The following is a 121,896-nucleotide window of genomic DNA, read 5'->3' as shown; positions in this document are numbered from 1 at the left end:
AAGCCAGTGAGTGGGTCTTGTATTAATATAACCACTGCTTATATGCCACAAGCTATGTTCCACTTCTAAACACTTCCATTAAACACAATGGTTTTCCCTCTTGCAGGAACTCCTTGGAGCTCAGTTTAAAGGTGAGTCCATCATAAAGTGTAAAGTATTGTTAATAATAATAATAATAATAATAATAATAATAATAATAACAGCATGTTCTTGTATAGCGCTGCTAGTTTTACGTAGTGCTTTACAGAGACATTTTGCAGGCACAGGTCCCTGCCCTGTGGAGCTTACAATCTATGATTTTGGTGCCTGAGGCACAGGGAGATAAAGTGACTTGCCCAAGGTCACAAGGAGCCGACACCAGGAATTGAACTGCTTCAAACTCGGTGCCAGCCAGTGTCTTTACTCACAGTTTAATGTAAAGTATTGTGATTAAAGATAGTCTACACTTTTAGACTATCTACATTAGCCCTAATGCGTGCATTCCCTTTAAACTTTGTGGCCAGGCAGTTCAGATAGAAGCTGTACATATTATCGTGCTCCTCCCTATAGAAGTTTGCAGCTGGTAAAAAGATAGGCCTTGCATATAGAAAAACAACGATTACTGCACTCCTACCAATTAGGCTAAAATAACTACAGTATCACTATCACTAAAATAGCCTACCAATTTTCCGATTAGTGCAGGTATAATACACCCCAGTGTCAGTCTGCACATCACCCTCCATTGAAGAGTAGGTGAATGTATCAGGCTGACAGAAATAAATATGTGTAAGTTTTATTAGGTATATCCACATCAGGGAATTTGTGCACCCACAATTTACCTTTATAGTAAGGTAACTATGATACTGGCTTTGGCCAGCTTTTAATTGCACTACTTACAGAAGCATATGCTTTATTTAACCCCTTCAGGGCTTTCTCACATTTTTCACTAGTCCATGGGACAACAATTACATATTTTCAGTGTAGGTACCTGCAAAATGTGGTTATGCCTTGACGTGGCTGCAGGCTTATAACGCTTTGGCCAAAGGGTTTAACAAAATAACCTTTACTCATGAGATCACTATTTTATTTTAGCCTAATTGGTAGGAGCGCAGGAATCATTCTTCTAGTTCAAATAAAAGCTCTACAATATAACTGTCGGAAGCTCTCTACTAAGACATGGGTTGGTACATGTTGTCTTGCCAAAGCCAGTCGTGTCTTTTGGATGTCCAGGATGGGACCAACTTCCTATGGTGCAGTCTACTCCAAACCTTAACGAACGAGCCCATCCAATGTATATGAATCCAGCTGGTCGCTTTGTCCAAGTGGCAATAACCAAAGCTTTAGCTTCACCATGTGTTGTGTGCTCATCCAACTCAAATATTTTTTTGATCGCCTCTTAATTCTGGGAGATCTGCCAGTTAACACTTGTTTTTTTCTAAAATAAAACTCCATCAGACACAACAAATCCAACAGAAGACGTCATGAGTACCATTGAGCAGATGAACAAAGGTAATTGTTTTTTTCTCTCTTTACTGTAAGTTATTTGCTTTGCAGTAACATACAAGTGTTCATAGCCTCTAATTATAAGCGAATGGTCAAACATCCCTTCCATGGAAACTTTTGTGAAGAGACATTTCTGTGCAGCCACTTCAGAGAAGATTCTGGAAGAAACGAAGGACAGTGCTGAAAATTGTTGGGAAATCACAAGATCCAAGAATTGAAAGCGTCTCTGCTGTGGGCATTTTGTTGTACACTTGTTCGGTTACTTTTGAGTGAATAAATTGCCAAAGAGTTTCTACTAAATGTTCAACCCTCTATGAAAGGCAGCTAGAAACACATGTTGCAGTCAATGGGAGTCTCCGTGCAATAGTGCCCTGATCGGCACTATCGCAGTTTAATGAATTACCCCCTAAGTCAGGGGTGGCCAACTCCAGTCCCCAAGGGCCACCAACTAGTCAAGTTTTCAGGATATCCCTGCTTCCGCATAGGTGGTTCAGTCGATGACCGAGACACTGATTGAGCCACCTGTGCAGAGATATCCTGCAAAACTGACCTGTTGGTGGCCCTTGAGAACTGGAGATGTCCACCCCAACCTTAGGTAAAATATTTCCCTCCTCTGTGATAGTAGCCAAGGAAGTTTCTGTGTCTCTCTCCCCCAGGAATCACCAAGATGATGCGTCACGGGGATATTGCACTGAAAGGTGGCCGCAGTTCCATACGCTGCCCCAGCGGAAAATGTTTTTGGCCCAAGACACTCAGGGAAGTGGTTGATGTCCCGTACACACTGTCTGCAGAATACAGTGAGTGACACTCAGTGATGAGGGAGAGCTTGTTGAGCACTGATTATATACAGGTATCTGGCTCTATAAACGAATTTTCAGCTTTATGTCCAAACATTGTTGGAATAGTTTAACATCCCTGTGTAGTTGCAACTCTTTAAACGTGCATTTTTATTCTCATTTTACAAACCAAAACTGTAATTCTGCAATTCTATAATGACCACTTTTTCTTGCTGGCCACAGAAATATTTTCTGCCCCCACTAGAATTCCATCATGTGCTTTAAACTCCCTCAATGTGTGGGCGTAATCCATATTTTGATCAAACTCGCCAATTTACTTGCTTGTGCTGTTCTAGACCTCAATGGAACATCTTAAATGGTAGCACCCCTGTGTTACTCACATCACTAGCCCCTAAGGGTTTTAATGGGATCACTTTTTTTTGGAAATCAGGTAACCCTCTTCCATACATCAGTTGCCCACATATCTTGGGTCATCACCTTCATATTGTGAAATCTTGTTTGCTAGTGAAGCACTACAGTATACGGAGTGCCCTGGAGTGGTGAGCAAACAAGTCTTGTACTGGGGGTTATTAAATGAGCATGTACATGCATTTTGTGATTAGCCACAGCAGACAGATCATCAATATCTGCAGCCATGTTGGAGTTTGCCACCATGACCTGTGTCCGTTTTGTGCCGCGTACTAATGAGGCAGACTACCTGCAGATCCTCTCTGATAGTGGGTGAGTACTTGGGGGTATGTATGGGTCCCGCTAACCCTTTAGCGTAGGTTGACTGTCACTTGCTGCATAATGATCTAGACCCCTGTACTCCACTTCAGACATCAACAGAAAAACAAGGATATACACCATGAGCAGAAACATGGGTATAGAGGTGGAAATCTAAGGAGTAACCAAGAAATCCCTGGTTCAGTACTGTATGTTCTAGTGGTTTAGGGTTACATAACATTATGTCACTGAAGGGGTTACAATGCCGTTTCTTTTGTCACTACAACTATTGTAATAATTATGATATACAGATGAGAAACAGTAACGTTAGGACTAAGGATAAATATATGAATGATGTCCTGTATATTAGGATCCTATGATCTGCTGCCATAGGCATTTAATAATTCCTATTACTGCGGCGTTCTGCGCATGTATAACATAGTTTGGGTTTTGCAGCTGCTGGTCATTCATGGGCCGGTCTGGAGGTGCTCAGGTGGTGTCCCTGCAGAGGGGCGGCTGCTTGGCCTACGGGGTCATACAGCATGAACTGAACCATGCTCTGGGCTTCGAACATGAGCACTGTAGAAGCGACCGGGACTCTTATGTCAAGATCATGTGGAACAACATCATGCCAGGTAGGACCTGAAAATCATCACAAATAAGAAGTAAAGAAAAAGCTCAAACATACAAACAGAGTGATGACATTCTCTGAGACTAATGTTCTAGTTTGGGCATAACGATTATAACTGCAATGATCATAAATGAGTAAGAAATAACTTTGTGGCTCACATGCTGGCCGCCGAATGTACAACACGGGTCAAAGCGTTGTCTTCTTTCATACAGATAACATGTATAACTTCAATAAGAGCGACACTAACAACCTTGGTTTGGAATATGACTACTCCTCGGTAATGCATTATGGCAAGTAAGTATCATCTTGCTACTTGGCTTTTACTTCACTTATGTCTATTCAGAACAGAATTATTATTAACTGCGATGTATCCCCTTTCGTTTGGGAAGATTTATTGATATATACTGTAATGTCACACACATAATGTGCTAATCCGCACTATATTGGGGCATTTCTAATATAACATAACATAGAAAAGCTGGTGAAATACGCTTCTTTCATGCGCAGGTATGCGTTCAGCACCGATTATATCCAAGCCTCCATCAACCCAATTCCCAATAATTTCACCCCAATTGGACAGAGATATGGACTGAGCAACCTGGATGTGGCAAAGATTAACAAGCTGTATAACTGCAGTAAGTACTTCAACAGGGAATGTTGGCTAAATGGTTAAGTTCTCATGTTTCATATTGTGATTCAACACTTTGATTTTGTGATTTGTACCAAAAATCAAACAAAAATGAATTGTTATGTATTGTCCCCCGATCCAGAAGAAAGTTGTTTGAGAACGTGCTGGTAAGAAGCTTCCTGTTTCTTGCTTGTCCCCTGCTCCGCATGGTTTGATGGCTCTTCTGACACTTAGAAAGAGAAAAGTGCAGGATTATTTAGAAGTAGCATTAGAATTAGGCTCTGGAAAGGTTACAAATCAACCCAAGGGCAAAATAAAGAAAGAATCCCAATGTTACTTAGGTGAAACACTTTCCAGAGGACTGCACAGGCTGTATGATGGGACACATTTGTCCAGGGAAAATTGCATTTTTATCTAAAAAAAGACTTTTCCCTTATTAAAGAGCAATTGATTTCCATGTTCCCATCCAGAAAACCCATCTGAGAATTGGCAGTACTGTATCACCTGGTTGTCAGAATGAACAGAAAGGCCCAGGTTCACAAAACGGTGCTCAGCTTCAGCACGCCTTTACTCCCGTGCATACTGTGTGAGTGGGAGCTGAGCCGTGCTAAAGTTTAGCACCGTTTTGTGGGTGTGGGCCAACGTGTCGTATAATGATGATACATTTCTGATATTTAGATAAGCAGTTTCACTCGGGTCTCTTCCTTGGGTTTGTGTCACAAGAGAAGCTGAACTGCTTACATTAATAGAAAATACATTGTGGAATTGTGGACGTCAGAGTAGATCAGTTATGAGTAGCCATTTCCCATGTTTATCCATGCTATAAATTCTTGCTGTGCAGATGTAGGTGACCACTAGCTGCTGTCTCCCACAGCCCAGAACCCCCCCTCTCCTTTATCCCCAGGTGTTTGCAGCTCTCTGCTTTCCAGTGACTCGGGGAGCTTTTTCTCAGCCTTCAACCCTTCAAATTATCCAAACAACTACAACTGCTCCTGGCTCATCCGCATCCCAAGGGACAGGGTATTTAGGAACGATAAAGACATTTTGCATAGCTGTGGGTTTTAGGCTCATGAATACAGATTCATACAAGTTTCTCTTAAAATCATAAATAACTTTTTTTTTTTTAATCACCTGAAAGTCCATGTAATTAATCTCTCTCCTGCACTGCTAAATTCTACACTGGTCCTAATGAAGCACAAATTATTTGTACATTGAAAGTACTGAGCTTGTTGCCCCAGTTTCCCAGATGAAGGATGACTCATACTAAGGATCATATTTACCACGCACAGCTATTACACAAGACATCGTCAGGCCCATTCACTTCAAGGTGTCTCATGAAGTACCACTTCTTAGCACAGTATCTACTGTAGGGCCCTATATATCTTTGGTATGGGCAGTGTATGACAGCACTGGGACAGAATGGGACTTGCTGCATATATTGAAGTATTTGAGCGTGAGTTTTTTTCCTTGACAGGTCTTCTTGCAGTTCCAAGCGTTTGATGTCCAGCTGTCCAAAGGCTGCACCTCTGATTATATTAGAGTTTTTGATGGAGCCAGCCGGACGTCTCCTGTGTTACTGGACAGTGCCTGTGGGAAGGGGCAGCTGCCCTCTCTGGTGGCCTCTGGAAACCTAATGCTGGTGGAGCTTGTCAGTGATGAATCTGTGACTGCAACTGGCTTCAGAGCTTTATACAGCACAGGTACTATCTACTGTAACAATAGGCATAGATTTACTTTTGTGATTCGAACAACCTTTTCCCCTCCCAGAATGGCCAGTGTAGCTATTCTAAACATGCAACCACATAGTGAAATTTGCCAGGGTCCCGTGGAAAGAACAGCATTTTATGATGGGTGAAACATTATGCTGAGATCTGTACTGTTTTGCAGCAACAGAACATAATGTAAGAAGTCTCAATACTGGGCAGACCAAATGGTCCATCAAACTCTGTACACTGCCAGTGGCAAGTATCGGAACCTATTACTGAGCATGTCGCTCACTCCTTGCCTGCAGATTAGAGACGCGCAAACCTTTTACACACATTAGCGAACTTTGCGTATTTCACCCTTTTTGGTTCCCCGAAAACGTCAGCTTGGATCCAAAAGTTTGCAATCTGTTTGCTCGGTGCTAAAAGTCGATGTGCATTACCTGTTCCTTTCATTTTGATAACTTTTGGGATTTGACCAAACAAAAAGAAAACAATTGTGAGGTGCCATTTAGCGACCATTTTGCTAGCATTTTTTTTTTTTCCAAACATTTTGGAAAGTTCATTCGAAACAGCAGTGAAGCAAATCTTAGCAGGTTCAGACATCTCTACTGCATATATGTCCATGCTACTAGCAATCTGCAAATGGTCCCTAAGGATTAACAGACGTGTCACCCTCATTCCTCTAGTGTAGGGGTGGGCATAATTTTCATTCTGCACCCCCCTGCCTGGTCCCCCCCCCCCCCTTACCTGTTCACCAGAGTCCTCTGATGTCACGACATCATGTGACCCTGCGGCGTTACCAGAAGCCACCGGAGACCAGGTAAGGAAACTTACAGAGGCCTTGCATACTCCCGGCATTTTGATTTAAATGCTTTGGGGAAGAGTGCTGGACCTATGTAAATGCCACCCCCCCCAAAAAATCTCACGCCCCCCTGCTTTAGTGGATGCTCGTTGTCTCTGTTCTTGCTACACAACCAGATACTATCTGGTTAATGGGCCGCTGTTAATCATCTGTTAATGGGGCGCTGGATCGCAGAGCCAAGGGATAGAAATGCATAAAGCGATAGGCTCAAGGTGGACTTCTCTTTCTACCTGTATGTCTCTTTCATCTAACACCTCTATGTTAACAGTGACCTGTGGTGGCACAATGACTGCCACAGAAGGGAGTTTCTCTAGTCCTGGCTATGAACAGCATGAGCTATATCCTCCTTACAGTGACTGCACCTGGACAATCATCGCACCAGTAGGATTCAAGGTAAGACATGGCTGGATCTCCATGGAGGAAGGTACCTGTCTGCCACATCACACCTACCTGGGCCTCTAATGTACACAGCACTGGAGAACTCGACATTGTTTTCAGGATGAGGATAGGAAACATGCAATAAGAGCCTAAAAAGAATTCAGTTCTACAGTTTAATAGTAAAAGAAATAACATATTGGATAGACTCGATATGGCAAATATTAATGCGGAAATAATTGTACATTTGTATAAATTTTTGTATTGTTTTTTTTTTTTAACTATACAGTCTTCGGAAAGGGCTTCAGAAGAAATGGCCTGTGAATTGCAATATTTCCATATTGTTCCTGAAAAGAAATAGATTTTTTTTTCATTCTGTAATACATCATTATTATAGTATTATTTGTATAATTATCATAATAATGGAGGTGCATACAGTATGTATTGATTCCACAAACCACCTTCTTATCCCATAAAAGTATGGGACAAGAAGGTCGCTTGAGGTATTCAATACGTATGCACCTCAATTATTATGATATTAATAATACTATAATAATTATGTTATACTTTCATATAATAAACCAGTGTTGTATAATATCACATATAAGGAAGTTTTATATGTCCCGTACAAGATATGGGAAGAGTTGAGAACAATAAATAGAAAAGACATATACACAAGAAGAGGGCGAAAAACACATACTGTACACAATGTTTGTACGACAAGATGCTCTCTTTTGTGCTTCTACACCAGGACTGGCCAACTCCAGTCCTCAAGAGCAACCAACAGGTCAGGTTATCCCTTCTTCAGCACAGATTGAGCCATCTGTGCTGAAGCAGGGATATCCCTAAGACCTGGGCTGTTGGTGGCCTTTGAGGACAGGAGTTGGCCACCTCTGCTCTACACAAAGCAGAGAGATATGATGCCATGGGACAAGTAATCGATAGAGTGCGAATGTCTTTAAAAATGCTTTGCCCAATGTCTGCAGAAATTCACACTGCACGAAGATGTGGGAAATGTAGCACGTTGTGACATTTTTTGCAAGAATTTCACCACAAATTTGCCAGAATTTTGCAACATTTTGTGAAGTGATGCAAAGAGGGCAGCAGACGCCAGATGGTAATACTTAAGGGGTTAGGTGACCTTGCACATTGGCTTTAATACGCGGCACGTTTTTTTTTAGGTGAATCTTGCTGACATGTGCAAACCTCATTGGACAAAATGGCCATTTTCACTTGGCTCGTAAATTTTGGACAAACATTTTGCACATCCCTAGTAGTCACCTTAATAATAAGTGTCACAGACGCTTCCTGGTGTGCGCACCCAGGTATTCCCTCCCCCCTCCCTATATCTCTTGCACGGGATAGGTGGTGATGAGCTGTTACGTTGAGTTAAAGGGCTAGTTACACAATATGCGTGAGATAAGGCGATGGATCACGTTATGCGTCGTGGGCAGTCACTGTTCTCCCCTGCATCAAATAAATATATCTTTCAGTCCTGAGGTTGTATAAATCTCTGACTTATGATCCGTGTCACATGTAAGAAACTTGCTAAATACGCGTTTTACATCACATGCAGCTGCAGAAGAAATACATCCATGTGCATCTAGATTCACTTTCTGGGAGCTTGACTGATTGTCCGATAGTAAGGTCGGTGACTAGTGAATGGTGTGATACATATCAGACGTGGCCAACTCCAGTCCTCAAGGGCCACCAACAGGTCAGGTTTTCAGGATATCCCTGCTTCTATACAGGTGATGCAAACTGAGCCACTGATTGAGCCATCTGTGCTGAAGCAGGGATATCCTGAAAACCTGACCTGTTGGTGGCCCTTGAGGACTAGAGTTGGTCGTCCCTGGTATATACTATACATGTTATAACTGCTTTCTGGCCTGGTGTAGGTGCAGCTAAATTTCATTGACTTCAACCTGGAAAAGGTGTCCTCGTGTTCCTATGATTACTTGGAGATCAGGGACGGGATGATTGCCACCTCCCCAATGCTGGGGACGCACTGCGGCACAGAAAGCATTCCCACCATCATCTCCTCCAGTAATGGCCTGCTCCTGAAGTTTCACAGTGACAGTTCTCAGGAGTCCAGCGGTTTCCTGGCAAAGTATTCCTTTGGTAAGGTGCTCCGATAGTGGCGATCCACCATACATCAGTCTTACTTGATCAGAAGGCTATTTCGGGCCATATAAGACTAAGACTCAGGACCACCCACAGGGGGGGGGGGGAGCTGGGACAAGCGTCTCGGGTCCGGTGGCTGTGGGGGGCTCACCCGGCATTGGAAGTTGTGCCTTGCTGCCGGTCCTCTCGTTGCCGCCGGGCCCCATCCGGTGTGCAGTAGGAGAAGACAGGAAAGCCAGCGCAGAAGTAGTAGAGACATGTGCAGCTGCACAGCATACGAGTGCAGTTTAACATAACAAGGGTGGATTGGCAGAATTGTTTCTATGGGATTGAAGATCTGTAAAAATTGTCACTGTGTGTGTAGAAAGTAAGCAATAGCAGAATGTGTGCAAGGCTGCGGTAGAATAGCTGATGGGTGATTACAAGAGAAAAATGTATTATTCATGGTAGCAATTGCTGGTTCTGCTAGCAGTGAAGGGGTTAACCTCGTCAATGCATTACATGCCTCCCCGCGCTGAAGGTAGGACATGTGATGTAACAGTCCCTCGTATTTCCCACCAGTTCCAGCCGTCTGAGAGAATAGAAATCTTCCCTTCCACCGTGAATGTGAACACAGAACCGGCGAGAAACTGCAGAGGAGAAAAAACCAGGAAATAATAGGATTTTCAACCACACATTGTAAGGAATCCGCTCCACGGTTTACTGGTTACCTTACCTTGCAGACCGGTGCAGTTCTGGAACAGCTTTCCTGAGGTTTGCTGCAGCCTGGATTCACTCAAAGCAATACACACTCCCTCTGGTATCTACTGCAGCTGTGCAGCCTTTCATTGCAAACTATACTTGCATTCACTCATTAGGGGCAGTACCTTCACACCCCCGCCGGGGATTGGCCCGCTGGCCTTTAAGTATTGCTTGCCCATAATGCTCCTTGCCGAGCATAGTCCTAACTGGATGTCAACTGTTTTGCCACAAGCTCTCGCTTGTTCCCCTTTGCTGATACCAGGTCACGCCCTGCGTCCTTCAGCTTCCTTCAAGCCGTTTGTTCTCCAATGCTGATTTCAGGTTACGTCCTGCATCCTTCAGCTCCCTTCAAGCCGCTTATTCCCTTATGCTGATAGCAGAGGTTTCGTCCCTGCGTCCTTCAGCCTCCTGGATTCCTGCACTAAGTAGAGGTTTCGTCCCTGCGTTCTGCAGTCTCCTGGATTCCTGCACTGAAGCGGAGGTTTCCCTGTATCTACAGCTTCCTGGTTCCTGGGGCCTACTCTTTCCCTAATATAGAGAGGCCGTGTCCTGGTTCCTGCGCTGAAACGGTGGATTCCCTTGCCCGCTCAGGACTTTTGCGCTGTAGCACTGGTGCACCCGTGCAGCAAGACGGTGTGCTATTCTGGTCTGCTTACCATCTCCTGTGACCAGCACCATGGGCCATGGTCGTCGCTCGCGCAAAGGCCAACCCCGCGCTCCTAAGCTGAAGCGGGTTTCTCCTATCTCCTTATTGCCGAACTCCTGCATGGACAATGTTTATCCTGACGTCTCCTGTTCTGACCCTGGCTTGTACAACGACGACGCTGTCTTCTCCAATCCTGATCCTGCGACATATGACTACGAACTGCGCAATCCGGATCAGCCTGCGCGGTCTCAGGTCGGTGATTTTGCAACCCCACCTCAGCCTCGCGGTCCGACCCTGGTTTGTGGCGAGCAGAACCCTGACAGTATGCTCGGCCCTACAAACTCGGACCCCGCTGAGGTGTGGGTTGGTAAGTTTTTTCCTAAAAACCTGTCCCAGCCTGTAGACCAGTCCCAGTTTGAGAATAATTATTTGTGCGATATAATACCTCTGATGGAAGATCCGTTTATGTTGGAGGGCTTGACTCCCTTGCAAAAGAAATGCCGTAATAATCTGGTTTATAAGGCTTACTGCCTCAGAGACTTAAAACAGTATCTGGCCAGTGTTTTGGCCATTGCTAACATTGCTTGCTCCCCTGATTCCCCTTTAACTGGGGAGGAGCTGAGTCCTGTGGAACTGGTCAACGCCTGTAGTACACTCAATGCCCTGACTTTATCCTTGGACATTCCTATAGTATTCCCGGAACCTTCCGTCATGGTGGCTCTCGCTCACGAGACGCTGCATTTACTTTCCCGTGCATTGGATGATTGCTTGTTAAAACAGGATCGTCTCTTAGCCGCTCACGCCGTCGTTTGGCGGTATCCCTCGGCTACCAGTCCTGTTGCTAAACCGGGGGACGTATCTCTCTCTCCGGGAGATGACCAAACAGAACTATTACCAATATCTCCCAACGTAGTAACTGCCACAGTCCCAAGCTCTGATTGTATGCCTGGGTTCCCTGACACTAATGATATGTCTACATTAACCCCTGCCGATCAGTCCTGTGAGGTCCCCTTGGAGAACACATATGTGTCACTAACTAACACTAAGGTTCTTGTATCAGAGAATAAGTCCCTTAGTTCTCCTATTTCTAGCTATGAATCCCTCTCTCTAGGTCTTGAGGGTTTTCCAGCTTTAAACTCTGCTAGACAGTCCTGCGCGCTTTCCCCGTCAGAGAAAGAATCCCTAAGTTCTGTTCCCAGGGTTATTTCTGTATTAACCTCTGTGGGGCAGCTCTCTGAGTTTCCTTTGGTAAATCCCTGTTCTCTGTCAGCCACGGTCACGCCCCTAGCTTCAGACGAGAGATTCCTGCTCTCTTCTAATACAGAGAAAAGGTTACCTATGTATTACTCTCAGGCATTGTCTGCATTAACCCCTGTAAATTCTTGCTGCCTCCAAGTTAATGCCTTCGTTGTAGCCTCAGAGAATGAGTCCACAAGTCAGACAGCAGAGGTTGCATTGAGGGATTCCCATAACCGTACGGAGTCTCTAGATATTCTTTGCTATAAATCCCCTGCTTCAGCTCAAGTTTCCGCAGTTTCGTCTCCGGAGACTTCGGCTAAAGTTCTGGTTCCTGTTAAATGTATTCAGGAGTCAGGTTTTTCCCTAAGCTTAGTCGCAGAGTTCCTTCTCCCGGGTATTTCACTGAACCAGCCTGTCGCCCACATAGCGGTGATCCCTGCTTCAGCGCATAGTTCCCACATTATGGAGTCTGCAGTAAGTTCTGGTTTCCCAGACATTCCTTACCAAATACCTACTTCAGAGACCAGTACAGTTATGATTAACCCCCGTGTACTGTCTGAGTTCTCCTCCTCTTTAAGCTTAGGGTTAAAGGCATACAGTAGTCTGTATGTCTCTCCTGGGGTTCATATTGTGTTCCCAGGAATGTTTGCGGATGCACGGTTTTCTCCCAAAAGTGACGCTTTTTCATATAGATCAGTAAAAAGCTTGCATACTGTTTCCCTTTTCGCTGAATTGTGTCTTACTAGTTTTGAGACTCTGAGAGGTAATGATTCTCCTTCTGATTCTGAGGCTCTTTCTATAAGGGGTATCCTGTCTGGGGGCTCTCCTGATTTCTCTCTCCAGGCTAATCCTTTGGGGATCAGCATATCTGCGGTCACTCCCTTAGTACTGTCTGAGGACACCATGCACATATTACAAGTCCTGGGGTTTAAATCTGAGCTTTTTAGCTGTCCTGCCTTTGCTGAAACCCAGTCCCTCAGTACTGTGTCTAAATATGTCCCAGCAAACATGGGGTTACTCGGGGGGGAGATTAAAGCTCCTGTCTTAAAGGGTATTTTTTATCACATGTCCAGCAAATTTAGAATCTCAGTAAGTGTTTCTATGTCACTTATCAATACATCTGATTTTTTCCCTAATCAAACCCAGATACCCTCACTATCGGTTAGGAGTCCTGTGATCAGAGATTTTGCACTAGAAAACACACCAATTCATGTTTTTGTCAGGTTAGGTACCCTTGTGGTTAGGGCCATTGCAGTTTTAGAGAAGACTCTTTGTACTCCTAAGGTGCATGTCATTAAGAGTTTTCATAGTTCATACTTGCTGCTTGTTGATTCTCAGGGCCCTGTCACTGAGGTACAGACTTCAGCTTCTGATGTTAGCTTCCCTCCCACCACTACCCTGGCTCTGCCTTTTTCTCAAGCTACTGATTTGAAGATCCCAAGGACTATTCCTGATTCACTTACAATATTATCTCCCAATGAAGATTTCCCAGTATTGGAGAACTCTACTGTTGTTTGCTTCTCTGCTCCTGCTAAACCATGGTTTTGTCCCTCGGAATTTTCGGTTGCCCCTGTTATTTCCTCTCAGTTGGAAATACTCTGTACGTATCCCAAGATTTCGGTCCCTATGCCTGGTTTACTGCTTGCCTTGTCACCTTCCATACCAATACCGGGAGATGCTTCTAACCAGCCTATACCCTTACTAACCATTACCTGGGAGCCTTCTAGAGGAAAAATTCCTCGCAAATTCCAACATGCAGTGGTCAGCCAAGACTTTTTCTGTTACAAAGTTTCTCCTGGTGTATTCGATCAACTATCAGGGCCGCGGATCCTAGATTCAGGTTTCTTTATTAAGGACTGGGCTTTCAGTGGGGGTTCTTCTACCGTTTTTGCTCTGGAACTCTCTGGTTCTTCACAGCCCTGGATTTCCAAGACATTTTGCGAGGCAAGCCATGTACCAAGGATGTTTCCTCCATCAATCTTATATCCTAGAACTGTACTCAACAAAGAACTGCTCGTTTACGGATGCCCTTTCTACCTAAAGAATTTTAGGAACAACTCAATGTCCCCAAGGCCCATGGATGGTCCTGTCTGGCCAAAGTTCTCACCGGGGGGTGGGGGTACACTAAGGACTAATCATGAGTCTCTGGAGTACGACTCTAGCCCCAATCCTAGACGGTTCAGCAACAATTCCCGGGCCTCCAACTCTATGAGTGCTCATGTTCGCCCGGAGGTCTCGCGTGAAGGGGGGGGTACTGTAAGGAATCCGCTCCACGGTTTACTGGTTACCTTACCTTGCAGACCGGTGCAGTTCTGGAACAGCTTTCCTGAGGTTTGCTGCAGCCTGGATTCACTCAAAGCAATACACACTCCCTCTGGTATCTACTGCAGCTGTGCAGCCTTTCATTGCAAACTATACTTGCATTCACTCATTAGGGGCAGTACCTTCACACCCCCGCCGGGGATTGGCCCGCTGGCCTTTAAGTATTGCTTGCCCATAATGCTCCTTGCCGAGCATAGTCCTAACTGGATGTCAACTGTTTTGCCACAAGCTCTCGCTTGTTCCCCTTTGCTGATACCAGGTCACGCCCTGCGTCCTTCAGCTTCCTTCAAGCCGTTTGTTCTCCAATGCTGATTTCAGGTTACGTCCTGCATCCTTCAGCTCCCTTCAAGCCGCTTATTCCCTTATGCTGATAGCAGAGGTTTCGTCCCTGCGTCCTTCAGCCTCCTGGATTCCTGCACTAAGTAGAGGTTTCGTCCCTGCGTTCTGCAGTCTCCTGGATTCCTGCACTGAAGCGGAGGTTTCCCTGTATCTACAGCTTCCTGGTTCCTGGGGCCTACTCTTTCCCTAATATAGAGAGGCCGTGTCCTGGTTCCTGCGCTGAAACGGTGGATTCCCTTGCCCGCTCAGGACTTTTGCGCTGTAGCACTGGTGCACCCGTGCAGCAAGACGGTGTGCTATTCTGGTCTGCTTACCATCTCCTGTGACCAGCACCATGGGCCATGGTCGTCGCTCGCGCAAAGGCCAACCCCGCGCTCCTAAGCTGAAGCGGGTTTCTCCTATCTCCTTATTGCCGAACTCCTGCATGGACAATGTTTATCCTGACGTCTCCTGTTCTGACCCTGGCTTGTACAACGACGACGCTGTCTTCTCCAATCCTGATCCTGCGACATATGACTACGAACTGCGCAATCCGGATCAGCCTGCGCGGTCTCAGGTCGGTGATTTTGCAACCCCACCTCAGCCTCGCGGTCCGACCCTGGTTTGTGGCGAGCAGAACCCTGACAGTATGCTCGGCCCTACAAACTCGGACCCCGCTGAGGTGTGGGTTGGTAAGTTTTTTCCTAAAAACCTGTCCCAGCCTGTAGACCAGTCCCAGTTTGAGAATAATTATTTGTGCGATATAATACCTCTGATGGAAGATCCGTTTATGTTGGAGGGCTTGACTCCCTTGCAAAAGAAATGCCGTAATAATCTGGTTTATAAGGCTTACTGCCTCAGAGACTTAAAACAGTATCTGGCCAGTGTTTTGGCCATTGCTAACATTGCTTGCTCCCCTGATTCCCCTTTAACTGGGGAGGAGCTGAGTCCTGTGGAACTGGTCAACGCCTGTAGTACACTCAATGCCCTGACTTTATCCTTGGACATTCCTATAGTATTCCCGGAACCTTCCGTCATGGTGGCTCTCGCTCACGAGACGCTGCATTTACTTTCCCGTGCATTGGATGATTGCTTGTTAAAACAGGATCGTCTCTTAGCCGCTCACGCCGTCGTTTGGCGGTATCCCTCGGCTACCAGTCCTGTTGCTAAACCGGGGGACGTATCTCTCTCTCCGGGAGATGACCAAACAGAACTATTACCAATATCTCCCAACGTAGTAACTGCCACAGTCCCAAGCTCTGATTGTATGCCTGGGTTCCCTGACACTAATGATATGTCTACATTAACCCCTGCCGATCAGTCCTGTGAGGTCCCCTTGGAGAACACATATGTGTCACTAACTAACACTAAGGTTCTTGTATCAGAGAATAAGTCCCTTAGTTCTCCTATTTCTAGCTATGAATCCCTCTCTCTAGGTCTTGAGGGTTTTCCAGCTTTAAACTCTGCTAGACAGTCCTGCGCGCTTTCCCCGTCAGAGAAAGAATCCCTAAGTTCTGTTCCCAGGGTTATTTCTGTATTAACCTCTGTGGGGCAGCTCTCTGAGTTTCCTTTGGTAAATCCCTGTTCTCTGTCAGCCACGGTCACGCCCCTAGCTTCAGACGAGAGATTCCTGCTCTCTTCTAATACAGAGAAAAGGTTACCTATGTATTACTCTCAGGCATTGTCTGCATTAACCCCTGTAAATTCTTGCTGCCTCCAAGTTAATGCCTTCGTTGTAGCCTCAGAGAATGAGTCCACAAGTCAGACAGCAGAGGTTGCATTGAGGGATTCCCATAACCGTACGGAGTCTCTAGATATTCTTTGCTATAAATCCCCTGCTTCAGCTCAAGTTTCCGCAGTTTCGTCTCCGGAGACTTCGGCTAAAGTTCTGGTTCCTGTTAAATGTATTCAGGAGTCAGGTTTTTCCCTAAGCTTAGTCGCAGAGTTCCTTCTCCCGGGTATTTCACTGAACCAGCCTGTCGCCCACATAGCGGTGATCCCTGCTTCAGCGCATAGTTCCCACATTATGGAGTCTGCAGTAAGTTCTGGTTTCCCAGACATTCCTTACCAAATACCTACTTCAGAGACCAGTACAGTTATGATTAACCCCCGTGTACTGTCTGAGTTCTCCTCCTCTTTAAGCTTAGGGTTAAAGGCATACAGTAGTCTGTATGTCTCTCCTGGGGTTCATATTGTGTTCCCAGGAATGTTTGCGGACGCACGGTTTTCTCCCAAAAGTGACGCTTTTTCATATAGATCAGTAAAAAGCTTGCATACTGTTTCCCTTTTCGCTGAATTGTGTCTTACTAGTTTTGAGACTCTGAGAGGTAATGATTCTCCTTCTGATTCTGAGGCTCTTTCTATAAGGGGTATCCTGTCTGGGGGCTCTCCTGATTTCTCTCTCCAGGCTAATCCTTTGGGGATCAGCATATCTGCGGTCACTCCCTTAGTACTGTCTGAGGACACCATGCACATATTACAAGTCCTGGGGTTTAAATCTGAGCTTTTTAGCTGTCCTGCCTTTGCTGAAACCCAGTCCCTAAGTACTGTGTCTAAATATGTCCCAGCAAACATGGGGTTACTCGGGGGGGAGATTAAAGCTCCTGTCTTAAAGGGTATTTTTTATCACATGTCCAGCAAATTTAGAATCTCAGTAAGTGTTTCTATGTCACTTATCAATACATCTGATTTTTTCCCTAATCAAACCCAGATACCCTCACTATCGGTTAGGAGTCCTGTGATCAGAGATCTTGCACTAGAAAACACACCAATTCATGTTTTTGTCAGGTTAGGTACCCTTGTGGTTAGGGCCATTGCAGTTTTAGAGAAGACTCTTTGTACTCCTAAGGTGCATGTCATTAAGAGTTTTCATAGTTCATACTTGCTGCTTGTTGATTCTCAGGGCCCTGTCACTGAGGTACAGACTTCAGCTTCTGATGTTAGCTTCCCTCCCACCACTACCCTGGCTCTGCCTTTTTCTCAAGCTACTGATTTGAAGATCCCAAGGACTATTCCTGATTCACTGACAATATTATCTCCCAATGAAGATTTCCCAGTATTGGAGAACTCTACTGTTGTTTGCTTCTCTGCTCCTGCTAAACCATGGTTTTGTCCCTCGGAATTTTCGGTTGCCCCTGTTATTTCCTCTCAGTTGGAAATACTCTGTACGTATCCCAAGATTTCGGTCCCTATGCCTGGTTTACTGCTTGCCTTGTCACCTTCCATACCAATACCGGGAGATGCTTCTAACCAGCCTATACCCTTACTAACCATTACCTGGGAGCCTTCTAGAGGAAAAATTCCTCGCAAATTCCAACATGCAGTGGTCAGCCAAGACTTTTTCTGTTACAAAGTTTCTCCTGGTGTATTCGATCAACTATCAGGGCCGCGGATCCTAGATTCAGGTTTCTTTATTAAGGACTGGGCTTTCAGTGGGGGTTCTTCTACCGTTTTTGCTCTGGAACTCTCTGGTTCTTCACAGCCCTGGATTTCCAAGACATTTTGCGAGGCAAGCCATGTACCAAGGATGTTTCCTCCATCAATCTTATATCCTAGAACTGTACTCACCAAAGAACTGCTCGTTTACGGATGCCCTTTCTACCTAAAGAATTTTAGGAACAACTCAATGTCCCCAAGGCCCATGGATGGTCCTGTCTGGCCAAAGTTCTCACCGGGGGGTGGGGGTACACTAAGGACTAATCATGAGTCTCTGGAGTACGACTCTAGCCCCAATCCTAGACGGTTCAGCAACAATTCCCGGGCCTCCAACTCTATGAGTGCTCATGTTCGCCCGGAGGTCTCGCGTGAAGGGGGGGGTACTGTAAGGAATCCGCTCCACGGTTTACTGGTTACCTTACCTTGCAGACCGGTGCAGTTCTGGAACAGCTTTCCTGAGGTTTGCTGCAGCCTGGATTCACTCAAAGCAATACACACTCCCTCTGGTATCTACTGCAGCTGTGCAGCCTTTCATTGCAAACTATACTTGCATTCACTCATTAGGGGCAGTACCTTCACACCCCCGCCGGGGATTGGCCCGCTGGCCTTTAAGTATTGCTTGCCCATAATGCTCCTTGCCGAGCATAGTCCTAACTGGATGTCAACTGTTTTGCCACAAGCTCTCGCTTGTTCCCCTTTGCTGATACCAGGTCACGCCCTGCGTCCTTCAGCTTCCTTCAAGCCGTTTGTTCTCCAATGCTGATTTCAGGTTACGTCCTGCATCCTTCAGCTCCCTTCAAGCCGCTTGTTCCCTTATGCTGATAGCAGAGGTTTCGTCCCTGCGTCCTTCAGCCTCCTGGATTCCTGCACTAAGTAGAGGTTTCGTCCCTGCGTTCTGCAGTCTCCTGGATTCCTGCACTGAAGCGGAGGTTTCCCTGTATCTACAGCTTCCTGGTTCCTGGGGCCTACTCTTTCCCTAATATAGAGAGGCCGTGTCCTGGTTCCTGCGCTGAAACGGTGGATTCCCTTGCCCGCTCAGGACTTTTGCGCTGTAGCACTGGTGCACCCGTGCAGCAAGACGGTGTGCTATTCTGGTCTGCCTACCATCTCCTGTGACCAGCACCATGGGCCATGGTCGTCGCTCGCGCAAAGGCCAACCCCGCGCTCCTAAGCTGAAGCGGGTTTCTCCTATCTCCTTATTGCCGAACTCCTGCATGGACAATGTTTATCCTGACGTCTCCTGTTCTGACCCTGGCTTGTACAACGACGACGCTGTCTTCTCCAATCCTGATCCTGCGACATATGACTACGAACTGCGCAATCCGGATCAGCCTGCGCGGTCTCAGGTCGGTGCTTTTGCAACCCCACCTCAGCCTCGCGGTCCGACCCTGGTTTGTGGCGAGCAGAACCCTGACACACATTCCCCCCCATCCGGCGTCCTCCCCACACCTTTCCCTGACCGGGTGCAATGGCCAAAGACCTTTGACACGGCCACCGTATGTGCAGAAGACAAGTTTTACCCCTTGCCCAGGGTCACTTCTCTTTTTCTATCCGGCCAGGCAGGACACACGTGAGAATCTCGCTCTTAAAAATTTTTTAATTTATAAATTATTTAATTCAATAAAACTCAGGAATTTACGTTGCGTGCGCTGTGTATGTGTTCCGTGTTTTCATGTACAGTACATTGGTTATACTAGATCGAGATATATTTGTTGGTGCTTCATCACGAGTGTCCTTCACGGCCACAATTGTAGTCTTCATTGTGAATGATGGCTAACAAAATGTTAATCCCAGCTATGAAAAACGGATTTGTTGTTTCACTACAAGGTACCACAACTTGCAGCAAAGCTACACTTGTCTGGGACCGATAAGACCCCAGGAACCAGGTGGTCTGATGTTACAATACAATATATTTGGTTCCTGTACAATATATTTGGTTGCAGCGCAGGCAGTGAGAACAACTGCGATGTGTGTGTGTGTATCATTTTATTTCATTATATAGTACCAACAATGTACGCAGCGCTTTGCAAAAGTACAACACAGGGTAAATAAAGTACTGGAGAGGAGCACAACAAGGTAAGTGATATTATTACGTACCTCCCTGTCATTCCCAAACCTTCTCCCTTACCAGGGCTACTCAACTCCAGTCTACCCTCCAGCCTCTGATTGAGCAACCTGTGCTGAAGCAGGGACTGATTGAGTCACCTGTGCTGAAGCAGGGACTGAATGAGCCACATGTGCTGAAGCAGGGGCTGGTTGAGCCACCTGTGCTGAAGCAGGGACTGATTGAGCCACCTGCGCTGAAGCAGGGATATCCAGAAAACCTGACCTGTTGGGGGGTGCTTGAGGACTGGCGTTGAGCCCCCCTGCCCTACATTGTAAGTAGCATCAGGGTTGTATCCATTCGTTATAAAGATGCGGCCGTGTTGTGCAAGCAAGAAGTGTTAAGCCAAGTGCTGCCACTAGGTGTCTCTGTCCCCACAAGGCACAGATTTAAACCCTTGAATAAGCCGAAATTCCAAACCCGGAAGGTGTCTCATGGCAGGCGACTGCTTAGTATACCTGGGCCTTAGTCATTTGTTGCACAAATATATACATAGATAATGGGTTGCAAGTATCCAGGCAAGAGTGGTGCATTCTGGGGCGGAGAAATGGAACCAAACGTTTGCGGAGATAACATGCTATTGCTTCCAGCGGGATTTATTGATGTCGCACGCACGGTACGGTGACGGTTTTTTGCCTTAGAATTGCACTATTTTTGTCTTGATACGTTGGGGCCGTGGTGGATTTCCCGTTAGGCCCGGGCGGCAACATTTTGGGGCGGTAAAATGTCCGCCCCATATTTGCCGCGCTTTTGGGTCAATCGGGCCGGATGGGAAGGCGCGTCGCTGCGGCGGCCGCCTCCTTGCTGCCACCCTCCTTCCTTGGTGTCGCAGCGTCAAATGACACCATGATGTTGCGTTACCACGGCAACGTGACGTCCGCAGCGTCACTGGAGGCAATTCAGAAGGAGGAGGGCGGCGGCCGCCCCCAGCTAAGTGCCGTGGGGCGGCGGGTCTTCAAATCCGCTGCTGCGTCGGGGACCTATTATTAAAGTCTCCCATCTGCAAAACGGGGGCAAGAAACAGCACCACATTTATCTAACAGAAGGAATCCCGTTGGAAGGCTATGGGGTGTTTTCTGAGACGGGGGGCAATTCTTCTGCACTGGTTTTCAGCCAGGAGACTTACAGAAAATACCCCCAGAGATCCCTTCCCATATTTACATTGCACACCACGTATGCGAATTATATCCTCGTGTTCCCCTATTAAATTCCATCTATTCCTTTACCTCACTCAGCCATGGTCATTTAAATTCCCCCACGTCTCTCAGCTGCAAAACGGGTGTAATAATAATGGTTACTGCGCCAGTTTTATCAGAGAAGAAAGTATAATTTATTTTAAAGCAGCAGTCCAGCGGCTGTTTTTTTTTTTTCCCCCTTTTAATATGTGCATCAATACAATCCACACAATGATAAGTAATTAGCTAAGTTGCTGATCGATCGGTGAAGATTTGACTCAGGGGTTCACTAAATGGCTGTCAGTGCAGCAGAAGAGGACCAAAGATGCAAATTTCTGTGGGGACAATCATGTGACCAGGCAGTCACTAGGTACAATTGGTGCACTGCTAGAGAGAGCGCAGGGCTCAAAAAGGGGTGTGCCAGGGGTGTGCCAGTGCCTGTTTCAGAAGAGGAAGGAGATGTGACTTTGTAAATGGTTGCTATAGGAACAAAAAATGCTTGTTAAAGTATAGTATATTAAAAATGTAATTTAGAGTTGATTAAAAATAATATACTACAAGTATTTTCTCATAGTACAGAACTGATTTATTTAAAAAAAAATGTGGGTTATTGCTTGGTCTGCAGTTTTAAAAGGGTATCTTCTTGGTAAATGAGTAGTAATTACAATATTCTGCCCGAGTTTTGCATGGGGACTTTGATAAATAGATCCCAATGTCTCCCATTTACTTAGTCTTTTTTTTTTTTAAATTCACAATATATAGCATTTTCTTCATCAATGCTTACCCTTTTATTTATCCGGTATTCTTTAATTTTTCTAACTATTGTTTCGCTTTTACATAATATTTACAAGTTTTGCAAATTTAGACCCAAAAGCAAAAGAGCAAATTGCATAGTAACAAATATCTCGCATAAATAAAATGAACATTTTCAGAAAATCATGACGCGTTCTCAATTATTATTATTATTATATAAAAATAACTGTCACCTTACCCTGTACATAGTGCTAAATTCTGCCGAACAGTAGCAACATTTTGGCGAAATTGGCAAAAAGTCTGTTGATATGTTGTGACATTTCTGGAGGAATTGGCCCATTTGGCAAAATTCTGAACTTTAGCAAAATGTACGATTTCTGCAATATTGCAATGGCGGCCATATTTAGATGCCCCGCAATAAATGTTTTTACATCAGTACGTTTACAAAACTACTGGATCATGCCCCAATAAGATCACTTAGATTACGTAGATTGTAAGCTCCCCGGGGCAGGAATTTCCTTTCCTGTTGTCTGAGTTTGTTGCACTGATTGTATTATTATAATTCCCTGTACTGTATTATCTCCGTGTAAAGCGAAATAAATAAATATATGCATACATACATCACAGCAAAGGGGATGCATGGCAATTTGTACTAAGCAGACGGCAAAGAAGGAGAATTTAAGTCAACACTGAAGTTGGTCTCCACTCCGCATAACCTAAGGGTTTGCACTAATGCTGCACAAGCAGTCACTTCATTGCTGGTGAATTCCTTTGAGATGTCGGAGCAGCCTTTTCCAGTCTGACTTGAATAGGTTAAGGATGTGCGGGAGCGCAGCAAAACTGCACATGTACCTCGCTTCCACTCATCGTGAGCAAGTGACGTCTGCCACAGACCCTCCCTCTTCCCTGGAGAGCCCAAGAACCCTATTCTTTGACAGCAGCTGCCACCCCGCGGAGATGAAGCAGCCCTTACTGCCCCTGGATGGAGAGCAGGTCCAGCACTTCGGGTACTTGGCTTGAATTTCTGGAAGGGGCAGGACACCTGCCACAGAGCTGAAGATGCTTCAGTCAGGGGTCTGAGGGGTATTCAGGGTAAAGAAGGTGACACCAAAGATCCAAATTGCTTGTGGTACTCTGCGGGTCCCACGATGTTGCCGAATCCTGCGATAGCCATGGGGGCCACCCTGGGAACAGCCACTGGCTTCCTTGCCCTGTGTGGATTGATGCTTTTGTGCAAGTGCCTGCACACTAGGAAGGTGCTCTCAGGCAACGAGGACAGGAGCCAAATCACAATGAGCAGCGTTCTCCAGCCAGGGCATGTGGTAAGTATACTCCTGTTATTGCTTTATGGGCAGCAGTGATCAACGCCAGTCCTCAAGGGCCACCAACAGGTCAGGTTTTAAGGATATCCTTTCTTGACTGAGCCACTGATTGAGCCACCTGTGCTGAAGCAGGGATATCATTAAAACCTGACCTGTTGGTGGCGCTTGAGAACCGGAGTTGGCCGGCCCCTGCATTGCGAGGTGTTCGATTTCTTGCAGTTGCAGCTCTTGGCTGCAGAATGAGACGCACAAACAGCTGTTCTGTAAGCTGGGTCTCTAATTTGGCCACTTGGCAAATGAAAGAAAATAAAAGGCAGCCACACGAAGGCTACAGTGTTATCTGCGCTGTGATAGGATTTATGGAAGATGTGACCTGTTCGCTGTGTGTGTATTGCCACTGGTATTGAAAGGGTTAAGGCCAGTGGTTCTCAACTCCAGTCCCCGAGACACAACCACGAGTCAGGTTTTGAGGATATCCCAGCTTCAGCACAGGTGGCTCAATCAGTGGCTCCGCCGTTGGCTAACTCCAGTCCTTAAGGAGCAGCAACAGGTCTGGTTTTCAGGATATCTCTGCTTCCTGCACAGGTGGCCCAATTAGTCCCTGCTTCAGCACAGGTGGCTCAATCAGTCCCTGCTTCAGCACAGGTGGCTCAAAGCTTGAGATCCTGATAACCTGGCCTGTTGGAGGGGGGAAGGGGCTTGAGGACTGAAGATCAGCATCTGAGGTTTAACGGTTGCATGAAAAGTTGTGTACTAAAAAAAAAGAGGAAACCACCCAGAAATGGATATATCCTATTATACTGTGTGATTCCTCTCCCATTCTCCTCGCTCAGGCACAGTTATACATTCACAAAGGTACTTAGATTGTAAGCTCTCCGGGGCAGGGGACTGCCTGTCCTATTCTCTGCTTGTTGCACTTACTGTGTTACATTTCCCTCTCATTCATTGTTTATTTTGTGCCGCCCGGATTTCCTGCCACATTCCCGCACACGCTGCTAGTCAGCAATGCATTGGTGGTGCAGCGATGAAAGCCGCATGCAAGGCGCGTGCGCGACTAGCTGGACCGATTTGTGCCCGCCAGGTAGACACGACGGGGGGGGCGTGTCCGTGATGTCAGGGGGCGTGGCCGTGAAGGAGCTGGTTCGCCCTCATTGGGTGAACCGCTCACGTGACCCGACCGTCCCGCGGCAGAAACAAATGTATTTGTGTCCGCGTCGGTCGCGCGCTCTACGGCTGGCCTCATAGAGGCACGGTATTTTGATCACGCTGCCCCATGGATGCGGCCTACGGTCAAACCAGCCAGTGTGGGTAAATAAAGGGAGGTTTATTGATGTCTCCGTGCGGGAAAACTGGCGCCAAAAATTGCTCCCGAATTATCAAAAAATTCAAACAAAGCAAGGTGTGTGGTTTTTTGCTTTTAAATAAACCTGGTACTGCCTTGTGTGTGGGTGTTAACCCCGTTTGGCAGCCCGACGCCTTGATCAATCATTCCTGGTGGACTCCCATGTATTACAAAACACATTCCTACAGGTCAGGGGAGGCGGACTCCAGTCCTCAAGAGCTACCAACAGGTCAGGATATCCCTGCTTCAGCACAGGTGGCCCAATCAGGGGCTCAGTGAACCACCTGTACTGAACAAGGACTGATAGAGCCACCTGTGCTGAAGCAGAGACTGATTGAGCCACATGTGCTGAAGCAGGGATATCCTGAAAGCCTGACCTGTTGGTAGCTTTTGAGGGCTGGAGTTGGCCTCCCCTGAAACAGGAGTACTCCCCTTGTGAAATTTGAACATGTAAGCACAGCATTGATTGACATGAGTTACCGAACACTGAAACCGAGCGTATACTTAACAGGAATAAAGATAAAAGATTGTCCTGCTAGGATTAAAAGCAGCAGCCAAGGAGTTACATTCTATAAATGCAGCGGTGCGCAAACTGGGGGGCGGGAGATTAGTCTGGGGGGATGCGGGCAGTTAGAGGCCCCGCGCTCTTCCCCGAGGCATTTAAATTAAATGCCGGGGGGACCGTGCGAGGCCTCTGCAACTTCAATTTACCGAGGTTCAGCCGGCTTCTGGACGCGTGACCGTGGCAACGCGGCATCAAATGACGCAGCGGGGTCATGTGACGTCACGGTTGCCACGTTAACGTGACGTCAAATGACGCTTCGGGTCACACGACCCCGCTGCATCATTTGACGCCGCTCAAGGTGAGGAGGGGGGGGCGACCGGCAGAGCAGGCAGGGGGGGGCGCAGCATAAAATGTTTGCGCTCCCCTGTATCAATGCACTCTGATTACTTAGGGAAGCCCTTATGTAAAGAATAATACAATGAGAAACATCTTTCCCCGTTTCTAGCTGGACTTGTACAGTATATAGTATGTTCCAGCATTCTGCCCTTGGGCGAGTCTCATGCATTCCCTCCACTTTGGGAATCCAGAGGCCAGTCAAGGATCTAAGCTGCAAACTTAAAATAATGAGAGTAGTTTCAACTGAACGGATATACTGTGCGCTGGAAGCGAAGACCCCGGCATCCTCAATATGATTGTGACTTCAAAATACATCCCAACGATTATTCACAATGTTACATAGTGCAGGGGTGCTCAACTCCAGTCCTCAAGCCTACCCCCCTACCCCCCCCCCCCCAACAGATCAGGTTTTCAGGATATCCCTGCTTCAGCACAGGTGGCTCAATCAGTCCCTGCTTCAGCACAGGTGGCTCAATCAGGGGCTCTATGCTGCTGGCCATTGATCACTAGCATACTTACTGTACTTAGGCTCATTTGCTCTGTGTAAAGCTTTTTGGGCTGTTTGCTGGATCTCTACAGGATTGCCTGATGACTCCTTAGACTTGTGTTTACCCCTGTGAGGATACTTTGTATACCATTGCCCCTATTTTTGGGGTCTGGTACAGGGAATTGGGAAGTACCATTGGATATTACTTATCCTTTGGAAACAGGCCTGAAGAAGGGGTTTAACACCCCGAAACGTTGCCGCCCCCCTTCCCCTGTACGTTTTACGTTTTGTTCATACCCCATCCCATCCCTTCCCTCCCTCCTCCCGCGTTGTTGCATTGTGTTTTTCATTCACTTTGTGTTTTGTTCATTAAACCTTTTGGTTCACTGCTCCCCTCTTTTTTTTGTGTGCTGGGAACAATTGTTTTCTATATATTTACCTGTAATGTAACATTCTCTTATTAGCCCCTTATTAAAAAAAACCCACTGGTTTGATATATTCTGTAAATTAGAAGCTGTTAACCAAATCTTAAACTACTATATAAAACAATTGTTATGAAGCATGTTACTGTATGTATTTATGTATGTCTATTTATATAGCGCCATTAATGTACACAGGGGTTCATGGTAGTCTTGTCATGCTACAGAGTTGCATGTTCAGTGGTGCTGGCCAATTAGCTTTTGACCAGCTAGGTGTCCTGTAAAAAAAAAATACCCTGCATTGTATTAAAGGCTCACGGGGTCTTCAAAACGACTCCTGAGATTTAACAGTTACCAGGCGACAGATTCTGTGAGATAGAAAGAGGGTCAGTGCTCAGAATCTGTAAACGAATCCTGCGTGTCCTGGATTTCTCTGGGTGATGGAGTTTCTCTGCACTGGTCGGAAGAACGCTTGTGTTAGAAGAACAGGGAACAGGTCTAGTAGCCAGCCATAAAAAGGTTAAAGGGGAAAAAATATCCCCCCCCCCCTTCAGGAAAGTAATAAAATAATGATCTTATGGTCATGGAAAGCTTATCGAGCTATGACACCCAAAAACGATTTGTAAGAATTTGGGGGGCTCTTTTGTTTAAAATCTCAGAGTATTGTAGCTGTGAACGAGAAATAACAATACTGTACAAGTGCGCAGCAAAAATGAATTAACAATTGTGAAGTGATAGTGATTAAATATTACCACTAAATACCCAAGTGAGTACCATAAGTATTAACTGTGTTACCAGTCTAATAAATGGAGCGTCTGCTGCTGTACAAAGGGTAGCCCAAGACCCTGGGTAACTAGACAAAACAAAACCAAGAACAGCGCAGAACGCTCATCGTGAAATAAGTAAATACAATTTTATATTAAAAATTATTCAAGGTTCTGCGTACATCAAACAAATGGAAAGCAGGCACAGAATGTAACAATGGTAGCTGTTACCACTCAGGGACACTGGAACACACAGGGACAGCAGGGATGGATGTCGTAGTCCACTTCTGTAGTCTGCATACAGATGGTCTCCGGAGTCTCCATCCAGCAAGGGATGCACTAAGAGAGTTCAATAGGCTCGCCCACAGAGTCCAGGTAAGACTGTCGAAAGCTCCGCCGGAACAGGAGTCTTCGTTGATACAATCACAGCCTCATGAGACAGCGTCTGACGTCACCGTGTGTGCGTCGATAAGTAAGAGTCTACCGGAAAGGCTGCTAAATCACCAGAATAATGCCATAATACACTGGATAGCATACAGATTAAAAAGTGGTATATTCCAACGCGTTTCGTATTGAAGATCAATCCATCCTTAGGTTTAAGGGAATTCAAATTGTCTCTAGAGGAAGGAGAGGAGGAGATAGAGTAAAATATCTTTCTGTACAAGAAACCTTTTGGATTTACCAATTAGTCTCTTTCCCCTAAGGGGTTAAATGAAGGTGTAGACATTTGGTCTCTTTATTGAACGTATGTATTCCTTATATGCTTATCAGAATTCATTTTAAATTTAATGGAATATTATTAATCTCCTGTTTCTAATTGTTCAGCATTCTCATGGAGCAGATTCATTGCCATTTGTTTTATTTTATGTGTATTCATTTTATATATTTTATATTTGTATTAAAGTATATGTAGCAATAGACTAATTAATTGTTTACACAGCTGCATGATAAGTGCAGTTAATGATTGGCTGCTATTTGATTGTCAGATAGCCAATTACAGGTCATTGAGTGGTATTTATTTTGGGCATTAGCTTAACATCTTTATTCCCTGAAGAAGTAGCCGTTAAGCGCTACGAAACACGTTGGAATATACCACTTTTTAATCTGTATGCTATCCAGTGTATTATGGCATTATTCTGGTGATTTAGCAGCCTTTCCGGTAGACTCTTCCTTATCGACGCACACGCGGTGACGTCATCACCCGACGGCCCTCAGTGCGGTGCTGCGAACTAGACGTCAGACGCTGTCTCACGAGGCTGTGATTGTATCAACTAAGACTCCTGTTCCGGCGGAGCTTTCGACAGTCTTACCTGGACTCTGTGGGCGAGCCTATTGAACTCTCTTAGTGCATCCCTTGCTGGACGGAGACTCCGGAGACCATCTGTATGCAGACTACAGAAGTGGACTACGACATCCATCCCTGCTGTCCCAGTGTGTTCCAGTGTCCCTGAGTGGTAACAGATACCAGTGTTACATTCTGTGCCTGCTATCCATTTGTTTGATGTACGCAGAACCTTGAATCATTTTTAATATAAAATTGTATTTACTTATTTCACGATGAGCGTTGTGCGCTGTTCTTGGTTTTGTATTGTAGCTGTGGCCTCAAGATAATAAAGCTGGGTCTAAAAGGTCTGAAAGTAAGCGTTGAGATTGCTCAAAATCTTGCCGAATTATAATATGATCTACAAAGGCACCGCTGTTGTGTGAGAGGCTACCTATGTTACCATCCACTCCCCCTCCAAGCTCAACCCCGATCCAATACCTCCCATGCTTCTTACCTTATATAATTTGGTGTTACTGTCCTGTTGTATCTGTATACAATGGTCAATACAAAAGATATAAGTACAATGTTCTTAAACCAAAAAAAATCTAGTCATAGTGAACCCTGCATATGTTGTGCATGGAACTCAAAGACCAATAACGTATTTTGAAGAAGCCAGTGAGATTCCAACGCAGTAAACCATTTGTACCACGTAAACCATTTGTACCATATGAACCGGTTGAATAAAGTAAGTGGTCTTGAGGAGACCTGGGCCAAGCCATGAACTGAGATTCATGCTACTGACACTAATTTTGAAGCTTGTGATACACTCAAAGCCTGAGGACAATGTTTCAGTCCAAGCTACGGTCTTCATCAGGGAAGTACTTTGAAAAGATCGAAATGTATCTTTACCTGATAATCTTCCTTCCAATATCTGCACCTCTCCTTTAATAAGAGCGGCGACCAAACTCAACAAGGGCATATGGCATTTTCAAGAAAAGGCACTGGCTTTTATCAGCGAGACTCCACTGGAGTCTAAGAGACACTAATGCTATAAATCAGTGAGACGGTGTCCGAATCAATGAGGCATGGGAAATCAGTGAGACTGGCCGAATCAGTGAGACTGTCCGAATCAGTGAGGCATGGGAAATCACTGAGACTGTCCGAATCAGTGAGGCATGGGACATCAGTGAGACTGTCCGAATCAGTGAGGCATGGGAAATCAGTGAGACTGTCCGAATCAGTGAGGCATGGGACATCAGTGAGATTGTCCGAATCAGTGAGACATGGGAAATCAGTGAGACTGTGTCCAAATCAGTGAGGCATGGGAAATCAGTGAGACTGTCCGAATCAGTGAGACATGGGAAATCAGTGAGACGGTGTCCAAATCAGTGAGGCATGGGAAATCAGTGAGGCATGGGAAATCAGTGAGACTGTGTCCAAATCAGTGAGGCACGGGAAATCAGTGAGACTGTCCGAATCAGTGAGGCACGGGAAATCAGTGAGACTGTCCGAATCAGTGAGGCATGGGAAATCAGTGAGACTGTGTCCGAATCAGTGAGGCATGGGAAATCAGTGAGACTGTGTCCGAATCAGTGAGGCATGGGAAATCAGTGAGACTGTGTCCGAATCAGTGAGGCATGGGAAATCAGTGAGGCATGGGAAATCAGTGAGACTGTGTCCAAATCAGTGAGGCATGGGAAATCAGTGAGACTGTCCGAATCAGTGAGGCACGGGAAATCAGTGAGACTGTGTCCGAATCAGTGAGGCATGGGAAATCAGTGAGACTGTGTCCGAATCAGTGAGGCATGGGAAATCAGTGAGTTGACTGGGTGCCTGACTGTTGATGTCAGACTGCTCTTGTTCTTTTAAATGTTCCTGCTTGTAACTGATTTAATCTCATTGCAATTAATGCAAAGGGGTTAACCCAGAGGTGGGCAACTCCAGTTCTCAAGGGCCACCAACAGGTTAGGTTTTCCGGATATCCCTGCTTCAGCACCGGTGGCTCAATCTTTGACTGCACCATCGGTGCTGAAGCGGGGATATCCTGAAAACCTGACCTATTGGTGGCCCTTGAGGACTGGAGTTGCCCACCCCTGGGTTAACGTGCTCTAAATAATAATCATCTACTATTGGTCACATTTACACCGGTGAATACATACAAACGTTTGCAGCATTTCAGACTTATACAACGTGAAACCCTTAACTTGCTTTTCACTTTATGGGACAATGATGAGAAAATAGAGTGGAGGTTACTATGACTTTCTCATGTTTGCCCCCGGCGGGCTATGATCAGGGCCATTCCATGTGCCACCCCAAATACGATATTTTAGCAGTGCCAAAGGACAGTTACTAGTCTCTCTGCCAGCTCAGCAGTGCGTATAAGAGGTCAGCGTCTTTTTGTCTGGATAACACGTTGCTTTATTCCCTGATCCTTCCAGGCAGCCCCTGCGAGTGTTCACCTGTCCTCACACGCTCCGCACTGCCCATCGGTTCAGTCATTTTACTTCCTCGCTTCAGCTGTTGCCAAGAACATTTTATCATGCAAAAAACCAAGGCGGCAGGAAAATCAGCTGTTGTGCATCTCCATCTGTAATTAGCACGCGAGGGGGGCTGGGGAAAAATAAAAACCGTGGGGGTGTCACGGGAAGTCCGATGACATTACACTTTAAAACAAAACTGGTACATGGATATTAAAGCTATATTTTTATCTAGGCTTTAACCCTTTCTCAGCCAGAGATGCCAGCAAAGCACAGATCAGCAATGACCTCTCTGGCAAAATAATGGAGTTAATAGCTCATTTCAAAATTAGAGATTTCTAAATAAAAACACAATGATAATAATTAAAATAGTAGCGCGGGAAGAACATATTAAAGCTTTTTGTACATTAAGTTTTGTCTAAAATGTAACAGTGTTTCCCCCACTCGGTGGGAGATTTGGCGATTACGGATCGTCTGGTGCATGTGGGCTGAGTTGTCCGCTGGTGGTAGTGGGGACACAGGACTAAGCTTCTGTTGTTTATGCCCCACATATCTCTTTAGCAGTGCAGCACCATCATCTGCCGTAGGCTCCAGGAACTGAAGGTGATCTCCCACGGTAGAACTATTACCTCTCCCCCAGTAAGGTCACGCACCACGCAGGAGGTATAACAGGAATGGTTTATTATCTCTTCTGTACAGCACTGTAACAAGGCAGGCTTCTGCCCGATGCAGTAACTCTCAGCTACCACTGAAGGATGGTCCCTGGAAAGTCACTCAGGCCAAGGGCACCCACAGCCGTCCTAGCTCTTCCCTGCCTCCATAGCAGTGGCAGAGGAATGGTCAATACTCACTCTCCTCCGGAGGGAAGAGGACTGGAGAAGGCCCAATAATCAGCCTCTCCAATGTGTGACCTGCCTTCCTCAAGTTGGGAAAAGCACTGCTAAATCTGGGCGGTACCTGCCCTTAAGTACAGACAGGAGGAGGGCATCAGGTCTGTCTCATGATTGGTCATGCCCAGGCCTGATGTCACCGCCTCCCGCTGTCACTCAAGTGCAGCTCCTAGGAGGGGGAAAACCCCATATCAACTACTGACAAGGCCTGCTTGTACCAGGGCTTATTGCCAGGAGGGAAGCAAACTAGTAGCCACAGATGGCATGGCTACACTAGCACCAAATAGCAGATAGAAAAACTGGGAATTCATTGTGCCTTTAAACTAACTACGCAACTAACTCAAACTGCACACAATAAAGAGAGTGTCTACAGATAACGCACATTTAAGCTCAAATATATTTAGCCGTGTTTTGCCGTAAGACACCTAGGCTCTGGAGACGCCCTACAGGCCAAAAACAATTAATGTGTCATATGGCAGGAGACTGTTCATTAAATGGCCCATAGTCCTCAATTCTTTATTTCCAAATACTCACACATATCATCATCTTTTCCCCTTGTGTCCACACTGCTGGATGAAGCTTCCCCAATGATCCCCCAGGTACTGCGGTTACAGTCTCACTTCTCCATGCTGCTCCAACATATATTCTGATTTCTCCACCCATCTTATTTTTGGTCGGCGTCTTGGTCTTTTAATCTCTCTTGGAATCCAGTTGAGCACCATCTTTGTCCAACGATGGTCATTTCTTCTTGTGATATGTCCGGCCCACTGCCATTTTAATTTCTTCATCCTTGTGATGATGTCACAGACGTTTGCTTGGTTTTATATTTTTTTATATTTATTATTTATAAAATGTTTTACCAGGAAGTAATACATTGAGAGTTACCGCTCGTTTTCAAGTATGTCCTGGGCATAGAGTTAAGACAAATAATACATGGTTACAAATACAGTTACATAAGTGAACAGGGTATACATTATATACAAGACATTGCATGCACAGTTTGAGATAATATATATTATAGGCGTATGTAACAGTTACAGACCAGATTAAAATGTGAGACAGCTTTAGTTTTGAAAGAATTTAGATTGGTGGTGGCTGAGAGAGATTATATATATATATTTTATATATATATATATATATATATATATATATATATATATATATATATATATATATATATACACACATATACACACACACAGTACACGTTATATCAAAGTCAGAAAGTCAACCATCCACATAAGAACAATATAAATTGTTGCATGATGCATAATCGCAGTGTTGTATGAGGTTGCAGACATTTTCAACTCTCTTATTCTTGGCCTACACAGGAAGGTTTTGCATAATATTGTGACTCTCCCACTGCTTCTGTTACCCATCTTTCCAACTCATTTCTCCCCCTTCTCTGCTTCAGTTGAGTATTGACAAGTGTATAGAACCGGTGCAGCCGCAGGCAAAGCTCCACTTCCCTCACAACTATGGCCCCAAGCAAACGTCTCCTGAGATTGTTAATTGCAAAGACTTACCTTTGAAGACGGCAGAGGACGAGCAGAAGGAAATGACCGCCCCTCCGGATGGGTACAGATACGTGGCAACCGGCTCAGGAGAAACGGTTTCAGGTACCAGACTTGAAAGGGATATTTATTCACAACCTTACAAACCCATATTGGATTTGCAATATAGTCAGCAAATACCGATTGTGAGCGCATTCACATGTTTCAGGTCTGCAACTCTGCCTTTCCCCATTATCTCTCATACAATGTTCTCACTGCAGCCAGGGATTCTGGGTAATGACATGCAAATTAGCACACAGTGTCACCTTTTGTTTTATGTCCATTGTACCAATGGACCCCTATTAGCTTATGCCTGCATATTACACAGAAATGAATGAATCCCTCAATACTAGGAGATACTTTTCTTTATTTGGACTAAGATAATGTAGCCTAGTGCCCCTGGCTATAATATAGCCTTTCCACTGGCCTCAACACTGATAGGAACAGGCAGTGTTGGGGTTAAACTCCTGCACAGGGCCTAGCCTGCAGTTGCAGGCCCCTACGGGATATTTGGTAGCTACAGGGTGTGCTCTGGTGCGGTTTAGCTCACCTGTGGTCTTCCAGGAGGTCTGCGGGCTCCGCTTATTGTAAGTGGGAGCAGCAACAGGGCAGGGATTCTTCTGGTGCAGTGCTTCCATCCTATGAGGGTCCGGGCAGAGACAGGATATGTCCCCACAGGCAGATACTTTGCCCCCAGTAACAGGCTCACACCAGCTGCTGTATAACTGGGTCTTTATTGATGTATTCAGTCATCCTCCTCCACAATCCCTGGAGCAGACCCAAGAGGCTTGAGACCCCAAGAGCCCCTCCTTAGCTCCCTCACATCCTGATGGGGCAAGGGGAAGCCCTCCCACTCCACTGAGGGAGAGAAGACACACACAGCCACAATTTGGTGGAGTGCCAGCTTTTATACCCAGGGAGGGGTTTGTAACCGTGCCCCATAACAGGGCAGGTCCAAGTACTGACAGGCATCACACCATCTGCATGTGACCCAGTCAGTACCCTCCCCAGACATGACACTCCAAACTGCCGGTAGGCCTGCCCCTGGATATGACAACATTGTAGGGGGTGGGAGGTGAACAGGTGCTGCAATAATATATTTTAAAGACACGCTTTTGAGAGCAATGCTGCCTTCCTCAATTTCCCTTAAGTACGAAAAAATCCTTAGAAGTTTCACTTTTTCTACAGTGTAATTGTCTTTGGACATAATGAAGAACTTTTAACTTCAATTTCTTAACCCCTTCAGTGTCGGATGTGGCCAGCAGTGTACGTCTTAAAACATAACGTATGCGCTATAAATGATACACGATGGCGCCTCTTTACCAATGTAAAATGTAAGACAGATGGCAAAAAAGCCGGCATAATTCTGCAGCCATTTGCTCAACACAAATTATAATTCCTGTCATTTTTTTTACACTACATTCCGATCTTTGCCCAACACTGCAGTAACAGCTTCTCGGTTGCATGCAAAAGATCAAAAGGGGGTGGTTTTATTTATGCAGTTTTCAAGATCCTTCCCCAGTGCAACAATTAAGAGCAATCTAGTAAATAAAGGGTTAAGTGACGTCGCACGTTGCCTTGGCCAGGTTGGAACTGGTCCTGCAAAACAACAAACATGTCATGGTTCCTCAGTACACCAGCAGGATAATAGATCATCATTAAATCCAGTATTTATTTATAAAATGTGTTACCAGGAAGTAATACATTGACAGTTACCGCTCGTTTTCACGTATGTCCTGGGCATAGAGTTAAGATGACAAATAATACATAGTTACAAATACAGTTACATAAGTGAACAGGGTATACATTATATACAAGACATTGCATGCACAGTAAGAGATAATATATATTATAGGCGTATGTAACAGTTACAGACCAGATTAAAATGTGAAAGAATTTAGACTGGTGGTGGATGTGAGAGTCTCTGGTAGACTGTTCCAGTTTTGGGGTGAACGGTAAGAGAAGGAGGAGCGGATGGATACTTTGCTGAACCTTGGGACCATGAACAGTCTTTTGGGTCAGATCTCAGGTGATAAATGGACGGACTCCTTTAATCTACTCGCTTTTCTTGTTCAAATCCAGTATATTTTGGATAAATGGGACTTCCCTTTAAGACGAAGGAAGAGAATCTGAGTGGGAAATTCTGTAGGGTGGGCGCAATATAAATGTTTATTGGAGAGGACAGACAGCTTTAGGAGCCTTTAACCTGGCTCTGTGTTTATGTAGGGGTTATTCAAAAAGATACAATGGTACAGTCGGGTGCTACCACATGGAAACTCCCATTTAAGTCAATGGTAAAGTTCCTATGTAGCACCTCCATGAATAATCCCCTATGTCTGCACCTCGGTTCTAGATCAGAGCAAGCCCACGCTCGTTCCTGAGGAAGAGAACGTGGAAAAGATGTCTAGTTATAACCACATTCCTAAAATGCGCTATTCCGTGGGATATGATCGTCAGGCAGCTGAGCTCTGTGTGTCTTTCTTAGAAGGTAAGTTCCCCAATACTTGTAGCAAAGAAGAGGAGAGACCCACTAATAATCCTAAAACAAGCATGACTGGTTCACTATTATTTCAGTTGGGGGTTTTACCTGGAAAGACAACGGGGTCATATACCAAAGTCTCCCAGCTGCAAAACGTGAGCGATATTGGTATAAGACAAAAGCAACAGATTCTATTGCAGTCTATAGAATTCTTTTTGCCACTTTTGCAGTCAGGAATCTTTGATAAATTACTCAAGACTGTTTAACACTGGATCAACACGTGCAAAAAAACAGTTACTTTCTGTGGGATTTTGGTCAATCTGCTGCAATTTTTTTTTTAAACATTGTTTACAGCGTGTATTTAAGGTGTTAAAGCTGTAGACACAGCAATATCCTACATGTGTGTATTTTTTTTATTATAAAATCAGTTCGGTACTATGAGAAAATACTTGTAGCATTTTTTTAAAACAACTCTGAAATTACATTTTTAATGTATTATAATGTAACAAGCATTTTTTGTTTCTATAGCAACCATTTACAAAGTCACATCCCCTTCCTCTTCTCAAACAGGCTCTGGCACACCTTTTTTTTTTTTTTTTTTTTTTTTAGCCCCGCCCTCTCTCTAGCAGTGCACCAATTGTATCCAGTGACTGCCTGGTCACATGATCTTCCCCACAGAACTTTGCATCTTTGCTCCTCTTTTGGTGCACTGATATATAGTGAACCCCCCAGCCGAAACTTCGCCGATTGTTCACAGGAGAACGTATCGATCAGCAACTTAGCTAATTACTTATCATTGTGTGGATTGTATTGATGCGCATATTAAAAGGGGGGGGGGAGGGGGAAAATCAATTGAAAAAAAACAAAAACGACCGCTTGAACTGCTGCCTTAAATAATGTACACTGCAGCTCTTCACCACTGACGTTTGATTCTGTTTCTTTTTTTTACCCTCTAGCTGTGGCCTCCTCACTTCCAGGGGATCAGGACTCTGGCAGTCACTGCTACGTCCTGGGTACCCTCACCACCAGCCGCGGGCAAACAGAGGCTCAAACAGCGCTGGTAAAGAGGGCCCCGCACACCGTGTGGGAGGAAGCTCTGCTGTTTCCACTGCAGGAGGAGGAGAGATCAGAGGCCACACTAACGCTTACCCTGCGGCACTGTGACCGCTTCTCCAGGCACCAGGTAGCCGGGGAAATCACCCCGAGTCTGGCGAACATTGGCGTTCCCTTTGGTACAGCACGGTGGGTGGATCTCAGGGCTCCAGAGAAGGTGGGTTCCACAATAATGAGAATAATGGGTTGTGCGCTTCCTGTCTTCTCCTTCACTATGGTGTCTCGTATCAAGCAGGATATTCATCCACAACCCATCAGCAGTAAAGCTATGCTGCCGCTCATTACAGGTGCGCCGACGAGTATTCTAAAACTTGTCTTAAACTTGCCTTGGAAAATCTGGGGCTATCACCAACAAGATCCAGGTACATGGTGGGTACATGCTGGGTACATGCTGGGTACATTTCAGTAACATTTCTGCAGAGACTAAAGGCCCATCGGATTAACACAGCAGGGATCCCTGCCAGTCCCATTCAGTTTGAATGGGACTGCCAGTGACCCCCGCTGTTAATCCGATGGGCCATTAGTCTGTCTGCAGAAATGTCACTGAAATGTTGCAGCATGTACAGTACCCAGCACGTACCTGGATCTTGTTGGTGATAGCCCCAGAATTGCTTTAGAATACTCGTCGGCACTACAATATATTCTTCATTGGGGATTATTTATTATGGTCCAATATGCGTTAACGCAACTAAACGGGCAATAACCCGCATTCCCCGTAACATACCTTCTCTATAAAGCAGTTACACAAAGCAGCGATTAGAATAGGATACAATCTCATTCTTCACCTGTCATTTCTCCCTTTATCCGACAGCTAAAAACTTGTCGGATCAATACTCGCCTACTTATATATTTTTACATGAGGGGACCTGAACCTTAACCAAGAGAATTATAATATGTTCTTGTATAGCGCTGCTAGTTTTACAGAGACATTTTGCAGGCACAGGTCCCTGCCCCGTGGAACTTACAATCTATGTTTTGGTGCCTGAGGCACAGGGAGATAAAGTGACTTGCCCAAGGTCACAAGGAGCCGACACCGGGAATTGAACCAGGTTCCCCTGCTTTATACTCAGTGCCATACAGGTGTAGAAAGCTGTATTGCTCTCTCTTATGTGAGATGTTCGGATCTTATACTATATTAGTGAAAGCACTGTATGTTTGCCTGCCTGCCTGGATGTCCGGTGTCCCTAGGGGAAATCTCATTGGTCCCTTGGCCCGCCCGCCCCCGCACACCTCTCATTGGCCTGAGGCAGAGTGACGGGCCAAAGGACACACAGGGACACACACACACACAGGGACACACACACACAGGGACACACACACACACACAGAGGGACACACACACACACACACACACACACACAGGGGGACACACACACACACACAGACACACACACACACACACACACAGTGACAGACAGACACACACACACACACACACACACACACACACACACACACACACAGTGACAGACACGACAGACACAACACACACACAGACACACAGACACACACACACACAGTGACAGACACACACACACACACACACACACACACACACACACACACAGTGACAGACACACACACACACACACACACAGTGACAGACACACACACAGTGACACACACACACACAGTGACACACACACACACACACACACACACACTGTTACATACATTAGCGGGGCTCACAGTGTTAGCAGCACCCGCGCGCACCTCCTCCTCTCCCTGTGTCTCCCGCGCTTTCACCCCGACCCCCCCCCTCCCCCGGCGCCGCTACAGTCAGCGGGACACACACAATATTATTACCCCTTCAGCGCCCCCCCCACCCAGTGTCAGCGGCCGTGCGAGACCCCCCCTCTATATCTCCCACCTCTCCCCCCCCCACACATATACATGCCCCCCCCTCCCCGGCGCTACAACTCACCCCTCCCCAGCGGGGGAACAGCCAGTGGCCAGGCAGGCTGCCTCGCGGCGCCGAGTGCCCAAGATGGCGGCGCCCGGGACACAGCGGGGGAGCGGCCACAACACGCTGCCTCCCGCCTCAGATCCACGTGGGACTTGCCGGATGGGTGAGTGAGCGGCCTTCACCTCCCCTCCACCCCCCCTTCACCTCCCCTCCACCCCCCCCCTCCCCTCCAGTGTCAGTGTCTCCCCGATACCCCCCCCCCCGGCGCCGCTACAGTCAGCGGGGGAGCGAGCGAGCGCCCGGGACACAGCGGGGGAGCGGCCACAACACGCTGCCTCCCGCCTCAGATCCACGTGGGACTTGCCGGATGGGTGAGTGAGCGGCCTTCACCTCCCCTCCACCCCCCCTTCACCTCCCCTCCACCCCCCCCTCCCCTCCAGTGTCAGTGTCTCCCCGATACCCCCCCCCCCCGGCGCCGCTACAGTCAGCGGGGGAGCGAGCGAGCGCCCGGGACACAGCGGGGGAGCGGCCACAACACGCTGCCTCCCGCCTCAGATCCACGTGGGACCTGCCGGACGGGTGAGTGAGCGGCCTTCACCTCCCCTCCACCCCCCCTTCACCTCCCCTCCACCCCCCCCTCCCCTCCAGTGTCAGTGTCTCCCCGATACCCCCCCCCCCCGGCGCCGCTACAGTCAGCGGGGGAGCGAGCGAGCGCCCGGGACACAGCGGGAGAGCGGCCACAACACGCTGCCTCCCGCCTCAGATCCACGTGGGACCTGCCGGACGGGTGAGTGAGCGGCCTTCACCTCCCCTCACCCACCCTCACCCCCCATCACCTCCCCTCACCCCCCATCACCTCCCCTCACCCCCTTTCACCTCCCCTCACTCCACTTCTCCCTTCCACCCCCCTTCACCTCCCCATTTACCTCACCCCCCCTTCACCTCCCCTCCACCCCCCCCCTTCACCTCCCTTCCACCCCCCCCTTCACCTCCCTTCCACCCTCCCCCCCCCTTCACCTCCCTTCCACTCCCCCCCTTCACCCCCCCCCTCCACCCTCTCACCTGCACCTCCCCTCCACCCCCCCTTCACCTCCCCTCCACCCCCCCTTCACCTCCCCTCCACCCCCCCTTCCCACCGCCTCCCCCCCCCTTCCCACTGCCTCCCCCCCTTCCCACCGCCTCCCCCCCCTTCCCACCGCCTCCACCCCCCCTTCCCACCACCTCCCCTCCACCTTCCCACCGCCTCCCCCCCCTTCCCACCGCCTCCACCCCCCCTTCCCACCACCTCCCCTCCACCTTCCCACCGCCTCCCCCCCCTACCCACCGCCCCCCCCCCTTCCCACCACCTCCCCCCTTCCCACCACCTCCCCCCTTCTCCCCCTTCCCACCACCTCCCCCCTTCTCCCCCTTTCCACCACCTCCCCCCCGCTCCCCTTCCCCCCCCCGCTCCCCTTCCCCCCCTCCGCTCCCCTTCCCCCCCCCTCCGCTCCCCTTTCCACCCCCCCTCCGCTCCCCTTTCCACCCCCCCCTCCGCTCCCCTTTCCACCCCCCCCCTCCGCTCCTCTTCCCCCCCCTCCACCTCTTTTTCCCCTTTCCCCTCCCACCCCCTCCCACACTTCCACCCCCTCCTCTAACCCTTCCCCCCTCCTCTAACCCTTCCCCCCCTCCTCTAACCCTTCCCCCCCTCCTCTAACCCTTCCCCCCCCTCTAACCCTTCCCCCCCCCTCCTCTAACCCTTCCCCCCCCCTCCTCTAACCCTTCCCCCCCCCTCCTCTAACCCTTCCCCCCCCCTCCTCTAACCCTTCCCCCCCCCTCCTCTAACCCTTCCCCCCCCCTCCTCTAACCCTTCCCCCCCCTCCTCTAACCCTTCCCCCCCCCTCCTCTAACCCTTCCCCCCCCCTCCTCTAACCCTTCCCCCCCCCCTCCTCTAACCCTTGCCCCCCTCCTCCACCCCTTGCCCCCCTCCTCCACCCCCTCCTCCCCTTCCCGCCCGCCCTTCGCCTTCATGCCCGCCTTACCGCCTCCCCACCCCCGCCTCTGCCTTTCACCCGCCCTTACTTCGGCCGCCTCTGCCTTTCACCCACCGCCTCACAGCCGCTGCACGCACTCAACAGACACCCGCCACACTCGACACATACCTGCCGCCACACACACCTGCTGCCTCCCGCCCCTACGCACCGACATCACTGACCCACCGCCTCACACCCTAGCAGGACCCCCACTCACAGACAGCACTCACAACCCACGCGCCAGCCGCCGCCTCACACCCTTGCAGGACCCCCACTCACAGACAGCACTCACAACCCACGCACCACCCCGCCGCCTCACACCCTAGCAGGACCCCCACTCGCACACAGCACTCACAACCCACGCGCCACCCGCCGCCTCACACCCTAGCAGGACACACGACTCAGATTTTTACATCACTTATGGCACCAAAATATACATTGTACTGTGGTGTGGTTACAATAAACCATTTTTATACAACATCGTATTACATTTTCTTCCATCTTTCTTTTCAACATTATTATCCAACCTTTACAACAAACAGTCACCTATTGTTCCACGATTTATAAATAATACTACCTATTACGCATTTACATCCCGGGCAACGCCGGGTCTCTCAGCTAGTAGGTGATAATATTCTGCACTAACATTGCTATTAAATCCTATGGAAACTGTGATTTTCTGAGTTATACTGGGATATGATGTGTTATCTGGGGAAAGTATATCAGGTCTGCACACAAGCCTCCCCCACCTCTCAAATATTCTCTAGTGACTTATTCTGAAGAGAATAAGAGAAAAGCAGTCCAACGGAGAGAGAGCTAGAGGGGGGGGGGACGGAGAGAGGTGGAAGGAGGGGGACGGGGAGAGGTGGAAGTGGGGGGGGGAGAGAGGTGGAAGGGGTGGGAGTGGCGAGAGGTTTTTTATTTTTCTTGCACAAATGTTTTTGTTGTCATTTTTGGAAGGGGGGAGGGAGTGAATGGAGAGACACAGACACACATACAGCCCCGATCCAGCCAATGACACGCCCCCTCCCTTCATAAAACCGCCTCCCGCTCCCAAATTTTTGCAGGTCAGCAGAACGCTTGTGCTCTAAGAGTTGGTGACGTCACCGCTCTCAAGCATGAGTGCGATCAGCGCCAGCGGGGACTCAGTCATAGCCATGTTCATTTTAATAACAATAAGAGTGGAGTCAGGTAAACAGAAAAGTATCAAGTTATTGCTAGAGGTGAGGATACATTATACGACATAGGCCAACAGCTTCCAAGACGTCAGCTTGGAGGAGAAGGCCACCCTGAGCGGTGAACAAATAAAACATACTTTTATTAGAAAAGGATCAACGTTTCGGTCCCAAAATGGACCTCTCTCATTACTAGCAGCAGATAGAATAAAATGTTCAGAATATTATCTGGCAAGCTGAGAATCGGACGTTGCCATTCCAGGCTCTTGCACACTCATCGAGAGATGGCATGATCAATCACCACCACTCCCTGGTGGGGAGAAAAGGCGGCAGAACGCATCGTTACAGTGGCTGCATGTCCCAGTTTAGGACTTAGAAGCTGCAAGCTGAGCAGAGATGTCTATTTGCGTCATAAGACCCTGGAGAGAGAGCCCGATGTAGATAATGCCTGCATCTCTTTTAAAGAGGAGGGAGAGGGGGGGGGGGGGGGAGAGGGGAGCTATTTATAGTTCTGTTCACAAGCTGCCTTTGTGAGGTTATTATTAATCTCCCGGTTTTAATATTCTGCTGGTGTTATAGATTTGATGATGCAGTATGAAGATATTCATAGCATGCTACAAACACAAGCAAAGCCCCTTTCTTACATACAGTATATAAACAAAATGAATACATAAATACACAGGGGGAAAAAAAGATACATCCAGCACGTTAGGTCAGTGCTGAGAGACCCTCACCGATTGCACTTATTTGTATCTCTGCAAAATTTCATCTTGAACACGAAAATCAGAATTTCCTTCACAATGTGAAGAAGCTTTCAAAAGCAATGTGTCATACCGAAATCACGTTACGTTGCCGGAGTTACTACTGCCTTATCCACTAAGGAGCATTAGGTTCCTGGGGCATCCATAAAGGATTGCAATTTTCAAGTCATTTGAAAATTGTACCAAATACAGAAAATTAACAATGCACCTGATCTCAAACGCGCTATTAGAGGGGGTCGGGATCCTTACAATGCATCTGATCTCAGACGCGGAATAAGAGAGGGTCGGGGTTTCTTACAATGCATCTGATCTCAGACATGTTATTAGAGAGGGTTGGGGTTCCTTACAATGCATCTGATCTCAGACGCGCTATTAGAGAGGGTTGGGGTTCCTTACAATGCATCTGATCTCAGACGCGCTATCAGAGAGGGTTGGGGTTCCTTACAATGCATCTGATCTCAGACACGCTATTATAGAGGGTCGGGGTTCCTTACAATGTATCTGATCTCAGACGCGCTATTAGAGAGGGTCGGGGTTCCTTACAAAGCATCTGATCTCAGACGCGCTATTAGAGAGGGTTGGGGTTCCTAAAATGCATCTGATCTCAGACGCGCTATTAGAGAGGGTTGGGGTTCCTAAAATGCATCTGATCTCAGACGCGCTATTAGAGAGGGTTGGAGTTCCTTACAATACATCTGATCTCAGGTGTGCTATTAGAGGGGATTGGAGTTCCTTACAATGCTTCTGATCTCAGGCATGCTATAGAGAGGGTTGGGGTTCCTTACAATGTATCTGATCTCAGATGCGCTATTAGAGAGGGTTGGGGTTCTTTACAATGCATCTGATCTCAGACGCGCTATTAGACAGGTTCGGGCTTCCCCAGAATTTCACTATAGAATTATAGATTCCTTAACCAAAAAAAGGTTGAATACCACGGCACTAAGCTTATGATAAGTCAAAACAATGTGATGGGGGAGGGTGGTAAGAGTTAACCCCTTACCTGCTTCAGCAGCTAATACGGCATTACCTGGCCTCTTTGGTAGGTAAGGGGGGAAATTAATGAAGTTTGTGAAGTATTTACCCCTTTGCAGTGCTTTGTGGTCAGTTACTCATGGGGGTGCCAATGACCAGCTGACCACGTGGGATATTAGGGGGCTACTATTTTACAAAGTAGATACAAGGTAATTGAATTAACATGTATCTGCTAGTGTACATATGTACTTGGTAATACGTCTGAATATCACTTTTAATTAGGACTTATTTGACATAAGTTATCCCCCTGCATTAATCTTCACATTTGTATGTCAGTTTCATTACTTATTGAATCCCCGCTCCCCCTAGGTCTGCAATGTATTGTATGGGGGGGAGAGAGGGGAGAGGGGGGGGGGAGACAGAAGGGTAAAGAGAGAAGGGGAGAGAGATGGAAGTGCCACAATTATAAGGATTTAGGACTGGAGCTAATGGGGTCTCATTTTTTGCCCATAGGATCCAGACTCTCCTGGTGAGGTTCTCCTCTCCCTGAGCTATCTCCCAGCTGCTAATCGTCTCATTGTCGTTCTCATCAAAGCCAGGAATATACATTCCGTCCGGTGGCATGACCTCCTGGGGAAAGGTGCGTGGTATACACAGTAGCACAAGTTACGAACACACACCCAAGAAGAGGGTTAATTATAGGCGGCTGGGAAATATTCTGGGGACGGAGGAAACAATGGAATTTGGGTGGGACTTCAAGGAGGATAGAAAAGGTTCTTATGAAACAAATACAGTAGTGTGAGGTGAATTAATAATGGGATAATGACCTTTATCTAGGATAAGTATCTTACTATTCCCTGTCTGCAAAGGCAAGACCTAGACATTTATTTGCTATCATGGAGTGGCATGCACGCGATGAGCGGCTTAATGATAGGCTTTAGTGTGATCATTGGGGTGTTGTGCTGACTGAACACATTCCCCTTAATAACTGACATCGGTCTCTTTGCACCTAATTATTAAAACATTTATGCTATGTATATCTTTATTTATATAGTGCTGACAGAGTGCTCAGCGCTTTACAAAGACAATACAGTGCAGGGAATATAATAATACAATAAGCGCAGCAAAGTCAGACAATAGGAAAGGAAATCCCTGCCCCAAGAGCTTACAATCTAAGCGCTATGTTGGGAGTCTTACAGAGACAGCAGGTGAGGGAATAAGTGCAGTAGATGGCAGTGCTTGACCACAATGGTTGGTAGGAGTGACTGAGTGTGGGAGAGTAGCCATGAGTCCAGGCTATTGGGATGCTTATTTTAAGAGAGGTGGGTTATAAGGTTGGTCAGTATTAAATTAGATCAGCTAACACCATTAAGAGGGAAGGATGGGGTGCCATTGAGGCGTGGGCGAGAGCAGGTGTACATGGCTGGGTCCAGGATTAGGACAGATCTCCCCAGCAGCAAGGAGGAGTAAAACAGAATGGAAGTATTTACCAATAGAAAAAAGGGGGCATTGTATTTCTATGAATACAATGTAGTTATACAAGTTATTCTCGTACTGCTGAGGGTCATCACACCTTGGCCTTTAGACCTTTGTTGCTTGTTACCTGTATCACTTCCTGGTAGTACTGTATGTCTTTTGCTTTCGTCCCTTGTAGACCTCTCTGTAAAAGTCACTCTCATTCACCAGTCACAGAAGCTGAAGAAGAAGCAGACCAAGCGTGCAAAGCATAAGATCAACCCTGTGTGGAATGAGATGATCATGTTTGAGGTGCCCCCAGAGCTGCTGGGTGAACTCAGTGTGCAGTTGGAGATGCTTTGCCAGGATCCTAACGGGGGACCAAACCGTGTCCTCCTGGGCACTTGCTGCCTGGGCCTAGAATGGACTAGTACAGAAAAGAGTCATTGGCAGGAAATGATGAATAACCCCAGAAGGCAAATAGCTATGTGGCACCATTTGCACCCATAATTGAACTGCCTTAGCAAAGATACAGTATCCACATGCAAATGGTAGCCAAACCAGCTAACTGTACCTGTATCTCTTCCGTTGCTAAATGTGTCAGCTTTATTTACATTGGACCTCACCACACAGTTCTACCCAGAACTCACACCAGGCAGCAGGCATGTGACACAACCGTGTGAATATAGAGTACATCTTATCTAGGAGGCAACCTACAGTATACTAATTAGTGGGTCAATAGGTCAGCTTTCAAGCACTCCCAAAACCTGCATGTGCCCTTCAACCAGTATAGTGAGTCAAAATGCTCCACCTGGATCTACAAAGTAGCTATAAAACTGTCACTGTACATTCCTGTTACAGTAAGGTTCATTCAAACTTTTGTTGGCATTGTAAATAAAATCCCTGTGGTCCACCCCCCCAGGGCCACACACTGCAGTTATAAATATATATATACACATACTTTCATACATACACACACCCACGCCACTGATCTGTAAGGTAATGTTATATGGACCGTCTGCAGCACAGATGGACTGCATGCTGTTATCTCAGTAACTTGTGTGCCAGGAATTAGAGCTGCTATGTGTGTGTTCTGCACCCTTTCCCTGCCAGGCTGAGCAGCAAAGTGTTACCTTCTCAAAATGTCGCAGGCCCCCAGTGGCGCTACGAGGGTAAGGGGGGGCAGACGTACAGTAGATGCACAGAAAGGAGCACCCCCGGTAAAAGCTCATTGTATACTGCCATGGGTGCCCGCGAAACCTGGAGTGTCCAGAGATCATTTAGTGCACAGACCAAGGTTGCAGCACTCTCAGGGACTTGGAGCAAAATCAAGTTTATTCCAAGATCAACGGTACGGTCCTAACGTCTGGGCCTTTCTCAAGATACACGCAGCAAACAGTGATACTATGAAATACCCTCCGGGCTACCCGGAACCGTGAAGCTATGATATATAACAGCCTACAGGGGCAGCCAACTCCAATCCTCAAGGCCCAATAACAGGTCAGGTTTCATGATGTAATTACGCGTTGTTATATGATGTTTCGGCGCCATTTGCTGTCGGTCACCATGGTGACGCTAGATGAGGTGGCCCACTCTGGAAAAGGTAAGCCCCTCTCACCAACAAACGCACCTCTCTGCCGGTTCGGGGGCCCCGTGCTTCCTCTCCCTCTTCTCCTTCCTCCAGTTGGCGCCGGGAACCCACTTCTGCCCAACCGGAATGGGGAGCTAGAGAGGGGGGGAGCTAGAGAGGGGGGAGGGGGGAGGGAGGGGGGAGAATGGGAGAGAAGGGGAAGGGGGGAGCTGGAGAGGGGGGAGGGGGGGAGCTGGAGAGGGGGGAAGGGGGGAGCTGGAGAGGGGGGAGGGGGGGGAGCTGGAGAGGGGGGAGGGGGGGGAGCTGGAGAGGGGGAGCAGGAGAGGGGGGGAGCTGGAGAGGGGAGAGGGGGGGAGCTGGAGAGGGAGGAGGGGGGAGCTGGAGAGGGGGGAGCTGGGGAGGGGGGGGAGCTGGAGAGGGGGGGAGCTGGAGAGGGAGGAGGGGGGAGCTGGAGAGGGAGGAGGGGGGAGCTGGAGAGGGGGGGAGAGGGAGGAGGGGGGAGCTGGGGAGGAGGGGGGAGCTGGGGAGGGGGGGAGCTGGAGAGACGAGAGGGGGGGAGCTGGGGAGGGGGGGGGAGCTGGAGAGGCGAGAGGGGGGGAGCTGGGGAGGGGGGGGGGGAGCTGGAGAGGCTAGAGGGGGGGAGCTCGGGAGGGGGGGGATCTGGAGAGGCGAGGGGGGGAGCTGGAGAGGGGGGGTCTCATGCTCCCTCCTCCAGCTCTCCCCTCCGGTCACGCGGAAGTTGGATCCCGGCGTTGACTGGAAGAGAGGAGGGAACGCGGGGCACCCCGAAGGCTCGAGGTCCAAGGCGACTGCACCCAGAAAATATTGCGTATTCAGCAGAAATGTTGAGCTATGCTAATGCAGCAAATAAATGGTTTAAATGGGAAATCTGACTGGACTCTTATTGATGTGTGAAATGAAACATCTATATTTGAGCAATCTCTCACGTACACAGATAGGAATGGGGACATTTGCAGTCTTGCAAGGGAAAGACTAATAACCCCTCTGAAAGTCCACTTTTAGGGGTTACATTACTGAAGTCTTCCTGGCTGCAACATTGGAGCAAAGAAAAGTGATCATCAAAGAAATGTTATCTCGGGTATTGCTATTTTATTGCACTAGTTTTCCCCACTTGTGAATAATTTAATATGGACGAGTTCCCTTCACTGCTCCCTGCAATGCACAGCCATCCTATGCAGCTGAGGGGCTCAACACCAGTCCTCAAGACCCCCCCCCCCCCCAACAGGTCAGGTGTTAAGGATATCTTCGACTAAGCCACCTGTGCTGAAGCAGGGATATCCTGAAAGCCTGATCCGTTGGTGCCCCTTGAAGACTAGAGTTGGCTGACCCCTGTACTAAAGTCACCCGGCTCCCAAACTGGAGCTAAAAAGATGCTGCCCGTCCCTGATCTAGCCAATATTACAACTATCTCTCCGTTTGCCCTGTGCTATACACAGGACACTATGTATGAAGCAGTGGGTCTGCGCGGAAATATTAGCGTCTAATAAAAATACATTTTTTGTCTGAATCGCAACATATTTAAGAGTATTTCTACGGTTGCTAATTTACCGCACAAACGGCTGTTTTAATTATGCACTATAATCACTTTTCTCACATTAAAGTTGGTGTAGAAAAGTAACGCAAGATGCCCATGTCTTAATACAGAAACCCCTCGCCAACATGCAGATGTTACTCTGCCCAAGCTCCCCCCTGCACACTCCATAAATCCTTCAACCCATTGCAGACACAGTGCATGAAACTAGCGCGTATACGACTATTATATAGTGTTGCCTGTTTCAGCCCGACTTGCAGCATGAAAAGTCCCCAGCGCTACATTTTAGGGCTCAACACAGACTCCAGATTGTAGTGAGTTCACGTAATAATACGAGGGCCGTATTTACTAAATAGTGCTACTCCAAGTGAATGGGCCAAGTTGTGTCTCCCAATGCTGCCAGGTATCTCGCAGAGTAGCACCATTTAGTAAATATGGCCTTATAGGAGACGTGTACAATTATCATGTATTTCATGGCTTGTTGGGGTCATTTGTTTGATGTATAAAATAACAAAAGAGCAACGTGCTGAAATGTACACATTTATTCATATCCCCATTAATAAGCCATCAAGTTGTTATGTCTTGGAGAAATTTGCCAATGTCTTTGCATCTGTTTTTCAGCTGGGAGAATTCAACAAAAATACCCCCACTTTTGATCTTAAAGGGCACATACAGTGCGTGAGAGGACCCGCAATGCATCAACATAATGCCAATATAACCCGTTTTGGAGCAAGATCTAGCAGCTTATTAAGCATTGTGCTGGCTGGAAAACAGATGCAATAACAATGCTTGGAATTGCTTTTAATAGGTTATTTCTCTGTGATAAAGGAATACTGGGATTTTGACAGCAGAGAGAGCCAGTGCAATACGGGTCTAATTAGCAGCTGCCCGGCTGCAAAACGCAGGCAACGTTAACGCTCACACTCTGCACCAACAACTCACATTGCGTTCAATAGTATTATTTTTCTTTGCTAAAACTGGTGCTGTTTTGCTGCAGTTTTGGAGACTTGGGTAGAAAGCTGCCGGGCTTAATGGTGTCCAGTTTTCTTCTTTGTGCACCGGCGTTGGAAACCTCTTCCAGCCTCTTGTTCTATCGCTTGAGTCACACACAGAACAGACTGTTACTGGCATTAGGCCTCGTTCAGGGTGCCGGCTTCGAAGGGAGGGCGTGCTTACGTGCGAGCTGCCGTCCGAAACAATGTATTGAAAGTGAATTGTGGTTGTCAGGGTAGCAGCTGCCCTGTCTCCGAATTACGAAGTTGACGCTGGCTACAGTTTCAATAACAACCCAAGTTGTTTTTTGAAGCTGCAGCAGCGTCACTGGTACCTCGGCAGCCAATGAAACCATTCTTGAGAATGATTTCAAGACAGGAACACCGATCCCTCAGCTGCTGTCTGTAGCCCCGCCTCCTCCCCGCCTCCTCAACTCTTGAAAAAGTCTGCTGGGGATGATGTGCACACATCGCCCAGCAGACTGCCGCTTGCACACGCGAACGCCCGCCCTCCAACTCCTGCCTCTGGCACCCTGAACGAGGCTTAGAACCCACTGTAACACAGCAGCCTGGTGATGCGCACAAAGTATGTATCATGCAGACACATGACCACGTCGTGACAAACACACAAGGCCTTAGTTGGTAAAATTAATTGTTTTATTAACAATGATTTTCCATTACAGGGATATTATAACAAAAAAAATAACAAAAAAAAAAAAAAAAGGAAAGATTTCGGTGTACATACTATATACCAATACAGCTTTATTTGTATCCAGTGTACTGTGACATCACACAGGCACTATAAAGCATAGTCTGCAGAGAAATAACCGTGGGATAGTAACAGAGTAATACATAGGTACAATACTTTATTTCACTCGGTGTGTGTGCTCTGCTGTGTAGGCAGAAATTCAGCGGTACGAACACAGGGCGAGCTTCGGAAACCAGACCCTGCGCGTGGAAGGAAAACCCATAAAGAAACACAATGGAATAGGACAGTGTGTTACAGCAGAGCTCCCCAAGGAGCAACATGGGGAGTATCTGGCGGTTTGGGACGCCTAAGAAATGATATTCCGTTATTTCAATGCTAGAGAACATTATGCGGCCCTCGGGCTCTGACAGGGTGGATAGAAACATTGTAACTGCAGAGAGTAAGTCTCCATTATTGTGTATGGGGCTGGAGGTGCCAGAAATGAACGAGACTTCCTTCCAATGCTTGAGATTCCCACATGACTGAGACTTGACAAACCTGCAACAAGCTTGTACTGCCCCTAGTTAATAACAGGGCGTTTTAGCCGAAAGCTGCTCTGCTAACATACTGCTATTGGTACAAGGTGTTAGGGGCTGTTTTATTAAGGGAGAGTTGTATAAAAACCGCCCGGCGGCAAAAATTGGTCAAAAATGGATCTCAGATTTATTTAAAGACAACATTCTATCAAAAGAAAATATGATATTTTTGCCCCAGGAGACTTTGTTTGGTAGACCTACAAATCAGTGCTACCTTAAGGCATAGGGCTAACTGGCCCCAGAACCTTCCAATGAGCCTCCAGCCTTTCAGAGGCTCCACAAATACTATGGCCCAATGGTCATCTTAAATTCAAGGTTGAAACGTACTTTGACCCACTGATTTCTACCTTAGGAAAACGAACCGAGGCAAAACAAACACATCAACAATCATTTGGGATACTTCCTGAAGCTTCTACGATATGGACGGTGCTCAAAAGGACTGACAATTGGGGCAGGCTTTGCCGTCATTTAAAAACAAAAGACTTGTCGAAAGAAATGATATCCGAGGGTCAACAATTCAAGCGTTACATATGAAAGGAAGAAGAGCAATAGTTTATCTAGCAGGAACAGGTGCACCGCCGAGTATTGTAAAACGTGCCTTAAACTTGCCTTTGAAAATCTGGGGCAATCACCAACAAGATCCAGGTACATGCTGCAACATTTCAGTGACATTTCTGCAGAGACTAATGGCCCATCGGATTAACACGGCAGGGGTCCCTGGCAGTCCCATTCAGTTTGAATGGGTCTGCCAGGGACCACCGCTGTTAATCCAATGGGCCATTAGTCTGTCTGCAAAAATGTCAGGGAAATGTTGCAGCATGTACCCAGCATGTACCTGGGTCTTGTTGGTGATTGCCCTAGATTTGGGGAACACTCGTCGGCACTACAGTATGCAGCATTAAAGCATGGCAATTGGAGGCAACCTTTCCTAACATTGAAATTGCTGTACGAATGCTCCTATTCATTATGGCCACAAGCGGCACAGGCGGAATATATTTGCCCAAGTTGAAATGCATTAAGCATGAGCTCTGCTGTTGCTGCTTCAACCGAGATTGAACGTCTCTTTCCTTGACGAGAATCGAATCAGATATACGTCAGAAAATCGAATTGGACGATGTTATTAGTGGCTTTGCAAATAAAAATAACAGGAGACACATGTAGATAAATAAAATGTTTGTGTTTGTAGTAATATTTGCAGAATTTCTATCAACGTTTTGCATGTTGTTCAATAAAAACACACTGTATTTGTACTTAAATGTGACCTTTCTGGGTAGCAACCCCAATTTATACTTAGTCCAGCGCCCCAAAAATTCTAAAGACGGCTCTACTACAAATCACGTCTACCTACAAGGCGAGGGATTAGATATGTTTATGGGATTAGATATATGTTTGTGTATAGGGAACACTTGTAGGTCAACACTATCCATATCGCCCCTACAGAGAAGTGGTTAAACTTGGTACAAATAAAAATCCTTAAAATATTCCCAAAATGTAGGCGTTTTTCTGATGAGTCGTGAATTACTACAACAGTTTGCTAGAATTTGTAGCAGATTCTTTGGTGCCCAGCCCGAAAAAATACTTTATATCCATACACAAGTAGCTATAACCACAGAACGTATTCTGCAAGTGTTGAAGTTGTATACCTTTCTATCAAGAGGATTCCAATGAGTATATCCACATTTTTCCAGCACTCGCAAGTTTCTTATATTTAAATAAGAAATACCCTGAAAAAACATTGTTTTCCACCAATATTTTAACACGGTCTTCCACCGGTATCTCTCCAAACACAAACAGAGAAACTCTTGCAGTGGTGGAAGCCTCTCCTCTAGGTGGTGCCAGCAGCAGGGACATGCAGAATGAATATGTCACCATCTCATTCTTTCAAGAAGAAATGGGTTGGGAGTTTACAGGGATACTCGGTATCATCATACAATGCAGCTTCTTTCCCAAACTAATGTCTTAATTAGTTTCAAAAGTTACAGCTTCTAGTTTGTCAACCAAAAGCAATGTCTGACAATAGTCTGTCTCAGTGACAGAGGATGGCTACGTAAAAAAAAACAACAGGACATACCAAGGTGATACCTTCTGTTAGCGCATGCAAACAATATCCTGTTTGCTTCACTTGTAACAGGATCAGCAAGCTAAGCAAACCGTACTGAGGCAGACCTGAGTGAAAGATGCTTTGTAACCTCTCTAACATAGAAGAATTTACCCACGCTCCAAAATAGACGAAGGTGACAATCCAGGCCAATGTCATCAATTATATTCCTACAAAATTAATGTATTGAATTGTGAATGAAACTATATTTTCAAATTAAGAGGGAGTTATTGTTGCCACACAATATATATATATATATATATATATATATATATTATTTTTTTTAAAACAATGTTTTCACTCCAAGGGATGGGAACTGAGGGATTGGATAATACGTTTTGTATACATCAGTTAAAGTAGGGCTACTCAACTCAAGTCCTCAAGCCCCCCTCAACAGGTCAGGTTTTCAGGATATCCCAGCTTCAGCACAGGTGACTCAATCAGAGGCTCAGTCATGTGCTGAAGCTGGGATATCCTAAAAACCTGACCTGTTGGGGGAGGGGGACTTGAGAACTGGAGCTGAGCAGCCCTGCATTAGAAGGTATTACAACCTCCAATGTATAGAGATCTGGGACTATGAGCGGCATCAGAGCCACATGCAGGATACAGCCCCTTTGTCAAATATCTATGTAAGGGCTCCATCTCCTGGATGTTACGGCCGCCACAATTGTCTTCATGTCCCATTTCACTATACACTATGACCAAATAGGTTGGTTGATACTGTTAAATAGTGCGACAGTTTTCAGGCAGGACGAGCCTGGTTAAAGGAGAAATACAAGCAATATCCTACTTGTGTTTTCTTTTAAATAAATCAGTTCTGCAGTATTAGATACAGTACTACCTTTTTTTTTATTCAACTCAATGCAATTTTTAATGAGTTTTAATCCTCTGAGCATCCTTTGATTGCTATAGCAAGTTTTATCCCACCTCCCAAGCAGTGCAAGATATTTGTAACACTTTCCTGTTTGTGATAATTTGTTGCCAATATTCCCAGCAGTTTGAGCTGCAAACTGTAACACTAGATAATATGGCCTTAGCAATATAAGAATACATTGTAGTTGCTGTGTTACACTGACTGAAGGATTGATTTGAAACTGAAAAGCAATTTAGTTAACCCATGGAGGCAGGATCTTTGCTGATCGATCGCAAGAGAACCAATCGATTGGCAGCTTAGGTAATTCATTTTCAATAAAGGTAATCAAATACTGCATATATAAAAACAAAAATATGTATTTTATTTTTTTTAAGCTGCTTGGACTGCCTTTTTAAATAAGGGTTCAAAATAATTTTCTTTAAAACTGAAGGGTAAGTGTAGATCTGTAAATAAAACACAGTGCCCCTTGTATCACAACATTTTGATCTATGTTTATTGTTCATGTATTAAAGTTGCTTTGAATGGAATATGCCTTTTCTTTGATAAATCTGACACTTTTCATTTTACACCAGTGAAACACAGATACATGACCTGGTATTTCTGCAACTAAATGGATCCCAAGATGTGCAGATTAAAGAAGCATCTCCAGCATAAATGTACCAAGTTACTTTGCATTTTAATCTTCTATGTAGTTTGCGCTGTGGGAGAGAGCAGGGGGGCTCACTTCAGTCCTCAACCCCCACCCCCCCCACCCAACAGGTCAGGTTTTCAGGATTTCCCAGCACAGGTCTGAGATCAGTCTGAGCTTCAGCCACCTGTGCTGAAGCAGGGATATCCTGAAAACCTGACCTGTTGAGGGGGGGGGGGGGAAGGGGCTTGAAGACTGGAGTTGAGCGCCCCTGCTGTAAGGTATCATAGCCTGCCCAAAAAACTGCAGTGTGTGTGTGTGTGTGTGTGTTTATATATATATATATATATACACACACTAAAGGTGGAGGTCTTTTGTTGCCTTTTTCACCCACTGTAACTTAAAATATATAGACACACACAGTTTATGCAATATAGAACATAATATTTTCAACTTGAAGGTTCCCAATGAAAGAGGGCAAAATATTACCGTAAGTGAAGATATGGCCACTAACGTTTAGTTCAGATTGATCCCTTCGCTTATTACAGTATCTCAGTGGCTCGGATCTTCACATGCTGATTGAATCTGTGTTTGTGGTTTGCCTGTTACAGGGTCTTCCCCAGTATCAGATCCAAGCCTTCATTCCCCATCTACATCCCCAAAGTATTGTTGTAATATTTCCATCCTATTGAGGACGAAGGTCCAAGAACAGGATTGGACATGTGCAGCAGAGCCAAAGAAAAAAAAAGTTTCCAACATCACTGAAACCCTAATTCAACATCAGCCAGATCACTAGCGTTGTCTTTGCTACCTTCTTGCTCAACCCTCAACTGTGAGAGCACATTGGTTTTTGTACACGTTGAGAGGCCACCGGGGTCGGACAACCGGTTTGGGTTAGCAAATACTGTATCCACACGAGTCTGCAGACCAAACATTTGCTTTCGTCTTATTAAAGCTCCTATTCAATATGGTGGCAAGTAATTACATTGCAGTCAACGAGGATTTACGGTCATTCTCTTGACTGGACGTTAATGTCATGTTACCGACCATATTGAATTGGAGAGGTAGAGGCAGGGGCGGTAGTTGGGTTATGGGTAGCAAGTTATACAGTGTGTATTACGCAACAAGTCTACCAGCCTGTACCCACATATCAATAAAGCAGAGTGGCAGTGACACAAAAGCATACAAAATAACAATAACAATAATAATAAAATATATAGATTTATATAGATTTATATATATGAAAGCGACCCTCTAGCAGCATTAAGTGATTGTTTTCATAGCACCAGGACCCAGGAGTGTTCAGTGATACTGACCTCAGCTTGGGCATAAAACCAGATCTCGTGCCAACAGAGAGGACATCCTTTGCCACCCTCTCTGTAGCTGTCCCGACCTCCAGGAGTGGAACATCTCCACTAAATGGCCCATCTCCACTAAATGGCCCAAAAGGATTTATTTCTGTGGTAGTAAGAGGTGAATCATAAATCATTTTTTGTTTTTGTTTTTCCTGCAGTTTAGCAACATCAAGGTATAGTTTGGGGTAATAGTAATTTTAGGTTGAGGCTGGGAATTGCACTGCGTCCTGCAGCCTTCAGAGAAATATACCTGTGGGAACAGTTCTCAGAACTCTGGGACCTGAGAGAAGCGCGTAACAGTGTACAGTATATTCTGCTGGAATACGAACAACGTTTTGCTGAGAGGTGCAGTTCCGTTGACCACAGCTTGCTACATAGGTCACTGTGATACAGATTTACTTTCAGAAACCATTGACGTATCAACAATTAGCAGCATGGAAAAGAGGAATAATAGACATTGGTTGTCAGTAATACCCCACTGCTTGGAGTAAAAGCTTCGGTGCGTTAGTGAAAAAGCCTCCATTGGACACACTACAGGGAATTCAGCCCTTAGGTACTAATTTCTTTACATTATCAAACGTATACAATATAAAACACAGCTGAGGAGTGCAGCAAGCACAGTATTAAAAAGAACTTGGGGCTTTCTATCCAGCACAGCAGGTGTCCTTTGGACCTAAAACTGGCGCTTGTGGAAGCATTTTGAACATCAGTGTCAATGTATCAAAGTATTTAGGTAGTGGTTATAGGAGAAGTTACCTGATGCTTATATTATACTAGCATGTATCCATAAAGCTACCAATAGCCCAAGTTTCTGTGGAAAAGCACAGAGGTCACAAATAACTGTATACACCATAAACTATTTCAAATCGATCAACATGTTTCTAGCATGTGGTGCAGGCGTAAGCAAAGAATAACATGACCAGGAGCTTCATACGGAGCCCTTGTTCTTTGGAGTCACCTGGAACCAGATAAAGTGCCCACCAAACAATGGTTGTAACATTTTTCTTTTTTTGCCTTTTGCTTCTGCTATGAAAGTCACATCTCCCCTGGTCTGATCCGTCTCACCGTGCGGCTTCCTCTAAGGCTGTGATTATAGAGCAGGCGACGGAGCGCATGGAGCCAGGCGTCTGTCGCCCGAGCGATGTTTACTCTGATGGGGAGGCGATGCCGTGACGCCACCAGGCTGGTTCGCCCTCATTGGCCGAACCGCTCAAGTGACGCAGCTGTTTCGCAAAAAAAATGTTTTATCTCTTCAAAATCCTGCCGCACCGTCGCACGTTCTCACGCGCACTATGGCCGGCCTAATAGAGGTAGTGTATTTTGTTCGCACGCGCACTATAAGCGCGGCCAAGGCAGGGGACTCCACTCCAGTCCTCAACCCCCCCAAACAGGTCAGGTTTTCAGGATATCCCTGATTCAACACAAATGGCTCAATTAGTCCCTGATTCAGCACAGGAGGTTCAATCAGAGGCTCAGTCTTTGACTGAGCCTCTGATTGAAGCACCTGTCCTGAAGCGGGGATATCCTGAAAACCTGACCTGTTGGGGGGACTTGAGGACTGAAGTGGAGCTCCCCCACTGTAAGGCTTCAAATCGGAGTATGCTGCTTACCAAGTATTCACTAATTAGAAGATACAACACTTCAATTTGGGAATTTAAACGTTTTGTCCCACTTTTAAAGCAGCAATGCAAATGACTGTTGAGTATCACTAATGCGCTGCTGTTCTTTGATTGTGTTTACATTTCCTGTCCGCCTCATCCTCTTCAAATCCCTCTAGGCAAAGATGACATTGAAAACATCAATTGCTTAATAGAGTAGGTAGCTTATTAGACTTGAATTTAAGGGGTTTGAGGGAAGGTTTATGCAAAGCAGTAGGGGTGTCCCTGCACACAAGAGTCATTTTCTCTTTTCATTGACATATTACTGCTGCTTTCATTTACACATGAACCCATTGCAGAGGCACAGCTCTGCTGGAGGGACTAGGGGTGAAAAAAAACATTGATCTGCAATAGCAAATAGTTCCCTCCAGCAACTCGAGAGTTATGGATGAACAATGTGGAACCAATCTGCTTTCTCAGGGCACCATCACCTGGAACATCAGTGTGTACACTTCCCATTTTCTGTGATGTCTGAGGTTTTTGTAATGTGTGCTCATTACATCCCCAACTTATTCTGTTATGTGATGAAGAAGATGAAGAGGACAGTAACAGCGTATCACGAATATCGCCGTTATTCTGAAATGTACTGTATATTAGCCATGATTTAGCTACACATTTGCAGTAGCGTTAATCAAATACAGCTCAACCCCCTTAAAACGCTGTGCTTGGGGTCCAAAGAATCACATTGCGTTATAAGCGGATCGCGTTAGAAATAATGTACAATTGTATGCATTGTACAATAAAGTATTTAAGATACCAATAATCGTGTTGTAAAGTATTCATAAAAATGAAAATTGGGAGCCACGCTTGCATCGCGTTATAAGCGGATCCGCGTTGTAACGGATCGCGTTATAACGGGGTTGAGCTGTACTGTCATAAGTGGATAGCTGTTAAGTGAATGGATCCTATAACCGGCAAATATCCCTTGTCACATTGCAACAAAAGAGAGTTATGAAAACATCAAAATCTTTCTAAGGAGTTTGATCAACTGCTCAGATTCTGCAGGGTTTTTAGTTCTTGTGTACAAAGATGCATATGTCATCAGTCTTGCAGTTTTAACAAAATGTGCTGACCTTGCCCCACAAACGTTCTCACAAACGTTCACATGTAGCTTATTCTACGTAGAGAAATAAACTGAATTATCATTGCAACAAAACACCAGGTTCCCAAAAGGACCCCATCTTAGTCCTTAATCGTGGCTACGAAACAGGAAGGAGAAATCTAACAGTTTCCTTAGACATAATTCTGTCAACAGAAATTTTAAAAAAAAATAAAAAGTGTACAGAAGTGCGATTATAAAAAGATCACGGTTAACATTGGCAGAAAGAAAAACATGATTCTGCTACAAACATGGAGAACGTCTACAGCCAGGGGCGGGCAACTCCAGTCCTAATGCTCATCAACAGGTCAGGTTTTCAGGATATACCTGCTTCAGCACAGGTAAGGCTTCGACTGAGCCACTGATTGAGCCACCTGTGCTGAAATGGGATATCGTGAAAACCTGTCCTGTTGGTGGCCCTTGAGTACTGGAGTTGCCCATCCCTGCCCTACAGTGTAAGTTCTGGGACTGCGCATATGAACACATTGGTTCTACATACACATTAAAACAATGTCATACGAAAGCAGTGAAAGGGGGGTATGCAGAGGTGGTGCTACCCATGCGTGGACCTAAATTCATCCCTTAACCGCCAGAAATACAGGGAATAGGTTAACCCCTTCTGTGATGGTCGGGATCTTAAATACTATTGCAGATCATTGTTTTCACTGAACATAATTAAACCTTTTAAGGAACATAATACAAAAGGACAAGTTTAAAAAAAATAGCTTAAATATTACTAATCCTCACTGTTTATTGGGATCCACTGTGCTGCTTGGGGTCCTCAGCATCTGCGTCTGCCCTGGCCTAGAACCAACAAAGGGAATAACAAGGCTGGATGGGATTGCAATAAGGTACCTGGTTCTGATACACATGCTGGGGGAGGACTTTGAGAATGCATTTTCCATCCTACTCTGGCCATTAAGAAACCATGCTCCTAATACCAGCTGCCATATGTGAGGTGGGAAATCTGTTCCCTTTTGCAAGGTTTTCCAACAAGGCTCAGTCATTCATCCTTTTTAGTGGGATTGTTTTTAAATTTCAATATATATAATATATATATTTTTTTTTTTATAATATATCAAAGCTTAGAGTATAGATAGAAAAAAATATCCTACAGTTCCAGGACTGTAGCATCCTAAATGTCTTGGTAATATTCAGAGCCGAGCTCCATGGTTTGAAGCATTGGTTTCTGATCGTAAGAGGACATCCTGCTGAGGATTTCTGCCGACAGGGAGTAGCTGTTTCCTGATTTCTCCTCAAACCAGCTGTCTAGAGCTCTCTTGGCGTCAAAATTACTAATGGGTGGGCCATTCACTGCTATGGTTAAGAGATCGCTTAGCTGATCCAGCGTCAGACGGGAGCGGTTATTTTTGCGCAGCCTCTGCAGAGCGTTGCGTCCTTTCTCGCAGCAGGCGGTTGAAGTGGGAAGGACCTTCAGGATCTGAACGATCTTATTTAGGAGCAGAAATCTCTGCTTGTACTTACAGACATGGCCTATCAAATCTTTGAAACCACTTTTGGTGCAGTAGTCTGCTTTGAGCTCTCGCCATTCCATCAGCAAGCTGCCCCTGGTGTCTGCCCCTTCCCTGCACAAGTCCGTGAGAAACGAAGGGATGGTCTCCAGGTGCTCATATATTTGCAACATGTCCTCCTCCCCGTAACTTATGAGCTCCTCTGTGATCCGGGGCCACACAGATAGATCAAACACCTGGCAGGCTTTGACGAATATGCGGCTACGTGAATCAAACCGTTGCGCCAGGGTGAGCTGAGTCTTCTGGCAAATCTTCTCCCGGATTGACTGAAACTTTGCTTCTGCCACACGTAAATTTTTCAATGCAACGCCGTTGAAGCTCTCTCTGAAGTTCTCTTCAAATTCCTGTAGATATTCCCCGGGAGAATCCACCAGCCTACTTATCTCCTGAATGGCTTCCTCTACTTTTTCATCTACCTGAGACACCAGAAGGTACTCCCCTTGGAAGACATAGGCTAGGCGTGACAAGACTGCAATCACATCCAGCAGGAAGTAGATGAGCTTAATTGACTGATAATCCATGAGAAACTGTAAGAGGGCAAGTGCAATAGCAGAAGCATCTGCCCTTTGAGTCTGCCCGCTGATATCCTTGAGATGTGCAACCACTTCTAGATAGTCCTTAATTAGGGCGTTAAGGACATTTTGCTCACCAATGATCCATTTCACAGCTCGAATGTCACCCAAGAACTCAGTCTCTTCACAAAGGGTTGCAGCAGTGAGCCTCAGTTCACACATAAGACGAGGGGAGTACCGGTAGAAGCTAAGCAGCTGCTTCAAATTGTTTTCTAATTCTTCTAGACATGGGAGTTCTTTCCCACTAATTGCATCTAAAATTTCTAAATGAGGCCGGTGTACCATGAAGGGTAAGCACAGTAACCAAGGCAAGGTTTTTCTGATTGTCATGTACATATTTGCTCTGAGTCCACCAGTGATGTTGATTCCATCAACGCCCAAACCCACTGTTGGTTTTTCATCCTGCAGTCTTATTCCCAGGGCAGAGAAAGCTCGGTCAATTCCTTGAAGATAACTCTCTGTTGTAGGCAAGCCCAACTCTTGGAAAGATAGGAACTCCGTTGCAGGTGGCCCATCATGGCTGGTATACTGTACATAAACAGCCACTGTATCAGCAAGTAAATCTTCACTTTGTCCATCCAAAATAATGCTTATGAACGGGGATTGTCGGATGCGTTCTACCAGGTCTTCTCGAAGTGCTCTGGCGATGTGATGGATCAAGATCTGACAATCGCCCTCATTCATGTACTGGTCAACTACTCGGAGTTCACACTTTCTCATTAGTTCTGCTAGAGGTCTGATGTCATAGTAAGGCCTGCCTTCCATAGCCAAGTGGTATGCAGTGTTGAAGAGTAGGGTCATGTTTCGGCACATCTCTTCCGTCTTTTCTGGGTGCATCCTGAGCTTGTAGAGCTGCAAGCACTTTTTGTGGAGGTTGCTTTGGCTGTGGAGCTTGATTGTGTGGATCTTAAATTGCTTGGAACCAATAATAAAGGCAGATGTCCGGGAAGACTGCACCGTGTACTGTCTGCACACGTGGCACCACATTTCATTCAATGTGGAAGAGTACCGCAAGAACCAGAACTTTTTCAGCCATTCTTGCTTGAAACGGCGAATTCTTCTGCCAGTGGTGGTAGACATTTTAGAAGGCTCATCAGTAGCGGCGATCATCTCATTGGAGACAGATTCATCAGCGGAGTCCACTTCCTGGTCATCATCTTCAATCATGGTGGGGACAATGGCCATGTTTTCAGGAGCTGAGAAATCAAATGGAACACATTAATGTTAATGGTCAAACATCAACACCAGGAGGAAAGCAGAAAACAATGATAAGGAAGACAGGAAGGACCATATCTCGGTATATTTATTATGCACCATGTGACCCTAGAGAGCAAGAAGCGGTTTGGTAAGTTGGTCAGCACATGTATTATGATCAGAATCGCTGTGTTCTTACATCATTCTCTCCTTAACATATAGCTGGATAAGATGAGATACTGGATGTCTCATTGGGGAGAGGGGGGAAGAGAAAATAAACGATGTAACTTATAAAAAAAAAAAAGCTAAAATACCATATATAGTAATACTGATGAAGATTGTAAAGTATAATGTGTACAGTTTGTACTATTAGCAATGAAGTTAAGAGAAAGAAAATACAGGACTTTCTTTTAAGTCCCAACGATCTGGTTAACACACAAACAAAGTTATTGTGACTCAGCTACGCAAGCAAAGCCTGTCATATTGTGCCAATTCTTCAGAGCTCATTGATGTTCCCATAACCATGATCAGGTCACCACTGCAGACACCACAAGCTCACACCTGTCCAAATGATACCAAGCAGAATCTCAGAAATGAAATTAGTAATGGTCTAAGCAGTGCAACATTGAGCGACTACACATTCTGCTCTCTCACACATATTATTACTTATTGATAAATATGCCAACATATTCCCCAGCACAATACACCAGTTACAATGACAGGTTAGTCTTTAATCGTTGCCCTGAATTCGCAGTCTCTTACTTTACATTGTCCCCTACTTACTTGCACTAATAACAGTATCCCAGAGGCACACACTACTTTGCTTGCTGCTCTGGTTATCTTACCTGAAGCATCTGATAGCTCTGGGACCTCAGTTATCTGAGGGGCCAACTGGCTCGTTGCAGGGACCTTTCCAGACTTCAGCATTTCCAGCTCTGCCTGAAGCTCTCTGATCTTCTTCTTTAGCCGGATACAGTTGGGACAGAAGGAAGTGGTGGGGATCGCCTCTGTGTCACCTATGGTAGAGGGTTCGGCCGAGCTCTCTACCTTTAGTAACAAGTGATTTTCTCCCTCACATTCTGGCTGGATGACTTCCCTGTCTGATCCCAGGGTTGAAGCATGAGGTATTTTCCACTCCCTCCGGGTCTTTGTTTGGCTTTGTGTAGGAGAGCACTGCTGATTTCCGCTGTATTTCTCAACAGGCTCCTCATACTGGTATTTAGCAGACCATTTCCCCGGTATGGGGCTACTGGTCACCAGGGGACAATCTTCAATCTTGGCCGACTCCAGAGAAGCCTCGAGAACGTCTTTGAAGATGAGGTCTATTTTCTTCTTCTTAGTCTGCTGGTGCATCTCGCTCTCTTCACAGCTTCGTTTGTAGAGGCTCTTCCCGTGCTTTAGGGTTGTCAGCGGAAAGGGGCTTTTCACATCTTCTTGGTTTTCCAAAATTATGTCAGTTTGTTCCCTTAGCAACTTTTTTTCTCCTGGAAAGGAAAATTAGGTGGGTTACCAGTTTGGCAATGTCCCTCAGTCAAGACAATAGGAACAAATCTAATTTTGGAGGTTGCTATAAGGTCCCTGGTCCCTGTGGTCCGGTCACCCATACCAAAAATAAATAAACTGCACATTCATAAAAGCAAAATCACTACAGGCCTAGTACATCAACGTAAAAACGTCCATGTACAGTAGTGGACGGTAAAATGAAGGTCTTCTGAGTCTGGAAATTGTTCATAACCAACTGTGAGCTGCAGCGTGGGCACAAAAATCAGCTGCTGCGGGTCCGTTAGGGTTATGGGGTCTAGTCTACAAACGCTAATTGTAAAAGCAAAAATGGACCTTCCACCTCAAAACTACTAAAATTACACACACAGTTACATTGTTACATAGTAGATGAGGTTGAAAAAGAGATATGTCCACCAAGTTGAACCTATGTTAAATTTAGATGACAGATACTTTATCCTATATTTATATTTCCAGCATATTGATCCAGACGAAGGCAAACAAAAAACCCCAGTGACACATCATCCAAAGATATCTCATAAGGGAATACGTTCCTTCCTGACTCCAGTGATGACAATCAGATAACTCCCTGGATCAACATCCTTCCCATGTTTACTTATTTGGTATATCCCTGTATACCTTTCCTTTCTAAGAATGGTTAAAGCAGCAATACTACTTCTCCCCCCTTCATTTGTATATGTGAAGCATGTGACTATGCATAATTCTACATTTTTACCTAAGCTGGCAATCTTGTGGTGCTCATTTTATAAAGCTGTCAAAATCCTGATGGTGTGCCTAACATAATGGTCACCTTTCAGTTTCGATCAATCCTTCAGTCAGTGTACACTGGCGACACACTTTATTCGAGCTTGGCTAGTCCCACGAATTCGGGTATACCCGGGTGTATTGAGGATTGTGACTGTTTTCTGCCCAAGTGCATTGAGTTATTTTCCAAGCAGGGATTGAAGCATTTTATTCCCGCTGGCTGCAATACTGCACAGTATATATATATATACTGCATTACAATTCATGAATTTATGCCATCTGGTAGACACGCGAAGCATTGCAGCCTATTAAATCCTAATCATTATCATTTAACAGATCAGCCACCCATCAGCCAGGCATGAACCCAGGCTGGGAAGGCAAATGCAACGGGGCTTGTCAGAGGTGAGGAGTGGCGCATTCCAGGTATCTGCCAGGTACATACCGGGTATTTGCTCGAATAAAGTGTGTCGGTGCAGTAACTCAGCAGCTACAATGTAACCTTATATTACTAAGGTAACATTATCTATTGTTACAGTTTGAAGCTCAAACTGCTGGGAACATTGGCAACAAATTATCCCAAACAGGAAAGTGTTGCAAATATCTCGCACTGCTGGGGAGGTGGGATTAAGCCAGCTATAGAAATCAAAGGATGCTTTACAACTGATTAAAAATGGCATCAAGAGTTGAATAATAATTTAAAAACAAAAACACTATTATCTAATAATACAGAACTGATTTATTTAAAAACAAACCTAAGATATCCCATGTTTTGCTGCTTTAACTGTGTGCTTCACATGTCAAAGCAAAGAAGGGCCAATAACACAGCAGGGCAGTAGACATTTAAACAGAATGCATGATTGGGTGCTCCACCAGACCCCACCAGAGAGGAAAGAAAGCGGAGGCGAGAAAGTGGCAGAAAAAATTGTTGTTACAGAAAAATCAAACGGTCCAGGATAAACAAACTAAACTATGTGTTATTGTTTAAGTCCTATTCCCATGATGTTAGAAAGGAGCTGTGTGTTACTAAAAGCTTACATCTGGCACCTTAAAACCATTAATCAGTGGGAGTGGGTAGAATGCAAGTAGCCTGCGCAGTGGGGTAGTTCCTCAGTGTAGTAAAGCGCAGACGTCTCATCCCCAGGTGAGACTCAGAGATATCTATATGTCCATCTCACTGAACACCAGCTATTAAACATGCTAGGCGTTCCAGGTCTAACTCTTTGGAATTCATTGGTAAGTTCAAAGTACAGCTGTATCAGATAAGAACATCAGGGTACAAGTTGCAGAGGGATCTCAGAACGATTATCTAAACGCCCCCAAAACCATGGTCGGAATTAGTGTGGTACAGTAGGTATGAAATCGTACATGTTACGGATTCTGGGCAAACACACAAACAAACTCAACTGTTAAATGTTTTATTCCAGTAATGTAAACTAAAATGAGATGTGAATAGAAAAGAGAAGCAAATCTGCTATTAAAACAAATCTGATTCGTTATCTGTATTTTGCTCTTTTCATCTGAAATGTGTTCTTTCTAATCTGATGTGTTCCTCAAGCGCAATAAGGATGTGACAAGCTGGGGATGCTGTATATACTTGGCAGAATATTGTTTCAATAGGGTGATGAGGTGAATGGCAGTGCTTGGAGATACACGATGCAACAGTCCATTCTAAGGGAATAGTACAGGGGTGGGCAACTTCAGTCCTTAAGGGCCACCAACACGTCAGGTTTTCAGGATATCCCTGCTTCAGCACGGGTGGCTCAATCCTGGCTCAGTCAAAGACTGAGCCAACGATTGAGCCACCTGTGCTGATGCTGGGAAGGATTGAGCCACTTAGGCTGAAGCAGGGATATCCTGAAAACCTGACCTGTTGGTGGCCCTTGAGGACTGGAGTGGCCCACCCCTGGTATAGCAAATGCTATCTACTGCTGCGTGATACTCCCTTTGATTATTCTCCAAAGGTAAGTGAGGCATTCCTACATGCCTAAGTACCTGACGTGTCTACTGATATTGCTCCATTTCCCTCAATCATTGGGAGAACGGGTGAGGAAGATAAGATATATACAACATGTTACAAAAGCAGCATCTATCAGTGTATATTCCTATAGGGAAAAAAACATCAAATAATCCTAATGAAGGCACGTCTGAGCCATAATTAATCGTCATTCCTGTGCTCTTTTAGTACATGTGAATTACCTTTTTTCCGCCAGCAAACTTCAACCATGGTACAAAGGAGATGAAACATCAGTGCATGTTCTACATCACAACAACCATACCATCTAAAGTCCAAATCTTGCATTTATTTAGTGTGTCACAAACTCCCACTTACTTTTCTCGGGCTTTGTGGACTCTGTAGGGTCAACTTTTTAAAGTCTTTTGACTGCAAAGCCAAGCTGAGTGTATTCAGTTAATTGACCTCTACAGATCTCAGGAGGGTAAGAAAATACACATGGATACTGACCTCTTCATTGTTTCCAGTCCAGCTGAGCAAATCCTAGCCATGCTGATCAGCTCAACTGGCGGATACTGGAGCCAGTGTCTTAGAAACTCTTCCTTGGAGAAATCCCAAAACATCCTGACCATGAGCGAGACGCCAATAACATTAATTGGAGCAAAGTGAAAATCGGCAACATTCCAAGAAGTTCAACAAGAATTCCGAACACCGCTCTCTCAATATCAAAATGAACACCGCTGGGTACACATGGTGCATAAAAATCTAACATCGGTGTGAGCCAACAGGGTAAAATGACAGGAGCAAAGGGAATAGAATTGAAGAAAGTACACAGGAATAAATGATGTAGCGTGGGCAGTTGCCTGACCCATGCAGTTACCATTCCCTAATTCCACAGCTGTGGCGAGTCGGAAGGTAGAATAGCAGATCATGGGCGGGAGAGAAAATATAGGAAGAAATAAAAAAAAGGAAAAAGAAGCCAGGATGAAAGAATATCGAAGGAACCAGAAATAATAGGGGAGGGAACGTGTAAAACAGGGAGGTGTTTACCTCTGGTGAAGTTTCGGCTGATGGTCTCCTGGGACATGCTGTGGAGTCGCTTCATGTAGTCGCCACTGTACCACACTCGCAGCTTCTCCCCAGGCTGGATATCCCGGCAGGCGCGGAAGTAAATCTTCTCACTGTGCTGGAAGGCCATCAGATTCTGCTCCTTTCCTTCTCTGGATATCACCACATACCTGAGAGGCAGAGGAGCCAGACAAGGATGAGGTAGGTATTCTGCTAACTAACTAACTAACACCTGTAACTGTGTCTTAGCAGGAAAGTTAGAGGATACAGAGCCGAAGGTGAACCAAACATGCTGGGATTTCGGGGTGGTTATTATTGTAAGATATGGGTTTGTGAAGAAATACATTTGCATAAAGTGTCCTTACAAAGCACTTCTTACCCTGTGATCAACATACAAAAGTAGACCTCAATATTTACGCAATTATAATTGGTCAGAATGTGATCTACCTCAGAAAGATAAAACAGTGGGTCATCCTTTGTAGAAGTGGATAGAAAAGTGTTAGGGGGTCTATTCATTGAAATCAGTGATGCATCATTAATGATCATGAATTCAAATGCAATGCAAAACGTCTTAAAAATGGTCAATTAAGTTGTAATGATTGCGGAGCGTAGTGCACAGAAGGATCATTTATGGAAGAGAGCTGTCCCCATGATTTCAATATTTCAAAGTGATTATGATACAACAGTATCTATACAGAGGAATGTCGCTGAGAAGGAATAGACTGACAGTAAGCTAGTAACTATGTAGCTGAGAAGGAATGGACTGGCAGTAAGCTAGTAACGATGTAGCTGAGAAGGAATGGACTGGCAGTAAGCTAGTAACTATGTAGCTGAGAAGGAATGGACTGGCAGTAAGCTAGTAACTATGTAGCTGAGAAGGAATGGACTGGCAGTAAGCTAGTAACTAGCTATGTGTGGAAAACTAAGTACACCCTTACTGCTTCCATAGAAATTAAGATGCTAAGTAGCAGACAGGTGCTGCTAATCAAATGCCCTTGATTAATTGATCATCAGCAAGTATGACCACCTCTATATAAAAGCCAAAGTTTTAGCAGTTTGCTGGTCTGGAGCATTCAGGTGTGTGTTAACACAATGCCAAGGAGGAAAGACATCAGCAATTATCTTAGAGAAACAATTGTTGCTGCCCATCAATCTGGGAGGGGTTACAAGGCCATTTCCAAACAATTTAAAGTCCATTATTCTACAGTGAGAAAGATTATTCAAAAGTGGAAAACATTCAAGACACTTGCCAATCTTCCCAGGAGTGGACATCCCAGAAAAGTCACCCCAAGGTCAGACCGTGCAAAATACCCAAGAGTTACATCTCAGACTCTACAGGCCTCAGTTAGCATGTTAAATGTTAAAGTTCATGACAGTACAATTAGAAAAAGACTGAACAAGTATGATTTGTTTGGAAGGGTGTGCCAGGAGAAAGCCTCTTCTCTCTAAAAAGAACATGGCAGCACGGTTTAGGTTTGCAAAGTTGCATCTGAACAAACCACAAGACTTCTGGAACAATGTCCTTTGGACAGAGGAAACCAAAGTGGAGATGTTTGGCCATAATGCACAGCGCCACGTTTGGCGAAAACCAAACACAGCATATCAGCACAAACACCTCATACCAACTTGCAAGCACGGTGGTGGAGGGTGATGATTTGGGCTTGTTTTGCAGCCACAGGACCTGGGAACCTTGCAGCCATTGAGTCGACCATGAACTCCTCTGTCTACCAAAGTATTCTAGAGTCAAATGTGAGGCGATCTGTCCGACAGCTAAAGCTTGGCCGAAATTTGGTCATGCAACAGGACAATGATCTCAAGCACACCAGCAAATCTACAACAGAATGGCTGAAAAAGAAAAGATTCAAGGTGTTGCAATGGCCCAGTCAAAGTTCGGACCTCAACCCGATTGAAATGCTGTGGCTGGACATGAAGAGAATGTAGTAGGTGTGTGGTGCTCCAATAGACAACCCATAGGTTCAAAATAAACTTGATTGTAGAATCCTGCACATGTATACTCCCCAGTGGTTGGACATGATTTAAATCCCAGGCATTTATAACACTCACAGCTCCAAGATAAACCGACTAGTGGACTAGGGTCCCCACAGGCACTGTAGTAAGGGACCTCACAATATAGTGACCCAGCATAATATATCGGTATGGAGACAAAATTGAATGAAATAACTCACTCTTGATGAGATGTGTGATCCAGATTGTCCAGACTTTTATCCACAGCAGGGGGTGTGCTTCCGATTTTTCAAAATGCTAGCAAAGGAAACAGATAGGAAAAAGCAGGCACCAGCAAAGCAGGAAAAAAAAAAAGAAACATCCAAAGAGCGTGTGCCCATTAAAAAAATGATTTAATGGATTGCAGCAAGGGTTACAACAACATTATGTGGTACAGGGCCCCCCCACCAACATGTTTCGAGCGTAAGCTCTTTTTCAGCTTGAAAAAGAGCTTACGCTCGAAACGCGTTGGTGGGGGGGCCCTGTACCCCATAATGTTGTTGTAACCCTTGCTGCAATCCGTTAAATCATTTTTTTAATGGGCACACGCTCTTTGGATGGTTTTTTTTTTTTCCTGCTTTGCTGGTGCCTGCTTTTTCCTATCTGTTTCCTTTGGACATGAAGAGAGCTGTGCATAAACAAATGCCCACAAACCTCAATGAACTGAAGCAACGTTGTAAAGAAGAGTGGGCCAAAATTCTCCACACCGATGTGAGAGACTGATAAAGTCATACAGAAAATGATTACTTCAAGTTATTGCTGCTAAAGGTGGTTCTACAAGCTATTGAATCATATGGTGTACTTAGTTTTTCACACATGGCTTCTCCATTTTGGCTTTATTTTTGTTATATAAATCATGACGCTGTGTAATATGCCATGTGTTGTTGTTCATCTGAGGTTGTATTTACCTCATTTTAAGACCTGCTAAGGAACAGATGATTGTTATTATGCCCTGATATGTAAAACCATAGAATTCAAAGAGGGTGTACTTTCTTTTTCACACAACTGTAGGAAGCTGAGAAGGAATGGACTAGCAGTAAGCTAGTAACTATGTAACTGAGAAGGAATGGACTGGCAGTACGCTAGTAACTATGTAGCTGAGAAGGAATGGACTGGCAGTAAGCTAGTAACTATGTAGCTGAGAAGGAATGCACTGGCAGTAAGCTAGTAACTATGTAGCTGAGAAGGAATGGACTGGCAGTAAGCTAGTAACTAAGTAACTGAGAAGGAATGGACTGGCAGTAAGCTAGTAACTATGTAGCTGAGAAGGAATGGACTGGCAGTAAGCTAGTAACTATGTAGCTGAGAAGGAATGGACTGGCAGTAAGCTAGTAACTATGTAACTATGTAGATGAGAAGGAATGGACTGGCAGTAAGCTAGTAACTAAGTAGCTGAGAAGGAATGGACTAGCAGTAAGCTAGTAACTATGTAGCTCAGAAGGAACTGACTGGCAGTAAGCTAGTAACTATGTAGCTCAGAAGGAATGGACTGGCAGTAAGCTAGTAACTATGTAGCTGAGAAGGAATGGACTGGCAGTAAGCTAGTAACTATGTAGCTGAGAAGGAATGGACTAGCAGTAAGCTAGTAACTATGTAGCTCAGAAGGAATGGACTGGCAGTAAGCTAGTAACTATGTAGCTGAGAAGGAATGGACTGGCAGTAAGCTAGTAACTAAGTAACTGAGAAGGAATGGACTGGCAGTAAGCTAGTAACTAAGTAACTGAGAAGGAAAGGACTGGCAGTAAGCTAGTAACTATGTAGCTGAGAAGGAATGGACTGGCAGTAAGCTAGTAACTATGTAGCTAAGAAGGAATGGACTGGCAGTAAGCTAGTAACTATGTAGCTGAGAAGGAATGGACTGGCAGTAAGCTAGTAACTATGTAGCTAAGAAGGAATGGACTGGCAGTAAGCTAGTAACTATGTAGCTGAGAAGGAATGGACTGGCAGTAAGCTAGTAACTATGTAACTGTGTAGCACAGAAGGAATGGACTGGCAGTAAGCGAGTAACTATGTAGCTGAGAAGGAATGTACTGGCAGTAAGCTAGTAACTATGTAGCTGAGAAGGAATGGACTGGCAGTAAGCTAGGAACTATGTAACTATGTAGCTGAGAAGGAATGGACTGGCAGTAAGCTAGGAACTATGTAACTAAGAAGGAATGGACTGGCAGTAAGCTAGTAACGATGTAGCTGAGAAGGAATGGACTGGCAGTAAGCTAGTAACTATGTAGCTGAGAAGGAATGGACTAGCAGTAAGCTAGTAACTATGTAACTGAGAAGGAATGGACTGGCAGTAAGCTAGTAACTATGTAACTGTGTAGCTCAGAAGGAATGGACTGGCAGTAAGCTAGTAACTATGTAGCTGAGAAGGAATGGACTGGCAGTAAGCTAGTAACTATGTAGCTGAGAAGGAATGGACTGGCAGTAAGCTAGTAACTATGTAACTGTGTAGCTCAGAAGGAATGGACTGGCAGTAAGCTAGTAACTATGTAACTGTGTAGCTCAGAAGGAATGGACTGGCAGTAAGCTAGTAACTATGTAGATGAGAAGGAATGGACTGGCAGTAAGCTAGTAACTATGTAGATGAGAAGGAATGGACTGGCAGTAAGCTAGTAACTATGTAACTATGTAGCTGAGAAGGAATGGACTGGCAGTAAGCTAGTAACTATGTAGATGAGAAGGAATGGACTGGCAGTAAGCTATTAACTATGTAGATGAGAAGGAATGGACTGGCAGTAAGCTAGTAACTATGTAACTATGTAGCTGAGAAGGAATGGACTGGCAGTAAGCTAGTAACTATGTAGCTGAGAAGGAATGGACTGGCAGTAAGCTAGTAACTATGTAACTGAGAAGGAATGGACTGGCAGTAAGCTAGTAACTATGTAGCTATGTAGCTGAGAAGGAATGGACTGGCAGTAAGCTAGTAACTATGTAACTATGTAGCTGAGAAGGAATGGACTGGCAGTAAGCTAGTAACTATGTAGCTGAGAAGGAATGGACTAGCAGTAAGCTAGTAACTATGTTACTGAGAAGGAATGGACTGGCAGTAAGCTAGTAACTATGTAACTGAGGAGGAATGGACTGGCAGTAAGCTAGTAACTATGTAACTGAGAAGGAATGGACTAGCAGTAAGCTAGTAACTATGTAGCTGAGAAGGAATGGACTGGCAGTAAGCTAGTAACTATGTAGCTGAGAAGGAATGGATTGGCAGTAAGCTAGGAACTATGTAACTATGTAACTGAGAAGGAATGGACTGGCAGTAAGCTAGTAACTATGTAGCTGAGGAGGAATGGACTGGCAGTAAGCTAGTAACTATGTAGCTGAGGAGGAATGGACTGGCAGTAAGCTAGTAACTATGTAGCTGAGGAGGAATGGACTGGCAGTAAGCTAGTAACTATGTAGCTATGTAGCTGAGAAGGAATGGACTGGCAGTAAGCTAGTAACTATGTAACTGAGGAGGAATGGACTGGCAGTAAGCTAGTAACTATGTAACTGAGAAGGAATGGACTGGCAGTAAGCTAGTAACTATGTAACTGAGAAGGAATGGACTGGCAGTAAGCTAGTAACTATGTAACTGAGAAGGAATGGACTGGCAGTAAGCTAGTAACTATGTAACTGAGAAGGAATGGACTGGCAGTAAGCTAGTAACTATGTAGCTGAGAAGGAATGGACTGGCAGTAAGCTAGTAACTATGTAGCTAAGAAGGAATGGACTGGCAGTAAGCTAGTAACTATGTAGCTGAGAAGGAATGGACTGGCAGTAAGCTAGTAACTATGTAGCTAAGAAGGAATGGACTGGCAGTAAGCTAGTAACTATGTAGCTGAGAAGGAATGGACTGGCAGTAAGCTAGTAACTATGTAACTGTGTAGCACAGAAGGAATGGACTGGCAGTAAGCGAGTAACTATGTAGCTGAGAAGGAATGTACTGGCAGTAAGCTAGTAACTATGTAGCTGAGAAGGAATGGACTGGCAGTAAGCTAGGAACTATGTAACTATGTAGCTGAGAAGGAATGGACTGGCAGTAAGCTAGGAACTATGTAACTAAGAAGGAATGGACTGGCAGTAAGCTAGTAACGATGTAGCTGAGAAGGAATGGACTGGCAGTAAGCTAGTAACTATGTAGCTGAGAAGGAATGGACTAGCAGTAAGCTAGTAACTATGTAACTGAGAAGGAATGGACTGGCAGTAAGCTAGTAACTATGTAACTGTGTAGCTCAGAAGGAATGGACTGGCAGTAAGCTAGTAACTATGTAGCTGAGAAGGAATGGACTGGCAGTAAGCTAGTAACTATGTAGCTGAGAAGGAATGGACTGGCAGTAAGCTAGTAACTATGTAACTGTGTAGCTCAGAAGGAATGGACTGGCAGTAAGCTAGTAACTATGTAACTGTGTAGCTCAGAAGGAATGGACTGGCAGTAAGCTAGTAACTATGTAGATGAGAAGGAATGGACTGGCAGTAAGCTAGTAACTATGTAGATGAGAAGGAATGGACTGGCAGTAAGCTAGTAACTATGTAACTATGTAGCTGAGAAGGAATGGACTGGCAGTAAGCTAGTAACTATGTAGATGAGAAGGAATGGACTGGCAGTAAGCTATTAACTATGTAGATGAGAAGGAATGGACTGGCAGTAAGCTAGTAACTATGTAACTATGTAGCTGAGAAGGAATGGACTGGCAGTAAGCTAGTAACTATGTAGCTGAGAAGGAATGGACTGGCAGTAAGCTAGTAACTATGTAACTGAGAAGGAATGGACTGGCAGTAAGCTAGTAACTATGTAGCTATGTAGCTGAGAAGGAATGGACTGGCAGTAAGCTAGTAACTATGTAACTATGTAGCTGAGAAGGAATGGACTGGCAGTAAGCTAGTAACTATGTAGCTGAGAAGGAATGGACTAGCAGTAAGCTAGTAACTATGTTACTGAGAAGGAATGGACTGGCAGTAAGCTAGTAACTATGTAACTGAGGAGGAATGGACTGGCAGTAAGCTAGTAACTATGTAACTGAGAAGGAATGGACTAGCAGTAAGCTAGTAACTATGTAGCTGAGAAGGAATGGACTGGCAGTAAGCTAGTAACTATGTAGCTGAGAAGGAATGGATTGGCAGTAAGCTAGGAACTATGTAACTATGTAACTGAGAAGGAATGGACTGGCAGTAAGCTAGTAACTATGTAGCTGAGGAGGAATGGACTGGCAGTAAGCTAGTAACTATGTAGCTGAGGAGGAATGGACTGGCAGTAAGCTAGTAACTATGTAGCTGAGGAGGAATGGACTGGCAGTAAGCTAGTAACTATGTAGCTATGTAGCTGAGAAGGAATGGACTGGCAGTAAGCTAGTAACTATGTAACTGAGGAGGAATGGACTGGCAGTAAGCTAGTAACTATGTAACTGAGAAGGAATGGACTGGCAGTAAGCTAGTAACTATGTAACTGAGAAGGAATGGACTGGCAGTAAGCTAGTAACTATGTAACTGAGAAGGAATGGACTGGCAGTAAGCTAGTAACTATGTAACTGAGAAGGAATGGACTGGCAGTAAGCTAGTAACTATGTAACTGAGAAGGAATGACTGGCAGTAAGCTAGTAACTATGTAACTGAGAAGGAATGGACTGGCAGTAAGCTAGTAACTATGTAGCTGAGGAGGAATGGACTGGCAGTAAGCTAGGAACTATGTAACTATGTAGCTGAGAAGGAATGGACTGGCAGTAAGCTAGTAACTATGTAACTGAGAAGGAATGGACTGGCAGTAAGCTAGTAACTATGTAACTGAGAAGGAATGGACTGGCAGTAAGCTAGTAACTATGTAGCTGAGAAGGAATGGACTGGCAGTAAGCTAGTAACTATGTAACTGAGAAGGAATGGACTGGCAGTAAGCCAGTAACTATGTAGCTGAGGAGGAATGGACTGGCAGTAAGCTAGTAACTATGTAACTGAGAAGGAATGGACTAGCAGTAAGCTAGTAACTATGTAGCTATGTAGCGGAGAAGGAATGGACTGGCAGTAAGCTAGTAACTATGTAGCGGAGAAGGAATGGACTGGCAGTAAGCTAGGAACTATGTAACTATGTACTGTAGCTGAGAAGGAATGGACTGGCAGTAAGCTAGTAACTATGTAACTATGTACTGTAGCTGAGAAGGAATGGAATGGCAGTAAGCCAGTAACTATGTAGCTGAGAAGGAACGCACTGGCAGTAAGCTAGTAACTATGTAGCTGAGGAGGAATGGACTGGCAGTAAGCCAGGAACTATGTAACTATGTAGCTGAGGAGGAATGGACTGGCAGTAAGCTAGTAACTATGTAACTATGTAACCGAGAAGGAATGTACTGGCAGTAAGCTAGTAACTATGTAGCTGAAGAGGAATGGACTGGCAGTAAGCTAGTAACTATGTAGCTGAGAAGGAATGGACTGGCAGTAAGCTAGTAACTATGTAACTGAGAAGGAATGGAGTGGCGTTAAGCGAGTAACTATGTAACTATGTAACCGAGAAGGAATGTACTGGCAGTAAGCCAGTAACTATGTAGATGAGAAGGAATGGACTGGCTGTAAGCTAATAAACTATGTAACTATGTAGCTGAGTGGAAAATGTCAAACTCAATTTCAATTGCGCTTGTGCGCCTATGTACTAAGCTCAAACTTCTCCATCAGGGCCAGCTGCGTCACAAGTGTGTGTGTTTTTTGTCGTGACGCACAGAAATGGGCTGCGCTTGGTGCACAGACCCAGATGGAATGTACAACAAAGAATATGTCTGCGCAACTTGGCGTAAACCCTAAAAAAATTCCTAATAGTGTTAGCGCCAAACGTTGCTACTGTATGTGGCAACTCAAACAATTATTCTTGCAGCTCGGCTGTTTTTACAAATGTCATTATTCTCACAACGTGGTCATTATAAATAATATTACACTCCGCATTAATATTTACTAGGACTAGTTTAAAAGAAACAAAACTCAAATACACATCATTCTGTTTTCATTTAAAATGATATCAATCAGGTATTCAACAACCTGCGGGACGCGTCAGAATCATTTCAAGCACTGAATTGCACGTCGGATGTAGAAAGTCTTCATACACCCGATGCAGGTTGTTTGAAGGTTTGCATTACTTTTCAGCACTGACATTCTGATGCATAATGTGGTTTTTGTCAAATAAAATCTTAGGACGTACGTCCCAAAGCAGGAGTGGCCAACGGCGATCTTCAAGGGTCACCAACAGGTCAGGTTTTCAGGATATCCCCGAGTCAGCACAGGTGGCTCAATCAGTGGCTCAGTCTTCAACTGCACCACCCGTGCTGAAGCAGGGATATCCTGAAAACCTGAACTGTTGGTGGCCCTTGAGGACTGGAGTTGGCCTCCCCAGCCCCAAAAACTTTCAATTGGGAGAACAAGACAAAAGTGACATGGACCTTGCACCGGGCCACGTACTTCCGTGGCAGATACTGAGGCACATGGACGTAGGGATCAGAAGAAGCACTGCTGCCCAGGACGGCAACAGAACTCACAATACTGTATATTTAAGACACCACCCTAAAGAGTATTCCATACCCCTTGCACGTTGCGTGTATGAAACAGACAGGAAATGGATGACCGTCTGCACCAGTTACATAAACATCTCCCAAGGGGGAGATTCCCTAACCTCCGGTGCAGGTTAACACACTGCGACTCTACACTATCTGCCATTGAAGCGTTAACCTGTACCCGAGTCTTCCCCACAGTACCTGTATGCTACATCTACAAATCTGCCGATTACTGTAGATGCAACTCTTATTCAGCCAAGACAATCCCTACTGAAGAACCACGGGTACAGACAACATTATTAGTTAATCTACTGTATGTTAATCCATTATCAGACAGACAAGTCTTTTTCCTAAAGCACACAGCAGATGTTACAATGACGCACTGCGCATCGGATATGGTGAAATAGTGTATCAGAGTTACGTCTTGTTGGAAACCAAAATGATTGTATTGCTTTGGCGGGCAGCATCATAAAGGGAGGATTGTTATTTAGGCAGAAAGTGTACTCAGTAAAGGTTAGCATATTTATTTACACATGCACGGACACCCACTGCTTGTTTCACTTGCCGATATTGCAATTGGAAATTAGCGTCGTTAGTGCACTTAGGAGCAGTTTGAAACTCTTCAGTTTGAAGTATTGAAAATCGAATGCAAAAAAAACAAACAAAAGAGGATTTACGTAAAACCCTCGAGCTGCTGGAGAGGAGAATAACCTGTCGCTAAAGGGATGTAAAATCCTCGACAGGTACTTTCACCCCCTTAAAATGTGGTGGTTCTTGGCGGATGCAACGAGGAAGAAACGACATGCAAGCGGTGACGCAGATATGTATATATGGAGAACTTTATTGCCATATCAGAAAAAATACTGATAAACAAAATCTGATTTCATTTGACCCCTCACAACGGCAAGGGAATTCCAAGCAATACTATAGTAATTCCTGTATGATACAGAGACAAACATGGAAGCTAGAAGTGGTGGCGAGTGAGAGCTTAGTTACTTTTGCACAGGTCTTAGGAATACAAATGCAATTAATTCTCACTTTTAACACTGCAGTTTTGTATCTCCTAAAACACAGATCCTCATCTAGTTTTACTTCTACTTCAGTGTCCCGGTTTACACAAAGTTACGTTCATAGTGCTATGTTTCATTACTTTGCTTAAGCAGTAGCGTTCTACAGCTTATGTAATGGTTTCCACGCATATATTTATTGATAATACAATGATCTCTCGCTCCTCTGAAAGAAGACCGATTACATTCATAGTTCTTCAAAATGCCAACACGTAAGTATATCCCATCTTGACACAATGTCTTTATATCTGCAAGAGTAGTCTCACTGTAATGGTTTAGGGCCTAGGTTCTCAACTACAGTCCTCAAGATCCCCAACAGGTCACGTTTTCAGGATATCCCAGCTTCAGCACAGGTGGCTCAGTGTCTCAGTCTTTGACCAGTGCTGAAGCAGGGACTAATTGAGTCACCTGTGCTGAATCAGGGATATCCTGAAAATTAGACATGTTGGGGGTCTTGAGGACTGGAGTTGAGAACCCCTGGTTTAGGGAGTGGACAAGCCATCTCCAGTTGGATGGTACCCAAGAGATCGTCGAAGATCTCATTAGCTTGTTTTTATCATAAGTTGAAATCTGCTAAGAAAACTCTGCTTAAAGTTTGTACAAAAAAATCTCCATATTGCCAGAAGAAAAGCTGTATATAGTGATAGGGTTTTCCATAATTGTAACTTCATTCTATTATACTCCTACTTGATTATATTGGAAGACGCTGAAAGTGTTAAGTGTACATTCAGAAGATCTGGGGCCCTTTTCCAATTTACTGTTTCCTCCTCTTCCTTGACCGAGTGCTACAGGATGGGGTTTCTTCTACATGGCTCTTGATGGTCTTCCCGTTGGGTTCTGATGAAGGCCTTTGTCGGGCTGGCCCTCTGCTATCCTGAGGTCCTAATGTACCGTGATAGGCTTGGATCCCATCACTGATATCATTCAGGGTCTGGCACATCTTGGTCACCTGTCCAGTGAGTTCAGCCATACTCTGTCCCATGCATTGCATGCTCACTGCCATGTCCTTATGGACGGACACCAGTTCATGGCAGAACTGCCTGAGCAGGTCAGTCTGTTGGATGTGAGAATTTAAGAGCTGTCTGTCAAAGTCAGAGACGTACGGGTGTCTTTTTCGGGGCCTGGGGACATTACGGGAAGGTATAGCATGTGAAGCAGTGCGTGGCCGATCTGGTCTTTTACTGTTGGCGTCAGACTGATCAGAAGAGGAGGACGTGCAGAGAAAAGACGGCCCAGAGATCGGCCCCGCTTCTCCCATGCTTTGGGATAATGGCGACAGATGGGGGTGTCCCTGAGAAGGGCCTGGAAGTTCCCCATCATCATCATCATCATCATCATCTTCTTCGTCAGCTTAAAAGACAAAGAGAATCACATGTTACCATTATGAAGCGCTCGTGTCAGTGCAACTGTAACAGATTAGGACGATAACTCCCTTAATCTCATAGGTTCAACTAGGCTTCCTCAAGCTGTAAACATATATTGATGTGTATCAGAGCTCTGCAGTGCACATAGCAGCAAGTAACTACACCTCCGCCAATTACTCCAGCACTAGCAAGGCAGATACTTCTAACTATCCGTCAACTGGATTCAACCTACATTTCCCGTACTTCATCACTCTGAGTTCTCTAGACACACACCACAGAGCAGGAGCCATGTGCTTTTTGCAACAGTGTCTGTTATAGAAGTAAGATATGTGTGAATCCAAAGGGAGAACTAGGAGAAAAGGGTTGATGAGTTGGAATGCAGAGGCTATGCGGCCAGGAAAGAAACATGCACCTAACCTGTATGTATAACGTGCTAAACACATGAACACACACACACACACACACACACGTGAAGTGTTACAAAATATCCATATAAGTTTGCAGACTGCTGTAAAAGTCCATTAAATCCCCATATATTTTCTCTGCCACTTATTGCATAGACCAGGGGCGCTAAAATCCAGTCCTCAAGACCCCCCAGTATCTCAGGATTTAAGGACATCCCAGTTTCAGCACAGGTGGCTCAATTTGTGGCTCAGTCGAAGACTGCACCACCTGTGCTGAAGCAGGGACTGATGGAGCCACATGTGCTGAAAGCCTGACCTGTTGGGGAGTTGAGAATCCCTGGCACAGGCAGCTGCAGCAAGAATATGTACAGTATGCGCTCTCCCGTTGGGTCGCTTTGTTTCCCAGCTGCAGAACTAGTACAAAATTATAGCAGAAAACAGCACCAGAATTATCAAAGAAAAAGAATCTTCTGAAATGGTGGTTTTTAGCCCTTTCTTTTTATGAATCTGGTGTCGTTTTTCTTGCAAGTTAGTTTTGCACCAATTTTGCCAGCAGACTCTCTCATCCAGGGGTGCGCAACTCCAGTCCTCAAGGGCCAACAACAGGTCAGGTTTTCAGGATATCCCTGCTTCAGCACAGGTTACTCAGTCTGTGGCTCATTCAAAGGCTGCACCGATACTGAAGCAGGGATATTCTGAAAACCTGACCTGTTTGGGGGGGAGGGGGGAGACTGGAGTTGCCCACCTCTGTTCTAATCTCTGTTCCCTACTGGCAGAGGCAACAGGAGGGGTATTACTATAAATAACCCCTGATACATTGGTAAAAGTTTTAAAGTCTATTATAATGTGTGCACCTTCCCAAGAACTTTGGGGTGTTTTCCTGTGACCAATCTGGGGTTGTTTTCCTGCACTGGTATTGCCCCAGCATTGCAGCCAGAAGGGTTTGACATATAACTCTCTCGGTTGACATGACTGGGACATATAATATTAATCTTTACAATATCTAAATCGGGTTTCTTTGCTTTAGCCAAATGCGAAGATAATCAGCCAGCTATTATTGTTATACAGCAGCTGCGTTTACGTGTGCATGTCGGGAAAATAAAAGCCCTAAATGAAGTACATGCCTTGATGTCTCCCTGATATGAGAGCATTATCATTAAGAATCTTAACACTTTCCCCAGTCACCCCTTCTTTCACTCAACAAGAACTAGGATAGTAGGACACTTGGCTTTAGAGGGCTCTGGTACTTACTGCTAGTCGTGGGGCTCTCAGGAGCATTCAGATCTCGTCTTCGGAAGCCGTGGGCTTGCTGTGCTTGGAGAGTAGACTCTATCGCTCTCTCATGGGCAGTCAGCACAATGGTTGGACCGTGCTTCCCGCTGGGGCCGGGGAGCGATCTCTGCATGAAGTCCAGCTTGTCTTTGGTTCTTCTCTTCATGTCGTCCCAGCGGTGCTTGACGTCTTTCACAGACCTGGGCACCTGGCTGATGGAGGTGATTTTGTGAGCTATCCCTTCCCAGATCTTGTCTCGGTCGGCATGGGACAGCCTCATTGTCTTCCTCCCAAACAGCATGGCTTCCTTGCGGGTCACCTCGGTGACTAGCATGTCCAGCTCTTCCTTGGAGAACTTGGGCTTCCTCTTTCTCTCGGTCGCCACTGACATGTTCCTTGGGGTGAACCCCACAAAGCACAATTGGGTAAATGGGAATGGGTGTCTCCATCATCAAACTACTATGGTGAACGCCAGAAGATGTCCAGGACTCCGCACAGACCCATCTACCCTGTATCACCCAAAACAGAAGCTCCCTCACATCTCTTGGTAGGGAATGTGCCTGATTGCTTATAATCCTTTTATAGGCTATATGTAATGCTATCATCATATAAATTCACATTGGTTGAAACGATCTAGTGTTGCCAACATTGGCACTGGAGAGCTGTTTAGTATCTGGGTGTACACGTGGCTACTGAACTGTTTTGGCTAATTTCCAATCCATCACCAGCATATAAATTCCCACCCTGGCGTAGACCATGGGAGAAGAATAATCTGTATGAGATAGCATATGAGGAATCCAAATACGAAATGGGTAGTGTTTGTCTGCAAATGGGCTTAAAGAACCATGACCCTAGTGAGGCTGGTTATTTGCGCACAGGAGAACGTACATTGTAAATACCCAGTATAACCTGCTGAAACATTGACAGTTAGTACTGGACATTTTGTGTCTTGTTGAGTGGAAGAACACAGTTGCTACTGTTTTACAGTCAGTCTTTATATACACAAAAAATAACAAGAATACAGATTACAGGATGTCACTCACTGAAGTTAAACTGAACCTTGTGTTGCTTTCATTTAGCCATTTTATTTACAGTTGATAGATCAGTCTATGAGTGATTTGCTGCTAATGATTGTGGATGGATTGTGAGGAAATTGATAAAGAAACGGGGAATGTATCAGGATATTTCAGGGGGGGTGGGGGGTAGGGGAGAAACCACAGCTTTAAAATCAAAATAATTATCTACTTGAAAGGTCACGACTCTGCCGGGTGTGCTTGTTTATTTGAATACATGAAGGCCCACAAGAAGTTACTTACATTAATCTGCAGTCACAAGTGGATGTTTTGTAACTATCGCCCCCCTCTGTGACTCGTTTGATGTTCCCACATTGAAGACATCTCATCAATCAGGTTTCCCTAACTTCGGCTGCATGTAAACTAGCTTTGTTTCAAAAATCAACATATCCCCAAAATGCGTAGTGCTGAAGTATTTTGTTTTTGTGTAAACTATTTGCAGAGAATCACACGAATATCTCCAGGGGAGAATCGCACGTTGTTATCTCCAGGGGAGAATCGCACGTTGTTATCTCCAGGGGAGAATCGCATGTTGTTATCTCCAGGGGAGAATCGCACGTTGTTATCTCCAGGGGAAAATCGCACGTTGTTATCTCCAGGGGAGAATCGCACGTTGTTATCTCCAGGGGAGAATCACACGTTATCTCCAGGGGAGAATCACACGTTATCTCCAGGGGAGAATCACACGTTATCTCCAGGGGAGAATCACACGTTGTTATCTCCAGGGGAGAATCACACGTTATCTCCAGGGGAGAATCACACGTTGTTATCTCCAGGCGAGAATCACACGTTGTTATCTCCAGGGCAGAATCACACGTTGTTATCTCCAGGGGAGAATCACACGAATATCTCCAGGGGAGAATCTCACGATAACTCTAGGGGAGAATCTAAATGGGGGGGTGGGGGGGAGTATGAGCGACACTTCCCACTCTTGAGTGTAAGCCAAGTCCAGATACCAAAATGGCATTTTTAGAACAGGACAGGGCCTATAATAATTCCCAACTTGAGGTGCAGTTTCTTACCAATTTTGCTAAATAATGGGAGTTTGTTTAAAGATCACTACGTAATTCCCCCTCAACTCTGAGAAAGAAGGTGAAAATGCATGGGAATTAAGCAATAATCTTTAAATTCTTCCCCAAACAACAACCCTCCCTTCAAAATTCCCTAGTGGTGCCTGAAGAATCCTGCAAGGAGCTACTGTACTAGCAGACAAATCTTCTGTATAAAACTCATTCAAAGTGTAATGAGAAAGGTATAAGCTCGGGATACAGGGCATCGCATGCTGCTGGTAATACAATGTGACACTCACCTCATCCAATTAGCTTTAGCCTCATCCGTCCCGTCAATTGATTTATATCTGTTGTCATTATCCACAATCTGTATCACAAAATAAAAACCAATCATGAATTATTGTGCCCTTGGGGTACAGCCCGAAGCAAAGCTAAATGAGACAGAATATATTAAAGTAGCATAGCTCCCCCCCCCCTCATGGACTGAGCCTCTGATTGAGCCATTGTGCTGAAGCTGGGATATCCTGACAACCTGACCTTTTGGGGGGGGGCTTAAAGAATGGAGCTGAGCACCCCTGGGCTAGCTAATACGGGACGGCCCAGACCTAATCCGTGTTACACTGACACCCCCCCCCCCCCCCTCCCTACCCCCAAATACAGACGTGGGGTCACAGATAGAAAGACGTAACGCCGTCTCTCGATGCAACTTTGTCTTTGGTCACCGGAGCAAGCCCCCCAACCCAACCCGCTCATCGATAGGGTTCGGCAGATGTCAGGGGGCCCCGCGTCAGCTAAGGGACACACCCCCTCCCCGCCAACCCCGAGTTCAGCGAAACTAAAACGGATGGTGTTCAGGGCACTCGATAATATAAATACAAAGAGGAAACCAAAAAAATACTTATCTAGCGCCAAGGTGCACGTAGTGAAGCCAGGACCGCCATCCGGCTCCAAATTAAATAGAACAAAATAGAAAAATGTACAGCACTCACTGAAATTGAATATAAATGCAGCAAAAATGAGCAACGTTTCAGACCTCCCGGAGCTGGATAAAAGGCCGGGAGGTCTGAAACGTCGCTTATTTATGCTATATTTTCAGTCCTTTCTATGGGAGAGGGAGTGGCTCATTGAGTAAAGACACTGACTGGCACTGAGAGTTTGAAGCAGGGGAGCCTGCTTCAATTCCCGGTGTCGGCTCCTTGTGACCTTGGGCAAGTCACTTTATCTCCCTGTGCCTCAGGCACCAAAAACATAGATTGTAAGCTCCACGGGCCGGGGGCCTGTGCCTGCAAAATGTCTCTGTAAAGCGCTGCGTAAAACTAGCAGCGCTATACAAGAACATGCTATTATTATTATTATTATTATTATGTAAACTGATGTAATACATTTTCTACATTTATATTCCATTTCAGCGAGTGCTGTACATTTTTCTATTTTGTTTTTGCTTATTGCAACTCTAATATAAGTTACCAAGTGGAAGAAGACTTAACCTCTACAGTGCCAGAGGCAAGCACAGCGCCAGCAGTAAAGTCCATCACAGAATCAAAAGTAACTAATGGCGGTGACATGTTTATGGTGTTGTATCTCACTGATTCATGGCATTTAAAAAAATAATAATCAACACACACACATTTAGACAGACACACACACACACACACTATATATATATATATATATATATATATATATATATATATATATATATATATATATATATATATATATATATATAAATGTAAATACAACTGTATGCTCATCTGCATGTCTTAGGCAGGTCTGCAACCCCGCCTTTCCCCATTATCACCCAGCATACAGCACTTCCACTGCAGCAAGGGATTCTGGGAAATGACATGCAAATGAGCACACAGTGCCACTTTTTGCTTCAAAAACCATTTTTAACATGGTTCCCTATAGGCTTAAGCTTGCTGCATGGTCACAGCTTTGAGCACAGCCAGGTATAACATTGTAAACCGGTTTACAAAATGGTCCTTTTTGTGAGCGAAGCAAGATTGGCCCTTTCAAGTTTCTAGCGATCACTCACCAGCCAGGAGAAGAAGCCTGAAGATTTGTCCTGCGAGGAGATCTGCCCCTCGTAGGGCCCAAAGACGTGACCCTTGGGGATGACCTTGTCCACGCAGCGCACTTCGCTCTCACCGCTGCTGTCCCGCACCACCTCGATCCCGCAGGGCGCAGTCAGTGCCGCCCGCTCCGGCATCCCTATGGGCATCGACGTATCGGGTACAAGTGTCGGGGGTCCGTGATTCGGGCACTCGTCCACAAAGTATTCCTGGCAGGACTCGCAAACTGAGGGAGGGGAGAGATACATCAGTCCCCAATACCTGCAGATACCCTGCGGGGAAGGGATTTACCCGCAAATTTGGGGCTATGATCAAGCCTTTAATTTGGAGCCCCCTCCAAAGTCTACATTAACATAGAGATATTATTATTATTATTACAATTTTTTTTAAAGAAACAATCCAAGCCTGTGATTTTTTTTTTACATGTTTTTATATACCGTATTGGCCCGAATATAGTGCTATGTTGTTTTCCTAAAAATATCCTTCCGGAAACTGTACGCGTATTATATGCGCCGCCTAACACCTTTTATTTTTCATGCAGAACACCGTCAAAACTTTAGGATCATATTATGTGCGAGGCCGTACTATATTCGGGCCAACACAGTATATACAGCATTGAAGCTCTCTAGTGCTGAACCCCGTTAATTTCAGCTCCGGGGACCCCTTGCTTCCAGAGATACTTACTTCCGAAGTGGGTGCCGGTAGCAGTTCTCCTAGGCTACTAGCGTTCACAATATGTCCTCTGTTTAAAGATCTCAGGCCCTGGGGGCCAATAGGAAGCCATGATGTCATCAGTGCGGATTCCTATTGGACCATGTGACACAGAGCTTTAAATTTTAAAGCCCAGCTTGCTCAGCCAGAGCAGCTACCGGCACCTACTATGGAGGTAAGTATCTATGGAAGAAGGGGGTTCCCACAGCTGCAAAAAAAATCAGCCGACTTCAATTGCTCCTTTAAGGGTTAAAAACCCCCAAAAAAACGGGGGTTGGGTGCGCACCTTTCTCTATTATATGTTGCGGCTGCCACAAATGTAACAAACTTACAAACATAAAGAGTAAACAAAATCCAACCTGTGAGCACATTCACGTGTGTCACAGGTGTGCAACCCTGCCCTTCCCCATTATATCTTGGCATACGGTGCTTTCACTGCAGCCAGGGATTCTGGGTAATGACATGCAAATTTAAACAGAATTTCCCAGCACATAAGAACCATTTGATCCACCCAGCCTGCCTATTTTCCCATCTGCTGTAAAACCTTTTTGATCCTTGGGTTTCCTTTATATTTCGGATTTAATCTGTAGTGTATCCCATGCATTTTTCGGGGGGTTCCCCTTACTCTATTAGCCTCTACCACCTCTGCTGAGAGACTGTTCCACGTATACAAAACCCTTTTCTGTAAAGACCTACTTCCCCTGAGCCTCCAACTTCAGAGCTTGGAACCAGATTGAAATCAACCCAACTTAATGACATGCGTCTGTTACTGTAAGAAAAGTCAGGGCCCTTCACACCCTACTAAATACATCTCGCTGTAATATGCGCGCCCCGTAACTCCTCCCCGCCTCATTTTACCGCGCCCCGTTTCCGCTCATCCTAAATTACAACCGGTGATGGGGGGCGACGCAGCGTCACACACTCACGCCAAGAGACACACGTTGGGATAAGCAGCTATCGCCCGCGCGGCTGGCAACGTGACTTACACCAGAAATCCACCTGCTGGATGCTCCGAGACATGGTCAGTTCTCTCTTGCCCTTCGGTCTCCTGGGCTCCAGTTCCATGCAGTGAGAGTCCGACCCCGCAGAGCTGCAAACATCAGTACAACGTTATCACCCATCAACTCCAGAGCAGCAAAGACAGGTGCGGGCATCGGGGCAGTCACGCAATCGGACCGGCTCCGTCTTAGGACTTTGCTGAGCAATGTACAGGTTATTTACACAGGAGGAGTGGCATTTGGATACGGTCTAGGATATTTGGTCATGACCGTTTCGCCGCGATCAAATGGCCACCGCTTCGCCATGACTCACCCGGCCGCTGGCCGCATCGTCGCTAAGGTTCAGTGCCTAAACCCCTTACCCTAACCCCCTCCCCAAAGACCTTCACCTAAAAATCCCATGCCCTTATCCTAAAACCAATCCAAAGGTGATATGGTTCTATCTGTTAAGCTGTCCATGAGCTGAATAAATGCTATTTTTTATGGGAGTTTCCCGTGGTTGATCCTCCGTTTTTTGTGCTGTTGTAGCTGTGCTTCATCTCATACAGATCCCACCTTACCCAAATACACCCTACCCTAAGCCCTTACCCTAATACCCCCTACCCCAAGCCGTTACCCTAATACCCCCTACCGCTTATCCTAAAAACCCCTACCCCAAGCCTTTATCCTAAAAACCCCTATCCTAAACCCTTACCAAATACCCCCTACCCCAAGCCGTTACCCTAATATCCCCTACCCCAAGCTCTTATCCTAAAAACACCTACCCCAAGCCTTTATCATAAAAAACCCTACCCCAAGCCCTTATCCTAAAACCCCCTACCCTAACCCCTTACCCTAAAACCCCCTACCCTAATCCCTACCCTAACCCCTCACCCTAAAATCCCCCTACCCCAACCCCTTACCCTAAAAAAAACCCTACCCAGGATATCCTTAAAACGTGACCTGTTGGGGGGAGAGGACTGGAGTTGAGAACCCCTGGGCTAATTATATGCACTTTGAAGAATCAGTTTGTCTACGTTGTGTTGCAGGATTCTCCTCGCCTGAAACTATTACCCCGCACTTTAGAACTGTAGGGTTAAAAATCTCCCACCAGGGGAAACAAAAATGGCTGCCACACCGCAGGCCACTAGGAAGCCACACCGTCATCAGTCGCGGTTTCCAATTTGAGGGCCATTTAAATCCCCTTTGCGAAACCAGGAAGTAAATCCGGTAACTCCAGCGGGAAGTCACCCGGAAAGGGAAATACAAATACTCTTGATCTGCAGACCGTTTCATGCCTGCAATCTCAAAGCAGCTGCGGCTTTAGATAGATGGAATGTGCAGTAATACTCAGTACAGCTTTATATCAGAGCACGTACAACTGTCTCCCTCAAACAGAAAACGCATCGAGAGTTGAGCAGTACGTAGCTGGCCCGTGCTGTAGCGAAGGGGACACAATATATAACAGATCTCATAAAATCAGCAGCTTTGTTTTGGTTTTCAACACGATGAAGGTTAATTTGTTGGCAGGAACTTAAATATATATTATATATTTCTCTTTCTGCCACCTATCACTTAATAAGTGTATGTAGAAGAGCGTGTATATTGCGTCAGACGAGCGTATATTGCGTTAGAGTAGCGTATATATAGCGTTAGAAGAGTGTACATATAGCGTTAGAAGAGCGTACATACAGCGTAAGAAGAGCGTACATATAGCCTTAGAAGAGAGTACATATAGCCTTAGAAGAGCGTACATATAGCCTTACAAGAGCTTACATATAGCCTTACAAGAGCTTACATATAGCGTTAGAGTAGCGTATCTATAGCGTTAGAAGAGCGTACATATAGCCTTAGAAGAGCGTACATATAGCCTTAGAAGAGCGTACATATAGCCTTAGAAGAGCGTACATATAGCCTTACAAGAGCTTACATATAGCGTTAGAGTAGCGTATCTATAGCGTTAGAAGAGCGTACATATAGCCTTAGAAGAGCGTACATATAGCCTTAGAAGAGCGTACATATAGCGTTAGAGTAGCGTATATATAGCGTTAGAAGAGCGTATATATAGCGTTAGAAGAGCGTATATATAGCGTTAGAAGAGCGTATATATAGCGTTAGAAGAGCGTATATATAGCGTTAGAAGAGCGTATATATAGCGTTAGAAGAGCGTATATATAGCGTTAGAAGAGCGTATATATAGCGTTAGAAGAGCGTATATATAGCGTTAGAAGAGCGTATATATAGCGTTAGAAGAGCGTATATATAGCGTTAGAAGAGCGTATATATAGCGTTAGAAGAGCGTATATATAGCGTTAGAAGAGCGTATATATAGCGTTAGAAGAGCGTATATATAGCGTTAGAAGAGCGTGTATATATAGCGTTAGAAGAGCGTATATAGCGGTAGAAGAGCGTATATAGCGGTAGAAGAGCGTATAGAAGAGCGTATATAGCGGTAGAAGAGTGTATATAGCAGTAGAAGAGCATATATAGCGATAGAAGAGCGTATATAGCGGTAGAAGAGCATATATATAGCGTTAGAAATGCATATATGGTGTTAGGGGAGAACATATATAGTGTTAAAAGAGCGTATATATAGCGTTAGAAATGCATATATGGTGTTAGAAGAGCGTATATATAGCGTTAGAAATGCATATATGGTGTTAGGGGAGAGCATATATAGTGTTAGAAGAGCGTATATATAGCGTTAGAAATGCATATATGGTGTTAGAGGAGCAATCAAAACTGCTTGGCTTTTACCTTCTGTACTGGGGGATCCTCAGGAGATGTAGCGACATACTTACAGGGGTAGTTACCAGTGTTCTCCCCATCGGGAGTTTAATATGGCCGCCAAACCTTATGGGTCCCACGGGGGTAATCGGAAACCGCAACGGTATTGGACGGCCACGTAATTGTTCAGGGAGAACATTGGTAACTACACTGCTACCTTGGGAACCGGCTGTAGGAGGAAGTCCCAGGAGCTATAAAAACGGGTCTGTTCACCTCCCGAGGAGCCCCTGGTTTAAATGTTGCAAAATAAAAATAGACCTATGTGGCCGGATCGCTGATTTAAAAGGACCGCTCTCTGTTGACACGTGTGTGCCTGTGCCACACGTGGGCAGCCTCCGCGTCTCTCACCAGAGCTGCCTGTATCCCTGCTCTTCAGCTGGGGAGACCGCCTCTCTCTTCACCCTCACGATGTCTCCAAGCGGTGGGCTGTACGATGGCCGGCAATCCTTCACACTTTCACTCATGGTGCCCTGAAAGAGAAGGATCTTTAATCATTCATTCTCTCAGCCCCTGGTTTCAATTAGAGCAGCGGGTGGGCAACTCCCGCCCTCAAAGGCCACCAACAGGTCAGGTTTTCAGGATCTCCCTGCTTCAGCATGGGGGGCTCAGTCGAAGACTGAGTCACCGGTGTTGAAGCAGGGACTGATTGAGCCTCCTGTGCGGAGGCTGATTGAACCACCTGTGCTGAAGCAGGGATGTTGGCCCTTGAGGACTGGAGTTGCCCACCCCTGAATTAAAGAGTAAGCTCATGGTAGTGGACATCCTGCCCACCTCTATACCATCGTTGCCACAGAAGTTGTAACATGGCTTATTAGAACGGAATATCTTCACTTGGAAGTGTATACTGTAGAGACATACACAATCTTAGCAAGCTCAAAACCCAAGATATAGAGATATATAGATATATATATATATATTATATGTGTGTGTGTCATTGGGAGTGCTATTGGGTTTGTGACCTTAGGCTGGGTCCATGGTGACCGCGCACTCGCGTCCGTGCGACGTCACCCGCTATTTTTAGCTCCAGCAATTTGTGGCCAGGGTAGACGCGACGTCGGGGGGCGCGGCCGTGATGTCACGGAGATGGTGCGCCCTCATTGGGCGAACTACTCACATGACCTGGCCGCGCGCCGTGGAATGAAATGTAACCGATTCCTCGTGCGCCCTCGCGGTCTATGGCTGTGATCTAAGGCATTGTGATTGTGCCGCGCGCGCCCTCACTGACCATGGACGCGGCCTTATGTATACAACAAGAGACAAGAAGGCCCCAACGCTACATCCAACCTGACCAATCATTACGTACATTAATGTGAATTTTATCTATATTCTGTCTTTATAAATGTTGGTCATTTCGCTCAATACCTTGTAGCAAACCTTTGTAGCATTATAATGTCATATATTTCCCATAAAAAGCCACAAAGAAAACACGAAGAGCTGCATTTACCCCTCTCTAGCAGCAAAAGGGTTAATATTAAGCCTTGGTATGTGACATGTATTGGCTGAGTCCCTCTCTGGTTTCGCACAGCCCAGGAATGTATTGTTCTGCCCCTCCGCTCTGCAAACAGTTCTGGACTTGTTCCCCTGCAGCTGGGGGCATATTCACCTTAGTTCCCACTCACTCACTACGCGCTCGCTGCTCGCTCTCGTGCGTGTCACCGGCTCTGCATCATCCCATGGCAGAGCTGTCACTACTCACGGATTTCCTGTAAGTCTTGGTGAGTTTTAGCACTAAACTATAGAGAAACCCCCGCTACTGCTTGCAATATATAAATATATATAATAAACAGAATTACATACCAAATAAGGACAAATCAAGCGCACACAGATAAAGAAGGTAACGAGAGCTCCGATCCTGAGAGCTTACACTCTACAGGGAATAAGGGACAATGTTTAAAAAAAAGGGTAAAGTGGCTGCTTGTTGTGGGGCGGAGTATACATCAGGATGGGGTATGGCCCCGCCGCACAGCTGATCCCATTAAGGTTTCGGGGTAAGGATGAGGATGTTAGGAAGGGGTGAGGATGTTAGAGGGTGAGGATGTTAGGCGTATGGAAGATAAGCTTCCTGGAAAAGGTGAGTTTCCAGGGAGTTTGTAACTGACAACAAGTTAAAGCACTCACTATTTTTAACACTTGTTTGATAATGTAATATATGTTTAATATCTTTTTTAAATGTATTCCTGGAATTCTTCCTCTAAACACCACATCAAAAACCTGACGTCATGCTATGAATTCAAAGGCCAATAATGTAAATATTAAGTCACCTTTGCTCCCGGAAACAGCATGGCACTAACTACTATGTCCGTTAGTGATAATTATATGCGCAAAAGTCCCCCTTAACATATCCCCAAAGGTCTGTTAAGGTTAACACAGGGACCGCTAGGTTAGTTAGGTTATACCTATACATAGCGTTACTAGCATGCAGACACTGAAATAGGGCTTTTACAGGGTAGGGGTGGGTGTAAAACCCAACAGTTAGCGATGATTTACCCAACATAGCGTTATTTGTCTTTCCTTTTTAACTTCACTTTCGGGTCCAGATGGGAGTAATAATAATATAATAATAATATAATAAGACATAGTGAATGTTAGATTATTGGAAGCGAACGCGACGCTGCGCTACAATAATGTTCCGCTAAACCTATGCAACTGAGATGTAGAACAGCCATTGTTGTTGCATAGAATTAGCTTTGTAGATATGCACTAAACTCCGGAAACAACATCCGTTAATCGTTTATAGATCGTCCGTTACTGGTCGACAGATCGTCCGTTACTGGTCGACAGATCGGCCGTTACTGGTCGACATATCGGCCGTTACTGGTCGAGAGATCGGCCGTTACTGGTCGAGAGATCGGCCGTTACTGGTCGAGAGATCGGCCGTTACTGGTCGAGAGATCGGCCGTTACTGATCGAGAGATCGGCCGTTACTGATCGAGAGATCGGCCGTTACTGGTTTAGGTAACGTGACGTTATGAGCCCCGAGTTACCGAAGTTCTGTGAATATTCTAGTCCATTGCGATGATTACATTTCTTCCGTCAGTATCAAACAGGAATTTATCCCCAGCTGTACTGCGCCTTATCCGTGCATAACTGCTTTGTGTGTTAAAATGAAATGTGTACAACATTTTATTGGTGGATTATTCTTTGTTTACAGTAAAGTCACGCGAGTTTCATGTCCATGTATTTGCCACCAATATTGCTGTTTGATTTCGCTTGTGATTTGGAGCTTATATAAAGCACAAGAAGAGATACGGAAGAGTTACATGATGCACATATTATAATAATGGGATGAGATTATATAACTACTCTTGGGTCTACCACCCAAAAAGCAATAGGTCTTGTTCTTTTATTTTATCTTCTTAAAAGATACTTCCTTCTTGAACCTTACAGAAACACTTTAAACTACATGGTCCTAAAACGGTAACGGAGTGCTCACCACAAACAAGGCGTGACCACGAGGCCGAGGTGGGGATTTGATATAACACCAACCCACAGCCGCGTGGGCGCATCTGGAGTGTAGATTGGTCGAGGTATCCGGGTCGGGGTAGGAGAGGTCTGGATGGTCAGTAATACTTGCCGAGGTCGGTGTTGGAGAGTAGCGGATCGTAGGGGGTACTTAGCCATGGTCTGGATTGGAGAGAGGCGGATTGTCATACGTAGCCGAGGTCACGAGAACAGAAGAAGATTGGAGTCCGGAGGAAAAGCTAGAGGTCAGGAACAAGGATCTGGAAACACGACAAGACTGTGGAGGCAAGACAGCAGTGTACACTTCGCTCATAGGAAGGCTTATGCTGAGCCAATTTGCCAGTGTGGCAGCTTTTGTCTGGTAGTTGCCTTTTTGAGGTTCTCCTGGATCCTTCTCCATAAATTCTGATGTCTGCTGCTGGTACCCCAGAAGTGGGGGTAGTGATGGGTAGAGGTAATGGGTGAAACCATAATTAACAAAGAAGGCCGACTCAGTGGTGGATTCATTGCGCAAATTATGTGCGAATTCAGCCCAAATAAGGAGATCAGACCAGTCGTCCAGAGTGTCCGAAACGAAACACCGGATATACTGCTCCAGGGACTGCTCGGTTCAGTCTGGCCATTGGTTTGGGGATAATACCCTGAAGAAAAATGTAGCACTATCCCTAGTTGCTGGCAGAAGGAGAACCAGAACTTGGATACGAACTGTGACCCTCTATCTGAGACTATGACCAATGGTACCCCATGGAGGCGAAAGATTTCTTTGATGAAGACGTCTGCAAATTTGGGAGAGTTGGGGAGACCTTTCAATGGAATAAAATGAGATTGCTTTGAAAAACGATCTACCACAACTAAGATGGTATTCATCCCTTTAGATACCGGCAGTTCGACTATGAAGTCCAGGGACAAGTGTGTCCATGGACGATCCCAGATGGGCAGCGGTCGAAAGAGTCCTGGTGGTTTATCCTGGGGAGTCTTATTTCGAGCATGCAGCAACAAATTCTTTGATGTCCTTTTGCATGCCGGGCCACCAAAAGGTTCGTTCCACAAGGTCGGTGGTCCATCTGGGTCACCTGGGTGACCTGAAGACTTTGAAGAGTGACCCCATTCAAGGACCTTCTTCCGATGAGGTGGTGAGGTAAACAATCACCCATCAGGAACTACGAGACCCTCAGGGATGTGAGACTGCTCTTGTACAATGTCTCACAAAGCATCAAAAAGAGTTGGCGGATAGAATATATTTGGAGTGAAGAATGGGTTCCTGCCGATTCTCGGTTTTGTCGGCCACAAGAAACTGACGGGAAAGAGCATCGGCTTTGATATTTTTAGAACCCGGAAGAAAAGAGATAATAAAATTAAAACGGGAAAAGAAAAGCAACCACCGGTCTTGACGAGCCCCTAAGCGTCGAGCGCCCTCGATATAGAGCAAATTCTTGTGGTCAGTGAGAATAGTGATCGGGTTCTCTGTGACTTCAAACAGATGTCCCCATTCCTCCAGGGCTAACTTGATTGCTAGGAGTCCCCGGTTACCCACGTCATAATTTTGTTCCACTGGAGAACATTTTTTCGAGAAAAAGGCACAGGGGTGAAGTCTGCAATGAGGTTTCCTTTTATGGGATAGAACAGCACCGGCCCCGAATTCTGACACATCTACCTCCCAGGTGAACAGCAGCTTGGGGTTCAGATGAATGAGGATAGGTGCAGAACTGAAGGCGGTTTTCAAGTGATCAAAAGCTTGGATAGCTGCCGGCGACCATGAAGCAGGATCCGCACCTTTCTTAGTTAAAGCTGTGATGGGACCTACCGCAGAGAATACATTTTGAATGAACCTGTGGTAGTAGTTCGCAAACCCCAGGAAACGTTGCACGACTGAGGGTAGTGGGACGAGGCCAATCCAGAACCGCCTTTACTTTCGCAGGATCCATGGTGAGACCTGTGTTGGAAATGATGTATCCTAGGAATGCTGTGGAGGATTGATGGAACTGGCATTTTTCCAGCTTGGCAAACAAATGGTTTCACGTAGGCGTAGAAGTACCTGTTTGACATGCTCCTGTGAGGACGTAGAAAAGGCCATTATATCATCCAGATAGATGACGAATTGATTAATGAAATCTTCAGATATGCTATATCAGGTCCTGGAAGACAGCAGGGGCATGACAGAGACCTAATGGCATGACGGAATATTCATAGTGGCCATCACGGGTATTGAAAGCCGTTTTCCATTCGTCACCTTGATGGATCCTTACCAGATTGTAGGCCCCACGGAGGTCCAATTTAGTGAAGATTTAAGTAATTTAGTAAGACCTCTGTAATCAGTACATGGACGTAGTGACCCGTCCTTTTTCTTCACAAAGAAGAAGCCTGCGCCGCCGGCTGGAGAAGAAGATTTTCGAATAAAACCCCTTTGTAAATTTTCATGGATATACTCCTTCATAGCTTTTGTCTCAGGAAGGGAAACTGGGTAAGAAATTAACCTGGGAGGTACAGAGCCAGGTAGCAAGTCAACAGGACAATCAAAAGGACGATGTGGTGGCAAGACCTCAAATCTGGCTTTATCAAAAACGTTGCGAAATTCGGCATAGACCTCGGGCAATTTTACCTTCTCTTCTTTGGGAGCAGTAACCCCACTAATACTTTTGATGGGCACAGTGAAGTTCTTGGAACAAAAGGGGCTCCACAGGACAGGTTCCTTGGCAGACCAATCGATGCATGAATTGTGGAGTTGCAACCATGGAAGGCCAAGAATCACGTCCACCGAAGGGGTGTGAATGGCATTCAGCTGGATCTCTTCATTGTGGTCCTCACCTGTACAAAGATGAAAGAGAACCAGCATATGCTGGTTGCAGAGGTCGACCATCTATGGCTTCTAACCCTACTGGGAATTTCTTGCGAACGAGGGGGATGTTATTTCTCTCGTCGAAGCTTTGATCGATAAAATTGCCTCCCGACTCGGAATCCAGAAAGGCCATAGCAGAAGTGTGGAGGCCCTCGTCGGTAAGCGCAACAGGAAGCAAGATCCTGGTAGGCAGCTGTTTAGCTGCGGCAGAGGATGTAGAAAGTGTTCCCAATGTGATTCCCCTGGACCTCATTGGGAGTTTGTGTTTTCCCGACTTGTGGGGAAAAAAAAAAAAAGGAGTACCTGATGTCCAGGATTGCCACAGTAGAGACAGAGACCGGCATTGCATCAACGCTGTTTCTCGCTGGAAGACAACTTGTTACCTCCAAGTTGCACAGGCTCTGGGATATCTGGCGGAAGGGGTTCAGCTGTACCGACATGGAAAGAAGGAACCCCCGGAGTAAGCTGCCTATGACAAGATCTTTCACTTCTCCTGTCTTGCAGACGTAGATCAATGCGAATACATATGGCGATGAGTTCATCGAGATAAGTGGGACGTTCATGTGCTGCGAGCTCATCCTTTAAAATCTCCGTAAGACCTTGCCAGAAGGCGGCTGCTAACGCCTCATTATTCCATCCGGTCTCGGCATGAAGAGTAGCGGATCGTAGGAGATACTTAGCCGTGGTCTGGATTGGAGAGAGCCGGATCATCGTGGTACTTTGCCGAGATTAGTATTGAAGAGGTGCAGATCGTCGTACATAGCTGATGTCAGGAGAACAGAAGAGCGGAGTCTGGAGCAAAAGCTAAGGTCAGGAATAAGGATCTGGAAGCACGACAAGACTGTGGAGGCAAGACAGCAGTGAACACTTTGCTCACAAGAAGGTTTATGCTCAGCCAATTTGCCAGTGTGGCAGCTGAGCATATAAAGGGAGCTTGTCCAATGAGAGGAGAGCATACTCAGTAGTATGCCTGGCTGTGGTTGGCTGGAGAGAATCAGCAAAGGTGTATACTAGGCAGAGGAATTAGCATAGGCAGAGCAAGGAAGGTTCTGCGCATGTGTGAGTGTCCCACATAGCGGGAGCGCGCTGCGTGATGGTGGCGTCACCGTGCGAGCGTAGTCTGGAGGCGGGGCCAGCATTTAGTGCAGAGTGTGGTCCGCGCACGCGCCCCTAGATGGAATGCTGGTATTCGCCAATAGGCGAGATGTGCTGCAGGAAACGGGAGAAGCGAACACCCGGTCGCGGGTTAGCGTAAGCGAGGAACGCGCCGAGGATCACGGATCCTGACCAAAATGTTGTATAAGTATTTAATAGTACGACTACGATTATACCAGTATGGGTGTGCGCGCAGTCTGATGACGTCACCGCTGTGATCCAGCAAAGCGGCATGTGAACTGAAGGAGGCAGCCGGAGAAGAAGGGAGGCGTGGCCGTGAGCTGTTCGCCCTCATTGGCTAAACCGACCACGACACGCCGTCGCCTGCCGAGAACAAATTCTCAAGTCTGTTCTCCTGTCTGCCGCCCTGCAGTTCCTGGCGGCGCATGCAGCGCGTTAGGTATGTACATTTTAATTGTCTTCTTGCTATTTGTTTTCGAGCTGCGCGGCGGCGCACAGTGCACTGGCTCCTTTTGGTATAATCACGGCCTTAGGCTAAGGCCCCGCTCCCTCAGTCAGCACGCCCACACTGCATGCAGGCAGCGCGCTGAGAGGCAATTGACCGCTACCTGCGGTCTGTAGGGAGCAGGAGGGGCGTGGTTTGAGCGGGGGGCGTGGTTTGAACGGAGGGCTCTCGTGCTGTCGGACCCCCCACGTCGGTCCCTCTCTCACTCCCAGAGCCCCTCGCACTCTGAAGCCAGGAGTCCCAGGGGCGAACAACACAGAGGGAAGGACACACACAGGCACACACACACACACAGGCACTCATACACACACACACACACACACAGGCACTCATACACACACACAGGCAAATACACACGGGGTGAATCGGAACGAGGGGGGGGGGGATCAGTCGGAGAAGGGGGGGAATCGGAGGAGCAGAAGGGAGAAATCGGAGGGGAGGGGAATCGGAGCAAAGGAGGGAAATCGGATTGGCTGCTGGGATCCAATCCGTGATTGGTTCCCTTGCGTGTCACGTGACACTCGCCGAAACCACAAGCTCCTTGTAGCTCCGGCTGGCTGACGCATCACAGCACGCAGTCAGCCACCCGGAAGGCGCCAGCGGGGACCTCCACAGTGGAGGAAAGGGGCTGGTGGCCCGCTGCCGCGCGGTCGCGCACACCGCCAGACGCAGCGGGACCAAAGCCTAAGTCTTCAAGTAGTGCTGTAGAAGGCTATGTGGAGGAATCCTTTATCCTGGCCTCAGAAAGCCCCTCACAAACTGTACCAGAAGCAAAGGGCTTCCCCTTTATCTCTGAATAATATATTCTATGAAAAGCAGAATATATTTTTTTTTAAAAACAAACAAAAAAAGAAAACAATATTGGATCCATCTGAACCGCTGCTCGGATCAATGAGCCGGAGGCAGAAACGAGGCAAGATTATTTCTCAGCTTCCAATACTGGGAAATAACACAAGAACAAACCCTCTCAAAGATCAGTATTTGGGTAAAAAAAACAAGCATCCACAATCCAGATGTGACCCCTCAAAGGGGCAATCCATCCTAGGAGCAAAGTGTACTAATGGCAGTGACGTGGTTAAGGGGTCAGTCCCTCCTAGGGGCAAAGTGCACTAATGACAGTGATATGTTTGCTCCCAGGAGGGACTGACCCCTTAAACATGTCACTATTAGTAAACTTTTCTGCCAGGAGAGACTGACACCTTAACCATGTCACTGCCATTAGTGCACTTTGTCCCTAGGAGGGACTGACCCCTTAACCATGTCACTGCCATTAGTACACTTTGTCCCTATGAGGGACTGACCCCTTAACCATGTCACTGCCATTAGTAAACTTTGTCCCTAGGAGGGACTGACCCCTTAACCATGTCACTGCCATTAGTAAACTTTGTCCCTAGGAGGGACTGACTCCTTAACCATGTCACTGCCATTAGTGCACTTTGTCCCTAGGAGAGTCTGACCCCTTAACCATATCACTGCCATTAGTACACTTTGTCCCTAGGAGTGACTGACCCCTTAACCATGTCACTACCATTAGTACACTCTGCCCCTAGGAGGGACTGGCCGTTTAATGATGGAGCCCTGTATATATAACCCCATGTGCGGCCCAGCGCACACTGCAGGAATATGACACCCTGACCTCACAGGGCCTCTCACAAGCAGATCAACCCACCTGCCCGAAGACCCGCCCTTCCTCGCAGACGTCACACCCCCACCCCGCCCCCCCCATTGGCCGAGCCGCCTGCCCGTCAAAAGAAAGAAGACGGGAGCCGAGCGAAACAGCGCATCGGGAGCGCGCGTGCACTCAGGCAGGCGGGGCGCGCTCCCGCGGATACCTGCACCCCCCCCCCTCTCTCTCTCCGGGGGGGCTACTCCACATTCCCCGGGCAAATAACCGCCCCAACGTGTCCCTAATACCCACACCCCCCCTCTCCGGGCAAATAACCGCCCTAACGTGCCCCCGCACCCCCCTCTGTCCCCCGCAGGGTACTGGCCACCGTGGCTAGTGTGAGGGCTCGGGGCAGACTCACCTTCCCAGGGCGGTGCGGTGCCCCCGCGGTGGGGGGGGGATAGTGGAGTGGGGGCGCGGTGCCCCCGGGGTGGGGGGAAATGGGGGGCAGCGCTCAGGGCCGCCGGCGCCCCCTCCTCCTCTCCCCTCCTCCGCTGCTGCCAGCTGTGGCCACCATCTTCTTCCACAGGAAGTGACGGGGGGGACGGAAGCACCGGGGCAGGGCCGGGTACCGGGAGACAGGAGGCGGGCCACCGGGGCAGGGCCGGACCCCCGTGTACCGGGAGAGAGGGGGGCGGGGTCACCGGGGCAGGACCGGGAGAGGGGGCGGGGTCACCGGGGCAGGACAGGGGGCGGGGTCACCGGGCCAGGGTACGGCAGGCCGCGCGCGCGCGCGTGTATGTGTGTGTATGTATATATGTCACTGTGTTGAGCTGTCACTGACACCCGCATTAACCCGCGCACTGCTGGGGTGGCTGAGGACATGACTGGTCCGGTTCGGAAGGGAAACCGAGACTTGTCATCGGGGTGACAAAAAAGCGCCGCATGCATTCCAGGATAAGGACAAGGTGGTGTCTTTATTTGTCATTTATTTTAACTAAAAAAAAAGAAAGGGGGGGGTAGAATGGTAAAAACAACCCGCCCATCCCCCCAACAGGTCAGGTTTTCAGGATATCCCAGCTTCAGCAGAGGTGGCTCAATCGAAGACTGAGCCTCTGAGTCACCTGTGCTGAAGCAGGGACTGGTTGATCCACCTGTGCTGAAACAGGGATAGTCTGAAAACCTGACCTGTTGGAGGGGGGGGGAGGGAGGCTCGAGGACTAAAGTTGAGCCCCCCTTCTCTACCCCTTGCTGAAGTCACCAACTTTTAACCCATGTAGTGCTGGCAGAGGGTGAGTCTTTCACTTTAAGTGACATTTAGGTGACAGTTACACACTGTACCCTATTAACCCCTGTACTGCAGAGACCTGTCGCATTACCAAGTTACTGTTAACCCTGTCAGTGCTGGCAGCTCGTTTCATATTATATAGCTTTACTGCCACTTAACCCTCTATTAAAAGCCCTGTGACACTGTTAAGCCCTGCAGTGCTGGCTACCCTTTCATCTGTCACTTGAATGTCACACGCTCCGTACTGGTGTTGCTGAAATACTATTAACCCCTGATGTGCTGTGTTGGCTAGCAACACATAGAACTTGATAGTTTAGTGTTAACTCCCACTTGGGCAACTATTTCCTGATGTTCCATGTTTTTATCTGTCACTTACATTTCCGCATAGATTACTAGCATGTAATTAAACGTGTGGTCCATTCAGTGCCTGTCACCATACCATGCCTCTAACCCTTTCTGCTGCTAGACAGGGCACCAATGCTTTGCAAAGCAAATTGGTTAACTTATTAGTGACACGTGTAGCGTTCTTTCTCTTTAATGTCACTCCACTTATGAAGGGGTGGCCAACACCTGCCCTCTAGGGCCACCAACAGGTCGAGTTTTCAGAATATCCCTGCTTCAGCGCAGGTGGTTCAATCAATGAAGCACCTGTGCTGAAGCAGGGTATCCTGAAAATCCCTTGAGGACTGGAGTTGACCACTCCTGCATTAATGGATTAGCTGTGTATATTACCTGTTACTGTAATGACAGGGCAGAGTGTTCTATAGGAGAGAATGAGCAGGTTTGTCAGATGAGTGAGATAAGGGTAGCCCAATGTGAAAGTTACCCGCTGTTGCGAAGCCCGCTGCTCCTGCATCGTTGGGGCTCCGGCCGCAGCCCCATCCTGCCTGCCTCACTGGTTGCTAGGTCAACTTGGGAGTCTGTTCCATGGACTCTTCGCCCCTCGCCGGGCCACCTTGGAGAGAACTGAACAAGCAGACCCGGGCATCCCTAGGGTGCAGCGTTGACTTTCTGGTGTGGCCTCTGGGATGGCAGGGGCAGCATGCATTCCCAAAATAAAGGTTAAGCCTGCTTGCTGCCTCTGCCCATCAAGATGGTGACCCACATAAGGAGTTGGTTTGCCATCGTCCCAACCCTGGTAATGTGTAAACTTATGTTGCTGTGTGATTTTCACTGTTATTGCACTTACTTGTGTGACTCACTGTGTGCCTGGGCTAGCAACCATAGATAAGTACCAGACACACAGTGAGTCAGGGGAAAGCATTTCTGTGGGGCCAGGTGCAAGGAACAATGGGAGACTCTGGGAGAACATTGTTCTCTTCCCAGCAGTAAGGCGTCTAACCCTGTGCAATATATGGAACTGAATTAGGAGACCAAGGTTTGGGTTTAAGCCACGTTGGCCCAGTTCCCATTGGTCAGTTCCAATTTCCCACACTCCCATGCCCCACTCCTTGGGGCTGTCCATAGGCACTGGCTCCACTATCTCTCCTGATTGGTCCATTGCTGATGCCTCCCTCACTCCTGATTGGCTCAGCGAAGTAATAGACTCTGCTAATTGGCTGGCACTCGGTTCTCCTTGTTTCCAAATAGAGGACACGAAAGTAGAGAAGCCAACGGGCTCCAGAGTTGGTCTCTGTGTCCAGAAAGAAGCAGGAGTAACTCTTTTTTTTTCTGAAGGAACAAACTTCCGAAGCATGGATTTCAAAGTTGGGTTGAACCTCTCCACCAACACATCGGTCTGCGGGTGGTAAACCTGAAGTTCTTACCGACTTCACGTCCCAACAGCTTCAGGACATCCTCCATCAGCTTGATCATGAAGTTGGTCCCTTTATCCATCAAGATCAATGGGAAGCCCTACCCTGGAGAACAATTCTATCAGCTTAGACAAGGAATAGGCACACCCCTGCTGTTTAGTCTGCACACACTTTGCTCACTATAGCTTCATGCAACATTACCTACCTCTGGCATAATGAACCTGGTATATACATCAACTTTGTTCTTTCTCGTGGCCTCATGGAAATGTTACTCTGTCTATCCACTACAAACTCCTCTTTCCTGACCACACCCAATATCACCATACACCCTGGACTACTCAAAAGCCTTCCACTATCTACTGAATGTTGGTGGAGATATCTAAAAACCAGCACACCAACCACTGCTCACTCTAATCGCAAACACCACAAATGTACAATTTCCAAACAACTACTCATACTATTACTCTCTTTAGCAGGTGATATTGAACTGAACCCAGGCCCTCCCATTTCAACTCTGTCCCATACCCCTGAGAATACCCCCTTCAAATTCCAAAAAGGGCTATCTTTCGCCCATATAAATATCCGGAGCCTGCTGCCCAAACTAGATGAACTAAGAGCATGGTGCCTTATGCATAAACCAAAAGCCATCATTCTCACAGAAATATGGCTAAAACTCCCGCTGCAAATATTGCCATTCAGGGATACTCCATTTCTAGGAGAGATGGGTCAAAGAGAAGAGATGGGGTGTTATTTTATATTGCAGACACCTTACAATTTACTGTAAGGAATAGGGGAACGTCTCCTGCGGCGTGTTCCCTCCTTACCGTCTGCTCCACACACCTCCGCGCCACTTACTGAGCGCACATGCACACGGAGGTCTTTCTACTCTACTACAGAGCTTGGCTCCGCCGCACGCGACGCACGTCCATCATGCGAAGCTAGTGCACCGCTCCCCAGCTGCGAGGCAAGTTCATTAATCTCACCTGTCTCCTGCACCTTGCAGCCAATCTGCTTCCGCGGAGGCCACGCCTCCGCTCCTCCCCTCAGTCCCATTCGTGCTTCACTGCTACATAATCTCAGCTGTCTCACTCATTCCTTGCTGAGCATAGTTCATGGTAACCTTGTGTTTCCACGTCCCTGCCTTGTGCCTTGTGCTTTAACCTTTGCTGCTTGTTTCTCCTGTGTTCCGACTTGACTTTAGGACCGCTCTCTGGATTACCGACCCCGGCTTGCCTATGACCATCCTCACTTCTCCATCCCTGACCACGGCTATCGGACTAACTACCTTCCTACTGACTCCAAACCCTGCCCACGGCACTCCTGGCACCAACTACTCTCCTGGCACCTACCTACGACCTCGGCAACTATCCAGACTAACCCACTCTCTCCAACCCAGACCCGGCGATCTTGACTATCCATCCTCCAGACGTGCCTCCGCTTCTATGGGTGCGCAATTTCATACTTTCCCACCTCAGTACCGGGGTCCCGTCATATTCGTGGTGACAGCAAGCGTTACAGTATGCTCAGCAAAACGAACATGGACCCCGCTGAGGTGGGCCAAGCAAGCCCTCTAGACCGTCTTATCGGTTAGAAGCACAGGTCAGTTCTCTAACCCACGATTTTGCGAACTTTTCTCTACAGCAGCAGCAAAATAGACCTGCGAGACCGGTGGCGACTTTCTCTTCCTCTCCGGAACAAACCATGTCCGCTGAGCCGCGTCTTCCTACTCCTATCCGCTGGCACATGGCAGCCTCTCATTGCAGCTTCTGCCCTGTGCTCCATCATTGGAGGAATGCTCACACACCCTCCCCCTGTGATTGGATCTCCGCCCTTTATATGTTGGGCTTTAGCTCTGAATCAGGGCTGAGCATAATCCCTCTCTGAACGTTGCTGTCTCTGCCACAAGCCGACTGGCTAGTCTCCTTGTGTACCAACCTTTCTAGCTCTCATCTCTAGTTCCTGAGTATCCGGAGGCCTGCTGCTAGTTCAACGCAGAAGCCTGTTCCTGAGTATCCTGAGGCCTGCTACTACTCTCCATGTAAAGGCCTGTGTTTCCTGATTATCCTGAGGCCTGCTGCTACTCTCCACGCAGAGGCCTGTTCCTGACTCCTGTGCTGAAGCGTTGTTTAGCCAGCACAGATTCCTGGTACCTGCTGCATTCTCCCCTAGCAGAGGTTACCCTTCGTTTCTGAAGCCTGCTGCTATTCTCCACGCAGAGGCCTGCTTTGGACTTCTGTGCTGAAGCGTTGGTTTTCCCCGCCGCTGCCCCGCGGTGTACTTCGGCCAGCCTGCTGTCTCCCCCTGCTGAGACCGACGTCATGGGCCGAGCCCGCTCCTCGGGCAGAGGCCACCCCCGCGCTCACGCTCCTAAGCTGAAGCGGGGAACTCCTGACTACCTGTTCCCGAACTCATGCTTGAATAACAACTTTGCTGCCTTCTCCAATCCTGACCCTGCTATGTACGACTACGAACTGCGCACTCCGGATCAGTCTGCGCGGACTAAGGTCAGTGATTACATAACCCCACCTCAGCCCCGCGGTTCGGTCCCGGTTTGTGGCGAGCACAATCGTAACAGTCGCTAAGTACGCTCTTGAGTTTCGGACCATCACAGCAGAGACAGCCTGGAATGATGAGGCTTTGTCTGCGGCCTACTGGCAGGGTCTAGCCGAACCCCCCAAGGATCAACTGGCTGCTCAGGAAAGACCTACTAAATTAGATCTCATTGTGGTATGTATCCGTGTCGACTAGCGTCTCCAGGAGAGAAAAGTTGAAAGCTCTTAATTCCGGCCAGACCCTCTGCCCACAATCTTGTTCCTATAGATTGTTCACTTTCAGACGATCCTGAACCGATGCAACTGGGAAGTCACCGACTTTCTTTTACTGAGAAACAGCGCCGGCGGGACAGCGGCCTCTGTCACTATTGCGGTCACCCTGGTCATCAACTATCTCGTTGTCCACTCAAACCGGGAAACGCCAAAGCTCATTGAAGTATAAGGGAGTCACATTGAGCACTATCCTCCTTCCCAGGAAACTTTGCCAAGCCGGATCATGCTTCCCATTCTCCTCAAGGGTGACAAGTTCCAGGTCTCTACATCCGCCTTCATTGACTCCGGTTCAGGAGGTCATTTTATTGACCAAGATTTTACTTTAAGGAATAGGATTCCTCTTCTCCATAAATCTGTATCTGTCGGGTTGGAAGCCATCGACGAACGTCCGCTCCAGCCAGCCTTTATCTTTTTGAAAACTTGCGAATTCTCTCTCATTACTAAAGACGGCAATAAGGAGGAGATCTCTCTGGACGTAATTTATACACCATCCGTCGAGGTAATCTTGGGCCTCCCCTGGCTTCAACGACGCAACCCACAGTTGGATTGACCAACAAAGACCCATACAGTGGAGCCATCAATGTATCAAGTCTTGTATCAGTCTGTGGCAATAAATCTGCGGTTTAGAGATTCCTAAGGAATACAAAACTACTTTTCCCGAAGTTTATGCTGAGTTCAAAGAGGTCTTCGACAAGGTACGCTCTGAGGTTCTTCCCCCTCATCGGCCATACCCTGCTAAAAGTTTGCAATGAAATCCAGTGTGAAATGGAACTGGGACAACTCATTGGTGCAGTATTCCTAGATTTTGCAAAGGCTTTTGATACTGTTGATCATGCTATCCTGCTTAACAAACTCCAGAGCTCTGGGATAGAGAAACATGCTTTAAACTGGTTTCAGTCATACCTATCAGGTAGATCCCAACATGTGTCCATCTCAGGCTCTAACTCCAACCCCATGGTGTCCCGCAAGGCTCTGGTCTGGGGCCCCTACTCTTCTCAGTGTTCATCAATGATCTTCCCACAGCTTGTAAGGAAGCTTCAATACACATGTATGCAGATGACACAATCCTATATGTACACAGCCATAGCCTCTCTGACCTTGAACTTCAGTCTGACTTTTTGAGACTCAAAAACTGGATTTCCCAAAACAAACTGTTTTTAAACACTGACAAGACTGTGACAATGGTATTTGAGACCAATACTAAATTTTTAAAGCTTCCAGTGACTGAGCTCCAGATCAGAACCAACACTAGAACCAACGCTAACACCACCCTAACTCCTGTTACTAATTTTAAATACCTGGGCATATGGTCTGACTCCCACTTAACATTCAGGATGCACATTGATACCCTGACATCCAAAACCTATGCCAAACTAGGTGTACTTTACAGGAACAAATCCTCCCTAAGTCTGCTGGTCAGAAAGCGTATTGCACTGCAGATGATAATGCCAATTATCGACTGTGGAGACATAGTATATGGCTCGGCACCCCAAACCCAGCTTAGCAAACTTGACACCCTCTACAATTCAATATGCCGTTTTCTTCTCCAATGCAACTACAACACACATCACTGCGAAATGCTCAAAGAACTAGATTGGTCATCACTTTAGTCTAGGTGCAAAGTTCACCTTTCCTGTCTTGCCTTCAAATACTTCCTGGGCAAGCTACCCATCTAACTGAATAAGCTCCTCACCCCTACCACATGCAGCACTTATCATCTGAGATCTGACTCCAATAGACTGTTCATGGTCCCAAGGCTCAACAAAGTATCCGGCCGCTTCTCCTTCTCTTACCGTGCACCACAAAACTGGAACAACCTACCAGAGACTCTCACATCCACCACCAGTTTAAGTTCTTTCAAAACTAAGGCTGTCTCACATTTAATCTGGTCTGTAACTGTTACATATGCCTATAATATATATTATCTTTAACTGTGCATGCAATGTCTTGTATATAATGTATACCCTGTTCACTTATGTACAGTACCGACACACTTTATTCGAGTGTGGTCGGTACCGCAAGCCGGGAAATCTCCCGGCTTGCTAGTGGCCGCCCCTCGCGGTCACGCGTCTTCGGGAGCGTGCGCCCCCTGCACGCGCGTCCAGGGGCTCCCCGAGGGAGCCCTGGTGTCCCGCGATCGCGGGACAGCGGCAGGGGGTTACGGGGGACCCGGCGGACCCGGCAGCGGTAGGGAGAGCGCCCCGATCGGAGGGCGCTCTTCCGCTGCTTCGGCGCGCGCCCGTCACTCTCGGGCGCGCGCCAGGCTACTGCTGCGGCAGAGAACGGGCAAATGCTCGAATAAACTCTGCCGCAGCAGTAACTGTATTTGTAACTTTGTATTATTTGTCTTAACTCTGTGCCCAGGACATACTTGAAAACTAGAGGTAACTCTCAATGTATTACTTCCTGATAAAATATTTTATAAATAAATAGTGATTACATTCTTGGCTCTAGCGGTTTTCAGGGGAAAAGACTCCGGATATCGGGTGGCATAGTCTACTATCGTTAGATGTATCCTTTGTCCTTTCACTGAGGGCTCTAACAGACCTACAAGATCCATACCCACTCTCTCAAATGGAACGTCTACCACAGGTATGGGAATCAATTGGGCCGGTTTTGGATTCTTCTTAGTTCTCAGTTGGCACTTGGGACAACTCGCTCACAGCTTACAAATATCTGCATAGATATTCAGCCAGTAGAATCGAGCCCAAATACGGCCAAAGGTGTTGTGCCGCACCAGGTGCCCTCCCCATGGCTCAGTATGGGATAGTTTGAACACCGTTTTTATAAATATTTTCAGTACCAGGATTTGTCGGATTATCTCCCCTGTTTGTGTAGCCTTAGTGACCCAGAACAAAATATCGTCCTTCAACATGAAATGTGGTAAAATCTTTGCCCCAACCTTATCAACTACTATGTCATTACATACGACTATAATAGGTCTCCCTTTCCCCTCTCTCCGCCCTTCCCTCAACAAAGCAGGCAATTTTACACACAGAGTACTTTGAGTTCCAAGCCAGTCCCGTTTCTCCTTAATTGGGACTCGTTGATTCTGGGGGTAGAGGTCAGGGGAGAACGGGAAGAGGAATCACAGAGTTCAACCTTCCTGAGTACCTGCTGTGGGAGACAGGGAGGATAAAATGCAATGGTAATAGGGTCAGTCATGGCGCAGTATAATAGGTGTGAGCAACCATGGAGCTACCGACACCAACAAGGAAGACTCCTGATCCCGTATCTTCACAGATAGTTGAACTGTGGGGTATCCCTGTGGATAAACTCGATACAGTAAGTGGCTTCATAGGAAACCTCATCTGGGTCCACCAGGGCTTTGAGTACAAGCATCTTGGCGGATCCGGAATCAAACACTTCTGTCTCCAAATGTAGGCAATGTAAGACGAAGTAAATCCAAGGGACTTGGAGTTGGTGAAACAAGTAAAGGCTTTTATTCAGCCAAACTCGGCACCAGCAACAAACCATATTCCAAAATCCTGACAAGCACATGAAAGCCTATTTACGTATATACAAAGTGGGTTTTACTCTGGTCAGGGACCTGTGAAAGCGTGAAGAAAAAATACAAATTAGGGTTCAATGCAACAGAATAACGAGTGAGTTTATTAGCATACAGGTGCACACACTTGGATGGAGACAGCTTGGCAAAGCTGTCTCCCAGGTATACGGCATACAATATATTTATACCCTAATACTAAAGCTCACGCCCCCTTTATGGGGTGACTTGTACGTCATAGAAAATAACAGAAATGTATAAGAAAACAAATGAATATGAGAAAATTGGCTAAAAATCCTTATGCAAGCTCAGTAACCTTTCCCCTACATAAGCATCTGGGGCCCTGTGTTTATGCATTCCTTAAGGGTTGAATATGATAATTGATTTCTATCTCTGCTCCCACCTGATACTTGAATGTGAAAAGTGGCTACTATCTCTAATCCCAGCAAACATGGCCTAGTGCTATCTTAAGGCTGTTATACTATACTCCCTTCTTTTGCAGCTGGCCAGGGCTAGTATCAATAAAATTTGCTGTGAGCAAAACATTCTTTCAACCCGAGCTGTGCTTTCATTTCATGCTGTCTGGCAGACAAACATCAAAATGGATGACACAGACGGGGAAAGGAACACATCAAAATGGCTGTGAACAAAATGGCTACTTAGATATCAAAATGGCTCTGAACAAAATGGCTGCTTAGATCCTAGTGCTGTTTACTTGAGACCCCCATATGCCACTCCCTCAGACCCATACCCGAGATTTGTGCTCAGCCTCAGCCGCACAGCTTCCTCCTCCCAGGAGCAGACAGTGTGCTCTGGCTGTCTTGGCTTTTTTTTGTTTTAAACTTGTGTTTTATTATTTTTCAAAACTTAAGGGGGTGGGGGTACAGAAAATGAAAAAGGTGAATGGGGGGGTGGATTAGGGGGAAATATCCACATAGGTCTCCACGCAGGGATCTTACAAGTGAAAAAATATATATATACATATTTATATATTTATATAATAGTATAAGAGACATCCTATATATTAGAAATGCAGACAGTTTGGTTTGATATCCTATCTAGTTTCGCGGTCTCAAGTCAGGTTTGGATTTTGCCAAATATAAGTCGCAGAGGTGACATGTGTGTGTGTGTGTGTGTGTGTGCGTGCGTGCGTGCGTGTGTGTGTGTGTGACACTGTGACACTGTGTGTGGGACACTGTGTGTGTGTGTGTGTGTCAGACACCAGGGTGGGGACCAGAGCTACGCATGGGGGGATAGGGGGGGGGGGCCGGAGCGGAGAGAGAGGGGGGAGCAAACAAACATACAGGGGGAGTGGAGAGGAGGGACCCGCAAATTTTAAGCAACCCACCCCCCCTCCTGTCCACTGCCCCCCCTCCTGTACACTGTCCCCCCCTCCTGTCCACTGTCACCCCCCCTCCTGTCCACTGTCACCCCCCTCCTGTCCACTGTCACCCCCCCTCCTGTCCACTGTCACCCCCTCCTGTCCACTGTCACCCCCCCCTCCTGTCCACTGTCACCCCCCCTCCTGTCCACTGTCACCCCCCCTCCCATCCACTGTCACCCCCCCCTCCTATCCACTGTCACCCGCCCTCCTGTCCACTGTCACCCCCCCTTCTGTCCATTGTCACCCCCCCTCCTGTCCACTGTCACCCCCCTCCTGTCCACTGTCACCCCCCTCCTGTCCACTGTCACCCCCCCTCCTGTCCACTGTCACCCCCCCTCCTGTCCACTGTCACCCCCCCTCCTGTCCACTGTCCCTTCCCCCTCCTGTCCACTGTCCCGTCCCCCTCCTGTCCACTGTCCCATCCCCCTCCTGTCCACTGTCCCGTCCCCCTCCTGTCCACTGTCACCCCCCCCTCCTGTAAACTGTCAACCCCCCTCCTGTCCACTGTCACCCCCCCTCCTGTCCACTGTCACCCCCCCTCCTGTCCTCTGTCCCGTCCCCCTCCTGTCCACTGTCCCGTCACCCTCCTGTCCACTGTCCCGTCACCCTCCTGTCCACTGTCCCGTCCCCCGTCCACTGTCCCCCCGTCTACTGTCCACCCCCCCTCCTGTCCACTGTCCCGTCCCCCTCCTGTCCACTGTCCCGTCACCCTCCTGTCCACTGTCCCGTCACCCTCCTGTCCACTGTCCCGTCCCCCGTCCACTGTCCCCCCCCGTCCACTGTCCCCCCCCCCCGTCCACTGTCCCCCCCCCCCGTCCACTATCCCCCCCGTCCACTGTCCCCCCGTCCACTGCCCCCCCGTCCACTGTACCCCCCGTCCACTGTCCCCCCTGTCCACTGTCCCCCCCATCCACTGTCCCCCCCTCCTGTCCACTGTGCCCCCTTCCTCCCCTCCTCCTGTCCACTGTCCCCCCCTCCCCTCCCCCTTTTCCCCCCCTCTCCTCCCCCTTTTCCCTCCCTCTCCCCCCCTTTTCCCCCCCCTTTTCCCCCCCTCTCCCCTCCCCTTTTCCCGCCTCTCCCCCCCTTTTCCCCCCCTCTCCCCCCCCCCCTTTCCTAGCGGGAAATTTAACTCACGGGCAACGCCGGGTCTCTCAGCTAGTCTGATATATTTTTGCTTGTTTGCCCTCTATGTTGCTGAATCAGTACCTGGTAAAACTGAGTGATTGTCCCTTTATGATATATGCCTGATTGATACAACCTCTCAAAAGTGGTTAGGGATCTAGTCCAAATTTCCTGTGGCTGTTTCGACGAAACATAATGTTTGAGTTGCATGTACTGGAGTGTATGTGTATTCGGGATATTACATTATATTCTCCGCTTAAAACAGAGAATGGCTTAACTCTGCCCCCCTTTTGCATGCTACCAATAGAAGATAACCCCTTTTCTTCCCATCTTTTAAAAACAATTGAGTGTTGCGATGCTGGGAACTCTGGGTTGAGTCTGATTGGTGTCAGAGGCGAAGGGATAGATGAGACCTGTTTGTGCTTACAGTTTTTGTCCCAGATGCTTAGAGAGTGTGTTGAGACTGGGTGGGATTTATAGTGGTCTGCTCTGTTTTCTTTTTTTATCCACAAAAGGTTTGCCATATTTGGCATTTTGGCCTCCGATCTCTCTATGTCCACCCATGGTTTTGTTCCCGGGGTTGCAGACCAGTAAATCAACGAACTCAGTCTAGCTGTCTTGTAATATTTAGCTAAGTCGGGTTGCCCCAGGCCTCCTTTGATCAGAGGGAGTGTCATTAATTTTTTCTTAATTTAAGGCTTTTTACCATTCCAAATAAATTTGGCTATCTCTTTTTCCAGGTCCCTGATGACATTCAGTGGGACCGATACTGGGAGGACTTGGAACAAATATAAAATTCTTGGTAATAGGTTAATTTTAACTGAGACAATCCTACCTGACCAGGATATTTGATGACTCGACCAGTCTGATAGATCTTTTTTTAAAGTTTTAATTAAATGTGGATAGTTTGCGTTATAGATATCCTCATATTTTTGTGTTATGAAAACCCCCAGATTTTATCTTATCTGTCTTCCACTTTATAGGAAAACATTTTTTGAGCTCTTTTTCTATGGGTATAAAAATATTTATAGCTTCAGATTTAGTGTGGTTGACTTTGAAATTTTGCAGAATTCATCTAATGTATCAAACAGGCTTCTTAGGGATGACTCTGGGCTGGTCAAGGAAATTAGAATATCGTCTGCAAAGAGGGATGTCTTGTAGACTTCATTGCCTATAGGAACGCCTTTTATCTCTGGGTTTGATCTTATTCTTGTGGCTAAGACTTCTATGCAGATTGCAAACAACAGGGGGGATAGCGGGCATCCCTGTTTGGTGTCGTTTGTAATCTGAAAAGGTGATGAGGTGTAGCCTGAGGTGCGGACTGTAGCTGTTGGATTGGAATATAGGGCTGTTATACCATTTATAAAGTTTTCATGGAGTCCTACCTCTCTAAGCGCTCGAAACATAAAGGGCCAGGCCACCCTGTCAAATGCTTTTTCTGCGTCAAGTCCTAGTATCAGTGTGGGGCATTGATTCGTGTTGCTGTTATGGATAATATTAATAATCCTGCGGACATTATCCGAGGCCTGTCGTTCTGGGGTAAACCCCACTTGGTCTGGGTGAATCAAGATATTTAGAACCTTGTTGAGTCTGGTCGCCAGGATTTTTGCAAATAATTTTGTATCTGTATTTATCAGAGAGATGGGTCTGTAGTTGGAGCATAAAGTGGGATCCTTACCTTCTTTTGGGATTACTATGATTGAGGCTTCCAGTGACTCGGTTGGCATAGTTTTGCCGTTTAAGATCCCATTAAACCATCTAATTAGATAGGGGTTCAGTATAACCTCATATTTTTTATAATAAAAATTCGTAAAGCCGTCCGGGCCCGGGCTTTAGAATTTTTAAGGGATTTAATAGCACCGGTAACTTCCTCCTCTGTTATGGGGGCTCCTAGATAGTTTGTCTCTGGTTCATCCAGCCTAGTTAATTTGGTTGTTTTTATATAGTCATCTATTTTTGTAGCCATGTCTATATTGTTTTGGTCATGATTTGTCAAATTATATAGATTGTTGTAGTAAGCCACGAATTCTTTGTTAATTTCCGCGGGGTTGTATGTCATTTTATCTTGGTTAGTCTTTATACTATATATATTAAGGATGGTCGTCTTATTGCGGAGTTTGGCTGCTAGATATCTGTTTGCTTTGTTTCCTTGTATTGTATCTCTTTATTTATATAGCACCAAAAGTGTACTCAGCGCTTCACAAAGAATACAGTACAGGGAATTATAATTATACAATAAGTGCAGCAAAATCAGACAATAGGAAAGGAAATCCATGCCCTGAAGAGCTTACAATCTAAGAGGTTTCATGGGAAACTTACAGAGACAGCAGGTGAGGGAGTAAGTGCTGTAGATGGCAGTGCTTGGTCACAATGGGTGGTAGGAGTGACTGAGTGTGGGACATTAGCCATGAGGGCAGGCTATTGGGATGATTGAATTGGGGGGTAAAATTTAAGGAAGGTCAGTGTTAAATGAAAAGGTTAACACCATTTACAGGGGAAGAGGTGGCAGGGAGGCATGAGTGAGATCAGGTGTGTATGTCTGGCTTCAGGCTTAGGGAAGATCCCCAGCAGCAGGAAGGAGTAGATAGAGGGTGTGAATAGAGGATTTGTGTGGGTGTTTTTTTATTATTTTCTCATAATACGTTTGGTTTGTCCAGCTCATTGCTTTCTCGGTGTCCTCTATCAGAATATTTTTGAGTTTTGTTCTGTCTTCATCTATTTTAGCTCTAGTTTCGTCTGTGGGGTTACTTTGAAAGTTCTCCTCGTTCTTCCTAATGCTTTCGTTTAAACTGTTTATGCTCTTATTTTTTTCTCTTTTTCTGTGTGAGGCAATGTTAATTATTTTACCTCTGATGGTCGCTTTGTGGGCAGCCCATAGAGTACTGTCTTCTACTTGTCCGTTGTCATTTATTGAAAAGTAGTCTAGTATAGCAGCCCTTTTCGCATTTTTAGTCTCAGGTATTATGAGCAGGATGTCGTTCATACGCCATCTTGCTCCGGCTGGTCTCTGGTGCAGATCCTTCAGTGTTAGTAGCACTGGGGCGTGGTCTGACCATGTAATATTATCTATTTCCGCTTTTACTATACGATTAGCCAATACTCTAGATATAAAGATGTAATCTATACGTGTATATTGCTTGTGCGGGGCTGAGTAGAATGAGTACCCCCTTGTTATAGGGTTCATCAACCGCCATGCGTCTACCAGTCCGCTCGTTCTTATATTTTGTTTGAGGGCAGCTGAGTTTTTCAATTTTATGTGTTGTTCTCTCCCTGGTATTCTCGCTTTGTCTTTGTTGCTGTCTATGATCGTGTTTAGCTCGCCTCCAATTATTAAATGGCCTCTCCTATATTGATTAATTATGTAAAATGCCTCGCCAATAAACATTTCCTGGTCCTTATTAGGGGCATACAAACAGACCAAGGTCAGGTCTACGGGTCCTAGTTTGCAGATATAATTAGCATGCGTCCTTCTTTGTCTCTTTTTATCTTATCTATAGCAAAGGGGACACCAGTTTTAATCAATATTCCTACTCCTTCCTTTTTATTTATCGCTGGGGAATGATAAATTTGGTGGAAATTTTTATCTCTCAATCTATTAACATCATCTCTAACCAGGTGCGTCTCTTGGATCATGCAGATATCTCCTTGTTTAGCTTTGAAATCTCTAAACATAAGCTTCCTTGTCATAGGAGAATTTAACCCCTTAACATTCTGTGTAATTATTTTTAGCGGCTAGCCATTCATTGTCATTTGTTGACTTATACAAAGTTTCTTTGTTTCTTAGTTTTTTGGGACTACATACTTCCTGACGATTTTGTTTCAGAGAGTGTGTCTCTCCTTGTTTTCTAATTATACAGAGCTCCGTGTTTTTGCAAGGATTCCTATTGGGATGCGGGGAAAAAATAATTGGGTAAAAACAAAAGTAGACTTGGGGGTCGTTAACTTGGTGTGGGATCGAGCCCTCTGTTAACTCGGGCCTTTGACTCTGCTCTGGGGATTTTTGGGGCATGCAGAGTCTAAGTTAAAGGGGGGGAAGTGTGTGGGGTGCATTGTGGTACTTGCATTCTGATGAATTTTGGACACCTACAGGTAGCCGTTCAATTTGGGAGCTTGGCTGAAGTTCTGTGGTCTCCATTCTTTTTGTCTTTCAAAAAAGTTTTGTCAGTGCTAGAACATATATATAAAAAGACAATAAACAAACGTTAACCAGTTATATAATACTGTGGAATACACAACGTCTTATGATTATAATTAGTCTATATACTTAGAACCCTGAACTTGTTCTTATAGCTCACTTAATTCTTATTGATCTAAAAGTTCTACTTAACGTAAACTTTATTCTCCAACATTGAGAGTAGTTTGACTAAATCACAGTTATTTAAATCTTCCTTGCGGACGTCTGAACTCTTGTCCATTGTCTCTGTTTTCCTTGTAGTGGGGCTCTTGTCTGGGCTTCAATTTCCGGCGGGGCCTCCAGACCCAGGGCTACCAGGAATGTCGGGCCCTCCTCTGGGTTCCTGAGTTTTGCTTGTTTCCTGTTGTGCGATGCTTGTAAGCGGAGTGGGAAGCCCCAGCGGTATCTGATGTCTTTACTTCGTAGAAAGCTTCTAATCTCTCTGAGCTCCCGTCTTTTAGCCAGTGTGGCGGGCGCAAGGTCGGAGAAGAGTTGTTATTCCGATTCTTCAAAGTGGATCTTATCCTGGTTTCTGACTTTGGTGATAATTTCCTCTTTGGTTGAGAAGTAGTGCAGCCTGGTAATTATATCTCTAGGTCCTCTGTTCTCAAACTCCTTGGGTCTGAAGACTCTATGGGCCCTGTCAAGTTCCAGTTTAGGATTGGTGGCTTCTGGGAGTATACTTAGAAACAGTCTGTAGAGATAAGGTTTAATATCCTCTGCCGCGACCAACTCTGGGACATTCCTAATCCTGATGTTGTTCCTTCTTGATCGATTCTCGGCTTCTTCTTGCGCGTCCTGGAGACGAGATACCTGATCTTTCAGCTGGGCAATATCTGCGTCCGTCTCGCTCTGTCTTTCGGTGGAGGCTTCCATAGCTTCTTCAAGGCCTGTAGTGCGCACCTCTACGGCTGTGATTTCGGAGCGTAGTCCCTTCAATGTGCTCTGCAGGTCCTCATGGAATGACTGCTTGATCTCTTTGACCCAGGCCTTCAGGTCGTTTCTTAGGCTTGTCCCTTGGTCCGAGTCCGAGCCTGACTCGGATTCTTCGTGGTCCGGAGATTGCGAGGTCTTGTCTTTTCTCGTGGGTTTCGGTGTGCCGCTCTTTTGTTTAAAAAACAGGGAAGCGTCTGGTTTTCGTGGCTTTTTTGGCGGAGCCATTTCTTGGGCCTGATTTGTATAAATAGTTAGAACTTGTTAGCCCCGGGTCACTCTTATTGAGTTATATATTTAACTGCTTTGAACCACAGACCCCTGTGTGGGGTCCTAAACTCGTGTTTTTGACTTTATCGTGACCACACTTGCACCCCTTCACACAGTGTTCCCCCTGTTACATAGTTTTATTTGTGTCCATAGATTGTGCGGGGGGGGAGTTGGGGAGCGCGGCCGTTTGCTTTTCTGGCTCTCAATGTTAGTCGCTCAAAGATTTGTGGCAGCCATTTTAGGGTGTGCTGTTGTTCTGGGTAATTTATGCTTCACCTCCCTCCCTACCACCGGGTGTTTGCCGCCTCCTGAGCTGTTCTGTCTCTATGGGACTTTTATGCATAGGCAGGTCTAACCAGGACTCTTGCTTTAGGGCCTCCGTGTTGCCTCTGCAACACTTTGCTGAGCTGCAGTGATTCAACAGCCCTCCTCCCCCGCACCTGATGCCACAGACCATCCAGGGAAAGCTGATCCTCCCCCCCCTTCAATCACCCGATCTGGCGTCCCTGCGGTGAGCGCTCTTGGTCCAGTGTTTACTCTAGGGGGGGGAGGGGAGGGAACCGGGACCCTCCTCCGCTGCGGGCTGCCCACGCTATGCGCCGTTCTGCTACAGCACAGGAGGATCCTCCGAGTACCACCGAAGGCCGGGGGGGGGGACCCACCTTCCTCCACTGGCCGCCCCACTCCTCTCGGGACTCCTTACTCGAGCCACACGGCTCCGGCGGCCATTTTGAAGGGCAGGGAGAGGCAGGGGGAACTTCTGCGGCGTCTGCGGGACCCAGGGAGCTCAACCGGCTGCTTGAAATGGTATCTGCCGAGGGGGGTTAACCGTGGCACTTGGCTGGGTGCCTTTTTGGGTGATTATAATGCTATTTGGAGGGCTTTCCTGGCTCTTTTAACAGCCCTCTGGACGGAGTCGAGCTGCTCCACGTCCAGGCCACGCCCTGTCTTGGCTTTTTAAAGGCCTTTCTGATAGGCTTCAGCTGTGCTCTTTAATCACCTTGCCTTTACCAGGCAGGTGTTAAACCCTCGCTGTCCATGATCCAACAGCCTTGGCTGGTAGTAGGTTCGCCCCTGCTACAGGGCCCAAGTAGCTTTGGTGCGCATTGCTTAGGACAGGGGCATTGACATCAGCAGACTAAAAAAGGTGTCCCGAATGAAGAGATAAAGAAAATAGGGAGACGGAGGTCAGACTGGTACAAGTCATATATAAGGATAGAAAAGGATCCAGAGTGCAAATAAATCCAGGAGTATATGAAATGAAAGAAACAAAATGTAGTGCAATAAAGTAGAGACAATAAGTGAAACTTGTATGTCTTTAGGCAGGGGTGCACAAACATTCCTCCCTGCGCCCCGCCCTGTTTGCGCCACCTCCTTACCTTGGCTCCGGCGTCAAATGACGCCACGGGGTAATGTTAAATGACGCTGCCTCACACGATCCCTCGACATTTAATTTAAATGCCTTGGGGAAGAGCGCGGGGCCTCTGTAAGCGCCACGCCCCCCTAGAAAATCTTGCGCACCCCTGTTTTAAGGTGTCCCACTCACATTTATCGTGAGTAATTCAGTGGTGTGGTTATTATGAGTGACTAACTCATAGGACCGCCTAGGCACTCTCGTCAACCATCCATCAGACCCAGATGAAGTAACTCCAATGCCGACCACGCCCTTCCATCCACTCTTGGCCGGTATATGGAGGATCAGGGGTTCAATTCCAGCGTAACTAACTTAAAATATAGGTCGGGGTCCGCAGAATACAAATATGACGGTGGTAGAGGGAGTGCTGTTTTATTCTCTGCTTCTGACCCGGGTGGTCGCATCGCCTGTTACAACTCGTTGTTTGTGAGTGTGATACCATTTTTTAAAAACACTTTTTTACTGCCACAAAGCAATCTGCACTATTGTTGCTGTTTTTCATTTTATGTGGAATTCCCCTTCCCCTCCTCCCTTCATCTGGGTCTGAAGGATGGTTGACGAAAGTGCCTAGACGGTCCTATGAGTTGGTCACTCTTAATAACCACACCACCTGAATTACTCATTATAAATGTGTGTGGGATACCTAAGGACATACAAGTTTCACTTATTGTCTCTACTTTATTGCACTATATTTTGCTTCTTTCATTTCATATTCTCCTGGATTTATTTGCGCTCTGGATCCTGTTGTTGCATCTTGTCTTGGACTTGGTTTGAGTCCACTCGAGGAACGACACTATCTCCAGGAATTTGTATTTATTCGTTTTCATCACATGGCTGTTTGCACTTCTTTAGAATACATAAGTGTTTATTTGCGCTCTAATCTTTTTGCTTATTTATAAGAATAACGAGGATAAAGACAAATAGAACATGGGGAGCGGGAGAGAGGCTGAGCAAGTGAACATGGCAACAATACTGCTCCACATTAACCCGTTGAGTGCCGGGTGGGCCATGGCCCAGCGTGGTCACATGACCACCACGGCAGCCCTTAACCCAGAAACGGAAGAGGCGTCCCCTTCCATTTCCCTATACTTCATGGGAATGCAGGAAGCGATCAACGCTGAAAATAAAGCATTCTTTGAGCATGATGCAGCCACTGCTTCATGGTGCTCCTGAAGAGCCAGACCCGTGACATAGGTACTATGTTTTGGGGCACCCAAAAGGTTAATCGCTGTCTGTTGTTTGCCCCAATTTTTGTTAACTAGCATTTATTTATTTTTTTGCTGTTAGCAGTACAGTTAGCGAGTGGCGGGTGTGGCCGGTAGGCCGGAAACCGAGGACAACAGACCATACATCCGCAATTAGGTCTACTACAGGATAGTATGGCTGTGGGCTGGGACTGCCAGGTACGGGCTGCAGCAAACACTAGTATTTCATGGCGGCGGAACAGTCGGGCCAGGCGCCTGCAGCAGCCGCAGTAAAGGCATACGCTTTGCCAAGGGAAAGGATTGGCATGTAAGAACCGCCAGCTGCCAGGCCGATCCAGCTCAGCCACAAGCAAAGGCATGGCGGGTGCTGGGCAGGTTGGGCCTAAACTGCCTCAACGGAAGGGCAGGTACCCGGCTATGCCAGTTAACACATGCAGGGAGGGGGCCTAGCGAGGCGGCTCTCTTGTGAAGACCTCACCCCATATGGGTCCCCCCACTTTGAAGGCTGGTCGGCAGTTAAGTTTTTGATTTGGTTAATAAAGCTGGGACCTATTTTGCTCCCACTCAAATTATGTTTATTTTGGGGGGGGGGTGCAAGGGTCAATGGTCTAGGCTTATAATGTTACATACCTTAAAGCTGCAGTTCAAGCAATATCCTGCATGTGTGTTTTTTTTAATAAATAAGTTCTGTAGTAAGAAAAAATACTTTTAGCATTTTCTGTTTAAAAAAAAAACAACAACTTTGAAAGACCAATTTTCTTGTATTCTTTTTTAACAAGCATGCTTGTTCCTATAGCAACCATTTACATTCCCCATATTTAAAGATGTCGCCAAACTTTGCCGATCAATAGACGGAGAACGAATTGACCGGCAGCTATGCAGTTCTTTAGGTAAGTAGAGATTGTCCACATGAAACTATTGAAGTAAAAAAAAACAAAAAAAAACCAGGAGCTTGAACTGCAGCTTTAATACTGTCACGTAACTATTAACTTCTACATTGCTGGCACCATAGGGATCTGTCACTTCAATTTCTTCTACCCCGTATAGGTGAGCTAACACTGTTAAAACCTGCACAGTTAAAAGTGAATGTATCTGGTGAGGATACAGTTCAGGGGATTATGTGGAAAGACAAACAAGTTCACTTTTTATAGGGCTCAAATAAATAAAAAAATTCCCTTTCAGATGGGAGAAAAAAGTGGTAACGTATTGTCTTCCTCTGAATCAATATAACGCTAAATATAGGACAATTATCTCAGCCAATTTTATTTTTTATTTTTTTATTTGTAAAATATTTTACCAGGAAGTAATACACGTACATTGAGAGTTACTTCTCGTTTTCAATTATGTCCTGGGCATAGAATTAAGACAAATAATACATGGTTACAAATACAGTTACATAAATGAACATGGTATACAGTATATACAAGACATTGCATGCACAGTTAAATAAAATATATATTATAGGCTTATGAAACAGTTACAGACCAGATAAAAATGTGAGATAGCCTTAGTTTTGAAATAACTTAAACTGGTGGTGGCTGTGAGAGTCTCTCCGGTAGGTTGTTCCAGTTTTGGGGTGCACGGTAAGAGAAGGAGGAACGGCCAGATACTTTGTTGAGCCTTGGGACCATGAACAGTCTTTTGGAGTCAGATCTCAGATGATAATTAGAATGTAACAAAGGTGTACATAATTAGAATGTAACTAAGTGGACATGTGTTTTTTTTTTTAAACCTAACCTACTGGTAATTTCCCAAGATGTGTGTTATCAGAATTACAAAGGGAAACAAGAGCAGGTGGGAGTGCAAGTTAAAAAGTGCCCTGTGAATTAGTGCAGAATTCCTAAGGAATATCAGTTGGCAAAAGACAGTTACTTACATAAACTATGTAACAGATGAACAGATCCTGCGTTCTAAAAATAAAGTGTTCCCAGACATGAAAACCTGGTGTTTTCTGTGTTGCTTTCTGGACGAGAAGTAACTAAGCAACAACACCCATCAACCTCTCCAAGAAGACGGCAGTGTGCCTGGTGGCTGCAGCATGACGTGGGTTTGTGGGGCTTAATGGGCAGTGGTCGACAAATCACCAAAAAATCTACTCGCCGAACAAAAAAATCTACTCGCCACCTAGTACCACACGTGCTGCTTGGGCCAATAGGAGCTCGCCACGATGTTAAATCCACTCGCCCGGGGCGAGCAAATGTATAGGTTTGTCGAACACTGTTAATGGGGATACAATTATTATTGTTAATTTATTAAGGGCCAACGTATTCTGCAGCGGGGTACAACGGGGTTACGGAAGGATATAAATTACATAAACAATGACATTCCCAATGAGGACACATATGCAGGCAGATACAGAAGGCAATGCGGGTCCTGATCCCGAGAGCTTGCAATCTAGTTGTGCCAAAACCATACCTGTGTCTCCCAGAGCTCATGGCAGGCCTGTGTTTCGATAAAATACATGGCAAGGCAAAGAAAAGTTTACTTTTGACACACTGCATCATATGTATTTGTAGTTTGAGTGTCCTGCAACAGGATTATCTTATTCCTGTGTCATTTGCAGCTCACAGACAGTTGTTGTCTCCTTAGTTCAGCTGCCTGTAATTTCTTCTGTCCCAGCAGCTAGCTGCATGTGAGAAGGCTACATTGTTTCATTATTTCCTTCCACAGCCATAGTTAGTGAGTTGCTATAGCAACCTCAGCTTTTCTCCTAGAATGGGCTATTCTATTTCCCCCCTGTCCCTGCTGACAGTTAGTTCAGTCCCATACTTTTCCTGTGTGACACTCAGCCCTTACTTCCTTTCCACCCAGGACACTGAGTACAGTACCTGCCTGCTATTAGCCCCAGCAAGGCCTTTCTGTTTTTACACAGTCTTACCTTGATACACAGCACTTCAGACAGAGAAGCACTCTACCACACTACATCTGCAAGTACCTTTCATCCTATGACTTTCCTTCAATAAAACTAAGAAAGACTAAAGGGCTTGTGCTTTGGAAGAGGGAAGGCTTGAGTTAAGCTAACTGGAACTATTCATACATTACACGTGACCCTGGTTCTAGGATATAGATTTTATTACACTTTACACCATCTGGTTTTTACACACACATAAAAAAAAGTAGAGAAAAAGCCGCACAGAATTTGATACATCCCATTATATACAGTATGTGTGTCCTACAATTCCGCACCGATGTCTGAACATTCCCCA

At 46.2% G+C, this 121,896-nt stretch overlaps 3 protein-coding genes across 5 annotated transcripts; 2 read left to right on the top strand and 1 right to left on the bottom strand.

The window, feature by feature from the left end:
• Positions 1-1,155: 1,155 nt before the first annotated feature.
• LOC142464280 (embryonic protein UVS.2-like) lies at positions 1,156-23,063 on the top strand. Its single transcript, XM_075567752.1, has 12 exons — positions 1,156-1,159; positions 1,435-1,488; positions 2,139-2,279; positions 2,882-2,999; positions 3,441-3,619; positions 3,828-3,909; positions 4,123-4,250; positions 5,148-5,263; positions 5,718-5,943; positions 7,080-7,204; positions 9,085-9,307; positions 22,936-23,063. Exons 1-12 carry the CDS (start codon positions 1,156-1,158, stop codon positions 23,061-23,063), a joined length of 1,524 nt encoding a protein of 507 aa, XP_075423867.1.
• Positions 22,840-47,067, top strand: SYT13 (synaptotagmin 13). Its single transcript, XM_075567256.1, has 6 exons — positions 22,840-23,365; positions 33,324-33,528; positions 35,816-35,950; positions 36,898-37,211; positions 44,391-44,517; positions 45,532-47,067. The coding sequence occupies exons 1-6, from the start codon at positions 23,192-23,194 to the stop codon at positions 45,840-45,842; spliced, it is 1,266 nt and encodes a 421-aa protein (XP_075423371.1). The 5' UTR covers positions 22,840-23,191; the 3' UTR covers positions 45,843-47,067.
• A 3,043-nt stretch (positions 47,068-50,110) lies between these two features.
• On the bottom strand, positions 50,111-99,529 carry PRDM11 (PR/SET domain 11). Of its 3 annotated transcripts, none has more exons than XM_075567253.1 (8): positions 99,238-99,529; positions 89,640-89,761; positions 86,514-86,617; positions 84,780-85,042; positions 83,041-83,108; positions 67,028-67,215; positions 62,607-63,245; positions 50,111-61,763 (listed from the first exon to the last, which is right to left on the bottom strand). In XM_075567253.1, exons 2-8 carry the CDS (start codon positions 89,753-89,755, stop codon positions 59,599-59,601), a joined length of 3,543 nt encoding a protein of 1,180 aa, XP_075423368.1. In that variant the 5' UTR covers positions 89,756-89,761; positions 99,238-99,529; the 3' UTR covers positions 50,111-59,598. The 3 variants fall into 3 exon arrangements, with proteins under 3 accessions (XP_075423368.1, XP_075423369.1, XP_075423370.1); XM_075567254.1 differs by lacking the exon at positions 99,238-99,529 and adding an exon at positions 95,893-96,226; XM_075567255.1 differs by lacking the exon at positions 62,607-63,245.
• Positions 99,530-121,896: the final 22,367 nt, after the last annotated feature.

Source organism: Ascaphus truei, chromosome 12, assembly GCF_040206685.1.
Source record: "Ascaphus truei isolate aAscTru1 chromosome 12, aAscTru1.hap1, whole genome shotgun sequence".
Classification (NCBI taxonomy): domain Eukaryota; kingdom Metazoa; phylum Chordata; class Amphibia; order Anura; family Ascaphidae; genus Ascaphus; species Ascaphus truei.
This window is presented reverse-complemented; position numbering and strand designations above follow the sequence as displayed.

What these genes read in the sequence shown, in the direction of transcription:
- SYT13 (XM_075567256.1), top strand. Translation starts at nt 23,192, where the DNA reads ATGTTGCCGAATCCTGCGATAGCCATGGGGGCCACCCTGGGAACAGCC. An exon ending in CTCAGGAGAAACGGTTTCAG is followed by an intron (nt 33,529 to 35,815) that starts GTACCAGACTTG and finishes CCTCGGTTCTAG; the next exon opens with ATCAGAGCAAGCCCACGCTC. An exon ending in GCATGACCTCCTGGGGAAAG is followed by an intron (nt 44,518 to 45,531) that starts GTGCGTGGTATA and finishes CGTCCCTTGTAG; the next exon opens with ACCTCTCTGTAAAAGTCACT.
- LOC142464280 (XM_075567752.1), top strand. An exon ending in CATTGAGCAGATGAACAAAG is followed by an intron (nt 1,489 to 2,138) that starts GTAATTGTTTTT and finishes TCTCTCCCCCAG; the next exon opens with GAATCACCAAGATGATGCGT. An exon ending in TCGGTAATGCATTATGGCAA is followed by an intron (nt 3,910 to 4,122) that starts GTAAGTATCATC and finishes TTTCATGCGCAG; the next exon opens with GTATGCGTTCAGCACCGATT.
- PRDM11 (XM_075567253.1), bottom strand. Translation starts at nt 89,755, where the DNA reads ATGAGTGAAAGTGTGAAGGATTGCCGGCCATCGTACAGCCCACCGCTT. An exon ending in CAGCCGAAACTTCACCAGAG is followed by an intron (nt 63,246 to 67,027) that starts GTAAACACCTCC and finishes TTTCCTTTCCAG; the next exon opens with GAGAAAAAAAGTTGCTAAGG. An exon ending in AGAGCTATCAGATGCTTCAG is followed by an intron (nt 61,764 to 62,606) that starts GTAAGATAACCA and finishes TTGATTTCTCAG; the next exon opens with CTCCTGAAAACATGGCCATT.